Here is a 120,264-nt window from a genome sequence, read left to right on the forward strand (position 1 = left end):
AGAAAAATGCGATGCATTCATGAGATGCACCTCTGAGTTATTTTAGAGAACTGGTTGATCATTGGTTGATCTAACGCTTCACACATTCCCCTTCATTAGTGAAAGTCAAGATTCACATGAGAGCAATTCATCAATTCAGGACACATTTACAAAAAATGTCTATAATGTGTAGAAAATATGCTTGACAGATTATGACAACTGGTTCAACCATTTTGCATTTAATGACTTATGCAATGAACTAATGCCTAGATGTTTTGGGGGGTAAGACTATTCAACAGAGAACCAGTATAATATATTTTGATCAACATGACATAAGCAATTGATAATGTAGGAAACAGCAGACGACTGTACATAATCAATCGCATGAATGTACCAAAGCATTGGCAATTTGTTCAGAAGAATGAGAAATTGCTTTTATGATGTGCACAAGTGACTAGATGATGTGGAGGTTGAACAAGTAGTTTTGAGAATTTCAATTGTGATCTGAGAAATGTACCAAAGCGACTGAGAAAAACTGTAATGGAAAAAAACACGTACGTTTGTAAAGAGCCTTTTACCATCTAATACTATTTTTTTTTAACATTTGGTCCCTGAGTCGATTTACATTGCTGGCTAATAAGAATAGATGCCAAGCTCTGTGACCTTTTCTCTCAAAGACGCACCAATCATGCAGCCTGTCGTTCCAATAAAGGTGCAAACTTTTAACTCCCAGAGTGAAATGGGGCTCTGGTGAATTCACTACTTGTGTCAAGGCCTGCATGGATCTCATGAAAATTGAGACTGTGGCGACATTTTTGCAAAATTATATTACATGGTTTATAACACACATTGTGGCAGATCCTAGGTGAAATGTTCAATGAGTGGCGCTCTTATCCATGTGCAGGGGCGGACTGGCCATAGGGAGAACCGGGACTTTTCCCAGTGGGCCGGTCACGAAACGGGGCCGAACAGGCGGCTATAAGCTGAAATGGGCCACCACGTTATGTCGAACGGGCCACGACTGGCTGAAGAGGGCCGCAAAATGGTGCCGCAATATGCCGAAGGGGGCCGCGATATGCAGAAAAGGATAGCAACACCCCCAAGCTCATCAACTTTTGGGCCGGTTTCTTTGTAAAATCCAGGGCCGATTTCTCTTCCCAGTCCGCCGCTGTCTGTGTGTGTGCGTGCTGTGTATTTTCCCCCTCAGGGCTTGTCATAGATGAGATATGTCAATGTGGGTCAGCTGCGCTCATTGTTAGTTTTTAGTTTCAGTTTCGTCTGCCATCTGCTACAACGTCCATCCATTTCTTAATTTGGTATTATTTATTGCGCGATGCAAGCCATATGCAAATACTCGGTAGCAGCTTTTACGTTTCACATTTGACCTATGATGATGTAGTGCTGTTTGTGCAGAGTAAAGTTTACATATGTGGCTTGAACAGCCAGATGCATTAACACTTGAAAGTGTTTTGTCTGCAATGTGTTTCAAACCACCTCTGGAGCTGGTTTAAGTGATTAGATTTACAGTATATCCATCTGGAATCCCTCTTAGAGGGCATTTACACTTGGTCTTCTTTTATGATCGGATATCCTGATATCTACCTATGCCTTATCTCTAATATGTAACTATGCTGTCAAAAGGCCTTTCCCTATGTGACCCTTCATTAGAGCTACTCCTAAGGGAAACATCTAACAATATCTGTAGAGGAGAGGACTAGTAAGTGTGTTGAAATGTACAAATGCACCTCCACTTTATTTTCATAAGCTCATTCAGTTGAGTATATAAAGACTCATGTCCTCACCTTGTCAGTACTGTAGATGAACAGTAAAAGAACAGAGAGAGCAGACATTTAATCTCAGTAGACATTAAGTTCTAATGAAACTTTTAACATATCTATTGTGTATGCATGATCGAAGCCAATGATTAAACATTTGCAATACTCTGTCTTAATGAGGGAATAGTGAGCCAAGTTTGCAAGTAATGATCCAGAAGAAGCCTTTATTTCAAATACATCCTCTTTGTTTTGTATCAACTTAAATGAAAACTAAAATGCTACATTTTCCATGTTTGTTTCTTGTAACGGAAATGATATATCTCAGCTTTATACACTATACATATCCTGTGATGAACAAGAATGCAAGGCTCCCCTGGCACTGAACCCAAAGCAACAGAATGTGATTGTTAAATCTACTATTTAGGTATCTGCATTTCCATTACACACTACATACATTTATGCTGGGAGAAATTAAGACAGGCCATGTGGCGGTTAACAGATGTACAGTAGAGTGTGTCTGTTCCTGGAAAGATGAATGAGATCTCTTGTGTTATCATCTATGGAGCAAAGATATTTCTCTTTCTTATCAAATACACAGAATTATTATAATAAGTAGTTAGGGGTCACCATGAAACTTCATCCAACAAAAACACTAAAAGAAAATCCAGTGACAGGCCTTTACAATTTTTTCTGCTCTTCAACGCACCTTGATTTATGAACTTGGCGATGAGGGGCCAAGGAGATTATTTGCCTGTAGAAAGGTTATTACATTGAGGCAGCTCAATCTAATGCCATAACCAAGGGCATTTGCACTTTATTATCACAGAATAATTTAAAACAGAGATGCAAACCTAAGCACAACAGGTGATGCATTATTACTGAGAGGATGGTGTTTGGAATGGTGCAGGCGATCAATCAAGAGCGCTGTTTAAAGAAATGATGCATTGGGGCGAAATGCAAAAACATATTAAGCTGCAGAGTTATAGCCATAAATGATCCCCCCATTTTGACAATATTCTACCATGCAGTAGACAAGATGTGTAAGGGACACAAATACACCTTAGATGAGAAATTAATCAGACATAAGAGAGGTGATGCTTCTGTTGCTGAAACAGATCAGTAAAACTTTACAATAAGGTTCTATTTGTTAACATTAATTAACAACATTAAGTAACATGAACTAACAATGGACAACACTATTACAGCACTTATTAACCTTTGTTCATGTTCATTTTTACATATGCTAACACATTTTTGAAATCAAAAGTTGTACGTGTTAACATTAGTTAATGCACTATGAATTAACATGAACTAAAAAAGAACAATTATATTTTTATTAACTAAGATTAATAAATGCTGTAAAAAAAATGTATTGTTTATTCATGATACCTAATGCATTAACTAATGTTAAAAAATGTAAACTTATTGTAGTGTCCTGTCCTGAGACCGTATGTTTGCTGTCATAATAGGCTTTGCCTGCGCTGCTTTTGGGGCCCATCTAACATTTTGTTGTGGACGAGTTGTTTATCTGTCGCTCTCTCTGTATAACACTGCTCTCATTGATTAAGGGAATACATCAAAGCCGGGCAGATGGTGTTTTGGGGCCTTAGTGTACAGCCTACTGAGTCTACACAACCTTATGGAATGTAATAGCACTGATCATTTGTATGCATGTACGGGTTGGGGCAGGGGAATTTATGTTATATGTCATATGATGTAATGTGGGTATCTGTATGTTTTGTGTTTGTGGAGCAGACTGGTGAAAACAAATTTCCATCTGGGACAATAAAGACCATCTATCTAATATTATTGTTGAGGTTGACATCAGTGCCCGCTGAAGCATGTGATCAGAGCAACAATGTCTCCAGGGTGGGCACAGCACGTTACGAGTGTAAACATTGCCATGTGTACTCAAAAGAAAAACACAAACACACACACATAAGAATGTGCGGTAAGATTTCTGAGCTACGTTTTGTCAGCCTTTGTGATTTGTAAGTGACGAGTCGACATTCATTTATTTACTGGCTTGCACGGAATATCCGTCCACAGAATTCCATGGAAAGCTCTGCTGCTTTCTACAAAATTCAAACACACTTCATTCAGATTCTATATATCCCCCATCCCTTGTGTATTCATTAAAGGTGCAGTTTGTAAGATTCAGAAACCCTTGTTATTAATGACACCTGTGGCCATTAAGTGAGCTGCAGCCAGCTACCTGTTGCTCGTGCTCGTGCAATTCGTCAGCGTTAGCAGGCAAGATCAAGTTAGTTAAATTACACAGATCAATCCTTATGGCACTATATTTCACATGCTTTGCAGTTATGTCCAATAAGAAGAATGCCAATTCAGGGTCAGTTTTGATCCCCAAAACCGAATCAAATGCCCTGCCAATGCTCACTCTAGTTTTCGCTCGACCACAATCACGTTCCCACTTAGCCAGACGGGATTCAGTAGATAAATGTTTTTTTGTTTCGTTTTTTTGGCTTACTCTGAGTTTGTGTAGGAGTCGGTGTTGTGCTGGGAGCCGGACGTTTGCTGGGTTCCATCTCTAAGATAATGTTACCTTAATGTTGCAGTTTGTTGTCGCTGTTGAATAGCGGAAGCTCTGAGGCAAGGCTCTTGGGAGCGCGCATAAACGTCACATCCTTTAGATTTTCCTGGCAAAAGCGACCCGCTCCCTTCGCATTAAAATCAGTCTACAGGCTTTAATAGGCAACCTAGGTGCCCATATTTTCAACAACACTTCCTGCTTTGCCCACTGGGGGCAGTGCTTTGAATTTTGGTAAGCAAAGACCGATTCTAGCTGAAGAAGTTTTGACCTACTGTCACTGAATTTCCAGTGATTGTTTTTTTTTTTTTTTTTCTGGAACACAAAAGGACAATTTCGATTAATCTTCACACAGCTCACTGGAGGGGGATGTTTTTAGTGAATAATGACTTGCATTTAAGTCACAAAAATATAGCGAAATATTAATTTTAAAGAATTATAACAGTATGAAAAAATAACAGCATACGAATTTTGAACGGCATGATGGTGAGTAAATAATGATTTTGTGGTTTTAAGTGAACTAGTCCAATATAATTTATCATATTGAAATGCATCCCACAGACATCCATTTTCCCTACACAATCAGTGACAAAATTGCGTAAAAGTGTTTCGATTCCATGTGGGCCTCGCTGGTTCAGTGGCTTCAGAAGTTTAGTAACCTGAGCAGGCTTGGAAAATATTCATTTGTTATGAATCAGCCAATCTCTTGGGCTTGAATGCACTGCTGTGCTGTTGTGTTTGTGTCAGCCAGAAGTATAGATTCTTCTCTCTCAGACAGACAGCTGGGAAACGGCTCTGGCATTTTCCCAGTATCCATCCACAGAAAGCCTAGTGTTCTGAAGCCATAAAACTGAAAACCGAGATGTTAATTTAACAAAACTGTTAAATATTAGAGTATTATATAATAGAATATTAGAGATTATTCTTTTACTTCAAATATACAGTATATTTACTGTTTTAATAGTTTTAAAAATGCATAAATTCTGATTTCTAAAAGTGTGAAAGCTGTTTGAATGCACCGCTTCTCTGTTGTTGAGAGAGAAAAAAAATGTGGTAGAAGACTTGGCCCATCCATTTTTGTTGAGGCCCACCCAAATTACCCAAAAGTAATTTCCTGGCAACACCCTTGCCTCATGGCAGTCACAATAATGAAATTTGGTTAACAATAAATTTGTCATAGATATAATTGTGATTATGATGATACATTTTCATGCCTCTTAAGGTGTATGTGTAATTAATACACATTCACTTTGAGTAATAATTTATTAATATTTAAATTTAAATCATTGTATAAAATAGGGCTACATAATTTCCTTTATGGCTTTAAAAACTTTTAAAAAACGGGGATAGAATGACATGAAAAATCACATTTTAAATGTTGAAATATTTCCAAATACTTAAAATAAGTATTTTCGGGCAACTTTAAATTTACACAGTTTTTTAGATAACCCAGACAACCCTTTTTAATTCTATTCTATTTGATTCTATTATGCAATAGTACATTTCTGTTCTAAATTCCTCACTTTTACCTGTTAAGGCTCCCCAATTAAACCCACAAACCCATGTTTAGCATGAAGGAAAACATTTGACATTCTATGTGTATTTGAAAATATGTTTTTTTTTTGTTTGTTTTATCATCTCCACATGAATAAAATAAGCGGGCGTCTCCTCCTGCATGTCATTACTCATCACTGCGTGTATGAATGAACCCAAAACATTTATGCATATGTTAAAGTGAAATGGAGTGCTTTGCGCTCACTATCAAAATTGTCCCTATATTTTTGTGGGAGTTTGACATGAACCTCGCACACGCATCAATGCTTCAAAGCGGTTCATCTTCACGCGCTCTTCAGAAGCTGCGGTCCGCTGTTCATTTGGAGTGCCCAGATAATACGACAAGACTGGAAAATGACACAACGCAGTCTTGGTAATTATGGTATTTTTATATTCGTTTAAAATTCCATTATTTGGACATTAAAATGTGATCGGAATTTTAAAGTTCACAATAATCGAGGTTAGATCAAATTATCTCGATTAGGCAATTATGTGATACAGTTATGGATAGCAAGCCTCGAGGTACTTATGCCATAACTAAAATCAAAGCAGACTGGTACCTCTTTGCCTTCACATAGCATGAATCGATCGAACCACAAAAGGACCCACAAACGAACCGTACTCAGACCACCTCCTGAGGTGTGAAACCATTTAGAGGGGTCTGAGATCACTTGGGTTGTTCACATATACAGTACACGTTATATCGCTCTGAGACTGTTTGGAGTGCTCAAACAAACAGGTGTGATAGGTGTTAAAACGCCCTATTTGTTTTGGGCGCTACAAACAGGAGTTGATCGATGATTTGATTTGAGTGTAAGAACATGAATTTTGTTCTGTTCATCACACAAAGTGACCGTATGACATCAGAAGACTTGGAAAGTAGTGCATAAGTCGTATTGATTACTTTTACTGTGGTTTTATGGTGTGTTTTTGTCCATTTTTGGAGCTTGACAGACCAGTCACTCTTCACTTTCATTATATAGCAAAACTTTCTCCTTTAGTGTTCCACCGAAGAAAGAAAGTCATACAGGAGTGAGAAAATAATGACAGAATTTTCCTTTTTGTGATTAACTACTCTTTATGCTCATGATTCGCTAGTTGCTTCCACCGAAAAGTGTAACCACTGGTTCTGTGGTGCCATCAAAACATTGCTCTGTTTGTTTGAGCACCTGAGACATCAACACTGGCTCAACCAATGGCATGTGTTTAGAACGGATATCTGTTTGTTCAACAAACAGCAGATGGGGTAGTTGTGTTCGAGAAACCTGTTTGAAAACTATTATAATTTTTGCAATTCTGCTAGTGCCACAGAAATTACACATTTCACCTTGAAACAGAAAAACCACAGACCATTTTGTAAATGTTCTTATGTTGTGATTATTTAATTTCTGTGTTTACACATGCCAAGCTCTACAGGCAATAACTGAACCTCATGGGTGATGTCTTCTGGAAAAGAAAATGAGCATAAACAAAAAAAAACATCTATCTGTCAGCATATTTAAAACTACGGTTTGCATCTCAAGGGCCATATTATTTTATTTTTCCCCCATACTGCATTGTCCATTTATCATTTATGCAGGTGTACTCAAGGTCTACTCGATCAGTTTAAGATGTCAGTCAAAAGCTTAGACTTTATTAGGGGCTAACCAGAGTAAACAGGCACTTTTCCTCTCGAGGGAATTTAATTCACAGTGAAAGTGTTTTTAATCAGACATCTGCACCTACGCTTTGGTTGGAGAAGCAATCCATTTATCCCTTCTTAAAGGAACCGAAATAAAACCATTCTAGATCAGCCATTACCATTACATTAAAATAAAACCTTTAATACATACAGACCATCACCTGTTCAGATAGAACTTCAGTTTCAGTCCACCATAAGTCCCTTTCGGTAATCCTCATAGAAGCCCACTACATGTGGAGTAAATTAACCTACTTATTCTTCGCTAAGTGTGTTCTTGAATCTCTCTGATATGTTTGTGGTGAAATAACAGCAGCCTATCGGCCCTTTCACAAACAATTGCACATGAAAGACACATTTAACTTTTCAGTGGTGGTGAGAGGCTGCTGACTTCCACACAGCAAAGAGGAACGGCATCACAGGCGAACAGGTGCCCTTTTCTTGCAAAAGCAAGGTGGCTATCAGATGCATTAAAGCGGACAGCGGAATGTGTGAGTGAATCTTTAGAATGGCCCTCTACTGAGTTTGATCTGCAAAGGTAACAGACAATACAACAAAAGTCATTTTATTTCAAGTCAAGCTTTCGTTATCCACCTCTTCGTGGTGAGGATTCTCTCCTCACGCTGACATTAGCATGGGAGGCTATTGATCTGAGTGCTGTTTCAGATAGATTAAATCATCTGACCTTTTTGTCACCTACAAAGTTCATGGTTCTCAAACAAGCATTCACTCTGCCTCACGATTGGGTGAACAACAAATGGATAAAGTGTGGACAGGAACATACAGTATGTATTATTTGTTAGCAATGCCATGGTCAAATCAAAAACCTTTTCCACTATAGTCAAATGTAGCCAGACGTTTGACTTTTAGCATAAAGTTTGGCCCACATTGCAGCTAATTCTGGCCAAGAACCAGACAGAAAGAAACTGACTGACATGGAAAGTGACCAACCACAGACCATTTTGTTGTAATGTGCCGTTTATGGGTGGGTAAATCTTAAGTAAATTATACCATTTCAATAAACAGGCAAAACAAAACGTATTCACATTTTTGCACAGTGATCTCTAAGAATAGTCGGACCCTGAGTAAAGCATAAATAACTCTTAAAAGAAGTATTCCAGGTTCAATACAAGTTAAACTCAGTCAACAAAATTTGTGGTATAATGATTACCACAAAAATTGTCCCTCCTTTCTTAAAAAAAGAAAAGATAAAAGAAGAAGCAAAAACCTGGATTATAGTGAGGCACTTTTAATGGAAGTGAATAGGGCCAATCTGTAAATGTTAAAATACTTCTAAGATGCTTTTAATTATTTAAAAAATGATATATAGTCACAATACATAAACAATATGAATGTTAACATGATTTTAGTGCAATGAAATCGAAACATGCGCTAACCTTTTCTGTGTAAGTTATATCCAATTTTACAACCTCGTTTCCATGACGACATAATGGTATAAACCCTAAAACGCCCATAAAAATGACGATTTAAAAAAAAAACCTTTACAGCACAAATAATACACAAGTTTTATCAAGAATTATTGCAAACTCTTTTTAAATTATAAGTCACATTTCTGCCATTTCTGCAGAAAGGGTCCCCATTTACTTCCATTGTAAGTGCATCACTATAACCTCGATTTATGCTGTTATTTTTTTTTTTTTAAGAAAAGGAGGGATGAATCAAAATAATTTTTTGTAGTTATGAACATTATTCCACAAATGTTGTCGATTAAACTTGCATTGAACCTGGAATATTCCTTAAAATGACCTCTTACTACCTTGTCTGCCCATTTCATCTTCTGTGATGTCATACTTAAACCACCCAAGCCCTCCATTATCTCTATCATAATTAAACAGGGCTTGAACCACCCGATAGTGTCATAGAACAAGATAGAAGTGTCACTCTCATGTCATTTCCGTAGAGAGGCCACACTTGTTAAAGAAGGGTTTGCTGGTCTTTTTCGCAGTTCTCACAGCCTGGCCAAGTTGGTCTTCAGTAGGTCTAATAGGTCTCCCATCCTGGCCAAAACCCCTGTAAAAGCAGCAAAACAGACCAGCCTAACCAGCTTAGCTAGGCTGTGAAACAAAAAGCAAGTCACAAAAACAATGAGAAAAATTAAATAAATTATTTCTTCTGTGCCCCAAAATATACTGGGAGAACGGTCATTTCTGGCATGCATCCCTGTGTCTCAGAAGAAGCATTCACACAAAAGGCCCAGGATGTAGGAGCAGAAGTATCAGGTAACTCACCATGGCAATGAGTGTTTTGGGATGCTCAGATAAACCGAGTAATGTTTTGATAGAGCCACAATCGTGACAATTTTGGGGGCAATCAACCTTCAAATGGCTTACTTATAATTGTATTTGTGTATTAAGCTGTGATAAAAAAATAAAAAAAAAGGATTGCAACACTGAAAAAAAAAAAAAAAAAGGCGAACTTCAGCTTCTTAAATTTAATGCAATTGTCAGGTTGGGTGAGAACAATCCTTCTCAGATGACTGATTCAATTCATCCAATCCACTTCTCAGATGACTTATTCAATTCATCCCGAACATCATTCACATTAACTCGCGTGTTCTCCTTTGAGTGGTTTGAATAATAATTTAGAAAGGGGTGTGTTAATTCATTCTATATTAAGCCAAGTTTGTTCACCTATGTAATTAAAAGCAGCTGATTGCTGTTCCAGTGAGAATAAATGCCGAAGGGTAGCGTTCCATTTAGGTGAGTCAATATGAGCAGAGAGGTTCATTACTCACCAAGGGGTGGATTGAGGTCATAATCAAACACCAGCATCCTACAGAGGACTCGTAACCTCTCCTTGATGTTCTCTTTGCATCCTTGTTACGTGATAATAAGCTTGAGAGGTTTGTAATAGCTTATTGTCTTCACTGTGCTGAGGAAAAACTGTTGGTCAAACTCTGATGTCTTAAAGGAATGTTATGGGTTCAATACAAGTTGAGCTCAATCAACATCATTTGTGGTAATAATGCTCATTACCACAAAAAATAATTGCAATGGAAGTGAATGGGGGCCAATTTTTGAACGTTAAAATATTTACTGTTTCAAAAGAATAGCCACAAGACATAAACAGTGTGTGAGTAAACATAATTTTAGTGTGATAAAATCACTTACTAACCTTTTCTGTGTAAAGTTATAGCCAATTTTACAACTTTGTTGCAATGACGACATAATATCAACAAAGACTTAAACCCTTAAATGACAGTAAAAATGACAATTTAAACAACTTTACAGCTCAAATAATACACAAGTTGTAAAATATTGAATATGTGCTTTTATAAAATTATAAGCTTCACATTTCTCGCTTTAAACCCTCCAAAAATTGGCCCCATTCACTTCCATTGTAAGTCCCTCAATGTAACCCATCATTTTTTTTTAAAGTCGAAATTATTTTTGTGGTTATCAACATTGACACAAATTCTGTCAATTGAGCTTAACTTGTATTGAACCCAGAATCCTGTAGAGCGACAAGTTGCTATGTAACTGTAACATCCATTTTAGCTTTTATTTTTTTTTTTTTTTAGAGGGATGATTTGAAATTATTTTTTGTGGTATTTAATATTATGCCACAAATGCTTTCGATTGAGCTTAACTTGTATTGAACCCGGAATATTCCTTTAAGACAATAGAGTTGCTTACTCAAATGAAGTTGTATTTGGGAAATGTCTGCAGCCCAGATGCCACCTTGAATTGTCATATTAAAATCTGCCTTTTTTAGTCCGTACAATTGTTTTACAGTCAAACATTTTAGCCGTTGATCCATGGATTCATACTCCAACATGAGGTAAACTGATATGTAGTTGTAGATTAATCTCACTGTGAATTCGGCATCTATATGTCGAAAGTTATGCTGCTAAAATCGGTCTGTTCTTACCGAAATTCAAAGTGCTGCCCCCAGTGGCCGAAGCTGGAAGTGTTGTTGAACGTATAGGCACGTGTGAGTTGGAGTTCTCAGGGGAAATGTTTACAGAATAGTGCCAAAAGACTTTTAAGTCTTTAAATTTTAAGCAAAAATGCAACTTATGAAACTAATTCACTACTGTTTATGTGAATGCAATAACAAAAAAGTACCTTGGTTTTACTAATTCCATGTTTTGTTTTTACATGCATTACATTGAAGTGTCTTGGATTGCCTGGTAAATACCATGGTGCATGACTAAGATACTCATTAAGTACCATGGTACAGGCCTACTGTGTATCAAAGTATCACAGCATTACTGACACCATTACTGTACCATAGCACTATCATTTAACTTTTCTGTAAGGTATAATGACTGCATTACATTTTCGTTAGATCTGTATAAATTCACATACTATATCCTATGCATTTCCTTGAGAAGCTGTAAATCAGTTTCCATAGTTAATAAGTTGGTATTAGTATTAAGCGTAATTGTGCACTGTCCTAAAGTGTGTCAGAGACAGTATTTGAAAACAGGAATGGTACAGGTGACCCAAGAGACAGAGAGAGAGAGAGAGAGAGAGAGAGAGAGAGAGAGGTGATGTGATGTGACACCATAGTTTGCCATTCCTCTTGCCCCCCCCTCAGTGCTTCAGTTAGATAACTGACAGGTGTATGCAGAGACTGAGACAATCAATTATCCTCCTGACTGTCTGCTGCTCTTCACTTCACTGCATCATGTCTTAAGGGTGAAAGTGTGAGGAACATCTCTCTACAGAAGACACTGAGTGCAAAAGGCCACTGAGGGAACAGAGTATCTCTCCAAAACTGCTTAGGGGGTTAAATTGTATGAGGCTACAATGAGCACTGCGATTAATTTGAATGAATACTACTGATGTATGCAAAAGCATGTTTAAGTGAAGAGCTTTTTATCCTGTGTAATGTTGAATTTCAACAAGTGTCCCGGTAATAAGTCAGGCAACGCCTGAGGACTGAGCTTAACCGGTTTCTTGATTTTAAACACTTAGTATGCTATATCTGCATGGCTAACTTAAGCTACAGTAGAAGCCAGTTTTACCCGACAACACTGATGTCATTGCAGCCCTATGGGCATACATAGCAAGTATCCAGATACAAAACAGACACATTCTGCCTTCTACTGGCCTGCTACAGTATTATTGACAGGAATATCTTGTGAATTCTTGGTCATCAATGTTATGCAATTCTGGGTGACCCAAGCAAAAAACAAAACCAAACAAATACATTCTTTGACTCACTGTATGTCGTCTTGGTGTTTGATCACAGTTTACAGTTATTTCATTAGAACTGAATATAGATGAACTGAATATAGATATAAAAAAGCAGCATCAACAATAAAAAAGTTGAAAACAGACATAAGTACAGCTCCTGTTCAATATTGCCAGTCATGTCGGAACGTTTGTATTTACCATCACAATAATGTAATTTTTCAAACAATTTTCAAAGTAATTTTTTGACTGACAAACTACTAGAATTTGCAATCGGAGGTCATATACTTTTCTGCCCCTGTACTCAATGCACTTCTCCACTGCCTATACTTGAAAAAACTGTGAAAACTGATCAGTAAAGAGGTTGTCATTGCATCTTTATTTCCAGGTTTTGCATCACTTTCCATCTTGATGGTTATAAATTTTTCTATTTTCGCAGTCATCAAATTTAGCTGTAGACCAGGAGAGCCTCAGCTCCATACACTCTTCATCTCAGCAGGAGGGTCTCGGGGGCAAATGAATCAGTCCGGGGCTTTGAGAGGAATGTCAGCTGGCTGAACGAACCGAGAGAAAACTTCTCTTCATTTACCACACAAAACTGTGAGGGAGAATTGGGAGTCTGAATACTGAAGCACTTGCCCCGTTCAGTCATACTGAAGCCTACAGCGACAGACAGCTTAAGAGTTTCAACAGCCAAGAAGCATGCAAGAAACTTGGAAAACACTAAAAAGAAAAATAAATACATTTTGGGATAAAAAAAAAAAAAACCTTAATACATTAGTTTAAAAACAATCCTTTCTTTACTTGTGTTTATTACATATATATTTTCTAAACACAGCTTTGTACATTTTGGTATATAGTTCTCTTTTCTCAAGCTAGACGAACTGCTAGGAAAGTTGAGGACTGGGCTGCCCAAGTGTGCTGAAATGAGGACATATCTCAGGACAGGTAAGGCTGAAAGGAGACAGTCCGTCTTCCCTAATTGACGAGTGCTGACAGAAGCAAGAGGCCTTGTTAGAATATTCCCCTCATTTCTGGGTGGAGGTGTTCAGCAGTGAGGAAGACAGGCTTGTGCGGAGCATGTTAAGGATTGAAGCGGTGCCCTCGTCATCACAGGAGCCAGGATCTTCTGCCACACTATTTCTTATCTGGAGGAGGAAGAAGACAAAGCAGTAAGATGGAACAGTCCTTAAACAAGGACAATATAAAAGAAAAGTGTAAAAAAACATATGTAGGAATCTTTGCTTTTTCTAATTCAACATTTTGCTCACAATACCTCTGCCCACGTCGGTATCTGTGGATGACCCAACTGACCTTTGGCGAAGCAGATTATAATACTTCGTTTCCATATCCTGAAACACATTACCAACGTATTAAACTTAACTATTACGCCACACTGAATTCCTCCCTGGATTCAAAGTAGCGCTGGGCGATACAGCAGGAAAAATAAATACGATATATATATAGATATTTGTATTTTCTCAGGAATAACTTGAAAGGGTGATTTGTTGAGATGCACAAGAACCAATGTGGTTCAAAGTAATTGGAGTACCTGGTATATTGGATCTCCGAGCTGTTTATGGACTATTAATTATTTGATTAAAGAGTGAATAAAAACAAAGGAATAGGACACCCAAAAATTATTTACCCTCATGCCATCCCAGATGTGTACGACTTTCTTCTGCAGAACACAATGATTTGTCCATAGAATGACATATCTACAGCTCTGTCCATACAATGCAAGTGAATGGATGCCAAAAATTTTAAGCTACAAAAAGTGCATAAAGGCAGCACAAAAGTAATCCATACGACTACAGTGGTTTAATCCATGTCTTCTGAAGCGATCCAATCAGTTTTAGGTGAGAACAGACCAAAATATAAATCTTGATATCAACAGTCTCCTTGACGATCATGATTTCAAGCTCGATTACTCTTCCTAGCGCCATCTAGCGCTTTGCGCATGCACTAGGAAATGTAATCACACTTGAAATCATGACCGTGCCTAGACACTGCAATGACAAGATGTACAGTGCAAAAGGTATATTTTAGTTATATTATATTTTATCTGTTCTCACACAAAACCTGATTGGATTGCTTTAGAAGACATGGATTAAACCACAGGAGTTTTATGGATTACTTTTATGCTGCCTTTATGTGGTTTTTGGAGCTATGTGCATTGTATGGACCTACAGAGCTGAAATAGTCTTATAAAAATAAAAGAAAGTCATAAACATCTGGGATGGCATGAGGGTGAGTAAATGATGAGAGAATTTTCATTTTTGGGTGAACTATCCCTTTAAATTATGCCTGTTCATCAGACAAATTGATGATATGATGCACAATTCATATGGACTACTTTTAAAACACTTTTGATTGCTTTATTAGGCTTTGAAAGTGAGTTGCCATTGTACTGAATTCAGCCAACTGTACATAAATAGGGGAATAAAAGTCATACGGGTTTGAAATGACATGAGAGTAAATAATAACATAATTTTCATTTTTTAGTGAACTATTTCTTTAAAAATAATCAAGGCATGTTTTCCCTAAATGAACAATTAAGAAATTAAATATTTAATTTATACGCACCAATATACAATTATAAATAATAAAAAACAATATTTATAGGAAAAATGCCATGCAGAGACTTGAAGATTGCTATTATAAAATTTTGAGTGATGATGCATATGAATCATTGAATCTATTTTTTGAGTCCATTCACTGAATGCTCTCATATCCTCAACTCTTGAGAAAAGAAAGAATCGCAAACTAGTTTAATGACCGTCCTTCAGGAAACTTAATGGCCCAATAAAAAGCACATTTAAATGATTGTAATTTTCCCAGTGTTGCTTTTATTGCTGTATATAAAAAACGTTTTTTAACCTCGATTTATGCATATATTTTATGGATTTAAGCAATTTCATATTGCTTAAATTATTTTACTAGCAAAATAATCGAGAATATATGAAAAAATATTTAATATATCGCCCAGCCCTAATTCAAAAATTGGTTTAAGTAAACAGACCTTGAGGTGGTTGAGGTTGGCCTGCAGGCTGCGGAGATGTGAGAGGACCTGTCTGCTGAGACGAGACGTGCTGCCCGAGGAGGGTGAGGAGAACTTGAGACTGATGCCTGAGTCAGCAGCACAGCTGTGGGCTAAACTCGGCTCCTTTCTCCCAACCTGAATATCATCATCGGTACTGCTCTCCCCTGAGCCACCATACCCCTCCAGAACCAGATAAGCTGCTAAAAGCCAAAGACGCAGTCAGTTACAGCTGCCATCTTGCTTATTTCAATACATGAGTTTTAGATTCATAAGAATCCCTCATTCTACATGCCTTGTTTTTTTTTTTTTAACCGAGAACTGATTAACTGTTTTTTTGATTGCTGTAACATATCTGGAATGTAAAACTTTTATGAACTTGTATAAAACTATTTAAGCTTGATGAAGGCAGCTGTGTGAGGCAATTCAACTCTATACATTTTTTTTTACCTTTTGTTTTTAACCACCAACCCACATCACCTTTTACCATTGGTTTCACTGAATGATCGTGATGTACCTCTTGCTTTAAGAGGAACATTTGCTTGCAAGTAGATGAATTTCTCTAGTCAACCTCTCCCAACAATATAAACCAGTACTCCCTCAAGACAACAATGTTCCATGCTCAAACACTTACCGTAGTCCTCTGGGCACTCGTAGAAGCCTGTATCTCCAGAGGTGTAGTCCTGAGCTCGGCTAGGGGTACGAGTGGAGCTATGCTCCACCGGCGTTCGAAGAGAGGTGGTCCTGAGGAGGCGACTGCCAGCCGATCGGCCCAATCGCTCACCCTCATCTTGAGCCATCAGTTGAGTCACCAGCACCTGCTTCAGTGCTGCCACTGAGAAAGAGAGATGATCATATAAACACACTTTCATAAATAATACACAATCTAAAAGAGATGAAGATAGAGAAAGATGAAGCAGGGACACCCTGTTAATGAGTGTTGCATTATAAGCCTGGCCTACAATAACACACAGTATGTATAGTATCAAATTAATGCATTCACATATTTTATGATGTTTACATTGCAAAGCCATTTCAATAATAATTGATGTAACATGCCATATACTTGCAAATTACATTTGTATTTGACTTGATACATTTTAACAGAGGAGAGACAATAAAACAATTGAACTTTGGCTTTGGTTGAAGTTAACTTAATACCGTATTTCTTCTTAATGCAGTTTCTCAAAAATTAATTTAAAACACTGCAAGCTTAAGAAATTATACCACATATAGGTTACAAGTCAAGCTCCAAGTCAAACATGATCGAGGCCCCATTTATACCTGATGTTAACAAGTAAAATGCATGCCAACATGGTGATCAGATACAGAAAGACAATGGCTGAGCTCATAAGGAAACAGACTGGCACAATGTACTCAAATTTCAGCTCAAAGCAATCTGCCCAAGACATTCATTTCCAAATGCAAATGGTGCCAGTTTCACGCATGTCTAGTTTTTAGCGGAACCGAATGCCTTTAGTAAGCACAAGTATATTACACGCTTTTATTGATAGATGCTAAACTAATTAAAAGACACTTGGAAAATAAATAAGTCTTCCCCGGAGCAATTTAATCAATAAAGTCTGAATTGACATTCTCTTGAGTTGGCAAGCCACAAAGACAACTCCTGCCTCCCACCACTGAGAAATAGCCTTAAAATGCACAGATTAGCCTCAACACATGGGTAACCTGGAATTGTTAAGATGTTTCGCAAGCACAATAGCGAGGATATATTATAAAATGGGAGGCAGAATGAGGTCCAACCATTTTAAGTTGCCAATGATATCCACCTTATTTTGCAAAGCGGAAGCAAACAAGTGGCTGCTTTTCAGGTGTTGTGTCGAAGTCCGTTCTCCCTATGTTTCCCCTTTGTCGAAGTCTGTTTCCCCTATGTTTTGCCTTAGGTTAGTGTTGAAGTCTGTACCCCCTATGTTTCCCCTTAAGGTTAAGGGGAAACATAGGGGGAACAGACTTCGTCAGAACACCGGCAAGTGTGACAGATTTCTGCTGTCATTGACTGCAGTGTAAATAACTAAAAGGATAATAAGACCAGAATTTAGTGATATGAGCTTATAAACTATTACACAACCACAGGATGTACAGCAGAATAATATGCCAATGTCAGATAATTTTGTAATGTCACCATTTATAGTAAAAGAGTACACCGATCAGCCATAACATTAAAACCACCTGCCTAATATCGTGTAGGTCCCCCTCGTGCTGCAAAAACAGTTCTGACCCCTCGAGGCATGGACTCTACAAGACCTCTGAAGGTGTCCTGTGGTATCTGGCACAAAGACATTAGCAGCAGATCCTTTAAGTCCTGTAAGTTGCGAGGTGGGCCTCCATGGATCGGACTTGTTGGTCCAGCACATCCCATAAATGCTCAATCAGATTGAGATCTGGGGAATTTGGAGGCCAAGTCAACACCTTGAACTCTTTGTCATGGTCCTCAAACCATTCCTGAACAATTTTTGTAGTGTGGCAGGTCACATTAACCTGCTGAAAGAGGCCACTACCATCAGGGAATACCGTTGTCATGAAGGGGTGTATGTGGTCTGCAACAATCTTTAGGTAGGGGGTACGTGCCAAAGTAACATCCACATGAATGCCAGGACCAAAGCTTTCCCAGCAAAACATTGCCTAGAGCATCACACTACCTCCGCTGGCCTGCCTTCTTCCCATAGTGCATCCTGCTGCCATCACTTCCCCAGGTAAATGACGCACATGCACCCGACTGTCCACATGATCTAAAAGAAAATGTGATTCATCAGACCAGGCCAAATCTTTTACTGCTCCATGGTCCAGTTCTGACGCTCACATGCCCATTGTAGGCGCTTTCAGCGGTGGACAGGGGTCAGCATGGGCATTGTGACCGGTCTGCAGCTACGCAGCCACATACGCAGCAAGCTGCAATGCACGGTGTTCTGACACTTTTTTTATCATGGCCAGCATTACGTTTTTCATCAGTTTGTGCTTCAGTAGCTCTTCTGTTGGATCGGACCAGACGGGCTAGCCTTCGCTCCCCATGCACATCAATGAGCCTTGGGCGCCCATGACCCTGTCACCAGTTGTCCTTCCTTGGAACACTGCATACCGGGAACACCCCACAAGACCTGCCGCTTTGGAGATGCTCTGACCTAGTCATCTAGCCATCCCAATTTGGCCCTTGTCAAAGTCGCTCAGATCCTTACGTTTGCCCCTTTTTTCCTGCTTCCAACACATTAAATTCAAGAACTGACAGTTCGCTTGCTGCCTATGCAGTTTTTTAATGTCTCCATGTAAACCTTCATTTATATTTATCTGCAAAACCTCCGACATTGCCTTCATTAATTTAAAAAGGCGATCAGCGCCTGAACTCTCATTCATTCTGCCTGTGCAACAATGTGATGAAATGATGGCAAAGTGTGATGAATGGTAAAACTATTTGTGCTACAAACCAATGTGTTTATGAAAATAATAACTAATGATAATAATATGATGACATATAATGCCAGCCTGCAATATAAAGCAACATAATGTGGTATTTTTGTACCACTAAAATAGCTGGAGGTGGCTTATACCGGAAGAGGTCCACATTCAAGGTGGATAATGGCAGCACCCTATAGTGATGCTGAAAAATAAGGTGGATATAACATGCATTTTAATCTTGGTGTAGAAGCAATAATTAGAATGTGCTATTATTTTCTCTATATGTCCTATGTGCATGAAGTTTGTAAGTAGGGAAGGGGAATGTAGAGTGTTTTTGGTTCAGATTCACTTTATGATTCCATTAATGATTCTTTCAGTACTTTTGAGGACAAAACTACTTAACAAATGTTTTTAGTTTTGGTAACATATTTGCACAAATATTTTTTTGAGTTGGACATGATTAAAAGTATGGCTTACAGTTCATTAATTCAGTCAGTTCAGTAAGTAAATCAAGAAACACTGACTGATTCAGTAAGTATATGAATCTGATTCAAACTGATCTGATCACGTTTGAGATCAATTCATGATCTTATTTACTGTTTCATTGAAAAAGTAGGAGTCTTTGACCCACAAAACTGACCACACACTCTTTGTTGTTGCGTTCAATGGGCTTCATTCATGAAACGTTTTGGAAATATATTAGTCAGTTTGGAGTAATTTCTGTGTAAAATGGTCCTTTATGAAAATTTTCTCCAGATTCACAAATGCTTCGTACCCCCCAGATTTGTTAGTTAAACGAGTGCATGTTAGTGAATTCCAAACATTCGTTAATTGGGCGCGTGCACGTTCATTCACAATTATCATAACCCACGCTCATGAAAACGGCCAATAAATATATGCGGAAAAGTAATGAAAGGGTTTTAAAAGGAAGTGCATTCAAATACAAAAATTTTATTTAGCAAACACGCTGGTGTGGTCACAAAGAAACTGAAGAACTTACTGTCATTGTATGTTCTGGCATCAGATGTTCTTTTGTGAATCGAATAGTCCAAGAGGTCAATAAAAATGATGTGGCATGAAGCTTTAGTGTAAAAAAATGTTCAGTTCACGCCAACAGGAGGATGTCCATGCACCACCTTATTCAGTTGAGCGCATCCCAAGCATCATTGGTAAATCTTCTCAGGTAAATGATGATGGTAACTTTGAAATACTTTAACACGTTTTTAAGTGTATTTTTTAAAAAGAAAATGAAAAAATGTTTTTCCCTAATTCGTGCTTTTTTTTTTTTTAAGGTTAATTTCACACAGTTTTTTTTTCATTACTCATTTCTTTTTTCTTCTATCAAAATGTAGTCAAAGCAGTTTGTCTGCAACAATAAAAAAATATTCGGATGCCATGAGCAACATTTTGAAAATACGAAAAGTTTCATGAATCCGAGAATTTACGTGAGAAAGGCTGGCTTTACGAACGATTTACACAAAAATTTGTTCTGCTCATGTTTCATGAATGAGGGCCATTAAGCAAAGACACCGCAATTAAACAATGCGCAATCTATTTTTATAGTCTATGTCGGGGTTGCTGCAGAGTTTTTAAAATCAAATTCAAGACTTAAGACCTTTTTCAAGACCTGAACAAATAAAATTAATACCGTATCCCCATACAAATACAAACCCACACAATGGATTTGATTTGATTCATAGCGTGGAACTTTTAACTTTAAAGGCACTTTGAAATACACCAGGGACTCTTATTTTGAAATGTTTGCACTTCACTGCTTCCAGCTGCTCATTCAGTCAAATAAGGGATATAAAATGTGCACACCTACAATAATCTACAACGTATTACAATATAAACAATTAAATGTAAACACTGTCATATTTCATCAACACAATATCATCATCAACAGTTTATCTTTAGTGATAGTTTGTCATACATTTCCAGTATGGCTTAATGATTGTGAACTGCTCTGCAACAGCTGAAAACACTCACGAGCCCCCGCGTGTTTGGAGAAAATACCACAGTGCTGCGTTTTCACTTTGAAGGACGCAGTGCATGCATTTAATTAAATCGTATTCTTTTGAAGTTTGATAATCACATTAGATCATATCACGATTCCGGTCTTTCCACCCCCAAATTTAAGACCTCTTAAATAAAAATGTTTTAATTTTAATACTTTTGTTGTTTCATTTAAGATATTTAAGACTTTTCATGACCTTAAATTTAGGAAAACTGTATTTAAGACATTTTAAGGATCTGTGGGTACCCTGTTTGTATTATTTCGTGATGCCCAGTCTTTCTCTCTCATGAAATTAAATTCAGACTGCAAGCTCACAACACTGCAAAATCAAAATCTGAATAAGAACATGTTCTCGTACGCTAGTGCAAGATATAAATGGGGTCTCACAGGTTTTCAGGGCCTCATCTGCTTTAGGTGAACAGGAGAGAGGGTCTGCGTCCCTGCCGTTCAAGAGTTCCGAGTCCAGATAGGAGCCTTCTCGGCTAACCCTTTGGACCTGATCCTCTCCACCAGGATTAGAGTCAGGAACACAATCTTGCAGTGCTGCCGAGGGAGAAAAATCACTGTCCTTCTCTGGGAACAAATGAAGGTGAGAGTTAGTGAGAATGCTGGCAATCAACTCACTTTAACATTCAGAGAGGTGCATGTCCGTACATAGCTACCTGCAGATTGGATGCTTCCTGTGGAGATCCGTTCAGAGCCTTTGCTGAACTTGCTTAACTCAACACTGTCTCTGTCCCCACTAAAACAAAACAAAAAGTTATGTACATACAGGAAATTGAAGCTAATTCTGTCATTATTTACTCACCATCATGTTGTTCCAAACCTGTACACCATCTTCCATGGAGATGTTTCTCAGCCACCATTCACTTCCATTGCATCTTTTTTCTATACAATGAAAGTGAATGGTGAATGAGGCTGTCATTCTGTCTAACATCTCGCTTTTGTACTCCACAGAAAAAAGAAAGTCATTTGGGCTTAGAAACAACATGACAGTGAGTACATGACTGAATTTTCATTTTTGGGTGACCTATCCCTTTAAGTGCCCTAATATGGAGGAACTCACTCGTGCTGAGGTAAAGGAATGACGCTGTGGAGTGTGGCTTTCATAACATCTGCCCTGTGAGTGATCTGCTGCTGCCAACTGAAAAGAAAGGGGGAAAGGACAAAAAGGATGAACTTGCTTCTAGAAATGAGAGCTGTGGCTTGCACAAAGAAAGAATCGAATATAATACATCTACATTTAGCATCGTGGAATTTCATTCTGCGACTTTTACACAATGTCAACATAGAATATAGCCATGAACCCCACGCCCCAAGGACACAATGGTGACAGCTTGTTCCTTGCGGGGATAAAATCATGACCCTTCTCGTAAGCAGCCCTAAACCTTAAAGGCATAGTTCATCCAAAAATTTAAATTTTGTCATCCAAACATGTATGACTTTTTTTCTTATGCAGAACACAAAAGGACATGTTAGGCAGAATGTTAATCTCAGTCACCATTCACTTTTATTGCATCTTTTTTCGTTACAATGTAAGTAAATGGTAACAGAGGCAAAAAATGTTGCCTAATTTGACTTTTACATGCCACAGAAGAAAGTCATATGGGTTTGAAACTACATGAGGGTGAGTAAATAATGACAGATTTTTCATTTTTGGGTGAACTATCCCTTTAACCACTACACCACACCACCAAATGTAATCTTAATACACAAGAAGGATTAATGAGAATAAGTCAAGCACGTACATTCTTTGCTCAGACACTGTTTGCGCCATCAGCTCATAGATCTGAGCTCCGTTTTCTGACATGGAGATCACAAAGAATGACCTGTTGTCTGTTGAAATACAGGAAACATTTAAGGGCATATTCTCCAATTACACAGCACCAGTCAAAAATTTGGACACACCGGTAACACTTTATAACCACACGGTATAAAGTATTTGTAAAGCATTAGTTTATAGTTAATTGAAACTTGATAAATTATTGGTCCTACATTATTAATATATTAAATGACTACATACAAATATGTTATTCATTTATATTCATAGTGGCAAATGATTTATTATTGTTTCATAAGATCATATATAAGAAGTTTAATAAAGGTTTTTCATCCTTGTTGATCAAAACTAACTGATGTATTTTTTGTTGATGCAAACCAGTGGTAAAAAGTGTTTGAGAACCATAAGATATAGATTCATAGTTAATAAAGAAATTATATATGCATTTGTATATGTAATGAACTAGATACTTTTTAAAGGCAGAAATGGGTGGCTTATAATTTAATAAAAGTACTTATATGAATTATTCTGTTAAAACTTGTTTTATTTGAGCTGTAATTTGTTTAAATCATTTTTGCTATCATTTTAAAGGAACAGTTCACCCAAAAATGAAAATTTGCTTATAGTTTACTCAACCTCAGGCCATCCAAGATGTATCTGAGTTTCTTTCTTCATCAAAACAGAATTTATGACTTTTAGGATTTCATTTCAGGCCTCCTCCTCTAAACAATGCAAGTGAATGTCCTCCATTACTTGACGGTCCAAAATGCATATTTAGGGTGCATCAAAATAATCCAAACGACTCCAGTCGACAAATAAAGTTCTTCTGAATGCAAATGATTTATTATATTTAGAAACAAAATAATACTTAAATACTTTTTAACTACAAATGTTCACTTTCATACATCTCTGTGAAGTGCGCTCATGAGAGGGACGACATAAGATCGTTGGTAAGATCACGTGTCACGTGGAGGAGGAGTCAGGAAGCGTGTCGTTTACAATAGAAACTTGTGCCGTTCACAAACCAAAACAGTCCAAAACAATTTCAAAACAATATAAAATAAATAAAAAATCATTTCCAAATTATAATAATAATAATAATAATAAAAAAATTTAAACAATGACGCGCTTCCTGACTCCTCCTCCACGTGACGCGTGACCTTACCAACGAGCTTACGTCATCCCTCTCATGAGCACACGTCACAGAGATGTACGGAAGTGAACATTTGTAGTTGCAAAACGGCCACGTTTTTTAACGTTTATTTTAACGTTTATGAATTGCCTCACTGTAACCAATTTTTTTTTTTTCATTTTTTTAAAGAAAAGAAAGTTTGTCAAAGTTATTTTTGTGGTAATTATGTCACAAATGCCACTGATTGAGCTTAAGTTGTATTGAACCCTGAATATTCCTTATATTAAGAATTCATATACTGTATGTTCACTTCATTACACACATATATATGCATAAATAATTTCTTTATTAATTATGGATTTATACCTTTTTAATGTTCTCATAAAAGCTTCTTTACCACTTGTTTGCATCAAATGAAATACATTAGTAAGGTATACAAGGTTAACAAGTTATTTATTAAGGATTCAAAACCATTATCAAACTGCTTATATATGAACATATTAAACAATAATAAATCATTTGCAGCAGAAAATATAAATGAATAACATAGTTTTTGAATATACTCTATTTATGTATTAACAATGTAATAACAAAGATTTATAAACAATCAATTAACTGTAAACGAATGCTTTACAAATACTAAATACCGTGTAGTTATAAGAAAATGTTAATGACACACCTTCTCATTTTTTATTATTACTATATCACACATTTTAGAATAATAGTAAAGTCATCAAAACGTTGAAATAACAAGCATGTCCAATGTAAGTAAGTTTGAGAAAGAGAGAAGACAGAAGCTTACCTGTGGCTACTGAGCGCACCAGCACAGTGCTAAGTTTGATGATGGGACTGAATATGTGTTTGGTGTCAGCAGTTCCTGCGAGGTTCTTACTGTGACACCTGAGAATAAGACGCTCGTCCTGTTTCTGCAGCAGCACCAGGATGTCTTCCAGGAGTAACGTGTACAGCTCTGACAAACATACACAAACAGAGACAATACAAGAGCATACAGTGGCACCAAAAAGTATCCAGCCACATTTAAAAATATATGAATGTCATTGTATTACATAAAATATCAAACCAAGTGGTATCACTTTTAAAGACATTAAAACATTTCAACACAACAAGTCTGTTACGTTATAAATTATAAAACAACAGATATACTGTTAAAATAAAAATTCTTTGGACACTTTTTGGTTATCTATCTTAGCAAAACATGTCCATAGTTAATGCAATAAACTACACATGTGGTTCAACTGAGATTCACAAACAGTAAGTGTTTAAATACTTTTTTCCTTAATTTTGGACAATATATCCACTGTTTTAATTAAAACCTAACAAACTTCTTTTTGTGAAATGGTTTGTTTGAAAAGAGTGCACACTTTTTAATAACTTGGCATAATACTACATATAATGCAATGAAATTTATACTCTTTTAAGTGTAGCTTAAGTGTCTACATACTTTATGGAGTCACTAAGTCTGAGAACAGTAGCTTACCAATGGTTTTGTCTTTGTTCACTTTCCAGGACAAAGGACCCTCATGGACCATCTTCCGTTTAGTGAGATCCAAGTTCTGAATGTGACAAAGCGTAATTCATTTAATGGACCACAAATGACCAGTTCCACAACTACCACATACATAGAATACAGTATTTAAAAGCTCAGTTGTAACTAGGATGGAAACTATTATGCCTTGATTTCAGCCCTCCAGTTTCCCTGATGATCTTCATAAATATTAATCTCAGATTAATGACATCTGATTGGTTGATACATGGAACAGTTACATGTAGTGCCTCAGGATAATTTAGAGAACCCTCCAATATAATTAACTCGCAAAGTTTCTAGACAAATTGATTAGGACCAACCTTAAACTCTGAGATCATGGGGTTCTCGCTCTGCTTTAAAGAAGAAAGGTCCAGTCGCCTCTGGTAGTCCTCCAATCTCTGTCAGAGATAAACAACAAAGATTTATGCTGCAGAATCAATTAACATTCAACTCCTCATTGACCTCGCACATCATCTTAGAATACTTGGTCAAGAAAACTTTAAAGGTGATGTGCATAATTTTGATTACACTTTTTTTTTTTTTTTTTGTAAAAAGACTTTCTCATTTCTCAGTACAATATCCAGAGACAACAATAAGTAAACCATTTATCGGTTGATTTCTGTGACTGGCTCTGTGGTGTTTAAACATTGCCTTGTTTGAGTGGCCTGACATTGCAACATCGACACAACCAATGGTGTGAGTTTGGGGCGGGACTACCTAGTTGCATTCCAATGGCAATGGGTGGAGTGTTTAAGAAACTTGCTTGAAAATGGTCCTTCTTTTTGGAATTATTTTGTGGCACTTTTGATTTTCTTGGAATTTGGATTAGATTTTCAGAGGCAGACCGACTGACTGTATCTTTAACCACTGATTCATTTTCTTATAAATCATCTCCAGAGGTTTACAGAAAGTTGGATCATCTCTACCTATACACTAAAAGCAGTTTGTGAAATCTGGGATGATGTAATAGCACTCACAGAGGTTTTACAACCTATAGTCAAGTACCAACAATCATTACGTTTTTCCAGTGCAACCTTCCATGAAGCTGACCCAAGGCTATAAAATCAGCCCACCTTGGGCTGTCTGCTAAGCAGGGAGAGAGTGGCAGCTCAATCAAGTTCTGTACTGCTTACCTGTTTGTTCTCGGACTCCCTCACGGACTGGTTGACATGGTTTAAAATCTTTCGACAGCACTCAGCTGCTCTTCTTACTTTGTCTTTCTCCTCCAAGTCATCTGTTCATAAGGATGCACGTAAATTATATTACATTATGATACATGCACACACATTCAGGCAGAAACTAATAAACTCTTTTAAGAGATACTTCACCCCAAAATGAAAATTCTTTCAAAACCTGTATGACTTGTGGAACACAAGAGGAGATGTTTCAAAGAATTTTTTGTGTCAGTCCCAAACATCTCCTTTTGTGTTCCATGCAAGAAAGTCATTGGTTTGGATCAACATGAGGGTGATTAAATTTTCACATAATTTTATTTTGGTAAAAAAAAAAAAAAAAAGAAAATCCCTTTAAGAACATCCTGACCAGCCAAGTATCCTCTATTTCCTCCTTGCATCTAGAACCCACCATTGAAACGTTTGGCAAGATCAGATATAATATGAGAATCACCTAATTCTTAATCGCTGGTTGTACTTCCCATTTATTGCCATTCTCTGACCATGCCAAGAGATCCACAATTAAACAGATCTGTCAAATACTGTGAGAAATGCACAGAAAGAGTCCAGTACCCCCTTCAGAACATTCCCAACTTTTAAGAACTGGCATAGCTCTAATTTTCTAATGGTTTGTGTCCAGTCAGCGCTCACTCTTTGAAAAGCCGACACAATCTCATAGCTGGTCACGGATGAATGAGTCTGCCAGTGGGACAAGTGTCTTCTAAATGCTCAGTGTTGTTTTGTTTCATAACATGAAAAGCTATCTGCAATTTATAATGAAATATTATTGATAATCAACCTTTTTTGGACACAATGTAGAACATAATGTACTTTCATATGTGTCATTTTTATATCGATTCTGGCACCATCAATTGAAAAGCCTATATTGGTTGACCATTAATAGGTCTGGGTGCATGAAGGATGGAGGTGAATACCTGTGTACTTGGCAATGTTGTCCATCAGTAAAGGGTATTTGGTGAACCTCTGCATCTCTGCGGGGATGATGTCTTTTAGCTGTAGTCTTCGACATCGTCGATTGCTTTCAGCCTCCTGCAGATGGTGCAGAAATTAAAACTGAGGACAAAAATTCATGCAAATCCACAACAAAATCCACCCTAATCTATTCCATATTTCTTTTTTTATAAAGAGACACAAACATCATGAATAAAATGCCTAAGCACGAATTTTGTCCTTCACTTAAGTAGAGAGAATAATCCTCTGCAAGTCACAATATATCGTGATTTGTCAGGTGGACAACTGGTCTGAATAATGTCTTTACTGGTGCACAATCAAAAAACATCTCTGAAAATCTGTAAATTAGTAGTCATGATACAAAAATTGCAGTAGTCAAGATAATTTCAATACCAATTTTGATACCACAGCTGTGGGGGTAAAATGTAATGTATTAAAGGGATAGTTCACCCAAAAATTAAAATTCTCTCATCATTTACTCACCCTCATGCCATAATTATCTTAATTTCTGTTCTGCAGAAGAAATTCTCAGCTCTATAGGTCCATACAATGCAAGTGTATGGTGATCAGACCATTTGTAGCTCCAAAAACCACATAAAGGAAACATAAAAGTAATCCATAAGACTCAAGTGTTTAAATCATTGTCTTCTGTAGAGATATGATAGGTGTGGGTGAGAAACAGAACAATATTTAAGTCCTTTTTTACTCTAAATCTCCACTTTAACATTCAGATGTTAAAGTGAAACTAAACAGCCACCACATGTGACTGTCAGATGTAAAAGTGAAAGTGGAGATTTAGAGTAAAAAAAGGAATTCAATTTTGATCTGTTTCTCACCCACACTATTACATCACTTCTGAAGATATGGATTTAATCACTGGAGTTTTATGGATTACGTCTATGTTTCCTTTATGTGATTTTTGGAGCTACAAAGGTTTGATCACCATTCAGTTCCACTGTATGGACCTACAGTGCTGAGATAATTCTTCTAAAAATCTTTGTTTGTGTTCTGCTGAAGAAGTCATACACATCTGGGAAGGCAGGAGGGTGAGTAAATTATCAAAGAATTTTCATTTTTGGGTGAACTATCTTTTTAATGTAACTGTGAACAAAGATTGGCATTTGAACCATGCATAAGTACTGTACAAAGTACTGATATTTTTATGTTATTGACATTTTAGTATTGATTTGGTACTGAACTACTGGTACTTTTAACATCCCTCCAATAAATGTTTCCTCACCCTCAAACATCTTCCACTTCCAACTGCTTTCATCATACTCGTACCAAAATACATTAAGTAATGGTGCTTCTTTCTCTGATATACAACACCACAGCATAAAAAGTATAAGTGCCAATTTAAAATGTTTATTACATCTTTATTGTTGTAATGCTTATACCCTAGTTTTCTAAATGAATGGATTAGTGTGGTAGATTTCAGAAAACACAGCATATTCATTGTTGAGAGGTTGTTAAACTTGCCTTGCTCTCATCTTCTCTTCACTCATTTCCACAACATGATAAAAACAGCATAGAGACAAACTCATGCTTCCTCACATTCAAGACAGCAAACAATTAGATCTGCTTTAGGTTAATAGACCTTTATCTATCATACAAATTTTTAAACAAAATCTCTTGGCTCACATGTTCTCTGTTTTTTGACTGCAAGGCAGGACCATGATATTACTAACAATTCAGAGATTACTGCATCTAGATAACGCATCTCTTCTGCTGTAACACTGCGTCAACAATGCAAACATTCTTTGTTTTAAAATGAGCAAATTAGAATTTGTAAAAAATTAGGGCTGTCAAAGTTAAAGCGTTAACTGGTGCAATTCAATAAATATGTTTAGCCCTTTTTTTTTTTTTTAAACACCATTATCGCTATATAAGTCTCTAGCAGTGCACCCATTTATCAGTTGATGGAAAAAGCCCTTGTTTGCATGCAATATATGTATAAATTAATCTCTTTCCTCTTTCCTGGGTAGCTCAGTGGTAAAATACGTTGGCTACCACCCCTGGAGTTCGCTAGCTCGCTAGTTCGAATCCCAGGGTGCCTGGGGTGCCAGAGTGACTCCAGCCAGGTCTCCTAAGCAACCAAATTGGCCCGGTTGCTAGGGAGGGTAGAGTCACATGGGGTAACCTCCTCGTGATCGCTATAATGTGGTTCATTCTTGGTGGGGCGCATGGTGGTTAATGCGGTGGATGGCGTGAAGCCTCCACACGCGCTATGTCTCCGTGGCAACGCGCTCAACAAGCCATGTGATAAGATGCACGTGTTGACAGTCTCAAACACGGAGGCAACTGGGATTCGTCCTCCACCACCCGGACTGAGGCGAATCACTACGCGACCATGAGGACTTAAAAGCACATTGGGAATTGGGCATTCCAAATTGAAAAATAAAAATAAAATAAAATAGTCATCCACCAAAAATTGCAGAACCTAATAATACACATAGGCCTATTATTAGTTTTCTTTCTTTAAAAAAAACACTTAATGTTAACTATGAAATAAAGAATGTGATTCATTGTGATTAAATGTTAATTATTTAATCGATTGACAGCCCTAAAAATAATACTGTGATATAAGCAAAAGTATGTCTGGAATGCATGGTCTTTTTCAAATGATCTGCAGAGAAAGAAAACCGGGCAGCTCTCAATAGTTCAGCGCCCGGCGGGGAGGCTCGACCCACCTGCATGAAAGTGTTGAAACGCTGGTCCTTCTTCTGCCGGGATTTGATGAGCTCCAGGGCGAAGGGCTGGTTACTACAGAACGTGCTCACCGCTTGCTTGATCTGCTCCTCTTCTCCACCACTGAACTGGAAAAACACAAGCCAGGGAGATCAGAGTCACACTGTAGGGAGGCTGGCAGAAGTAGTTTGAGTCCATGGAAGGGTGAGTGCTACTCTTGCCACCCAGGAGTCCTATCACATGTAATAACTGTTCATCAATGTCCACAAAATGCAAGTTAAACATGTGCCCTTACCCAATACAGTAAATCATTTCCAATCTGGTCAATAACTGACGACTCGTTCTTCTTGCGGATCACAGTCATTTGATCTGCTATCCTCACTGTAATTTAAAAAATACAATAAGATACGATTAACATTTTTTTTTTTAAACACAGGATTTCCACACCTTTTGACCAATGACAATGACTTTGGACCATTAATATCCATGACTTTTCCAGTTGCTTGTCATTTTTGGATAAGGATTATAAAAAAATAAATAAAAAAAAAAAGCATTTTTTAAAATTGCTCAACACTCATTATATATAATTCACAAACACTTTTAATAATTAAGAGCTGAGAATATCTAGAAAACATATATTCACTATAAAAATTTCCATGACTTTAATGGACTTTAAAGATTTTTTATTTTATTTCTCAAAGCATGGAAATCACCATTTAAAAATTTCCTAATTTTCTCTGACTATGGGAACCCTGTAAATAACATTTGCTCAAATTGCTGAGATGATGTGTGGCATACTGTGCAGTTGAACAATTTCCTCCAGGTTGGTGAAAATGTTTTTGATGTCAGCAGGAGGCAGTATGTTGTCTCGGGTGAGTTTTTGGTAGAACACACTGTCCAGGACTTTCAGCATGCGCACATGAGCTCGTTCCGTGTAGAACAGTTCTGAAAGCACAGAACATCTGCTCAGAGTCTGATCTCACGGTTTGCTCATATAATGTCAAAAAATCAGTTTGGAGTGAGTCTCAAAAAGATCACTTTTAACAGAGTGCATTGTTTACATTAAATCACAAGATTTCAAGTGAACCTGGATGATTTATGGTAGTGAATAGAAAACAAGGTCGTACCGTTAATGACTTCTTGTCTCTTGATCTCGTGGGGTGTCAGGCCTGCTAGAACATCACGCCCGACCAGCTGCTGCCAGTTAGGAGGATCTACATCAGAGTACACATCACTCCCCTGATCATCTTCGCTCTGATGCTCCTCAAACCTGTGGATGAGGGGAAAAGAGAGAGAGTGAGAGAGATGGAATAAACAGTAGATAAACCCCTTTCAATAATCTCTATACAAAGCAAAACATTTTTTTACTTGTTTTCCAGTAAAAATATCTAAACATCCTTTAAACATAAATAAATAAAATTGTAGAGAAGCAAAAAATACCTAAGATCCTGTTTTTAGAGAAATCTAACAAATGTAGGGATGTTTACACTTAAACCAGAAAAAGAAAATATAATTTTTTTTTTGTCAATGAGGCCAGTATTTTTGTCAATGAGGCAGGGCCAGTATTAAGATGCGATGTTTGGGAGGGCATTTTGATCTGAAGGGTGGGAAAGTGATTGTCTGTTCTTCGGACCAGGATGGGGGTGTCAGAATTTTGTGTCTTGGGGGAGGAGGGGGGGCAAGGAAATCCCCCCCCAGCCCTCCCTCACACCAGGCCATGAAGTGGGGTAAAAAAAAAAACTTTATTTTAAACATTATTTTCCAAACCCTAGTGGCTAATAGTTGTTTCTTTAAGCATAAACCTCTGATGTTTTCTCTGAAACCAAGACTTAAAATCTTCAGTCATTTTGCTTTTATTTATTTTTTTGCACTACAGCATATGTATCTCTACTGAATATGTGAGTTGGTGAAGTGTTCAGGATAGGGGTGGTTTAAAAATAGGAGTGACAGTGGTGATAGACAGCAGTCAGCAGTAGCCAGTACCTTCTAATCAGTTTAGGTGTGCCCACATCAAGGAGTCTGTAAAACAGGACATACTTCCTCATTTCACTGACACAGAGTGCACCATTTAGATTAGCAGCAATCAAAGTTAGTGTTAGTTAGGTTTGTGAGCAGTGTTTTATTACAGTACATACATGCAAACAGAAGCTGAATTGTGCTTCCCTTGCTGAAAGGCATATGTTTTGGATGCTGGTATGCTGGTGTCCCCACCATGCTTCTGAACAAACTTAACCAGCAATAAACAATGTTGCTCAACCAGCTACACCAGCCAAGTTCTGATGGTTAAAAGCATGACTAAACTGGTCAAACAGCTAAACCAGGACCAAACCAAAATAAACATGTCTGGACCAGCATGGAGATGCTTGTTTAAATCAGTCTTTTCAGCAGGGTTAGCATGAAACAAAGTCAGATTTTAAGTCTATGTTAATAATCAGTCTGAAATCATAAAGTAACAGGCATTCTTTGGTGCATGAAAGTGAACTCTTGAATTATGCACCTTTCTCCATCTCTATCTTCATCCATCTGGTCCATGATGTATGGGATGTAGTCACAGGGTGGGTAGATGATGTCCAGCACATCTCCAGACTGCAGCCCATCACTCAGTCGGGGAAACACTGTAGATGGACTCATACCTGAGGACACAGAAGACCTAGTCTCAGCCTCAGACCACAGAATAACTACCAATCCACTGCACCACATGCAAAAAAATATCCAAAAGCTTAAATTCAGCACTTTATGAGATATGAGCGGGAAAAGTGACAATAGCAATCCTATTTTCCTCCACTTCCAATTTTAGCTTGTAAATTTTAGTGGTTTGCCTAAAGGTTTCTCTTGGGTTTGCCTCCCATGGCTTTAGCCAGCTGGTTCATAAAAAGAAGGGCTTGACAATAAAAAGAGTAATGACCACTTAGATCAGCAAGACTGCAAGCTGAATTAGGAGATGCAGCACTCACTAAACTCTGTGTCCCTTCCAGAGGGATCTGATGGTGAGCTGTAGGATGCGCTGTATGGGGGTGAGGCGGTGAATCCTGGGCTCTGTAAGAGGTCTGAACCCTCACTTGACTGACTGCCCCGCAGACGTCCACCCTCTATTGGCTCTGACCCACCCAGCGCTGGCTGAGACATCTGCTTCTGAGGCCTCTGCTTGACGTTATCCCCTCCCCTCCCAGCTGCTCAAACACACACACACACACACACACACACCAAAGATGATTTAGTATCAATAAGAATCACCACCCAGAGGTAAGACAGCAGAAATGAGGGCAAGTCTTATGCATTTAAAAATTTCTAGAAAATGCACACCTGGGAACGTTTAGCATTATTTTGACATTTGGCTGCAGAACCATCTATTACATTTTTATTTTTATTCCACATTAAAAAAGACAGCAACAGTCCAATAAAACAATCACCAAGCACCAAATAAGGGTAAACATTGGCTTATAAATAGCATAGAGATTTGTGGAATTTGGTCGATAACTTTTTTATTTTTTATTGCAACATAACACATGGTTTACAATCTCAGTTTATGGGGGTGTTCACACAGGACACTGTCATGCATTCCCTCTGCACCATTTTTTTATTGTTTTTCTATTGTCGGTTGTGGACACCGGGTCACATCTCTGTTTTTTTAAGCATCTCATGCCATCAGTGTAGCATTAAGATCCACTGTCAAATGAAATAGTTAAACTTTCATAAAACACGGCTTGAAACCCCAGTGTTCTGTTCCTTTGCGTTGAGCTCCATCTAGCTGTTTTTTAACACAAGAACACATTGTGTTTAAATCAACTAAAAAATTGATAGCCTGATCCTCACTGTTGCTATTTTTCTCTGACACAAGTGAAATGAAACATATCAAACAGATACAAAGAAGCCAGAGAGAAACATTATTATCTGGTAAACTTTCACAATTCAAAATCCACTGGCAGGTGCGGCAAAACGTTAATGAACCCAGCCTTTCCCAATCCACTACAAGTCCACAAATTTCTGAAAGAAATATATAAAGTCCTGGGCAGCTCAGCGAGTATTGACGCTGACTACCACCCCTGAAGTCACGAGTTCGAATCCAGGATGTGCTGAGTGACTCCAACCAGGTTTCCTAAGCAACCAAATTGGCTCGGTTGCTAGGGAGGGTAGAGTCACATGGGTAACCTCCTCGTGGTCGCGATTAGTGGTTCTCGCTCTCAATGGGGTGCGTGGGAAGTTGTGTGTAGATTGTGGAGAGTAGCATGAGCCTCCACATGCTGTGAGTCTCCGCGATGTCATGCACAACGAGCCACGTGATAAGATGCGCAGATTGACTGTCTCAGAAGCGGAGGCAACTGAGACTTGGCATCCACCACCTGGATTGAGATGAGTAACTGCGCCACCATGAGGACCTACTAAGCAGTGAGAATTGGACATTCCAAATTGGGAGAAAAGGGGATAAAAAAAAAAAAAGCTTCTTTAGACTTACCTGGTACTGATTCGATGCGACTCGGCCACCTTGGGGGCACTCGAATGGGGAAGCGAGGCTTTTTCAGCTTCTCCTCTCCATCCTTCTCTTGTTTGCTACTCTTCTGTTTAGGAAGGATAAACAACAATCCTCAGGGTACCAGCTTTGTCATAGCAGTACTGACATGATAATGACTCCTTTCCATAACATAGTGAGGCATCATAGGTTCCAAATATTCCAAAAGGTATTGTTACTTATGCTGTCTCTTAATACTAAGGCAGCATCACACGTATCCTTCACAGAGAAGGCACTCCTAGAATGTATTGCAAAAAGCACATGAAAATAAATCCAAGAAATGTTGGTTGCAGATAAACATATATTAATATTTCATAAAAAATAGTTCAAATAATTCCAAGTTGATGATTTTACCCAATATTTATGTACTGTGTTGCTAATCAGTCAATTAAGACGTTTCTTTTCTGTTAGAAAGCTGAGGCAGTTGCATATCTAAGTAGTAAGACAGCAAAGCAGCTCACTAGATTTTAGAAAAGAGCAAATGTGTTTGAAATGAGAAATTGTAAGGTGCAGAAAAAGGTGTGAACATATACCCTCAGTTTTGAAGGAAGAAAATTAATTCGGACTCGTTTGGACTCCAGACTTCTTTGCTCTTTCACCCGAACTCCCAGATGCTTCATGTACATGAGTATCACATATTGCATGGTGGTGCTGGAAGAGACAAAACTCAGTTTCAGGGGTGAATCTAAATTTGTTCCTCTCTCTGGATATTCTACGTATATGGGCAAACTCAGTAACTGGAGCACAGGATCAAGCAACCAAGTATTTTATTTCCTTCTTCACAAGTTCAAGGAATGTGTCTGATGACTTTATTTTCACCAAATCATCTCAGTGCTGGCTCATTTCTAGTTTGATTGGGACACTTATTGATTTAAATGTAAATTAATGTAAGCTTATTTAAAAAAGAATGTTACAAACTTGGATGAATTCATTCTCAACCAGTTTGTTTGCTACCATAATGTAATACATAGGTTTTAATTCAAGAATTACACTACCTAACTTAATATTTGTTATAAAAAAATGTATTCCCTATTGATACCTATATTAATATACACATAATGCCCACGGCCAGAGGGCAGGCTAAGCCTTCCCCAGCCTTACACAAGCTCAGCCAATGCCTCTGAGGGTTGTGTTGTGCCTGTTGAGTGCTGCTGGCTCCATGTGGCTGAGTCCGTCTGTTCCACATGACTACTATCTTATTGTGCCTTCTGCCATATGTCCCAAAACTCACAGGCATTCAAGTTACCCATCTATCTCCCCACATATGTGCTGTAAATTCATAAATCATACTGGCTTGTGGTGTTGCCATATGGCATCTCAAATATGTTTGCCTACATTAAAGTAAATGAGGACTAAGAAATGCATGAAGATTAGAAGTCACTATATTATGCAGCATGTTGCATTTATGTCAAGTGTCAAAATGCTGGCACCCCAGGCGGACAATTTACAAACAAATCCAGTGCAACGTCTTTTTACGTAATCAAAGAACCCTCTTCCCTAATGCCTGTATCGTTGATCATTATGGAGGAGGTTTGCCTGAGGAAAACCTGAAAGAGGAAGAAATTTCTCACCATTTCTCTTCTTCCGTGGGTTGTGAAGTCAATCTGAAAGACAGACACAGATGTAAGAGGAAGGGTATACATTTGATGCCAAGCGATTACAGGCCTTATGAAATGGCTTGATGAGCACAGTTGTCTATCCGGTGTTGATGTTTCTCGTATTCAAATTATAGTTGGGGCGGGACATTTTGAAGGGCTCATCCTCATTATTTAAACAGCCAATTCCTTTAAAGGGATAGTTCATCCAAAAATAAGCATTCTGTCATCATTTACTCAGCAAAAGATGTGATAACATGTTGATAACAAAATAAAAAAATTAAATAAATTGACGTCCCCCAAAAATCTGCATTACAGTGAGGCACTTACAATGGAAGTGAGTCGGGCCAATGCGTTAATGTTAAAATACTCAGTTTCAAAATTTATAGCCACAAAACGTAAACATGATTTTAGTGTTTTAAAATCGCTTGCTAACCTTTTCTGTGTAAAGGTATATCCAATTTGTAAACCTTAATAACTGTAAAAATGCAGATTTAAACAACATTACAGCTGAAATAATACACAAGTTTTAATAGATTCATTCAAGTATGTGCATTTATAAAATGAAAAATGGCCCCATTTACTTCCAATGTTTGTGGTAATCAACATTATGCCACAAATGCTGTCGATTGAGCTAAACTTGTATTGAGCCCGAAATATTCCTTTAAGCAGAATGTTAGCCTCAGTCACCATTCACTTTCATGTATGAAATAAAATTGAATGGTGACCAACAATTTGCCTCTCCTTTTGTGTTCCACAGAAGAAAGTCATATAACAATCAACATGAAAGTGAGTAAATGAGTGACAGACTTTTAAATTTTGGGTGAACTATTCCTTAAGTTTATGTTGCAGCCATGAACATTATATACTTGACATTTCTAGTCAAAAGGTGGTATTAAAAATTATGTTCATGGGGTCTTTGTGTGAGACTCACAGGATATCATCTATTTTGGAGAGGATGTTTTCTGCACATGATCTCTCTTTCTCCAGATCGAGCTGTTCAGAGTCCAGACGAGACAGCTCTACCTCAGCCATTGTCAAGCCCATACTGCGCTTCTGCCTGTAAGAGTGGATACAATGGTGTCATAAAGACCTTACTGTGAATAAACTGAAATCTGAATAAGAACAACTGAGCAGTACAGATTAATTGGACTGGATATCAGCTTGGACACCATTTAAACCTGGCATTAACATGAGTTTAGCTTGATCCAATCCCAAGTGGACTGTACTAAAAACAGGTGTAAACAGGTCTGTTTTGTGATCCGATCACTCAAACCACATTCAGAGGCTGTCTAAAATGCATGGGACCACATTGCATTTGTAAACGTAAATGCTAACGTGTCCTGATGCAACCACAACTTCAAAGCACCACCAACCACAGCTGTAAAACAAGGGTTTTAAACTTTAGTGGCTATGAATTTACATTTACATTTCTTCATTTAGCACCAATGGCTTTAAAAGTAAACAACCGTCCCTTTTTTTTTTTAATGGAAAAACCAAAGCATAGTCATGCATAAAACATGCAAAAACATCTTTAGTTTACCTGATATCCATATATAGTGATTGTGTGAAGCACGCTTATCTGAAGTTTAATAAAAAAAAAAAAAAAGAAGAAAAAAGGGCATTCCGCTCAAAACACCATTTTGTGGTTTTGTGATCAAAACTGAAGTCTATTTGGGAGAAACTGTGCCCATTTTTTCACACTTGCTTTTTTCTTCACTTTTTCAACACTTTTTTGTAAAACAGTGACATAGCAATGGACGTAATTGCTCATGAAATCAGGGACCCTTTCCTCTAAATCTGATCACTCCCCTTTAAATTCAATCACAGGTGGTCACTGGAGACGCATTTGAGACGCATATTACCACCAGGTGTAACCAGCAATCTGTCTTTCTTTACCATTACCAGGTGTAAACAGGGCCTGTTTCTCACCTGAAATCCTCCAAGTGTCTCTGTACATCAGGGAGGAGCAATTCCTGCATTGTCTGTATATACTGCCTGTGTAATTCCTCGGGAATCAGCTCTGGTCTCCGCCGCTCTGACAACAAATACCCAAAAATCAGCAATAGTCAAACACACATACACACACACACTGGAACACACCCTGTTATTATTACAAAACAACAACCTGCATGAACAGAAATGGCATTTGGCCTCTCATAGAGACTGCACATCATTAAATGTGGCCTATTCAAGCGATGTCAACATGACACATGGGGCAGAGTGACCAGTGCTTTAGAGGCTTAATCCATAATTACATGTCAACATGAATGTTAAACAGGATTTGATTTTTCTAAATGATTATGGGTTTCCCACCAAGGGCTAAGAAATGCGCTTGGAAGTTTTACAGTCTACAAACACACATCAAAAACAAACCTGTTAAACTAACACTGCAAACACTGCAGGGTGGGAATGAGCAGTGTGCATCCGTTAAAATTATACTTGGAAACTGAACACATGCTTACCGAGCTCAGAGGAGATAGATTCAGGCACAGCTACTTTCAAATTCTGTCAAACAAAAATAATAGTTTTAATTAAAAAGGGAAAAGGGGGTGTGAATGAAAAAACAACTATAAACAATGAAAATATCAGTAACACCATACAATAATGTTCTCTATGTTACATTTACATTAGGTAATTCATTAGATATCATGAACTAACAATGAATCCATTTTATAATCATTTATTAATCTTAATTATAAATTATTAATGAATTATTATGTTACTTTTTACTCATATTATTGTTCATTGTTAGCTCATGTTAGTTCACAATGCATTAACTAATGTTAACGTTACCATTAACAAAAAACAATAAATGCTGTAAAAAAGTATTGTTCATAGTTAATTCATGTTAACTACTGGGTTGAATAATATAATTATATAAAACCTTATTGTAAATTGTAACCAAATTATCAAGGTAACAAAACAGCAGAGCTAAAGTACCCGTTTATCTGGTACAAAGAGAACACATTTTGCTGCAGGGAAGACTTGCACCCACACCAACACATGCACGCTGAGTTTGAGAACAACAATATGTGATGACCGTGGGGGTAAAAGGCTGCCTGCGAGTGTGTAAGCTTCCCGCCCCTAAGGCTGCTGGGAGAGGAGTAACCCATCACACACCTCACAGGACAAAAGGTAGCGTTGATCTGGGTGGATCTAGGCCTTTGCCCCAACTTGCCCACAGACCAAATGACACTGAGGCAGTGTAGACAATGATGGGTTTAAACGAGTAGAAATGAGGTGTGAGAACAAGCTGCACTTACTGCCCCACGGTCTAAGAAGAAAGTTAAAAAGTCCATGAATATGCGACGAGTTTCTTTGGAATTTGTCTGCTTGTAGAGGTCAGCATACAGGTAGCAGAGCTGTGGAAGAAAGTGAGATTCAGAGTGTTAAACAGCTTCAAACTGATAACTGATGAGTTCGACAATGTATTTGTTCTGCTGAAAAGAACTGTGAATCAGAAATGGTCATGCTGCATATTTGTTGTTGCGTGCAGCAAGAACAAAGCAATAAAAAGCCACTGAATTGCAGTTCAGAAAACACTAACATGGACTCTAAAAATGTATTGCCTCCTCAACAGATGAAATCTGATGGCCAACTGAGAACAAGTTTTCAAGGTAAAATGCATCAGAAGAGTAAAAATTAGGGCTGTTAATCGAGTAAAATTTGTAATCAAATTAATTACATGATATTGCTGATTGAATAATGCAATTTAATTTGTTTTCAGCATCTCTAACCAGTAACGCTGTGCCACGTTAAATGTGGTTTAAAACTTTGAAAAACGCATCGAGACTGCATTCTGCTATACTCTGTCCAGCTGTGGGTACAGCTTCCTGTACAGTTGCTGTACATGTGCATGTTGCCTGTAAAACTGGAGTTGTGATGGATGCCCCCTACTGACAGTGATTTGCAAAATATGAAGGTGGTACTTTAAGCTTGAATTGCTCATTTGGTAGGAAAATTCTTTATTACGGAATAAATGTTATGATCAGGCGGCATGAATAAAGCGGTTTTATATAATGAATTGCAGCTTAGCTTTAGCTAAAATACTTAGTACGCAGTACGATTGTTGGGGAAATCGGTTTGTCATTATTTTTGCAAAGATGTCATAAATGTTTCTTTTTTGTAGAATTTGCAACCACTTCAGTCTCAGTCAGGAGTTCTGGGTGCTGAAACTCACCAGAGGTGCAGGGTCAAACTGGGAGATCACATGATGCAGGAAGGCAGCAAGATGAGCAGGGCGAGTCTTGAGCAGTTTGATACTCTGGAAGCAGCTGCACTGGCCGTTCACCTGGGACACATCAGATCAGGTTAAAGAGGTATGTGACCAAACGCAGGGCCTCTGCACTAAGCAATGGAAAGAAATTTGGAATACCTGCTCCTGCTTGATGTCGAAGTCATCATCTTCAGGGTGGATGATCAGGCGTGAGGAGGGGCTGCCTATGGTACACCGGAAGCGAGAATTCTGTAATAAGGAAAAGAGTGTCACAAATGTGCTGATCTGAGATCAGGCGGTATGGTCAAACGAAAGGCTTCATGTTTCTCACTAGTGGTCAGCCGATATGGGTTTTTAAATGGCTGATGCCAATGCAGATATTTATAGAGTAAGGTGACTGATGGCCAGATATAATGCCAGTAGATAAAACAAATACAAATAATACATGTTAATGAAATGTTGGCTATCCTTTCTTTTTGCCTATGCAAAGGCAAACCACAGTAACTACACATTTTTGTCAAACTTGAGTTAACTGAAATTGGGCCTCTTAGACAATGATATCTCCTTTGACAGGCAGGTTTGGCTTAACTTTGTTTCGATTCAGAGAAAATGGTGTGTGGAAATTGCAGTAACCTTTTCCTCCCTCATTTTCAGTAATGGAGTAGTTACTGTGTTTTGCCTTTGTAGGGATGTTTTAAAGGGATAGTTCACCCAAAAATTATCATCGTTTACTCACCCCCATGCTATCCCAGATGTGTATAACTTTCTTTCTTCAGCAGAACACAAATTAAGATTTTAAGAAGAATATTTCAGCTCTGTAGGTCCATACAATGCAAGTGAATGGGTGCCAAAATTTTGACTCTCCAAAAAGCACATGAAGGTATCAAAAAAGTAATCCATATGACTCCAGTGTTTCAATCCATATTTTCTGAAGTGATATGAAAGGTGTGGCTGAGAAACAGACCAATATTTAAGTAATTTTTTTTTTACTTGAAATTATTCTCCCTTCTCAGGAGGCGGCGGTATGCTTGAAGAATATGAATCACCAAAAACACAAGAAGAGTGTGAAAGTGATCTGTTTCTCACCCACACTTATATCACTTCTGAAGATATTGATTTAACCAATGGAGTCTTATGGATTACTTTTATGCTGACTTGTGTGATTTTTGGAGCTTCAACATTTTGGCACCCATACACTTGCATTGTATGGACCAAAAGAGATGAGAAATTAATCTAAAAATCTTTGTGTCAGCAGATGAAAGAAAGTCACATCTGGGATGGTATAAGGGTGAGTAAATGATGAGAGAATTTTCATTTTTTGGAGAACTATCCCTTTAACAAGGATTTTAAAAAAGACACAAGAGCAAAATACCACTTGAGGCAAGCCAAGCAGGCATTGTTGTATTGGTGGTAATGTCAAAATAGCCAAATATCAGTCGATTTAGCAGCCTGGACAAAAAAAAACCTGCAAATCACAAAGTTCTCACCAGGTCAGAGCTATCCTCGGCCTCAGGAGAGCAGTAGGAGTTGAGGCTGTCTCTGGGGGCGCTCTTTGGACTGGAACAGTTGGAGTCTCTTTGAATCTTTGGAGAGGCTGGGTAGAATCGCCGCTGGACCAGCACATCACAAACCATAAAGACAATGAATTAAACCACAGGGAAGGAAGGAACAAGGGCTATGAGAGCTCTGTCCTACTTCACACACAGAGTGGACTTGCCGATACTCATGATAAATGCCACTGTTTAACTGAGATCAGTGTAGGGTTGCCACGGTGTATGGTGTTACCGGTTTTACTAGGTACAAGGGACAACACCAGTGTGAAATTTTATACCGGTGGAAACATTATGAATGGAACTTGCAATATCAATACAATAGCCTAATGAATAGCAGAGCCTTAAATAAAGAATAGTTGCCTAATGAAGAGTTTGTGACCCATGATAAATGAACCTAAATAATGCATTAAAAGCCAGATGTTCTTTACCAACGTAACAAATTACATAGGCAGTAAAGTATGCGCACTGACAGAAGACGTTTAATTGCAGGTAGCGAATATAATGTGCATGGTGGGTAACTGCAAGACATCTCGCATTCGGTATGACACAACAAATGCTAAAACACAGACACGCGCTTGAAAAAAACATACTTTGTTATATTTTAAGAACAGATGACAGAAAAGCTGTCTATGCGCATGTCTGACGCGCTGTTTGTTCGGAGGCGTGCAGTCCCATGGAACACACATATGTAAAAGGTTCTCACTCTTTCTTTGTTTCAGTCTTCTGAAATTTTTTTGCAAGAATAGTATCGTGTATAAGAATGCTGTAAATGACCTCAGACATCTCAGCTCAGGAGGTGTTTTGAGTTCAGTTCGCTTTATTTCCACAGAGCAGTTCGTTGTGAGCGCAACTCTGTAGGGTCACTTTATATATAGTCTATACATCTGTGATTAAATCATAAAATAATACAAAAAAATGTTCACCTCGAACCATGATTTATATTTCAGTGATTATTATCATCAATATAATTATTATGTGAACACTTATAAATTGTTTTTAGATCTTAATTTGTAATAGTAATTTTCCGCCTGTTGTCATAGATGGATACTTGCCTGATGTTAAATGGAAAGGTAGTTTCATACGTTTTTCTTTTTACCACTTCATTAATTAGTTTGTTTTGTCTGAAGTGCAATTTGAATTTAGAAATGTCTTTGGTTTAAGTTTTTCGTTTTTTAAATAAATGAGTTTCATTTTCAATGCAAAATCACTAAAGCAAGAATATTCACCGATCCCTCAGCCAGGGGGTTGACGATGTAATTGGATAAAATAAAATGTATATAAAAATATCGTGAACACATCGCCCAGCCCTAGGAGGGAGCAAAACGAATTTATTCACACATTCAAAGTCATTCTTCTTCCGAAGCAGCTAAACTGGGTCCTGGGATGAAAGGTAATAAAACACCCAACATTATACCCGCAACAACCCACAATAAGTGATGTATTTGCCCGGACAATGAAATACCCGGCCGGTAGCCCATAATGGAGAGAATGCACAAATTAAGTTGGTCCGTTGCCAAAGAGATGTTGCCTTTCATTTGAAATTGTAGTTCACATAAATAAAAAATAAAGTTCAAAGTTTGAAATCAAGCTGCCTTGCGTTACTGTGTAGGCTATTGCTTAATGAAAATTACCCAATAGTACCACCTAGCATCCAACCAGCGGTGTTAGTCAGTTTTAATGTGAAAATTATGAAACTGTGGTAAGTCTAGATCAGTGAAGATATCTTAACCCTCCTATTGTCTTAAGAAACTGCATCCTCCTTTTGTCCTTCATTGTCCTAATTTTTTTTTTTTGTGTGTGTGCATTATACAAATTTATTTAAAGCATTTTCACATATTTACAACAAAATTACAAACATACAGGGTCATAAAAACACACACACGTTGGGTAATTTTTGACCTGTATTGAAAACCATTAAAAATGCATACATTTTTGATTAGTCTATGACAGCACTAAAGACCCCCCTTAACAAAAGTTGTTTTATTGTTTTATTGTTGTTTATCGTGGTATATAATGAAAGGGGAAAAAAATGCTATATAAAAGATGTCTTAATTTACATTTATTTCAATCACTTTTGGCAATTTACAATATCTTAACTCTATTACAACAATTTCTAAATTATTCTTCCTATAGAAAATCAGGAAGGTTTGGAAGGTGCCATTGCAGATATGTCTGCCATATAAGGTTTAAGGAGAAAATTATATGTAATAGGTCTTTTATCAGGCTTTATTAGGCCTTTTGGGAGGCCTTTAGCCCCAATGTTCCCTATCATATAAAATCATGTTACTGTAGTAAACATATTTACTAATATATTCCCTGTTCAAAACTGATTAAATACTTTCTATGTGTGTGTGTTTGTGTGTGTGGACATGTGCATGTGTGCACAAACCCCATTTGAGAGGACAGTATGCAGTTTGTGGGAAAGATGCAGTACCCAATGAAGCAGGTGGGGTAGCAAGAGAACAGTATGGGGCTACAGGCTAAATAAAAAAAACAAAACAAATTAAAAAAAAAATAATTTGAAATATTTTTAGGTCAGATTTGATTCATAGATGTACAAAAAACTATTTAAAGCTGTAAAACATCCAGAATGTCTGGATGTGAAAGGTCAAAACTGGTTCTTCCCATTCGTTAAGACATTAGAAAGAACGTACTTTTCTTCATTGTTATTTTTTGTCTTGTACAATTATACAAAAATGAATTTTCTTTTTTATTTTGCTGGTTTTGATGGTCTTTACAAAGTCCAGTACCAAAAACATTTGCAGTATTTATAACATATTCTTTATCCTAAGCCTATCACAATAGCAGGGTAAAAATGAAAGGGGTGCAGGCTGCACTTACAGATGCCACTGAAATTCCACTCCAGAATCCTTCCGGGCTGAAGTCTCCCTTACAATGATCCTCATCCACCCAGCAACCATCTTCACTGTTCCTGACATATAGACCCTCCTAGAAACAGATTTAATAGTCAGTCGATGTGACTGTATTATGTTTTACCTTTTCTTTTATGTTTATGTGTCAACAACTGTTTATGTGTGAACTAATAACTATAATAGGATGACTATACAATGACAAAGAAGCTGCTATCCACTATAGTAAACACAATTTTTTTAATTATTTTTTTCACATATGTGAAATATATTAAAAGGAATATTGTTCACCTTCATTCAATTATGTACTGTATATCATTAGCATATACTGAAGATAAGCATGGTTTAGATATCTGCTTCAGCCTTTGAAAAATGCATTTTGTTTGACTACTACTCCTGACAGTGTGTTAAAGTTACTTTTGATGTGAAGATCACTACAATTAGTCAGAAATGTCATACATGTGTAGCCCTGTTCAGCTGGCCCTGCCGCTGTGGAATGTGCTTCTTGCCATCTTGGATGACCTGAAGTGGTTTGGGAGTAGGAGTTTTGCCATATTCTTCCTTCGGTCCCTAAAGGCAAAACGGATAAGGACCGAACCTGAGTCTGGTAGCAAGACTCTATGACAGATCTTTGTTTACAAAACCAGTGAAGGCAGTAAAACTGTGCTCTGTTGAAACATGGCTTGGGGAGTAACGGAATACTTGTAATGGCGTTACGTTATCAGAATAAAAAAAATGTGTAACTGTAATCTGATACAGTTACATAAAAACCAAATGTATTTTGGTGACAGTTACAGTTAGTAAGAATAGGGAATACTAGCAGGATTTAAATTTTTTATTTAGAACAAAAGAAACAAAAGATTCTCCTGACATAAAGCGATATAGACCACAGCTTGCTTAAGAGTGGTACAGATATGATCAGATGCGTGCTCTACATATCTTCTGGTACTCTCTCGTGAATCAGGCGCCACTTACTGTCGCATGTGGAAATAACACTCGTCACACATCACTGCAGTGCTCTCCAGGCAAATGAAGTCAAACTATTGAAAGGGCTACTTCATTGTGATGGCCACTGGAGAAAATGTATTATTTTCTAAATGTCGACATTTTTGTCTCTTTAAAGGTGAAAAGGGAAACATAGCAATTCAGTGCAATTTATGCCTTCCAGCTGTGAAGATGCTATCCTTTTCCAAAGACCCGACATACAATTTACAGAAGTATTTGAAGGTAAGACCCACACGAAAATCTAGCCTAACAGTTTCGCCGTCTGACCGTCTGTTGATCGTTTTCGCAGGAATAGCAGCTGGTACTGTGACACAAATTGCGCATCATTGACAGTACAGCAGAAAGGAACATTTTCCGTGTTAAAGTGGTGAAACCAACACTCCCCCCAGCGAACGGCCTGCATTCCTGTACAGGGGATGCCTATACTGTCAAAACTTAACTGTCACTTCTCACTTCCATCAAAACTTTAGTTGAAACTCTAAAATTGCTAAAAATGCTTTTGTGATGTAATGACAACAACAAAAGGGTCAGCATTTCTTTTGTACTTTGTTAAAAACAAAAATCCAAATTGAACACATAAATACCAAATGAATTAAAAATGTAATTAAGTTCCAAGTTAAAAAGGAAATGTACAATGGATAATTTATCTGATTTTGATACTTATTACAAATGTATTTTTGAGGACAGTTCAAAAATCTGGGTGATTCTGGCAAATGTAACATTTAAAAACTCAGAGAAAAAAATGATGAGTAATTAAAGACTCATTAAAAAGGTTTAAATCTATTTAGATTTTTACATTAAAATCCTCCTTAAATAAACATAGAATCACCCATAAACAAACTGGTGATGTTGGACTGTTGATCATGAGCAAGCAGACTGGAAGCATTTCATTAATAATGAAGATAAAGCTAAAGACTATGCAATCTGCCTATTGCAGTCGGACATTAATGAATGGTGGCAATTAGTCTACACGCTAACTGCAATACATGGAATAATTCAACTTTGTATTGTATTTGAATCTATCCTGTCAGATTATTTAATGTTAACCAAGACATAATTCAGTGGATCTGCTTTAATGATATTTGTTGATGAGGGGGTAAAAAAATGGGATATATCACCCTACAAAGGGCACTTTGAAGGGAGAACAATCGTGATAGTCATCCTGTAAGACCGCTTCAAACTGAATTTCCAATACAAATGTTCCAAATGACCCTTTTTTTTTTAGCCCCACACATTTTAGCCGTATTAACTCATACCATTATTCAAACACGGTTTGTTTGCATTCAGAAAGCATAATTAAAAGTCTTCAAGAACATCTTGCTTTTCTCTTGACTTTACACATATGACCTTGAAGTAATCAAAAAGTATTTAAAAGTAATCTGATTACATTACTTCTACATCACTACTATATTGTGGTAATTGGATTAAGTTACTGGTTAAATGTTTTGATAAGAAATCAGTATTTGTGATGGAATACATGTTAAAAGTAACCCTCCCTACCCTGGTGGTAGGAGCTTAAAAGAGAGTTCAACCAAAAATTAAAATTCTGTCATCATGTTGTTCCAAACTCATATGACTGCCTTTCTTCTATGGAACACCAAAGGAGATGCTGGACAGAATGACAGACTCAGTCACCATTCATTTTCATTCATTGTACAATATGTAATCAAAGTGAACGGTGACTGAGACTAGCATACTGCCTAACCTCTCCAATAGTGTTCTATTGAAGAAAATAAGTAATATAGGTTTGGAACAACATGAGGGGGGAGTGAATTATGACAGAACTATTCCCTCAAGACTGGCTTTGCCCTTATCAGCCATACTAGTACAGTAAATTACCTCACAACAGGAAAAGCCTCATTCTTATCAACTTTAGTCATACTTGCAACAATAGAGTTCTGCAACCCAACACTTTACTGACAGGGACACTTTGTGAAATTAGAAGTACAGAGTATGTCCACATTAAATAACAAAAAGACCAATAATAGTTTTGACTTAAACCCAAGCCCTGGATCTAGATTCTGACCTGTATGTCCTGTTGCTCCCTAGACACCATCCTTCTGTTGTCCATTCTTTTGTTGTATGGAGCACCGTTCACTTCCTATAAAAATGTAGGGTTGGGTTAACAAGTGACAGGGAGGAGCACATTATAAATTTACAGTAATTTAATTGAAAGAAAGATATGAGGAAGTAAAATGGCAAGGAACGGCGAATGAACAAATCTTTTGATGGAACAACAAAACCGTTGAAGTATAAGGTACTTACCCATGGTACAAGAGGAGAAGAGGTGCGCTCTGCTGCATTGGAAGAGTTGGGGGATGTAACAAAGTTGTCTCCAAGACCCCCCGGTGACCCAAGGCCTGCGTCTACCTCAGAAAGGGGTATCTCGGGCAACCCGGGAGGTCGGCCTAATACTGTGAGGGCCACATAAGAGCCAGCTGCAAAGAACAAATGTGTCTACACTCAGTGACCAATTTTTGAGGTACACCTGTACATCTACTTATTCATGCATTTATCTAATCAGCCAATAGTGTGGCAGCAGTGCAATGAATAAAATCATGCAGATATGGGTCAGGAGATTTAGTTAATGGTCAGATCAACCATCAGAATGGGGAAAAAAATTAGATCTCAGTGATTTCAAACGTGGCATGATTTTTGGTGCCAGATGGGCTGGTTTGAGTATTTCTGTAACTGCTGATCTCCTGGGATTTTCACACACAACAGTCTGGTTGTTTACAATTACAATTTACAATTCAGTTTACAATTGTAGTACATAGGGGTTTTCTGAGTTACCGTAGCCTTTCTGTCAGCTTTAACCAGTCTGGCCATTCTCCGTTGACCTCTCTCATAAACAAGGTGTTTCCATCCATAGAACTGCCGCTCACTGGATGTGTTTAAACTCTACAGACTGTTGTGCGTGAAAATCCAAGGAGATCAGCAGTTACAGAAATACTCAAAAAGTGATGTTCCACGACTGCTACCGGGTCCTTGAATAACGTATAATGTGCGAGAAAGGGCATCCGGTGGAGTTTCTGGTGCCCCCCTAGGGAGTTGGTGCCTAAATAAAAGGCCATGAACATGAAACACAGCACTTGGTAAGACTAAAATAAGCTCTAGCCACTGAAGTTCTTGTGATTTCAATGTTGCATTAAAAATACCAAGTCTTACAATATATTAAAACTTCAATTAAAATTCAAATGTATAACCCAGTCCATCAAAGTAATGGATAATAATTATTTGTAACACAACCTTTGTATGAGGTGCTTCTCTCCAACAAAGCAAATACTTTACTCACATTTGATTAATTTCACTACTTCAACATGGTTAGAATGCGTCACCAAGGTCCCGTTCACCTAAAACAGAGGAGCAAAACATTAAACATTTTGAACTTAATAAACTCTATGATAAACATACATATATTCTGCAACTCTGCACCTAATGGTGCTTCAATACAGACAGGTAAACCCTTACAAACTGCAAGTTCCTCTTCTAAGCTGATGCAAGATTTATTTATTGTGACCAGCAGGTGGCAGAATAGACAGATGCAGAAATGCAGAGGTGAAAAGGAGGGGGTGGGCAGAGAGAACAAAACTCCATACAGTAACTCTGCACTCACCTTAATGATCCTGTCCCCAGTCTGGACACCTGCACGCATGGCAGCACCATCTATTAAAAGAGAGAGAAGACGCCACTGAACGTCTGCAGAATTTCCGAGAGTATGTGCAATAAAAGTATCATCTAGTATGTGGGCCTGTATTGTTATTTTTTATTTTTTCTCCCCAATTTGGAATGCCCAGTTCCCATTGCACTCTAAGTCCTCGTGGTGGCGTAGTGACTCACCTCAATCCGGGTTGCCTCCGCATCTGAGTCCGTCAATCCGTGCATCTTGTCACATGGCTTGAGCGCATCCATGCACAACTCACCACATGCCCCACCAAGAGCGAGAACCACATTATAGCGACCACGAGGAGGTTAACCCAGCGTGACTCTACCCACCCTAGCAACCGGGCCAATTGGTTGCTTTGGAAGCCTGACTGGAGTTACTCAGCATGCCCTGGATTCGAACTCACAACTCAAGGGGTGGTAGTCAGTGTCTTTACTCACTGAGCTACCCAGGCCCCCAGCCTGTATTGTTATTAAACAAAACCCACTGAAAGAACAATCTGATTTCCAAAGCATAAACTGTGTGGGCATCTCTGAACGCTTCATCTTAAAAACTTAATTTTTAATGGGATAAAATTTAGCCAAGATATCCACACATACCAATTGCTATAATTTATTGTGTTATAAGAACAACAACACAAAACTCTACTCCAAGCATGTGCCTAGGAGCTTCATCGCCAGCAAAGACATCGAAAATTTATATTAAGCTACATTATTATATTTTCTGAAGAAAATGTGAGTGGTGCTAACAGAGAAGTCTAGTGCCATGCCATATTTCACAGTGGGCAAAGAATACATCTATTGTTGAAAGACACATTATTGCTGGTAGTTTGCAATGATCTTTAACAAAGCATTTTGTGTATGTAGCCCTGTTTCTCGTCTATGTTGTGTTTTCACAGTACTCTAATTGGTCCTGGTCAGAGCACATCAGCACTATTTCTGACCTACAGCCAAATCACATCATCCTGAGGAGGGGAGAGTCCCTGCCACAGACGCACACAGGAGCTGTGAGAGCGTACTAATTGTCTGCTGGGGGGCGGAGCCATAAAGACAGACAGTGAGATAGACAGGCCTCTTACCCTGTTTGACGAGCTGCACAAAAACAGGGTTGTCCCCACTGACTGTCAGCCCAAAGCCATTCTCATCTTTCTGAATGATTACACATCTCTGAACCAGCCCTGGTGAAAGAGGGAGAATAAGAAAGAGAGGGGGAGAGAGATTATTAGGAGAGAGATAAAACTAATTTTCCTGGATTGTCAAAGCTTTATTGAACTGCATTAATCAGGAAAGACCTATTAAAGCAGACTACAGTAGCACTGACTTAAATACCTGATCGAAGTGTAAATAAGTGCAAGCCACAAGGAAAAAATCATTTCAGCGATTCATACTCAAACTGTCACTGCCGGTAACTCGCTTGTCAGGACAATGCGCACACCTGATGATAAAGGTTTGAAATCCATCGTAGCTTTTGCGACAGGGTCGTGCGATCTTCTACTCGCAGAGCAAACGGATGGAACAGTGCATATGAGACACTTGATACATTTCTGAAGCAACAACTGCACTATTTAAACCGCTTTACTATCACCTGTGCAGGTGAGGAGAGGAGAAGCTGACAGCTGCACTCTCATAGAAGCAGATATATCTCTCATCCTGGACCAGCAACTTCCAGTTGTGGTTAAAAATTAAAATGAATAGCATGGCATAGATTCATTTTAAATAACAATTAAATACTATTAAATGATTTACAATGCTTAAAAAAATAATAATAATAATAATATATCAGTTTAAGTAATAGTATTCAGTGTGTTTTGATGGAGAACCAATATTTTTTTCTTGCGCTTTTAAGAGCTTTTTTTTATAAGGTTCTAAAGAAAGAAACTGAAAAACCGAGATACTCTTTTAAACTATAGAACCATTTATTTAATCTTGTGGATGTTCCGTGTTTTGTTCACAGCTCATACTGAATGTAAAAGGCCAGTTTATGTGACTCGTTCTGATTTTTTAAAACAGCTGTTAAATAAAAAGCTGAAAGGGACAAAATAGAGTAAAAAATAAATTTTGAAGAAACTGAAAAAAGAAAGAAATTGAAGGACAAGATGCATCGTGATGCATCGAGAATTGTTTTATAATCGAATCGTTACCTTTTGAATCGTAATCGAATCGTGAGGCCAGTGAAGATTCACACCTCTAGTTAGAGACAGCATTAAAATATGCCAAGTTGTGAAATGAACACTTGAATTTTATATTCCGATTGAAATCTAGCCTGATCCCTAAACTAACCCGAAATATGCAGGAAAAGATCAGAAGTGTGGAGGTGTGGGTTATCACAGTCATCTAATGCACCATCTGAAAATGTTTGATTTCAAAACCAACAGCTCACCCAATCAGATCCAAGAACATGAAAGCTGCAGTTCTCAGACCACAACAATGAGCATGTACTGTGATGTTGACAGATCAAATGCTCACACATAGTTTCACTATGTCTGTGTTGCACTGCAAGGCCTAATGCACAGATTCTGCACAGAGAGGGCTGCTTATACGAAGGCACCCAAATCAGAGGCCAAACAAATGTTATCTCATAAGCGATGTTCCCTCTAAGCTGCTCGTGTGCACACATGTGTACTTCTTATGTTGCTCCAAAACAGAACGGGAAAAAAAAATAAATATCTATGCAGATGGGAGACTTAAATGTGTGGAAAAATGGCCTCTAAGATTCTAGATTGTGGATTATATACATTTTTATTTTTCATCATCATTTATATTATCATTAATAAAATAATTTATACTGTGAAATATATTATTATATAATGTATGGGTTTAATTATACATTTTCTTATTATATTAATTATAACAAATACAATTAAATTATTTAATTGTTATTTTTAAAACGCATTTCTGCTTAAGTGGCCAAAGGGTCTGCCAATTGCTCAGCGAGAACAAAAATTTGAGGGCACATTGCTCATAAGTGTTTATGCTGTTTATAAGCATGCAACATGATTTGATCTGTGACAGGTGTCACAGATCTGAATTTCAGACACTTTGAGCGTCAAGGCCATTTCACACTAAGTCTCATTTATGGCACTCAAAACATGCATGACAAAAACATTTTTAAATGAAATAGTGCATCTTTCTGAAATCCTTCACACTGAAATATATTCCCCTCCACCTTAGCTCTGAATTTAATTTGAGAGCTATTGCGGAAATCAGACTTTTCTGCTAATATTGACTTAAAATTAAGGTCTGATCCTCACAAAGCTATCATATGACTTCAGAAGACTTGGAATATAGTGCACTAGTTGTATGGACTACTTTTATGATATTTTTATCGTGTTATTTGTCCATTTTTAGGGGTTTAACAGCTACTGGTCACTATCTGCTTTTACTGTGGAAAAGAGCAGTGTAACCATTCTACCTAACATCTTTTGGGTCAGAAGAAAGTCATACGAGTTTGGATTGAAACAACATGAGGGTGAATGAACGATGACAGAATTTTCATTTTTGGGTGAACTATTCCTTTAGAAGAAGAATTTATATTAGGGCTGCGCAATAAAATGATATCGATATTTACCGAAAAATAATTGATATAAATGATACGAGTCATTTTTGATACTCTGCCTATGTTGTACATCTAGACGATCGGATCAGGTACGGGTTGCTAAAAACGCAAGCAGTTCAGCAATGTTACACACAACTAGCTAACTGAATCACAGTCATGAAATCAGCCGGTTAGGAAGTATTAGCTGGCTAGCAGCTACATAAGCCCTGCTGTTGTGGAAACCAGTAATGAGGATAAGCAGCCGCTAGCTAGCAGTTAGCTATTCAGATAATATGATATCGTTGTACATTAAACAAAACAATGCAATACAGCTACTGACTGAAAACAACAACTGCTCCGACATTAACACCATTGCTGTTTGTTTATGTATTATTTAATTAAAGTTTTTTAATGATCCATATCGCTGTCACAGGCAAGAAATTATTTCTTCTTCTTGTGATGTTTATTGCCGGTTATGGTGCATTACCGTCACCTACTGAGCTGTAGTGTGGAGCGTCACAAGAAAGTCTTTCAGTGGAATCAAACATCCACTGAAGATGATGAAATTTAATCAAAAAGGTCACACATCTTATGTAGGATTAAATATCATTAAAAATATGAGTATAATTCTTGAACTTCAAATTAAAATGTAGCTTACACTGTATAATTGTAAGCAAACAAGTTATGTTTACATATATTCTTGAGGTCTAACAAACATGTGGAATGCATTTCCTTTACTATATTAATGGTATGAAATGTATATTGTGATAAATATTGATCTTGACAATATGGAAAATAATATTGTGATAATGTTTTGGGTTTTTGCATTGTCATAATAATATACACATTCCAAAACAATCAATCAAGTCAACTGGTAAACAAAACTAAAAGAATTCTCATAACACTTTGTGATGGGCCGTGAGTCCACACGGCCGGACCCCAATCAAGCTAATCAGCTGAGGAGAGGGATAAGGCCGAGCTGGATGCGGCAGTTCGGGAGAAAGAGAGCCACACGCGGCTGCCGTGTGTGTTTATGTTTGTGTCTTAAGTTTTCATTAAACGTTATTTTGACTGTTCAGCCGGTTCCCGCCCCCTCCTCGCCCATATGAACCGTGTTACACACATAAACCTCACAATGCTGGAGGGACAGAGAAAGAGAAACCTCTACATAAGGGTCAGAGTGGCTGGCAATGATTGCTGAAGGCACAGCTAAAGAAGAGTCTGAGACGTAAGAAAGAACTGCACATCAGTAAAAAATTTGGAGCCAGAAACTCATCAACAGTACAAGCATCTTACCACAAGACTCAGGTCTCCCGTCAGCCACTACAAATCCACTCTTCGGCACCAGCACATCTGAGCAACACAACATCATAATACAATACAGGTCACACGCACGCACACGCACACCACAGATAGAGAGAGGTCTCAAATAAAAAAAAAATTAAAAAAGAGCAATGGCACAAATATATCAACATGGCTGTTTTGGAGTGGGTTTGATATTCACTAAGTTTCCATCCACTTTTTTCGCTGTTATGTTATCGACAAAATGAAAATGCGTAAAAAACAATTGTCAAAAATTTGCTGCCTCCTGCTCGTTTCCATTCAAAAGGCCTATTACCGATAAAATGGTGTGCATCATGACGTCATTCTAAAAAAAAAAAAAAAAAAAAAAACACTGTCAGTTTTGGTTTAGCGCAAAAGAAATCTGCCCTTGAGCCGTTTCCATATAGAATTTTGTGTATATCGCAAATTACGTAGCCTACCTTTCGCATCTCATTTGTCCCCACATGTGTAAAATGGAGAGAGTATTGAGACAATTTATTCCAATTGGCCAGATTACTGTTTAATTTCACATAATTGCAATAGTAGGAAATATCTGAAGATGACGTAGAACTGGAGAAGCAGCTTGTCTGCATCTGGGATTATTAGAAGAAATTGATTGGAATACTTGGCAAAATACAACAGAACTGGAGACATTAGTGAGCCTGTAATCCTATATTACACTCCTGAATTAAAATATGGACAATCCGCTCACATTATGTAATTTTATTTGTCTCTGCAGGAAATATGTTGTGAAACGTGGGGCTGCGGTGTCCAAACAACAAATAAAAACCTCAACACTCCACTTTTTTCAAATCACAAAATGATGTGATATATTATGTTCTTTTCCTAACAAAAAAATAAACATGCTAATTTCTTTCTTTTACATGTGTAATAAACACTTGATAGCATGAAATGCTTGAGAAAAACTGCATTGGTTCATACATATCAGCCAGCGTAATCTGCAGTCGTTTTTTTCAAAGAGATGTTGGAATTTACAATAAAACTCTTTCCACCTCTTCCAACAAATGAAACAACAAAACTTGGAATGTGTGAACGAATTTCGGTGTCTTTATATAACTTTTTAAAACTTGTCTGTTATTGCAAAACAATAAAAAAAGTGCGTCTTCTCGTTGGCCAACAGCCACTTCACAGATTCAGCTTAAACAACCACATTTATTTATTTATACCGGGCGTTTTGGTAAAACACGTCGTAATCTTTACCGACTTGGGAACGCGCAGTCCATTAAGAGTCTGGAAAAACTTCCATCAAGAATAAAGGTAGTGTCATTTAAAGAAATTGAGGAAAACTTGAGTTTCCTCAGTCCAAGTGTTCCTCTCAATTATGCTGTTTGTTGTAAGGACAAATGTGATGCAAATTCTGTCATGTGATACTACATTTTTGCACGAACTGTTTCCAAACCAGTTTTTCATGATAATTGATGTGTCAACATAGGATTTATGTGCAACACTTAAACTGAAAAATATTATGTTGACATAATATGCGTTTCCATCAGCTTAATTTTGATGCGCTAATTTTTTGCAAAAAATCCTTGGATGGAAATGTAGTTACTGCTAAGCAGTGGAATAGCTTACCCGAAAATGAGGACTTAACCTCATCATTTACTCATTGTCTGACTTTCAGTGACTGACTTTCTTTCATGGAGCACAAAAAGAGATGCAAGGCAGTATGTTTGGCTCAGTCATCATTCACTTTCATTGCATCTTTTTCCATACAATGAGGCTAAAATTCTACTTAACTCCTTTGTGTTCCAGGGAAGACTAAAACAAAAAAGTCAGGGATTTGGAACAACATGACTGATTTAAAGATGACATGTAAATTTTAAGGTGAACTATCCCTGTAAGGTCTTCGATAATAACAGGGTGTCTCTCCTTAATGAATAATTAAGGTGTTGGGGTATTATTACAGTTTCCCAGGTGTTAACCCAGAAATCAATGATCAGCATATCACAGTTTGGGGTGAGAAGTTCAGCTCCCACAATGGTTGCTTCCATGTGAGATAACATTCTTAAATATGGTTACGCAAAGAAACCATGCTTTGCTTTCATCTTAGTATGTCTACAGTATGTCTCTAAAGTTAATCATAACACAAGAGAGCAAACTGTGGACCTGATTGGCTGGCCTGGGGGTGGGGGGGTTGAATGCATGATGAATGGTGATTGAGACTAACATCATATTCTGCCTAATATCACCTTTTGTGTTACACAGAAGAAATAAAAGTCATACTGAATGAAACGACATCAAGGTGAGTAAATGATTACAGAATTTTAATGTTTGGGTGAACTGTTTCTTAAAGGCTGATATGTTATCGAGCAAAAGAGCCACACTTTTCAGACACTCCTAACAAAAAATTGTTTGGGAGTACACTGAACACCACACTGTGGTTAGGAATGATTAGTCATGCTAGAGAGAAGAATATCAGAAATAAACATGCACAAGACACATCCTCATCTCCATTCACCACTTCTCCCTCTTAACTCACATGTGAAAGTGAGACATTTATGTTAGGAAAACTAAAACTTCAAAGTTGCAATTCAGTAATGTTTCCCTCAAAAAGAAGTTTTACACAAAGAAATTAATAATGATTTGAAAAATGTTTCCAGTCATATTAGTTGCCTAATAAAAGCTTTCACATTCTGAATAAATTAAAACATGGCTGGCTGTAAACAGCACATTTTTACAGTTACATCATTAACTGAATTTTTTGCATGATGCTGTATCCATGCAGCCTTGTGTCTGTGTAAGTCCCATGACAACTGCCATATCGGCTAGTAAACATAAACAAAACATTACCGAATGCACCTTAAAGTATGCACATGTGGAACCTGCTGCAGAGGACAGAATATCTCAGAATTCATTAGACGCCCGATGAAATTCTGTCATGTATTTAAACACCAGCCATAACAGCTGTTCTTTCAAATCAACAAGAAAAAGCTCCCCGACAAAACAATGTGAATCATATTTCAATCAATATGATTACTAATTGTTTTTCACCATAAACGTCACATTAACGGCCGAGCTCAAAACTGCTTCTCCTTCTCTACTCTCACCAGAAGCTGAGAGGAAAAACAGGGACCAAAATTAAGAGAAAAAACACATTGACAATGTCTTTCATCTGCCAAAACCGGGGCCAGGAACATGTGCATCGTTTATGGTCAGCAAGTATGAATCACGCTGCTGTTTAAGCCGTTCCACTTCAGTTAGTGGAAGGGCACAGCCTTCCATCTGTGCTGTGTTCGGAGGAAACTCTTTCCATTTCCGAGTCTGGACAGACCATGCAAGAGGAGCAGTGTGCTTCAGTCCACACCACAAACACATGGTCACTCAGGACACCCTTTAGTTCAACTAAACACTACTATTCTGTATGAGTAGAGAAAAACAAATGTGAGTGTGAAAGCCAAAATTAAAAGCAGAAAGTTGTAATATGACTGACGTCATTTACCTGTAGGGTCAAATTCGTGTGTTGGGGTACCGGGCAGCTTATCGCTTTGAGGCCTCTTGTCAGGTAGATGGTCTCTGCTGAGAATGCTACTGGTTCTAGAAACACAGACGAGAAAACAATTAGATGCTAACATCGTGCAATGAGCAATTGTAGGACCTGTATTATTGGCCAGGCTGATTTACTGGCCAGTAAATCAAATGTAAGTTCCCCCTTGTGTTAGTTTGAAAATTTACCAATAGCCTTGTCAATGGATAATAAACCTTATCTATTTAAAATGTAAATATTGTGTAAAATCAGTATTCATTTAAAGGAATGTTTCAGGTTAAGCTAAAAAAAAAATAAAAGAATAATGCATTTTCAGTAACACACAAGTGAAGTCTTTGTTAGCGGGTTAGGGGCATTTCGGTGTGTTTAAAAGCAGAAATGTGACGCTTGTGTTTTGTTAAAGCACTTAATAATTGTTCTTCACAAAAATGTGTGCTATTTGAGCAGTAAAGTTAATCATGGGACTTTCCTAGTTTATTATGATTGAGATTACTTTGGGTGTTTTTTTTTTTTTTTTCCAACTAGCATTACATGGTCATGACAGGAGTTGAACGATTGCAAAGAGAAGGTTTGCAAGCAATTTTAGCACACTAGTCTCGTGTTAACCCATATAAAGGTTTAGGTCATGTGGTTAAAATTTCCAAACAGTGTGCATTTGAACAATTATCCTAGAGCAATGCCTAGCCCATTAGCCTTCCATTTAACTGCATTACTGTAAACATGTTTTTGCTTCTTTTTTTTTTTTTTTACCAGGATGAGTCAAAATTATTTTCTGGTAATTGACATCATGTCACGGATGTTGTCCATAGATCTTAACCTAGGCTATATTAATCCACTTGTACTACAGTATGTATCTACAGTATATACACTACTCTGCTCCCTAGATATCAGCATCGGCCAATAAAAAAAAAAACATATATTAGTCTTCCACACATTAAGATTTAGATTCATCTTTAAGAGCCTTGACTGATGCAACTTTACTGTATTTGTTTGAATTGTGTAGTGTTCAGTTGTGACTGCTTGCTGTGTGCAATCACTATTTGCTTTGTCTACTTCCTGCTAGGTCAACAGATGTGCCTTTTCATTACACACGTCAATTAAAAGCCCCCTTTTGCATTTTAGAATGGCCTGCTGGTTCTTTATCAGACGAAAGGCCACTATGAGCAAGTGGAAAAGCCTGAGTGCACCAGTATGATCTAAATGTAGCCTCTGCAGCAAGATGGGGTGGGGGTGAGTATGTTTAATAGTGCTCTGGCCTCTTTGCTCACAGACTGTGTGAGAAACCTCTGTTCTCCAGGCCAGCCAGTGATAGGACACAGCACTGAAGAAGCCCTTTGTAGGCGTGTCTCACTGCATCTAACTGAGGGGCCACTGTACGCACTGCTGCCATTTCCTTCAACTGGGCGCATGGTTCTGCATATAGACCCATTTTCTCTGTAGGATGTATAATGAAGTCTATGGCTTAAATACCTTAAAGCAAAAGTATGTAATTTCTGCGCCACTAGCTCTAACGAACGGAATTGCAAAAATAAACAATGTTTTCAAAACAGCTTTCCGAATACGCCCCTCATCTTCTGTTGTTCGAACCGTCAGATAGTCCCATCCCCAACTCATGCCACTGGTTGAACATCACTGTCGGGGCAGGTCTAAGTGGGTCACGCTAAACAAACACAAGAATTTTATAGTGCCAAAGAGACAAATCAGTTACAGATTTCAAGAAATTTACCTCTGAATGACTTAAGGCCCAGGTATACTTCATTTTTGCGTGTTCCGGATTGCCTCACGCCTGGTTGACCGCGATGCATTTGTGAGTATACTCTTCTGACCGTGAGTGAATATGAACGCGTGGGACGCAAGCCCACAACAACTTCGTGATAGTCTTTTAGTAGAGTCAATGGCCAGCCGACAATGCGCACAGACGATGACTGCATCCACGAGTCGAGAAAATCTCGCCGGAGTTATGACGAAATTTACATCATTGGGGGGGGGAGGGGGGGGGTATAAATCACTCTATTGCAAGAATTCATGTACAGTAAGTGGTTTTATAAAATTATGAGCTTCACATTTCTGCCTTTAAACCTTCAAAAAAGTTGCCCCATTCACTTCCATTGTAAGTGTCCCATTGCAACCTCGATTTTTACTTTTTTAAATAAAAGGAAGGGCAAGTTGAAATTAATGTTTGTGGTAATCAACATTGTGCCACAAATGCTGATTTTTCAACTTAACAGATACTGAACCTGAAATATTCCTTTAAGCATCACACCTCTTTCTAATTAAAGCTGAAGTGACTAGTTTCCAGCATAATGTAACTTTTTTTTTTTTTTTTCTGAAAATGAAACAAATGCTGGGAGAAAAAAAAAAGTTAGTTAGAATGAGCATGGATACCTACAGTATTAGAGTAATTGCATCAACTGAGCATGAACATATGTAAACTTGGTGACTTGGCTATTTTTTTCAACATTTCAAATATTTCACACCAATCAAAATTCAGTAACAACTATACACAAAGGGACCTCATTTTAAACTCGAACTAATGCACCTGCCAAAGAAACCCATCTGATGCATACTGTATGCACAGATTTCCAATTAAGGCTATGTCCACACTAATACGTTTTTGTATGAAAACGCATTTTTTTTCTCTACGTTTTGGCCTCCATCCACACAGCACAGCTTTCGCGAAAACGCTTTCCCAAGTGGTAAATTTGAAAACACTGCCTTTGCGTTGCTGTGTGGACTGGGAAAACGGAGATATCCGAAAAGGATTATGTATTTGCTGTCTATTTAACCCAAAGCAATCAAGATGGTGGCCCATGTTGTAGCACCATTGTTGCACCTGTTATTCACTTTGATAGTGTTGTTAAAGATAAATGTTCCATTGTACAACCTTAACTTTTGCAGGCGATGGGAAGTTTACTTGGAACTGCTTTCTGGCAAAGGAACACGAGGACAATTGCGTTTCAGACCTTACATGGTATGGCAATTTTTCGCATGTGCAGTAAGGATATTTAAGAGTTTTCAAACGTTTCAGTGTGGACGAGTAACTTTAGCCATTAGCGTTAGGGATGCACCGATCCGATACCTGGATGCATTTTATTCAAAGCCACTTGAAGACGTGCGATAGCTCTGTGAATCACAAAAGGCTGTGTTTAATAAGTATTCGTGTGTAACTATTTTTAGCCTTCACAGCGGTGTGCAATATTTTAGCGCTACTCAAAAACAGCATCACAGATGTAGATGCTCTATAGTTTGGTTCACTTATATGCATTTAGAAAATGAAAAAATTCATTTTACCAGAATTTGAATAAGAAGCTAATTAAACTACTGTGAACCTGCCTATGAACAGACACATGCAGGACTTCGTGGAGAGGTCTATACACATAGACCTGTGAGAAATGTACAATAAACCTTTTGTTATATACATGACTTGCACACAGAATAAAAGATAATTTAACTAATTAAGCAGTCGGACTCTGCACATCGTTAAAAATAGCCTTCTTGGGGGCCTGGGTAGCTCAGTGGTAAAAGACGCTGGCTACCACCCCTGGAGTTCGCTAGTTCAAATGCAGGGTGTGCTGAGTGACTCCAGCCAGGTCTCCTAAGCAACCAAATTGGCCTGGTTGCTAGGGAGGGTAGAGTCACATGGGGTAACCTCCTCATGGTCACTATAATGTGGTTTGTTCTTGGTGGGGAGTGTGGTGAGTTGAGCGTGGATGCCGCGGTGGATGGCGTGAAGCCTCCACACGCACTATGTCACCGTGGCAATGCACTCAACAAGCTATGTGATAAGATGTGCCGGTTGGCAGTTTCAGACACGGAGACAACTGAGATTCATCCTCCGCCACCCGGATTGATGCGAATCACTACGTGACCACGAGGACTTAAAAAGCGCATTGGGAATTGGGCATTCCAAATTGGATGAAAAAAATAGCCTTCTTGATCAGCAGGTTAAAAATAATAATAAATTATTAGCATAACTAGCCATTTTCTAGGCTACTTACACAAACCATACATTTTTGACGAGCAAAATTAACATGTCAACACGGTCCGATGAAAAACGGGACCTGACAAACGAAGTGATTATCTTGCATGTCAAAAAGCCTGCTGCGCAGGAAAATAACTTGCAAGCACACACAGATTTAAAGAAGACTCACATGTGAAAACATCCATAGCGACTTGCAAGCCAACAATTTGGAAATCCGCTTCCCGAACCAACGCAGGAGTGATGTCCATAGCTACTTTGCTTGTCTTGCAAGAGGACAGTTTCCTGTGCGCACCACAAGTAAGGGAAGCAGCATGCACGGCCTGAGGTGAAATTAAACTCTGTATACATCTGATTCAGATATACTCTTTTTTTTTTTTTTTTTATAATTGCATTATTAATTATATATAAAATGTAACATCAACACAACAAATAAATATCAAGCCAAACAAAATTAGGTAAAGTTACTTCATGACTCGCTTCCTAAGGGTGTTTTCACATCTGCTCATTTGAAGCATTTATTACGGAACTTGGTGCGTTTTCTCTCTTGGTTCGGTTCGTGTAGGCATATATGAACACGGCGATTGCACTCTGATCCGCACCAAAACAATCGATCTGAGACCACAGCTTGTCACTGTAATACATTTAATTCAAAACATGAAATCTCCTTTGGTGGCTATATTAGATATAGGTCGATCTAGGGCCAGGCGATAAAACGATCTCAATATTTATCATGATAAAAAATCCACAATATCGATGATAATCTTTTGAGTAATTTTCGATATTTGGCCTATGCTCTAAATCAAGACGGTCAGGGGTGTGTCGCTAAAAACACAAGCATTTCGGCTTTCCCAGACTGTATGAAGTTGCTAACGTTAGCTGCACTTGCTAGATAAGGCTACGCCGGTCACCGCGGCCCAGGTCCAGACCCTGGACTGATTCCATCCAGACAGCAAAACTTTATGAAGACGGCTGCGTTCTCTCATCGTCTCTAGTGAGCAGCGTGACAAAACAACAGTGTTGTGTACACCAGCTCTGATCTTTCTGCACTGTTTTCTTGAATATTTTTCTCTAGCACAGAACACGCTTCTTGTATGCCCTGTCCCGCACCGCACACGTTGCCTCTTTTCCACGCATGAGGCGCTGCATAAGTTAACGTGGTTCCAAAGCTCTTTCAGACCATAACATTTTTTCCTACTAAATTTAGCTTTATTAATAGGCATGTTACGAGCCTTTAAAAATAAACAAATTGATATTGGTTCTAATTTTGTGAAAATGAATCAGATTGACAAGGAAAGAAAACAGAATTACTAGTTGGAGCGCTAGTCTTTCTCACTTTAATGAAAATAAAAAAAATGGTCCAACTTGGAAATTCAAAGAAATGTGCAATGTTCAAATGTGAATGTATACCGTGATAAATATGGTCGATCTCCATGAGCTCTTCTCTCTTTTGGATAGCAGCCGACACAGGCAGGATGGTGACAGCAACTTTTTGACAAAAACGTGGCTTCATTCTTTCTGTGTGTATGTGTGTGTGTGTGCGTGCAAGTGTGTCTGTGCAAGTGTGCGGGCACGAGAGGGAGAGAGAGCTCTGTGACTATGAAACCTAACCAAACCATGAAAAATGTCAACATTGTAACTATTTTAGCCCCTGTTTCTGAAATAAATCAAGCAAAGTACAGGTCTGAAAACACCCTAAATAAATCTATTGCAATTGTTTATGCTTACGTGGTACTTATGCTGCTATTTCGGCGAGCTCCACATGACAGGGAATAAGAGAGAGAGTTGCGATGAGTTGGTATGCTTGTCATCACTCCTCCATTTTGTATCACCATGTGTTTTACCTCCAACTGAAGAGAGCCTGGATGAAGGAGCACCACCTGCAACTCAACCCAGCCAAGACTGAACTCCTTGTCTTTCCAGCCAACCCTGATGTTGAACACAACATCACCGCGCAGCTGGGTGCAACTACAGTAACGCCTTCCAAATCGGTCAGAAATCTAGGGGTAACCATCGACAACAGACTAAATTTCACAGACCACATCTCAAAGACCACAAGATCATGTAGATTTACACTCTACAATATCAGGAAGATAAGACCCTTCCTCTCTGAACATGCCACACAACTGCTTGTCCAGTCACTTGTCATAACTAGACTGGACTACTGTAACGCTCTCATTGCAGGCCTCCCTGCATGTGCAACTAGACCCCTCCAAATGATCCAGAATGCAGCAGCACGTCTGGTCTTTAATGAACCAAAGAGAGCACATGTTACACCACTCCTTGTCTCTCTCCACTGGCTACCGGTTGATGCACGTATCAAATTCAAGGCTCTGATGCTGGCATACAGAACAGTTACTGGGTCTGCTCCAGCATACCTAAAATCATTTATGCAGAGCTACGCGCCCACTAGAAGTCTGCGGTCGGCTAAGGAACGTCGCCTTGTTGTACCAACACAAAGAGGCACCAAACACTTTCCCGGACTTTCAGCTTCATCATACCACATTGGTGGAACGACCTTCCCAACTCCATCCGTGAAGCTGACTCACTCTCTGTCTTCAAAAACGACTAAAAACACATCTTTTCCATGAGCACTTAACCAGTCATTAAAAAAAAAAAAAAAAAAAAAAAAAAAGAAAAAATTCTGTTGCACATTATTCTATTTTGAATACTATTATGATGCTAGTGATACTTTGTAATACAGCACTTTTTATATCACTGTCTCCTAAGATGATTCGCTTATGTTTTCCTCTCTTGTAAGTCGCTTTGGATAAAAGCGTCTGCCAAATGAATAAATGTAAAATGTAAATGTAAAATGTAGAGCGAGATCTCAGCAAAACACCAAAATCAAGTTGTTTGGAGTCTGCTAGTGTGGTGCCAGCTTTAACAAAACTTTGCAGACCACCAAACTGAAAATAATGTGCACAACGAGAACTTCTGACACAAAATATTCACTTAAATATTTTAAACAATGAAGGGCAATGGAGGGTACACACCTTGATCTGCTAAAAATCACACTTGTCCATTAGAGCTTGTCAATTCTGTGGGTCAGTCAAATGCCTTTTCACAGACTGTGATGATTTAGCAGCGTAAAGCTAGTAGGGCTGGACGATATGCAAGAAATATGTATTTTAGAAAAGAATATTGCAATATCCGATTGCATCGTTAATCCCCCTGCCCCCACTGCCGAGGGTGTATGTTATATTTTTGCTTTGATTTAAATTCATTTATTGAAACACAAAAAAAACAAAGATGTTTCTAAATTTCAAATTGCACATCATATGAATTGAAAAAACAATTAAAATAATGAAGTGCTCAAAAAATCTTTTTAATCACCTCCCATTTGCTGTCATGCAAGTATCCATCTATGACAACAGGCGGAAAATTACTTATACAAATGCTAAAGAAAATTATAAATGTAAAAAAAAAAAAAAAAAAAAAAAAACTCCAAGCACCTCCTGAGATGGTCTTACGTCATGTGCAGCATTCTCATAGACGACACTATTATTGCAAACTGTTTTCATACGACTGAAACAGAAAAGCGTGAGAACTCTTTACATGCGCGTGTTCCACGAGACACACTTGTGCTTCACGCCTCTGAATAAACAGCGAATCAGACCCGGGCATCAACGGCTTTTCTGTCATCTGTTCTTTAAAATAAAAAGTGTGCTTCTTCAAGAGCATGTCTGTGTGTGTAACAGCATTTCTTGTCATGTATCACTCAAAGACATCTAGCAGGTCACCCGCCACAGTGGTGGGAAGATGAGCTAAATTACTCACTGCCGCACATTAAATAGGCAACCCGCATTTGGGTTACATCTTCCTATCACCCAGCCCTAAAATCTAACAAATTTGTAAATGTATAACATTATTCTTTATGTAAGATTACCCTGCCATAATAATAATTTTAAAAAAAAGTCACCACTGCTGCAGTGGGGTTTCAAATACAGCTGCATGTAAAAAGGGTCAATTGCGGGACAGTTTTAAACTTTTAAAAATCACATGATTCGGGGCCTGGGTAGCTCAGTGGTAAAGACGCTGGCTACCACCCCTGGAGTTCGCTAGTTCGAATCCCAGGGCATGCTGAGTGACTCCAGCCAGGTCTCCTAAGCAACCAAATTGGCTCGGTTGCTAGGGAGGGTAGAGTTACATGGGGTAACCTCCTAGTGGTCTCTATAATGTGGTTCACTCTCGGTGGGGCGCGTGGTGAGTTGAGCGTGGTTGCCGCGGTGGATGGCGTGAAGCCTCCACATGCGCTATGTCTCTGTGGCAACGCGCTCAACAAACCACGTGATAAGATGCACGGGTTGACGGTCTCAGATGCGGAGGCAACTGGGATTCGTCCTCCGCCACCCGGACTGAGGCGAATCACTACGCGACCACGAGGACTTAAAAGCACATTGGGAATTGGGCATTCCAAATTGGGAGAAAAAAAAAAAAAAAAATTTGTATACAATATTTTGGAATATATACATTTTAAATTAGTAATGCGATTTAAATGAGACATGCGCGGCTTCATTCTCTAGCGCATTCTGGAGCGCGCACTCACAGCTCTCCCTCTTCCCACAGACGCGCGCTGCACTCTTCCATCACCCTTCACGGGGTCGTGCCGTTCCATCCGTAACTCTCCCTGAAACTTTTCTGATCAGCTTTCCGAGTCTTTCAAGCACCATATGTCTGATATCTCCTCCAGATGGCCACTATCTTATGAGCAAATGACAGCTCGCAATAGTGCTTGTGTTGCGAGTCAAACACACTCAAACCATTTGATACAGCTGCCTACTCGCTGAGTGGCCACTACATGGTTAGAAATTAAGGGGAGCTTAATCATAAAAATGCTCCCGAAATGTAAAATGTTACCTTTGGTGGAATGAACAATCTTAAGTAGTTTGCCTTTCTTTTTCTTGCTTAAGACACATTTGGGGAAGTATTTAAAAAAATAATATAAATGCATTTTTTTTTTAAAATGCAGAACTGAATTGTTAATCGAATTTAATTTCATTGTGAATCGAATTGAATCGTTTTGAATTTGCAAAAACCTCTGAATCTTGAATCGAATCAGTTTCAATCCAAAAATTCACACCCCTAAGTGTAAGACATTTGTAGTGTCTCAGACCCCAGAGAATAATCTTGCTAATGCTTAACTAACTTTTCTAAGATTGCTTCAGAGGTCAGCAAACTGTGAAATTAACACTGCATCAAAGTAAATGGAAAGGCCTTGCAGGGATTAGCCCACCCATTATGAGGCTGGTAGATTACGCAGGGCAATTAGTCACTGCTGGTAAACTAGATAAGCCTAATGAGAGAACAGCTGTCAATCACTGACTTTTCAATTAAAACACAATTAATTATATTGAGTGAAAGTGCAGGCTAAATAGAATGCAATCCTTTACCCCCTCTCCACGCACAGCGACTATGATTTCAACATATACTTAACCTTTTAATTTACCTGTCACATGTAAATCAAAATAATTTTTAAAATAAAAAAATTAACAAGAAACTGTATATACAATGTACAGTCAGTCTGTCACTATTGCAAAATAAACCCTAACAGGGTTTTGTATTATCCTGAAGGGGTTTATTTTGCAATGACCAGCTGACTGTACATTATCAAGCAACTTACCAAATTAATAAATAAATGGACAGGAAATTATGATTTGAGCTGAGAGATTTGATTAGGGGAAGTGACCCAATTATGCCCACCCAAATCTAAGTTTTACATGTTTTCATATATAAATGTTAACAGCCTTCCAATAAAGTGCATATTAAATCAAAGACTAATCTCTCATCTAAACACTCACGTTATGTTTTGACATTAACTGACAAAATTAAGTTTACTTTATTTAACTGCAAATGTGAAAAGTCCGGAGTGCGCTTATTATGAACATGTGTACCATTTAAGACAACATGTGTTCTTAATAAGCCCACTACGCTTTTAAAAATGTAAATGCTTCACATTTTACTAAATAAAAACCTCAATTTTAATTAATTTTTTTGAGCTAGACCTCAAACATTATGACCAGTTAAAGAAATACTTAATTTCTTAATTTAACAGTCCTTATATATTGTTCTCTGCCTATTCATTTTCTCCCTGCAATGAAAAGAGATTCAGTATGTAGAGTTGACATGGAATTCAGTTTAATATGAGGTTCAATGGGTTATTTGCTCAGTGGGCTTATTAGGAACAATTGGGGTCAGTGAAAAGAAAACCTAAATTATTTAAAGTAGAGTCAAGGTAAACGCACAATATTTTTTTCATAAATAAAAACAATATATTTTACAATGTAGAGCATGCTTGTTATTGTTTAAAAAAATAAAATAATTATTCTGCTTGAAAGCTGAGCAAACAGGCTTTTCAAAGGTACTGTTCCTTATAAGCACATGTGGAAAGAAAGTCATATTTCTGGATTATAATTACAGATAGAGCTTTTTTTTTTTTATCCTCCTTTTTCTCCCAATTTGGAAAGCCCAATTCCCACTACTTAGTAGGTTCTCGTGGTGGAGCGGTTACTCACCTCAATCCGGGTGGCGGAGGACAAGTCTCAGTTGCCTCCGCTTCTGAGACAGTCAATCCACGCATCTCATCACGTGGCTCGTTGTACATGACACTGCGGAGACTGAGTTGTGGTGAGTTGTGCGTGGTTGCCGAGGTGGATGGCGTGAAGCCTCCACACGTGCTATGTCTCCGTGGCAACGCGCTCAACAAGCCACGTGATAAGATGCACGGGTTGACGGTCTCAGACGTGGAGGCAACTAAGATTTGTCCTCCGTCACCCGGATTGAGGCGAGTCACTACGCGACCACGAGGACTTAGAGCGCATTGGGAATTGGGCATTCCAAATTGGGAGAAAAATGGGAAAAATCCAAAAAAAAAAAAAAATATCATTATATATATATATATATATATATATATATATATTAATCTCTAAATAAAAAAAAATAATAAAAAAGTATCATTCCTTTCCCGGTTTGTTAATCTGACTCCAGAAAAATTGCTTTTTTTGAAGCAACTTCCAAAATGGCCACCGAGTGGTAGCACATGGTACCAAATAAGAACGAAACATTTGATTGGCTCCAAATAAAAAATCAAATGATACCAACAAATGTGTGCATTTCCTCTGCAACAACAATTGTTTCTCTTGCGTTGACTTTTTTGTATTTTACAATAAAACGGTAAGTGGGCTTATATGGTATGTGGGCTTAATTGGGTCACTTCCCATAACTGAAAAATAGTGATATGAGAAACATAAAACTAGCACAGTGTAGGAAATTTGTTGTAAGGGAAATAAACAGCTTAGTGGTCATTATACAAAAAACATTTGACTGCAGAATGCTGCAACTGACCAATCAGAATCAAGTTTTTCAGATGTTACCATGTTACATGGAGTGAAATTACACCATAGTATGAATTAGCAGTCAACAAGCCCTAAAAGAAATTAAAGAGACTGAAACCACTTAAAAAGAACACACTGAAAAACAATGGCAAAGCAAGGCAAGTCTATTTATATAGCACATTTCATACACAATGGCAATTCAAAGTGCTTTACATATACATTTTAAAGAAAATACAAGATACATAAAATAAAAAGCAATTAAGAACATGAAATAAGAACAAAAAAAATAATAAAATACATTTGAAAAAATGTCAAATGATTAAAAGAAAAAGAATATTAAATTGTTAACACCATCCATAACTGTTGTTAACCTTCCCTGATTAAAAAGAGGATAACCAAAAATTGTAAAATGGTATAGTGCTTCAGTATGTAAGCTGGGGCTGTGGTGTAGGACAGTGTTCTTGCATGTATCAGAGCGCTCTAGTGACACAGGATCCTTCTGAGAGCAGTTTGAGAGCTGAATGGGACATTTATGAAAGTGGCTGTAAAACGTTCCATGGTCTGCTCGGCTAAAAACCTACTGCTAAAGAGGAGGAATCATGGAAAAGTAAATCCAAACAACCGAAGCAGCTAATAACTCATCCTTTTACAATCGTTATTCACTCCCCAATGAATCATGCATCCTGATGGTACATGTAAGAATACATGTGTTTATGACCACAACTGTTATGAGTAATGCTATTGCATAAATTTTTATTACTGGGACATTTTTCCATTTGTCTCCGATTGGAATGTGTCACTGTTTTAGCATCAATAGAGTCAGGCCTGTTTGCTTAATGGCTGACGCGGGGGTTAATAATTTTGTAAGGCTTGGTGCTATGACGGTATGTACCGTTTTTACTGCGATATATCTGCAGCATGACTTTGAAAATCTGACACCAAGCAAAAAATTATAATATAATCTTCAAAATGTGTCATAAACTAAACCTTCCAATGTAAACAGCTTCACTGATTATAAAGGGAGCCAGGATCATCATTAACACTCGTCTGTGACAAGTGGATTTTGAAGGGGAAAGTGTAAGAGAATTTTACTTGCCCGATCGGACAAGTAGCCTGATTAAAACCTTAATAACGTAAAAATAACCGGCAATATTTGTGATATAGCCTAAGCCTGTCACTTACTACAAAGTTCATATTTTTATTCTGCTGTTAAAAATAAGCTGCTGCATAGAGTGAAATGCATCATGACGATAGTTAAATGATTTTTATTAAAGTATACTATTGACGAGAAATAATACTGCAAGATATTTACAGTGCATAAAGAAATAAACAGAAGAAACATTTGTTTATATAAGAAGATAATAACTATGGATTCAGGTAATCCAATGATCCAGTATGTTGGGGATTTCCCGCTTGAGCTGCGTGAGTTAAGCGTGTTGAACACCGGCAAAATGCTTAAAATGCTTAACGTTTAATGACGAGCCCTTGGAGTGATTTTGTTTTGACACCCAGTGTGTAACTACTCGTTGTTATGGTTGCCAAGCAAGTAGCTGCAACTTCGAACAAGGTTCATCCAATCAGATCTTAGAATGTATTACTTTTGAGTCTATTGTTTTTAACTCAGTGTTCTACAATGAGACAGTTGTTTTTGCACTCATTCCAGACTTAACATTTGTCAGATGCAGGGGTGGCATCTTCACTTCTGGAGGAGTAGGAAGAGAGGAAAGGGAGGCAGTGGGGATAAGCTGGACTGGAAGGGTAATAGAAGTGCAAGAATGGCAGGGGCAGAGGGATTGGGGGGGGGGGGGGGGTTCTCGGCTCAATTGAGGTTTTGTGTAATAATGGAAAACTGTTCCACGCAAAGCCAGAAGGGCCTGAATGAGGGACATCCCGATTACTCAAGTCTGAAAAGAGTGTTTGTCAGAAACCACTTGAAGGAAAGATTACATGGGGTGAAAAACAACATGGCTGAGCAACACGAAGGGACAGCGACTCATTTTCTTTGTTTTCCCTTTTCTGTAGTGCTTTATCTGGAGGTTTAGCTTACAGATTTCAACACAGTAATCATATATACTGATAAGCCAAAACATTATGACCACCTGCCTAATCTGCTGTTGGTCCTATGCATGCCACCAGGGCAACAACTTGAACTCTTCATCATTTTCTTCAAACCATTCCTGAACAATGTGTGCAGTGTGGCAGGGCGCATTATCCTGCTGAAAGAGGCAAATGCCATCAGAGAACACCACGCCATGAAGGGGTGTACCTGGTCTGCAATAATGTTTAGGTAGGTAGCACGTGTCAAGTTGACGTCCACATGAATGGCTGGACTCAGGGTTTCCCAGCAGAACATTGCCCAGAGCATCACACTCCCTCCACCGGCTTGTCGTCTTCCCACAGTGCATCCTGGTGCCATCAATTCCCCAGGTAAACAGCGCACACGAACACGTGATGTAAAAGAATACGGGACTCATCGGACCAGGCAACCTTCTTCCACTGCTCCAAGGTAGGGCTGGGCGGTTTTTCAGATTTTTTCAATTAATTTGAATTTGCGTTTTGACACAATTTTTACATTTTATTTTTAATCGAGGAATCAAGGTTTTGTATAAAACATTGCAAACGCTATAGTTAGATACATTGTAAATCCACCAAAGGCTGAATAAGGAAGAGAAAAATAATTCACAGTGCTTGTCATAATGCCACTCCCGATCTGATCAGCTGCACGTGTGTGGCATGCTCCAACTGAATGTTACAGGTTAACAATATGGAGACTGATATAAAAGACAATGATAATATTCCCAGTACAATTTTACACTGATTGTTTCTCAACTTCATCTATCATGTACACACCGGCTTAAGACCATAACTGGCCTCGGTGCACGCATGTTGATGAACGGTCTTTTTTCTTCATACCCATAAAAAAGCATTAGTTATGTGGCAGTTATGGGTGTTTCATATCAAATCATATGGATATATATATATATATATGGGAGAATCAAACATACCCTGCTGCTTTTACCATGATGATTTAGATAGATCGCTAGTTACTGCTTTGTTCTGTGACGTGTTTCAAGTGTACTGCTCTATCTGCAGGGGTTTATGAATATACACACAAATTGTTTGATATACAATGAATACTTTCTATATAAACTTGATAATCTATAGATATTGATTTCTAGGTAACTTTATAGATAGACTATTATTAGACTTATAATATTCTTTTATTTCTGAATATGCAATTTGAATCATGGGAGTACATTTAACAGTTGAAAAAAATCTAATTGTGAAACATCCATAAATTTGATAAAATAATCCTAATCCAAGGTCCAGTTCCGACGCTTGCATGCCCATAGTAGGTGCTTTCGACAGTGGACAGGGATCATCATGGACATGTCTGTGGCTACGCAACCCCATATGCAGCAGGGTGAAGTGCACTATATGTTGACACATTCCTCCCATAACCATCATTAAAATTTTCTGTGGCATGTGCCACAGCAGACCTTCTGTCTACTCTCGATTAACATTGGGCACCCAACACCCTGTTGCCGGTTTGTGGTTTGTCCCCCCTCATACCACTGTCGGTAGGCACTCACCACTGCTGACCGGGAGCACCCCACAAGCCTTGCCGTTTCAGAGATGTTCTGACCCAGTCGTCTGGCCATAACAATTTGGCCCTTGTCAAAGTCATTCAGGTCTTTACTCCTGCATTCAACACGTTGACTATGAGAAATGATTGTTCGCATACCGTCTAACCTACCCAGAGCATGGCATGTGGCCTTGTTAGGAGATGATCAACGTTATTCGCTTAACCTGTGAGTGGTCATAATGTTTTGGTTCATCAGTGTAATAAAGAGCAATGCCTCACTATAATGTCTCCATGTATCAGGAGAAAATGTGAGTAGTAGTTGCAAAGAGCATGTGCAAATGTAGCTGCCACAATGCTAGGCTGTTGTGGGTTGTTGCCAGGACAATGCTATGCATTTAATAAGGTGTTCCGCATTGTTTTTAGCACATTCCTAAGTGGTTTCTAGGATGTTCTAGATGGTTCCAAGGGTGTACTTACTGGCCAAAAAAGTCATACGAGCCGGAGTCTATGATATTCTGGTGCCTAGATATGATTCCTTCTCGTCCATCTTTTCAAGCAAGTCTACGGACATTTTTGCCCGCTTTATCATCCACCAGGTGAAAATCATTTGTCTGATTACTTAACATGCCTCTCCTAAACAGGCCATAAGATTTGACATATCATTAATGTCTGTAGCACAAACAGTGTGACACGAGCAAGCACCACTAATCGTTAACCTGCACCTATGCCATTATGAATACTCAGGCAGCACAAAACAACATTCATTACCCAGCCTTTTCTGAAAACAGATACAGAACAGTGCGAGTGCAAGTGCAGTGCAGTTCTTAAATGTATGTGCATTCTGCTGTGGTTAATGCTCAGGTCGTAGTCGGCAGCATGGCAGGCAGATGGGGGGTGCAGAGAGCCGGGGTTGAGAGAGAGAGAGAGAGAGGGGAAGTGAGTGAGAGAGAGAGGGGAAGTGAGTGAGTGAGAGCAGTGACTCCGCAGGACGACAAGAAAGAACACATGCTGTTTGTGACCAGTGCGGCCCAGAGGACCTCTGCGCTGCAGTCCATGACATCAATGCCTGCTCAGCTCCAAATGGTCATGCATGTGTCTCAGCAGGAGTCACACTAATATGCACAGTCCAGTGACCCGACACAAGGGCTCCTTAATCCCACACAGAGGCACACAGCAATAGCCTTAGCTATATAGAATACTGTGAGATACTGTCAATTACCCAAGAAAATAATTTTGCCCAATTTGTAAAACAAATAAAAATGATATTTACAGTAATTAACATACAATGGAAGGCTATGGGGAAAGGCATTACACCTGAAAAAATATTAAAATACAAACTGTTTCAAAAGTATAGTCATAAGACGAGATGCCGAAAATGGCATAAAATGAAAAATAAAAATGGTAGAAAATCTAAGCCTAAAATTTGAACAGAACTCGTTACTTCAAAATCCGATAACAGAAACACTCATATGGAGAAAGTGAATACTATGTTGCACATTAGGGCAGCAAGATTGCGGCAAAAATCATAATTGCCAATTATTTCCCTGGATATTGTAAATGCAATTAATCTGGATGAATACAATTTACATTAAAATACTTATTGAGGGTGGATCAACTGCATGTTCTATTCTTTATGTCGGTTACACAGCCAAAACAAGCTGAGAACTGTGTTCCTGAATGACTTTCAGGAAATCAAGACTAGTTGCCAAAACGATCAGCTTTACATTGGGCCTAGAAGCATAAAACAACCCAAAGCTTTTGTTCAAAGTTTGAATCAATTATACACAGAAAGCAAGCAAAATACTTGTCTGTGATTGCTTACAAATAGAACATTTGTTAATAAAATAGAAATAAAAAATGAACTAGAAAATTGTTCTGCAACATGAAAAGACCTATATGGACTGCTATAATTGACACTTTTCACGATTAGTAAATTGTGGCAGCTGTAATTATAATCTCGATTGTTTATTCTTTTAACTGTTCAGCCCTATTGCACATTAAAGTCCACGTCCCCAGAAGTGAAGTGATGGCTCTCTTGGTCATTAGCGCACACGACTCAAGATTGGCTTTATGTTCACTTCACTCTAGATTTTCACTGGAATTACTGTTAATTTAGCTGCTGCATTATCCAGTTAAGCTGTTAATAGTCTACACATTTTTATATATATATTATGTACTCTATTTTAAACTAAAATGTGTAGTTATAGAAAGAGTGTATTATCCCTAATAATAACATTTCAAATTTGTTCAAAGTCTAATTTAAAATAAACGTTTCCGGTTTTTATCCTAGTGTGTCCAGAATTTTCAGTTTCGACCAAGAATTTTATTTTGGTGCATCACTAGCCAGACTTAAACATTCAAACAAAAACAATAATTTTCTAATTCTTTAGTCTGACTGAAATCGTAGTAGTCAGACTAACAGACCTACATAAAGCGTTTGTTGCTCGGACGATATTTGGTCATTTTGTGATTATCGGCCTATAACCTTGTTCGCTTGGCCAATTAACACAAGTGTTAACTGTCCCATGTATGAGTTGCAAAATCGTCCAATAGATCTGTCAAAAGGTGGTAAACAATTTCAGTTTTCAATCTTTTTTTTTTTTCAAGTTTAAGCAAGTGTTCGTTCACTTTAGAAACTGTGTACATCTTATTTGCTGCTGTTAAATTACATTATGTTTATCAGCATTTAAATCGTCCATCCTGCTCTCTAGATATCATATCGGCCATTGAAAATTCCATATCAGTCGACCACAAATACAATATTTTAATCAAACAACAATCGGTCTGTGTTGTGCAAATACTCCGAAAGACTAAGGTGCTGCATGGAATATATTTAGCACTTCCTCTGCTGATGTCCTTCCTTCAAATATTCAATAGCAATGTTCACATGAGTGCTAAATACGGTTCCGTTCACACACAGGTCGGTTATGTACTAGAGTGACAACCGCATTCTATAACTGAACTGACACCCGCAAATTTTCAGGACTCACAACCGCATTTCACATTTGCCGATATTCAATAATAGGGTATACTGTGATAATTAACATGCACAATATTGTTATTGTGAGCACTTCAAAATACCGTGAAATTTCCCAATACCGAGATTTTTCTGAATGCACTGTAGCATTTCCATCAATAAATCAACATTCCCAACACTCTCTCTCTTTCAGTAATAGGAAGACATACCAGATTATTAGGAAACTCTAAAATTCATGTTTCTTTTTCAATTAAACTTTTCCCTCAAAAAGTTACCATTGTTGTTACTTGTTCATTTGCAATGAAAATGAACCGTAATAAATTAGATAAATAAAAAATAGAAGCATTGGACTCAGACTTTCGAAAGCCACCATGTCGCTTTGAATCTTATAAGGTTTGATCTTTGCAAAGTCTCTTTCTTTGTGATCTTTAAATTGAAAAAGTACAACCCCAATTCTGAAAAAATTGGGACAGTATGAAAAATGCTAATAAAAACAAAAAGGAGTGATTTGTAAATTATATTCACCCTTTGCTATATTGAAAGCACTACAACTGCACATTATGATGTTTTACCTTGTGAATTTAATATTTTTTTTGAAAATGTACAGTAATTTCAAATCAGATGATTACAACATGCTACAATAAAGTTGAGACAGAGGCAATTTAAGACTAATAACAATTTGACGAGTTGAAATAACAAGGCGATGTGAAACAGGAGATGTTAAACAGGTAAGGCTCGTGTGTCATAATGGAGCCTCCAAAAACAGCCTAGTACTTCAAGAGCAAGTATTGTTCAAGACTTGTCAATTTGCCAACAGATGCTTCAACAAATAATCCAGCACTTTGAGAACAATGTTCCCCAAAGACAAATTGGTAGAAATATCGGCATTTCACCCTCTACAGTGCACAATATAGTTAAAAGATTCAAGTAATCTGGTCAAATCTTGGTGTGTAAAGGGCAAGACGAAAACCACTTCTGAATGCATGTGATCTCACATTTCAAAACGTTTTTTGAAAAACAAAGCCGTTGTGTTATCCGGGCAAAAGAGGAAAAGGGCCATCCAAACTGTTATTGGCATCAGGTCCAAAAGCCAGTGTCTGGATGGGCCAGGTGTGTGTCAGTGCCCATGGCATGGGTAACTTGCACATCTGTGAGAACACCATTAATGCAGACAGATATGTACAAAATTTGGAGCAGTATATACTGCCATCCAGCACCATCTTTTCCAGGGACGTCCCTGCATTTTCCAGCAGGACAACTTCAAACCATATACTGCCCAGATTTCAAGTGCATGGCTGTGTAAGCAGAGTGTGGGTGCTAGATTGGCCTGCCTGCAGTCCTGACATGTCTCGAATTGAGAATGTGTGGTGCATTATGATGCACACAATACAGCAATGAAGACCCCATACAATTGTACAGCTAAAGACCTGCATAATGGATGATTAGGGGAAGATTCCACTTTCTAAACGTAACAAACTTGTGTCTTCAGTTCCCAAATGCTTAATAAGTGTTATTAGAAGAAATGGTGATGTTTCACAGTGGTAAACACTCGACTGTCCCACCTTTTTTGGAGCATGTTGTAATCATCTGATTTGAAATTACTGTACATAAAAAAATAAAAAAATAAATGAAACTCACAAGGTAAAGCATCATATATTGTTTAGTTGAAGTGCTTTCAATATAGCAAAGGGTGAATATAATTTACAAATCACTCATTTTTGTTTTTATTAGCATTTTTCATATTGTCCCAACTTTTTCAGAATTGGGGTTGTACAAAACAAGTAACTAAATCTTGTAATTAAGAACAACATTAGTTTAGAGAACAAAGTTTATTTATCTTTCAACCCGTTTTGTAATTCAATGCAATACTGTGATAATACTGTATACTGTGATAAATGCTTCAGCAATTATCGTGATATGAAAATTTTATACCGTCACATCCCTACACGTGTCTCTCATGTGGGGTTTTATTAACTCATGGAAACAGCGATATGAGCTGTGTGTCATCCGAAGGTCCTGCCGCTGTCTTCCACACTGTAAACCCTAAAGTTGTCATTACTGTAAAAATCAAGTTGTCTTAATTAAGTATTACTTGAAATGTCAAGTTCTGGACTCATAACTCAAATATTTAAGTTCATTTAACTTATTTTTGCATAATTTTGAAGCTTGAAGAGGTGGTCACCATAAACTCCCTTTCTCCCTTTGTGTTAAAAAAGGAAAAAAGTCATATGGGGCTATGCAAGAAATAAAGCACATGGAAACACGTAGTAACCCAGCAAATGTTCACATTACACTTTCACTTCTCTTTCAGTTTCAAAAAGAGGAACAATATACAATATGTGACAAAAATATCCACTCCATGAGGTTAAGCTCTCATTCTCATATTATCACAGGTTTAAGGCCTTTTCATACCAAATGAGAACCTTCGACACAATTAATTTTTTTTTTACAGTAACAATGGATTCCTAACGAACCCTTCACACCTGGAACGAACGTTTGAGCCGACAAAGCAAAGCTTTTTTTACAGTGGGTGTGTCGAATTTTTTTGGCAGAAGAAATGCACTGACCAATATTATTTGAGCTGTGAATCATGTGTCAGGAGCTGCTGCAGTTCCCAAAGCCAGCAGAACAGGTGGCACTAAAGCACAGAAAGCAGTTTTGACCACCAACATTAAAAGCTGAAGCAATGACAATGTGTATTTCTTTTGCATCAAATGCCATAAAAATAGAAAAAGTATTTCTCCTATGGGTTCTCTTAACATGTAAATGATATTGCTGCATCACTACCTTGCATCCCTTTTAAAAAGCTCTCTGCTCTTATATGGATTGTCTTCATATTTTGCTTTATTTTTTCCTTTGCATTTAATCTTACGCGAGTTCTCTTATATCTCTAATGTAACATATATCGCGGAATATTTTCCTTAGTATCACCTTTTTTAATAAACAACTGTACGGATCTTACGTGTTTTTATTCACCAAATATTAATAAAATTAATGCTGTGATTTGCAGTGCACATCAAAATGCCAATGTATACCAAAAACTTTGTATAGTGTCTCCTCAAAATCGTTATTTCTGTGCAACTGTTAATAGTCATTAACAGCTGTCATTGGCAAGTACTTGTATCTAATAATGGGTCAGAGTGAAGATGGTTCGTTGGGTGAGGTGTTGTATTTCTTGCATTGTATAGACTCTTTGGCCGTTTAAGTGCAGTCATATTTAATTAGTCACATGTTTTCAGCATATTTAGATACACATGCAATAAGGTACAATCAGTAGTTCAAATTGACAACAACTCTTACAACAGTCATTATGTGTGCTTAATGTCTTTCTAATCACTCCTCACACTGTGTGCACATGACAATACTGCCAATCAACTCGTCAAGCAGGTGAACTGAAATAGTTTGTGAAGTGTCTCGAATGTTTTCTCTCTCATTGAGCAACTCATCAACAAACTCTTCATCACTTCTGCAGTTTGTAGAGAAATAAAAAAAAAAAAAAAAAATTCAGATCTGCTTGGACACTCATGGGCAGAGGGCAGACCAGTTCAAAGGTGCGCTGAACCACCTACCGTACCGGGGTAAAATTGCTTGTCGATTAACGTCATCTACTGTAAAGGTGTGAATATGCTAACGGCGGTCATTCACTTTATGCCGCGTTTGGTCTGAAAAGGCCTTTAGGCTGCTTGTGTCGTTAGCCGCTTTTCCAGTATCGGGCCAGTGCGAGCCAGGGCAATAAACTCGTCAGCCGGGGTTAACAGCCTCGGACAACGAGCCACGAACCCAAAATCGCTCTGCATTCCCACCATCGGGCCAAAAGCCCCGCAGAGTTGCCCTAAAACCCGCCTTTAATACGCCGCCCTGGTGCAAATGTCACACACCCCGCCCATTTCACAAGCCAAAACAAACACTCATGTTATCTAGTTATCTAGAATATCAAGTTCATATTGTACAGAAATGTTAGCTAGCAAGCAAGATAATTTAACGTTGACAACTCACCGACTTCAACTGCCGTGGTGTCCCGAGTGGTCTCTCCACTAACAGCAGGACAATGTCCCAGCACACCGTCCATGATCTCGAACCATGGAAAGTTCTTCCTTTAGGCACCGCTTTGTCCATTGTGCATCTTAACAGATTTGTAATGTGTCCTTAATTTTTTCCACTGAGATGCAGGTACGTGACATCACACAAATATGTCGGCACCCAGAGATGTACAAAGTTAGTGATAAACATTCACTTTCATTAAATGATTTCAACCAATGAGTAAAAAGTTCCTACATTACAAGATATTAAAGCTTATTTAAAAAACCTTTGCAGAGACTGGTGTACAAAACACAGTAAATTAAACTCTCTTTTGATGATCGTACACCTGTAGCACAAATGCTAGCGTAGCAGCATTGTTTATCAGTTGTGTTGCTAGGAAAGAGTCAAACCCCTGTTATGCTAACGGGAATGTTGCAATTTTGGTTGTTTTAACATCTTTTTCCAAGCATCTGGAATATCGCACATCTGACTTGAATGAAACGCAGCACAAGTGTCTCGCTACACTCTGCCTTTGACTGCGCCTCAATCACCAGTTGGCCTTCTTTGGCCCAAGGGTAATTGCTGGGCCAAAAGCCACTGGATGTTGGCCCTGAATAAGCCCAGAGGAGGCACGATTAAGCTCTGCAAGTGATAGTGGGAACACAACTGGACTTGGCACGCACTAGCAAGCCTTAATTTGTCCCGACAGTGGAAACGCAGCTATTGGAAATAAGTGAACCGAAAAGCCTGAGGCAATGTGTCCAGAAAAATAAACACTGTGGAAGAAGAAGAATAAAATGCTTTTATCTTTAAATATCCTAGTCATTTCAATACAAAATGGCTGCATACATTTACAGTCATTATGAAACAAAGTGAATAAGCAAATCTGGGAAAGCTAGGCAAATAAGGACAAATGTTCTGCAGGCAGACAGAAGAGGCAGGTGTGTTTATGGCACACCAACTGGCTCTAACAGGAGCCCACATTTGCTCCAAACATCAGCTGTTAAAACCCATTAAACAGTGATGACTGAGTAATGACATGATCAAACAAGAGCGGGGTGTGTCTGTCTCTCTGTTTGTGAGCAGGCGCACAGATATGGTGTGGGTAATATTGGCATACAAGAGGAAAAGATAAAAGAATGGAAAGGTAAATGGATGTTGAAGTGTCATTTAGGGTGATGTCATAAGATGTGAGTTGGGCCTCTGAAATGACTGGCCCCACCCCCAGGTGACATCACAATGAGGATGGATTTGGGGGGGGGGGGGGGCAGCGGTCTGAGCCACAGCGGCCTGGGGAGATTTTCTTTTTCTGCTCCAATAAACTCAATCACCCATCCTGACAGGGCTGGAGGATGTGCATTTCTTCACGCTAGATTGTCTGTTTAAATTCTTTGATATTGCAAGAGGAGGTGGGAAAGCAGAGAGTAAGCGAAGTTCACAACACACTTCGTCACCACCAAGGTCAGGAGGACAAGCTGACACTCTAAAACAGTCAGGGCTTGTACCAATCCACAATTTGCAAAACATCACAGCCTACATTTATCTCTATTTTGACAGAAACAAAAGATAGTTAGCCTGCTAATAACAAAAAGCTGGTCAGAAAGCTTCATGCTCTGTTACTTTAAGAGTGTTTTGGGCAGCCATGTTGGCACTATTTATCCCAAGGACCCTAAATAAGCCACAGCTATGGTAGCAGTTATGGCTACTGTTAAAGGGCATTTTACACAGTACGTGATAGGTGGCAAGCTTTGATTTAGATCTCTTCTCCCTCTCCAGTTTACAAGTGTTTTCCATGCGCATGAGAAATGATCGTTGCACAATAGTTTGTCTCTTCATATATATTTCTCAATACAACTTTGGTAAAACGTGAGTGGCAAGTAACTTTGCACATTGAAATATCGTGTTCTAAAACACAAAACAATAAATATTCTATAAAAGGTACACACACCACAGCCACCGTTCGTTGTCTGTCGGTGGCACTTAGTTACAACTCTAGAGGCTGCTCAAAATTCTCCAGCCCCACAGAGTGCAACTAGCATAGTTTTCTATTTAATTCGACCCAAATCATTATCAAAAGGACATAGATTATTTACGCTAACCATTACTGGATCGATATATTGATAATATATACCGAATGTGTTCTTGTGCAAAAAAGCTAGATGAATACAGAATACAGGTGTCTCAAAACGCATTTTTAAAAGTTAACGATGTTTAAAAAAAAAATCAAAAAGGCACGAGGTCAAAGATGTCTGTCTAACGTATGTTTACAAACAGCGTGGGATGCATTTGGTGTGAACAGCCCCCTATGTTCTCCTCCATGTTGTTCTTTGACCACATAAAAGCTAAGTGCCGTTTGTTAATAAAATCAGCTCTGATTGGTCAATGATACACGGCAGCTGCGAAAGTATAAAATGATTGGTAACACTTTGCAAAAAGGTTACATTTGTTAACATTAGTTAATGCATTAGGTATAATGAACAAACAAAAAAGGATGAACAATATATTTTTTACTGCATGTTTTAATCTTTGTTAATGCAAGTTAATAAAAATATATTTGTTCATTGTTAGGCTAGTTCATTTTAGTTCATTATCTAATGTTAACAAACACAACTTTTGATTTAAAAAATGTATTAGTATGAGTCTGTTCCAAAATTAGTGAGCCGTCTCCTGTCTAAATAGGCAGCTGTCTTCTATGACGGCATCTTACCTCAAATGATGCCTCATATGAGAGCGATTTGGAACGCTCTACATAGGCTCTACATGTCCTCACGTGTACCACTCGAGACTCGACTCGCAACTGATTTCAATACAGGTGATGAGAGAAACAAAGCAATCCTGTAATGAGCATAAATACGCACAGCGCAGACATTTCTGGTAAAATAGTCAGTTTTGTATCATATTAAACTATTATTTATCAATAGTTTTCAGTATTAAATGGAGTATTAGAAGTATATTTATAATCTAAATTTCTATCGCTTCATCCGCCATATTGGATTAATTTTTCCACCGAGCTCATCACGGTGCATTCTGGGATCGCCTACCCGGGGAAGGATGCATACGATGCTATACCTTAAAATTTGTATAATATAATTAATATACCTAGCTTTTGGTACAGCCTTTGCAATGGGAGCGCACCTATGATGTCTTAAAATGTTGCCTCCGGAGGACGCTCAATAGGTTTTGGAACAGATCCTATATGTTGAAATTAAGATCAACCAAGAAATGCTGTAAGTATTGTTCATTGTTAGTTCATGTTAACTTTTGTTGTTAATTACTGTTAACAAATGGAATCTTATTGTAAAGAGTTACCAATGTTTTTATCTTACGAGGTGTGTGCCGCTAGGAGTGGTCACTTTGACGTGTATGAGCTTCGCAAGCTTTCAGTGCTGGGTGGGGGGTTGATTTTATGGTATTTAGGCATTATTTAACTCTAAATTACACCATTCATTTTCATACACATAGTTTATTATGTTATCTTCACTTTAATAAAAAAACCTTAATTTCACTGCATTGAAAGAGTGTCAAAACGTCAAAATTTGTCATGCACTGGGGGCCTCTGGTGACATCTGCTGGAATAAAAATAACAATTACCTGAAATGACAACCATGTCCAGTAGATGGCTTCAGTGCTCCATGCATTGGCTGGTCTCTATAAGCCAGTGTTGTAACAAACATAATTTCTAGATATAATCACAAGTCATGCATTGGATATATATTTAGACATTATAAAAACTAAATATTGTGGCATTTTTTTTAAAACCACTTGTGTTGAAGTGAAGTGCAATGATGCCCCAATACGCTGTCAAACCTGACTGAACATGCTGCCACAGTCAAATCTGACTGTGTTACAAAGAAAAGACAAGAGTAATTATTTTGTTACCTTACATATTTTTTAAACATCAAAATTCTAAAAATTCTAGCATAAACTTTGTCACACAGGGGCCAGACTCAGACTTAGACCTGTGTGGTATGTTTGGTATGTGTGGACAGGTTTGTCTACACTTGTGAGGGTGAAATGTCCTCATTAGTAAAAAAACAAAAAAAGGCTCCTAAATGGGTCAGATGATGTTGATCTTCAAATCTAGTGATGTGCACATGTTTGTGTGATTGTTAGGTTTAGAGTTGGGAAACAGAATAAATATCATTAGCCTGATATGACATCACTGGAAGTCTGTGAGATGTCCTCACTATTATAGTCAAACAAACCTGTATGTGTGCATGCTAGGGATGTGCGGAACGACTAATTTCACTGATGTTTAAACAAAAATTTTAAAGTCTAAAAAGAAACCAACCTTCAGAAAACAGAATAATAAAAAAAATAAAAAAAATAAAATAAAATTATAAAAAGTGTGTTTATGCAAACCATTTAAAATACTTCATCTATTCCAAATCCGACGCTAAATTGCACTGAAAATGCCTTGCACTATGGTCATTGTACATTAAATATAGAACATGACACGCATTCACTGAATCAACGTTAGCGAATATTTAACAGGTATATTTATTGAAAACAATAGAATGAATAGTGCAAGACCAATAGAGCAACCCCGCCTGTTCTAAACGGAATTCACCACATAAAAGTTACTTAACATATTAAAACAGTCAGGACATTGTTGAAAATAATTCACAGGTAGACTAAACCAAATCTACGAGAGAAAAAAAAAATGCGCTGAAAAGTTGAGTGCATTTCACAATGCGCAGTCGTGCATTAGCCATTGATCTAATATGACAGCTGTTCGGTAAAGAATGTTAACCAATAACAGTTATGATGTTAAAAAAAAAAGAAAGTAGCCATTGGATAGAAAAAAATAGGCCTGTGATCTAGCCTTCAGTAAACCTAATCATTCTAAACATGATGTTCACACAGAATAAAAGATAGTTTAACACGTTAAGCTCGTTGAATATAGCCTTCATCCCTAATCAGTAGATAAAAAAAATAAATTAAAAAAAAAATGCCATACCTAGTCTAAAACAGTAATTTTATAGGTTACTTACTCAAAAGCATAAATGTTTTGATAAGCAAAACTAACACGTCGACATGGTCCGGTGAAAGACGGGACTTGACTCACCTGAGGTAGACGCGCTTGAAAAAGCCCGCTCAGTGGAAAAATAACATGCAAGCATACACAGATTTAAAGACTCAAATGTAAAAACATCCATAGGGACTTTTAAACTTTGGAAATCCGATTCCCGCACCACCACCGAAGTGATTTCATAATCACTGAGTTTGCTTGTCTAGCGAGAGGATATTTTCCTGCACGTGCCACGAGTGAGAGAGGGAAGAAGCACACGCAGCCTGAGGTCAAATTAAACTCTGTATCTGCTCCAGATATCCTCTTTTTTTTAAAGAAATGTTTTATTATTAATTCTATTTAAAAAATGTAAAAATATAAAGCCAAATGTAAATGTGTAAAAATGTTGATCAGTTTAATGGGGGGAAATATTAACCGACTAGTAATTCCAGTGTCAACTAGCAGCATTTTCTGCATTGTGTCTGGTTTATTGATTTTTACTTGACATATAAAAAAAAATTGCTCTGTGTTGTAGTCTTTCCCATTCATTTCCTATGGTGGGTCAATTTTGACCCAGAACAACACAAGTGTTACTTTGTTTTGTCACAAAACCTCAACTCCAGTCCAATTGTGTGTGTTTGTGTGTGTGTTCAGATGGCAAGTGTAGGAAAAGTAACCAAGTCTTGGACCACTCAGATGAAGGATACCATTTTTATTAAAGAAACAAAATGAAAATGAGTCAAAAATTAACAGAACACATGAGGGTTAATGTGGTTTAATTCTCTTTGCGACAGACTGGAAAAATAAAAAAAAATCTCTGAACTAAACAGAGGACCATGATCATGGTTTGGCTTCTCAATTTTTATAAAAATAAAAGGAATATTCACAAGATGACAGAAATTGATGGAGAGAATGGCAATGGGCAGAATGGGGTGAATTAATAAAAATGTTAAGGACGGTCAGCTTCAGTCACCTCACTTTTAATGTATGGAAAAAAGATGCAATGAAAGTGAATGGTGACTGAGGCTGTCTTTCTGCCCAACATCTCATTTTGTGTTCTGCAGAAGTCAATAATTTGGATTTGGCACAACATGAGGCTAAATGACAACAGATGTCCTTTAAGTACTTTTTGGTGCATCTCTGGCTGTTTGCTGACAATAACAGACCAACAATATAACTGAAAAAACCACATACAGAACATTTTTATTAGTACATCAGAGCCATGTTAATTCTGTGGCCAACTGTCATATCATCTCCTGCCCCATTTCTTCAACAGCAGTGAAGCACACAGTGCGCAGGATTAATTTCATCCCAGCATGCCAGCCTTGCTACACTGCCCTAGAAACTACATAAGGTTTAAGCATCCACACAGTGTGAGGGAGAAAAGGACAGGCAAATAAATCATATCCAATCACCTTCTGCAGAGAGGCAGCCACACCCTCCCTCTCTCACTCTATTTCGCTCTCAACATTTTCAGTAACTGTTTAATGCACCAGAGAAAATACAGGCACAGCAGTCTGGTATTTGCTTGGCACAGAATGCAGAATATACATAAGCCAAGACTATGAAGCAACAATGAATATATCAGATCTCAACAATATGGCACTGAGCGGTGATTCTACTAGTTTGGCTGTTTATTGTACAAAAAAGTTACTAAAATCAAACTTTGAACTCTAATCATATTTACATGAACATCATAGGCCCAAAAATATGAAAAAATATTGACCTGACAGGCTGAATAGGGAAAATTGACAATTTCAATCTTGTTTTCAAAATGTCACTTGAACTTGATTTCATTCTCTCGGCAGCTAATTATTTACATAACACATAATGGTCGGCACAAACCATGTTTATCCACGCTGCAAGTGAATCCATATGTAATGTAGTCTTTTTTTTGTTAACCTTGCATACTTTGGTTCATGGTTTTTGAGGATGAGGATGTGTCACACAACCTGTTGGCTAGATTCGAAAAGTAACAGATGACTTTGCGCCAAAATATCTCCAAGATTTATCGAACGCACAGCCTTTGACCTAAACAACAACAACAAAATCTCTGAGAGGTTATCTTCTCCTTTTTAAATGTCATTAGGTCTTTCTTTTGCTATCCTAATTATGCACAATTACATTGATAGTTGCATTTTATTACTTCCAATTAGCATAGTTCTGCCCTGCTGTCTGCAATCCTATCAGAACAGACCTGCGACCCACTAGTTGAGAACCACTAGCATCTAGGGAATGTCAGATTTTGTTATTCTTGCATTGATTACATTTAGATATGAGCAGCAAATAGAGAAATAATATCACTTAGCAAAATACATTAACATCACTGCAATTATTATACAAGCATAGTCCAAAAAGAAGTGAACATCGCAAACAAATCTCTCCTTGCTTTGGTGAAGTCTTGTACTTTCATTGGTGAAAATAATGCTGGTGTTGGCTGTTTTGCCATAAGTGATTGTGGGAATTAAATTCTATAAGACTTCACAGCACTCCAAGCCTCCGGTCATGGCCCCTCCCACCCTCTAACAGCCAGAGGGCTATTGGCTGCAAATCCACATTTCCCACTCACTGTCTCCTTGTATAGGGCAATCTATATTCAAACAAACCCAGTGAAAGAACTCTCAAAATGTAGCTAGCATTTGCTGTACTGTGAGTCATTGCAGCTCGGAAAAACAAATTCTCTCAGTGAAGAAATATTGACTGCTTTACAGCTCTCCATTTTGTTTAGGGTACTAAATCACTAAAGGCCCTTTCCCACCTACAGTCCTGGTACTTTTCCCTCAGTAACTTTCTAGATGAGAACTTTTACGAGGCACGGGACACCCAAGGAGACTTTTCCTTTGTTGCATTTGCATTCACAAAAGGAACCACCATAGTGACGTCATCTAGTATCGACCATTTTTATTCTGACGTTATTTGCACACACATTTCAAAAGCAACAACAACAAAAACACCACCACCGACAGAGGACGCCGGGATTGGAGCTACACTTTTGTTTGTTTTAGGCTGTTTTATACAAACTGTGGCTGCATCTGAAAACGTAGGCAGCTGCCTTATCAGTTAATGGTTGATGAATGGAACTATCTGAACAGTTTAAAAACCACCTTATTTCATCCTACCTTCATCCTTATACAGCCTCCGAAGGCAGTATTTTCCAGTTTTCGGACGTAGCTTGTGTCTTCAGGTTACAGGTTAAACTGGGCTCACGAGGCGTGCGTGCGTGCGGTGAAAGAGAGAGACGAGGTGGTGAAAGCGTTGTTTAAGCACGCAGCACACGCTGAACTCAGCGGACAACATGTTGAAAATACACTATAAACCTATTTTGTAACACAATCTTTTACAATAAAGGCTTTTATGACTTAACATAAATTATTGTACTGAAATACTCACTCATTGACTTAAAAAAAGACGTCTTGGTGCCCACGCAGTAACAGGCACGCACACAATACTTCCCTCATGTAAACTAGCTTTAATGATGGTTTAGTGCATAATAAAGTTCAATTACCCACTCTTGATAAACATCAGATTTTTTTATAGTCATCCCAAGAAAAAGTCGATGTAGTAATCCAGAAATCACTTTATTTTCTGTATAGTCAATCAGTACAGATGCGATGAAAACTCAAAGTGTGTCTCCCGGTGAAGTCGCACACACATACATGAAACAGGGTGATTCTCTATGGATACTTTGTTTGTTTTATGTTATTTCTGTTCAGGGAATTGTACAATTAGCGCAATCCTCTGAGTAGCAGGTTAGCAGTCAGATTGTTTACTATTGGTGGCTTGGGCAAAATAAGATACATTGTGCACCTGACTTGTCTATGCTGACTTGCAAGACTAGTTCTTAGCTACCTTCTCATGGAAAGTCATTCAGGATCCTTTCCTTAAAGTATGCAATATCTTTCTAAAGATGGTTCTGTGATCAGCATTCGTGCTTAGATTCAGGGCAGATTTTTTTTTTAATTGCAGCACACACAAAATCTCACATACTCTAATGAATGAGCACTTGCTCAGCCTTAGTAGTTGCTCAATAATTAGTAATTTGCATTACAACAAAGCACCAAAGACTGTAAACAAATCATACAGATACTAATGGTTTCTCACTGGAGCAGTTTTGGAGCTTGTAATGGATATATTTTGTCTACTTGTTGCCAGTAAGTCACAATGATCTTTGAAAGTGACAAAAAAAACTTCATAAGTGTTTTTTAATTCAGATAAATGTTAGCATATCACAATGTAAACTGAATGTAATTTTACAGTATAGGGCAAGGATATTAAAATATAACTGCAGCATATAACTTATAATAGTGTGGCAAGGGGCATATTCAAAATAAATAATCAGATCGGTGTTGGCCAATCACAGAGTTAAAATATCAGTAAAGCATTTCTTGCCAAATTACTAATGGCAATTCCACGGATGTCAACCACACCATGGAAAAATAAAGTTAAGCAAAGGAACAAACCAACCCTTTAAAGTTGTTCATTTAGATCTATTTTTTACTGTATTATAGTGACATTATGAATTTTATTAGGAAATTGCATTTTTTTTTTTATACGGTCTTATAAGGGATGCACCATAGAGATGCTCCGATACCAACATTTTGGCTTCGGTACAATACCTGCCCTGGTACCACAGTATCGATACTAAATCAAAACTTCAGCAACAAATAAATAGCTTCAGATTACTTATGAAATCACACAGAATAGGACTATAGGACTAAATGAACGGCATAAAGTCTAGCAGTTGAAAATTCAGCATTTTCCATAAAACATTTTCTGGATTCCATGTTTTATGTTTAAATTAAATGTTAAATCATCAAAACAGTGTTTAATCAAATAAAATATAATCATTTACAAAAATAAATAGCTATTTTTCGGTAAAAAAAACAAAAAAACAAACAAACGTTGCACAACAGAGCTCCATAATATAAATAAAAACATGAATGAAACAAATTGATTACCTGTGGCAATTTTTCTAATAGCACCACACTGTAGTAGTGTACCAAAATTAGCAACAAGATGATATCCTATCATTTTAAATTTTATGGAATTGCGATATTTCATTAGTACCGGTATACCGTGCAATACAAGTGCACCATTTCTAAAACAACATTTTCAAAAAGCCATATCTCATGGTTGCAAAAAAAGGATCAAATGACTCATATCTATAACCTTTTAGAGGTAAATTTTATAATCACACAAAAAATATTCATTCAAATAAATTTAATACGTTTCTGTACAAAGCAAACTTATGTCGATGTTAAGAATTCTTTACTTTAAACACCTATATTAATGCATTATGGACGTGACAGTTATGGCCGCTGCATATCAAATCATAAGCATATCAATGAAAGAATCAAACATTCACCACTGGGTTTTACAATGATGATTCTGATAGAGCGATGACTATTGTTTTGATCTGTGGTGTGTTTCAAGCTTTCTGCATCTATAACCAACATTTAGGAAGTTAGCTAAAGACACCAGAGAAAGCCTGTTGCATTACACAAGCTCACAGCTGTCTTTAGTAAGACAGTCTTATTCACATTGCATTATGGGAAAAGACACTGAACAGCTTAAAAAAATGGCTAACTAACATGTTAGGCTAGTCTAAACAGTTTTATGCAACTGGCCCCTGAATGCATCCCAGTCAGCAGCAAAGTGCCCCCTCTCACCTGTCAAATCAACCGCAGCGCTGAAACAAGAGTTCAAAATTGCTGTTTACGTGCAGCTTTAAAAATAAACTAACGATTTGAATTGTAATTTGATAAACATCATCTAATATTGCTGTGCTGCTCAGCATGTGGTGCACACAGCCACTAGGGGCGCCGCTCGCTCATGCAGCGCTGTCTTAAGTGGTGATTGCAGACCATATTTTAAAATGCTGCCTCTTGCGGTATAGTAACTGTGCAAGGCCATATGGCAATTTCAATCTTATTTCAATTCATCATGCAGCCTTGATGTATTTCATATCAGTGTCTCAGAGGTCAAAGTCTGCAGGTTTCAAAGAGTTTTTGGATCGTTTTCCCTCATCATGCAAGTGCTGTTTTCACAACTTTCACGTCCTTAACGAAGAGATGTCATATCCGTAATGCCATTTTTCCCCATTTATGTGAAAATGACAAGGAATAAAAATGTAAATATAAAATGTTCTTAGGAATGCCCATCTATATTCTATGACTATTATCATTTCTGGATTGTGCATTTCAATTCACAGAATTTTTACAAAGTGTGTGGACTCCCAAAAACTTCCATTTTTGTCATGTCCGTAATGCAAGTTTATTTAACGCTCTAAATATGGAGGAAAAAAAGTTGTCCAGACTGAAAATGTTCTGATGTCTCGACTATATCTGCTGGGGTCTGTGATTATACATATATATGGTTCGAGATACTGGCAATTAATTTAAATTTCATGTTTTCACTGCAAAAGTCACATCTGTAATGTTGCAATTGCCCTGATGCAATATACTGTATGTTACTCACAGAGCGACTGGTGTACTCGTTTGGTAACACAAGCACATTCATGGCTATATTTTGCGTGAGCCTGTGATTTCAGAGTTACTTCTATTCATAGACTTTCAGTTGATTTCGAAGCACGGTCGAGGCTTCATGACTGTCAACTGAGATTTTCTGTGCTGCCAGATAAACCAGCATATCTGTACCGCTTACCCTACTCTGAACTATGATTTTAGTGTAACAAAAAATAGACTTGCAGAGAAAATTTTAATCCTCAGAGGTTGCCCTTTCATAGTTCTGGAGACTTTTTAGAGTTCTCATTTATATTTAACTCACAACTTTGTCTCAGATGTTTCTAAAATGCCTAAATAGGCACAAATAAGACTATTGTTGAGATTAAGAGTATATTCATATTGAAATCTCAGACATTTGATTGCAGACTTTGTTATCTTGACAGTTCTTGACAGTTTTTCGTCACTTTCACACATTTTGTTTGCCCAGTTTTTGTCTAGCTATTGATATTGTCGGTAAGTGTGTGATACTATTAGATTCTGTCTATTTTTACAAGTGGTGTAGTGAAGTCTAGCCTAAAACTCCTCTCTTTATCCGAGCGATGAATAAATTTGTCGACTGAAAAAACAAACGAACCACTCCTCAGTGTTTACTGGGATTTTGGTGCTGCAGTGGAAATGGTTGTGAAACAGAAAAAAGACGTAAACCGTTGCATGTGTGAATTTCACATATGGTACATTTACCAGTAAAGGCAATCCAGCAATTTTACGGCTATTTATTAGGTTGCATGTGTGAAAGGGCTACACTTCTGAAACTCTAAAGAAGACACTTGTGAGGTTACTTTTTCTCAGGAGAAAATAAGAAACTGCAGATAACTTGAGATAACTTGAGATAATAAAGATAAATTATTTAATTTACAATTGTTCTTACCAACAGGCTTATGAATTTCCACCAAGCAAAGCTATGACAAAGCTACTTGTCCAAATCAGACTTTAACTAATCAAACAACCCCAATTCCGAAAAAGTTGGGACAATATGAAAAATGCTACTAAAAACAAAAAGGAGTGATTTGTAAATTATATTCACCCTTTGCTATATTGAAAGCACTACAACTAAACAATATATGATGTTTTACCTTGTGAATTGCATTGTTTTTTTTTTGTTTTTTTTTTTATGTACATTAATTTCAAATCAGATGATTGCAACACATTCCAAAAACGTTGGGACAGTCAAGCATTTACCACTGTGAAACATCACCATTTCTTCTAATAACACTTAAGCATTTAGGCACTGAAGACAAAAGTTTGTTAAGTTTAAAAAGTGGAATTTTCTCCCATTCATCCATTATGCAGGTCTTCAGCTGTACAATTGTACGGGGTCTTCTTGCCGTATTGTGCGCTTCGTTGTGCACCACACATTCTCAATTGGAGATAGTCAGGACTGCAGGCAGGCCAACTCTCTGCTTATTCGGCCAGTATGTGGTTTGAAATTGTCCTGCTGAAAATTCTGGGATGTCCCTGGAAAAGACGGTGCTGGATGGCAGTATATACTGCTCCAAATTTTGTACATATCTGTCTGCATTAATGGTGCCCTCACAGATGTGCGAGTTACCCATGCCATGGGCACTGACACACCCCTGGCCCATACAGGCACTGGCTTTTGGACCTGACGCTGATAACAGCTTGGATGGTCCTTTCCCTCTTTGGCCCGGAGAACACAACAACTGTGTTTTTCAAAAACTATTTGAAATGTGGACTCATCGGACCAGAAAATACATGGTTCCACTGTTCTACTTTCCATCTAAGATGAGACCAAGCCCAGAGAAGTTGGCAGCGCTTCTGGACAGTGTTGATTAGGGGTGTAACGCGGTTCAACTTTCTCACGGCTCGGTTTGTATCACGGTTTCAGTACGGATCGGTATTTATGTTCAGGGAAAAAAATATTACTGCCAAATCCACAGTAAAAATATTCTATTTGGTAACAGACACTTCAGGAGAGCTGCCCTCACTACAAATCACCATGGTTTTACTACAGTAACCATAGTTTAAACAATGAATTTGTTGTAAAATCATAGTAACTACAAAATTAACATGGTTACTGTCATTGTTACAATACTATAATAAAGTCAAGGTTACTATATTGGAAACTACATTATTACTGTTGTAAAACAATGGTTAATTGTATCAAAACTATGATTTCTGCCAAGAAAACAATAGTGACAGCAGTAATTGCTACTTCAGTCATGGTTACTACAATATTACTATAGTAAAACCCTGGTTACTATATAGCTACTACAGTATTACTACATAAAAACATGGTTATTTCTATCAAAAGAAATGTCTATTATTTCTGACAACAGTTATTAAAGTCATGGTTACTACAACATTACTATAGTAAAACCATGGTTAATTTTCATTAGGGTCCTTAACTAAAAAAAAATTATCTAATTACTAACTCAACATTTTAACTTAATACCTGCATTATTACGCTACATGCATCAACATAAAGTGCATTTCAAACTCAACTCAATGTATATTCAACAGTCAGAATCTGTACATCTATACATCTATCAATACATTTGCCATTAAAATGAATACGAGAATGGATGTCGTGACGCGACTCGAGTATTTTAATCATATGCGGAAATCACACATCTTCATCAACAGAGTAAGGGCAACAAAACATAACTTGGCTATGAACACCCCAAGCGCATTAATTCTTGTTTCATGTATGTCCGAACTAGCTCCGAGTGCCTAAAGATGGAAGGGAGTGTGTCTGTGTGCAGTTTCAGACTCACCTGTAACTTTGTGCACACAGTATCCTCGGGTGATGTTAGTGTAAATAGCTAATCAAATATTTATGTATTACCAGTATACGGCACTCGCGTCGAGCAATGTCAATGTTTTTTGACCATCGCTGTTGTAATTGACTGCATAAAGAAAAAGTAATAATAATTGTATTTATTTATCACACATTATAAATTTTTTTTCACATATCCCAGCTAAGCTGGGGTCAGAGTGCAGGGTCAGCCATGTTACGGCGCCCCTGGAGCAGATAGGGTCAAGGGCCTTGCTCAAGGGCCCAACAGTGGCATCTCGGCAGTGCTGGGGCTTGAACCCCCGACCTTCTGATCAGTAACCCAGAGCCTTAACTGCTGAGCCACCACTGTTCCCAGATAGGAGACTTAAATGACGTAGGAGCTTCTCTCTTGCGGCTTGTTTTCTCCACCTTGCCATTTTGCCAACTAAAGCATGCAGAACTGTGATGTCATCAACTGAATTTAACATACTAACAGTTAATAGGACAGCTTCTCTCTGTAGAAAGTTGACCCACGTGAAACACGGGCGGAGTGTGTCCATCTACAGATCCATAAAGGTGCATTTGGAGGTTACAACTGCGCATGTCTATTTGGCGCTATATATTTTCTTTGCAAAACTGTATGATCCATATGCGTTATTAAACTAGAAATGAACCGCAGAGCAAATGCTTACGAGAACCGTTACACCCCTAGTGCTGATGTAGGGCTTCGACTTTGCATAGTAAATTCTTAACTTGCATCTGTGGATGCAATGTCGAGTGGTGTTGACTACCAAAGGTTTACTTAAGTAATCCCAATGTTCATGATATCCATTACAGATGAATGATGTTTTTTAAGACAGTGACGTCTGAGGGATCAGAGATCATGCGCATTCAGAAGTGGTTTTCGTTTTGCCCTTTACGCACCGACATTGGACCATATTCCTTTAATCTTTTAACTATATTGTGCACTTAAGAGGGTGAAATGCCCAAAATCCTTCCAAATTTGTCTTTGGGGAACATTGTTCTCAAAGTGCTGGATTATTTGTTAGTATCTGTTGGCAAATTGACAAGTCTTGAATGATACTTGCTCTTGAAGGTCTAGGCTGTTTTTGGAGGCTCCTTATATACTATAACACGATTGCCTCACCTGTTTAACATCTACTGTTTCACTTCGCCTTGTTATTTTAACTCGGCAATTTGTTATTAGTCTTAAATTGCCCCTGTATCAACTTTTTTGTAGTGTGTTGCAATCATCTGATTTGAAATTACTGTACATTAAACAAAAAACAAAGACATTCACAAGGTAAAACCTCATATAATGTGTAGTTGTGTTTTCAATTTAACAAAGAGTGAATATAAATTACAAATCACTACTTCATTGTTTTTATTAGCATTTTTCATACTGTCCCAACTTTTTGGGAAATGGGGTTGTATGTCTATTGGAATTTAAGAATTAGTTTGGCCAATAATAAAAAACTAAGCTATTTCTTTTATTTCCTCTCAAGTAGCTCATTTTCAGCAAAAACCCAGAGGACCATGGGTATGAGAGAGAGGTCAGTGCCCACAGTCTTTAATGCAGCAGCCAAAATTACAATGAGCACTTTGACAAAACAAATGACTCACTGCTAAGCTTACATGCTCATGTTTACGTCTGTCAACTTCCAGTTACTAGGCGTGATTCTGAGACTCTCAGCTGCTTCACTCAAGGTAAAGGGGAACATAGGTGTGGTCCTGCCTGTGGTGCAGTGAAAGGCACATTTGTCTGGAGGTGGAGGGGGCAGGGGAGGACAGGGGGGAAGGGAGGCCGGGGAGTCAGACATTGTTGTGCCTCAGCAGGAGCTTGTGCTTCTTACTGAGACAGTTTTGGTGGAGAAAGAGAACCAAAGAGGAGCAGGAGTGGCTGTTGTGTGCATGCCAAAGTGGCAGCAGGGTGTGAGGCCAGCCCACTGCAACTCTTCATTTACACTCCAGTGAGAGCGTCTGTCAGCCAGCATGAAAGCACACAACAATATCAGAGGCAAGCATGTTTAGAAAATAAGTTACTCTTAAAGGAACATTTCAGACAAAAATGAACATTCTGTCACCATTTTCTTACCCTCATGAAACTTTCCCCAAATGATTTTCTTTCCTGCTTGAAACAAAATAAGTTGTCAAATAGGGTTGAAACGATTTGTCAACATTATCGACAATGTTGACAATAAAAAATTGGGTGTGTGAAGGAGAACATAGCCCTTGTGTTGACACCATGATCTAAACCTAGAGTGGACCAACCGGTTTTGTCCTCAATAATGGTTTAAAAATGAGATTTGGTTTAGATCTGCATAATCAGGGGCCTGGATAGCTCAGCGAGTACTGACGCTGACTACCACCCCTGGAGTCGCGAGTTCGAATCCAGGGCGTGCTGAGTGACTCCAGTAAGGTCTCCTAAGCAACCAAATTGGCCCGGTTGCTAGGGAGGGTAGAGTCACATGGGGTAACCTCCTCGTGGTCACTATAATGTGTGGTTCTCACTCTCGGTGGAGCGTGTGGCGAGTTGTGCGTGGATGCCGCGGAGCATAGCAAAGCCTCCACACGTGCTACATCTCCGCGGTAACAAGCTCAACAAGTCACGTGATAAGATGCGTGGACTGACGGTCTCAGATGTGGAGGCAACTGAGATTCGTCCTCCGCCACCTGGATTGAGGTGAGTCACTACGCCACCATGAGGACTTAGAGCGCATTGGGAATTGGCCATTCCAAAAAAAGATCTGCATAATCAGAGCATCATCTAAACACCTTCTATGCTAGCTTATTTAACTACAACTATCAGATCCAAGGTGCATCCCAAACCACACACTTCTGCACTATATTCATGCTGGTTAGCCAGAGAGGAACTGGCCCCCACAGTGAGCCTGGTTTCTCCCAAGGTTATTTTTCTCCATTAACCAACATCTTAAGAGTTTTGTGCTCCTTGCCACAGTCGCCTTCGGCTTGCTCGCAGGGGTTCTACATACAATTATGTATTTATTTAATTTTTATACAAAATTTACAATCAATGATCACTCTGACTTTATAGATATTACGGTTTCATTTTTTGTTAATGCATGATTTTCTGTAAAGCTGCTTTGAAACGATGTGTGTTGTGAAAAGCGCTATACAAATAAAAATGATGACTATTCTACATCATTTTGTACTGTAAGTAGTTTGAGTAGTATGTTTACACTGAAAATGCAACAAAAAGTACTTTAAGTACCCATATGATGCACTTTTTCAACCATCAAAATGGAGTGTGGAATGTTGGATACTTCGTGCACTCAGAGCTCGCGGCTTGCCATACATAGCGGAAGGGGCACAGTTACCAAGCTGCATTGCTGGTCTGACAAAACAATTGTAAATAATGAAGAATGTATCAGCAAGTGAAACATCTTTGAAGACAGCAGCTTGCATATGTAAGTTGAATGCTTTACCAACACACCACGCTGTGTGAATATGTATGTTGTTTGAGATACAAGTGTTGAACTGAGGTCCACTAATGCACTAAAGCTAGCGTAACACATCACGTGTGCTTGAAACGTCACTTCCGTCAGCTGTTAAACGGCGAATACTTCTGTGTAGTAACAAACCGTTAAGTGTTCCATTTGGGACAATACTACACTTTGAAAATGTATACACTACACAGTTAAGTGCATAGTATATTTTGTGAGTGCATAGTGTATAGTGTGTCATTTGGGACACAGCTTTAGACTGCAGTTCTATATTAACATATTAAGTAGGCACATTTAAACGCACCTCCCCAAAATCTCAGTATCCTACTGTATTGTGAAGAAATCTCATTCTCATTACTATAATTTAATAATATATAATTACAATATTATAATATAATTTAAAAAGTAAAAACAACTACAAGTTTCCATCATGGTAGTATTTGTTCTCCTAAACTTATTCTATGCTTATTTTTAAAAATTAAAAAATCATGGGTCCACACAGGATGATTGTCATTACTGTATTACAGTAATAAGATTTGTTTCTGCAATAAAGTGGAGCATTTACATGCACAGCAATAAGCTGATAACTATTTTCTTTTTTTTTTTTAAATGTAAAAAATAAAATCCTTTACAAGATATTTGAAATCATCAGGTTATTTTTGCTTTTGAAAACGTAATGTACGTTTCAAAACATATACAGGCATGCGTAGAACACTTGCGGACATTGGATAAGCCAGTGAAGGTGTTTACAGTACATGTAATGAAACTGGTAAAAATTTGTGTGCCGATAGGTTTTTGCTTCCCAAATAAGCCCTCACGTCTGCTGTTGATCGATTAAATAGATTTTCCCACCCCCAACTCACTCCTTTAGTTGAGTTAATGTTGTTGTGTCAGGCTGGACAGGCTGCTTAAAACAAAGAGAAGTGTCTTTATAGCGCCAGACAGACAGTGTTTAATGTTTGAGAAAATTAATCTACGAATGGCTTACTTAGTTGTCTCTGCAAATTAATATGTGACAGGAGAAAGTAACTTAATACCAAAAAAGTTACACAATTCAGCTTAATTGTCATGAAAATAACGTCACAATACAAAATCATTTAGTCTTTCTGTATTAAAAATAAGCTTTAGTTCCTTAATGCAATATATATATAAATATATATATTTTTTTATTGATTGAAGAGCATTTGAAATGGTGTCATAATCAGACGAGGTGAATATAAGACGGAGGTTTTAATGAGTAAAACATACCTCGCTAAACTAAAACTTTAAACCTAACCAGTATTCTAACATATAAGGTGAGGCAGACACAAAACAGACATCATTACCCTTAACCAACACCTAAATCTAACCAAAAACAAAATGAAAAGCACATTTTCTACTGTGACCACATAAATTTGTTAAGCTTCTATGACACTTTCGTCTCACGTGTCAGCTTGTTTGGCTGGGCTCGAAATGCGGTCTGCTGGGTTGGAAATCCAGCACTATCAGATGAGATACCGTGGAAGCTGATCACACTGAAATTAGAGTGTAAATGCAGGAGAGTTTGTAATACAAGTGTAAAAATGTATCTTTTTCAAATGATGCAGTATAGTAAAAGTGTTTTGATATCATAACATAGCAATGTGAGTAACAGTGCAAAAAAAATAAGTGTTTATAAAATCATAATCAGCCATTTTTGTCACGACTTGTGTAAAAGTGAATAAAACGCAGTTGTTATAGTGCCTCTAGTGTTAATTTCACCAGGAAACTATGAAGAAACACAGAGTGCGGCACTAAAAGTAAATTTGCAAAAATGTTGTTATAGTAACTAGGGGTGTAACAGTTCTCTGTAAAAAACGGAACCGTATGGTTCGCCACCCACAGTTCGGGAAGCATTGGCACCATGGTCGGTTGACCTCACGTTTAATGACGCATCTGGAGCACAAGTTTTGGTCGAGAAAAAGCGTCAAACAGACAGGCACAGCTGCAACCTCCGCTAATGCACCTGAATGGATCTGTAAATGGATATGCTCCACCTGTGTTTCACGTGGGTCAACTTGATGACATCACTGTTCTGCAGGCGTTGTGTGTAGTTGAAAATGGCAAGTGGTGAAAATGAAAAACCGAAAGAGAAGCCCCTTACATTTCTCCTTTCTGGAAACATTTTCTTTTTGCAGTCAATTACAACAGCGATGGTAAGAAGACGTTTACAAAACAGGCACTGTTTGCAGACATCGTTTGACACGAGTGCTGTATACTGGTAATATATGTCAATAATGCGCGTGAGGGTTTATTTAAAACGCGCACGCAAGTTTTTCCTGTTTCCTCACGCGGCTGTAATCTGTCACGAGTGTCAATAATGCGTTTGATTAATGGCATTAAAATGCCGTTATAGTAATACATTGATACATGATTAATCATTTACGCCGACATTACCCAGGGAAAGAGCCACAGGTGAGCCGAAACTGCACACGCTCCCTTTTTCAAGCAGGCAGTCAGTGCTAATTCGGACAGACATGAAACAATAACTAAAGAGCTTGGGGTGTTCATGTGGGATTTACATGTATGATTAAAATACTCAAGCAGCATTATCACAACATCCCTTCTCGTATGCATTCTAATAGCAAGGTTATTCCTTCTATAGTGATGTGCAGCTTCTGAATATTGAATATGTTGAGATGAGTTTGAAGTGCACTTTATGTTGATGCATGTAGCGTATTAGTGCAGGTATTAAGCTAAAATATTTATTTAGTAATTAGATTATTTATTTTTATTTTTTTAAAGGACCCTGACAAAAATTACCCATGGTTTTACTATAGTAATATTGTAGTAACCATGACTACTGTCACCATGGTTTTCTGAGCAGAAATCATGGTTTTGATACAATTAACCAAGGTTTTATAACAGTAATACTGTAGTTTCTACATAGTAACCATGACAGTAACCATGTTTATATTGTGGTTACTATGATTTTACTACAAATGTCATGGTTAAACTATGGTTACTGTTGTAAAACAATGATTGTTATTTGAGGGTAAACCTGTTGAAGTGTTATAGATTATTCTTTGGATTTGGCAGTAATATATATATATATATATATATATATATATATATATATATATATATAAATAAAATTATTATTATTATTTTTTTTTTAACAAAGCAAATACTGAAACATACCAAAACCGTGACCTTTAAACCATGATACAAACTGAACCGTGAGAAATTCGAACCATTACACACCTAATAGTAACATTCATTCTATGAGACTAGGTTGCATTTGAATTGATGCAACCCTATAAAATACACAGTCAAAATATAATACGTGAAACAATGCTGTTTCAAGTGGTGCCTTGGTTGTTCGGCTGGTCTCTGCTTATCACAGATGAACAGGAAACATGCTTCACTGAGAAACACTCAAAGTGTAAAAGAGGAACACAAAGTTCATTTTGTTACACACGAATGTTGTGTTTTTACAACATCATAATTCTTGTTAAGATTTCAATAAACAGAACTGTAAAACTGAGCTGTCATTAATGCCTAACATTTACTTATAACACAGAACAATTAAGTACTAGAAAAATGTAATATTGATAATTTACAATATGAGTGGATCCGATATTAGGCAATGCATAACTACATCTCGTTTTTACCTATTGTGATGTTAAAGCACAAGTCGTTATGTAAATCCAACGAATGCCAAACAAGTGACCATTGAGCAAAAACATTTAAGGCACCTTCCTTCAATGTGTGGGAAAAACTAACTGTGCATTGCTGTTCTGCACAATCTGACAAACTGTTGCTTCATTATTCAACACTATATGAGAATAATTTCTCTGTGAAACCATCTGCTCAAACTGTTAGCCAATCTGCTCACACTAGATATATTTCTAACCTGCGGCTGTGGCTATCTGGTTATGTCTTAGATGTGATTTTTCAATTTAAGGGTGAGAATGAATAAGGTCTAAACACAAAGGGACAACATGACTTTAAACTGTCATAACCTCAGGATTAAAACACCTCTGCCTTGAGAACAATGCACGGCTTAAGGTAACAAAGGCTGTATTAGCCACATACATTGTACCGTACAACACATCACCTGCAGTGATAACAGATGTGATGAAAACCATGCCAACAGCAATCATCTAAAACTAGGCCTGGGTGGCCCAAACTAAGCATGGTTTAATCTTGATTTTGTTACCCTGCTGGATGGACATCAGTGAATGAAAGGTAGAACAACAAAACAGTGCAAGTGAACCTCTCCCTCCGAGTTACCTTCGAATCCTCTCATGTTTCAATCCCTGCTATACCTGAAAGCACATCTGTCATCAGAGAGATGGCCAGACTCTTCAACAGACAGACAAGCAGTCTGTTATTCCCCACTGACGTCAGTGGCAAAGACCTGTGAGAGCTGCTTGAATGGCCCAGTCTACCATTAGAGATCTCGGAAAACACTCGGTTGAATTCTTTGACTGACATGGTCCATTTAAAGCCAACAAGAGTTAACAGTGTGTGAATGTTGAACAAATAGTGGTTATTGATACTTTTATTGAACTTTCCCAAGGCCCTCTGGTTTCCATTAATCACATATTATGAAAAACTCTGAATACAATCAATTGCAAATGACAGTACGATGAAGTGAAACAAAACTTCTCACTCAATTTGTGCCCTGGTCTAAAAAACGATAATCGAATAACATGTTACTTTGCTCAGCAATGTCATGAGCCAGTCACGAGTAGGCCTGTATTCAATTCTATTCAATTTTATTCTGATCTTGGTATGATTCCAATTCATCCGGGTATATTTCAGTTAAGTCAGTTTTGCTTAAAAATGAAAGAAATTCTCTCCCAGCAGTCTTGAAATTGAATATATTTCATTGCACACATATACATACATACATACATATATTTTTGTTACATGTTTATTGTTTACATGCATAATTTGTACAATTTAGGACTATTTATACTGATATGTAGAACAAGGGAAAAAATTTTTACTTTCTCTTTAAGAATAGCAGCAGTTCAGCAAGCATCACACAAAAGTGTTGTGGTTGAGCGCATATTAACGAGAGTCACACAGCTTCTTTACCACATCCATGCAATGTGTGATAAGATTTAAATGTTTCCTTTTTTGTCGTTTTTGATCAACAACTGACATAAAGAACAGAAAGAGTGTTATTCAATGACAAATTACCTGTGTGGATCTCGTCTTTGGACACACATTACACAGAACAAGTCAAACCAAACTTCTACTCTCAACACATAGTGAAAGGGTCTCTGTGCTAAACTTCTTCACCACCATACTATTCAATCACTGGCGAGTGAAATCTGAACATTTACCAGCCGGTGGCTAATCACAGACATTTTTAGACACATAGCAAAAAAATTTGGTTGCATAGATTATAGGGGCGTAACGGTAAACAGAAGTCACGGTTCAGTACGTACCTCAGTTTTGGGGTCACGGTTCGATACGAGTTCGGTACAACAGGAAAAAGCAACAAATCCCAAATGCTAGGTTTCTTTTCATTTATTTTAAACAGACAGTAGTGCAAATTACAGTTTGTTCCACCTAGCGGCATTTAGTCCCCCCTGAGGTAGTTGGTACAGTACAGCCTCTTTTAGTGTATTAAGCACTAAGCAGTAAAAAGAATGCACTCTAGCATAGGCCATTTTTTTTTTGTAAGGTTGATAAAAAACAAAAGGTATTTGGTCACAATCAGCTACAAAACTAAAAAGCATCTCGTGTTATAAAAGTACAAAATAAATAGAATAATGAAAAATAAAACTTGTGCATTAGGAGAAGCCATTCTTGTTTTGGGTTGATGCATAGATGGTCTCTTCTTCTTCTGCTCTTTTTCCTGTTGTGGCGGTTAGCATACAGTGTTGCATTCCCGCGCGCCCCCTTCCGGATTGGAGGGGATCGCCTGTGATTGACTCGTCTGACTGCATGCACCGAACCGTGACGGTTCGGGACGAATACATGTACCGTTACACCATTAATAGATTATGCAAGTGGTTTACTCACATTCTAGAGGGTTGCCACACAGAGTAAAAGATCATTATAGGGATTTTAAGGATCGATATCAGATCATTCAAATGAATATCGCAAATCAATGGAAAATCTACATTTTTACCCAGCCCTAGTCACGTGAAATGCAAAGGAATGGCCCTCTATTAATGTTACAATGATGATGAATTGCCCTTGTTGAGAACTGAGAATGCAAACGTTTTAGTTTAGCTAAAGTTTAGTTTAGTTTAGATTTTGCCAATAGTGTTTGGCTTCTAAAACCAAAGTAGAAACACCTTGGGTCACATCTGAGATAAGAATGCCTTAATATGCTTTGTGCAACAGTGTGACCGTATTTCGCAAAGCAAAAGCAAATCTACTCAGCATGTGATTGTTTAGGGTAGAATCCAAGATGGCAGCACAGCTGAACAACATAAACAACATATGAAGACTAGTGATTGTCCCAAAAGCATCGTAAGCCTAAGTACAGTAGATCGTAGAAACCATTGGCGCCAGTGGTCTCTACGCTCAATTTAAGCTTGCGATGCTTTTGGGAAATGCAGCCAAGGCCGATTAATAGGCCAATATTTGGCCATTTTGTGAATATTATTGTTCGCTTGGCCGATAAACACAAGTGTTAATGTTCCCATGTATCAGTTCCAAAATCTACCAATAGATTTGTCAATGGACATAGTAAAATATACGGGTTTGTTTCACTTAAGAACTTTTGTGTAGTTCTGATTTGCTGCTGTTAAATTGTATTATGTACATCTGCATTTGTATCGGCCATTAAAAAAAAAACAAAAAAAAAAACATATCAGTCGACCACTGATGAGGACTACAAACAATGACCTAAATCCACATAAAAACCACAAACAGACAAAAAAACAGGGCAAAATATCTGAAGTCTGAAGGTTTTTTGTTGTTGTTGTTGTTGTTGTTGAGAAAATATCGTGTCAACAATGCAAAGAAGCACTTGGTACTAACATAGCCATACAAGTGCTAGACAGATTAACTGGCCAGTGGAAACGCATTTCTCAAACTGGGAAGCTGTTGAAGAACCGGACCGCTGAGAATCAGACTTAAAGGATAGTTCACCCAAAAATGAAAAATCTCTCATTATTTACTCACCCTCATGATTTTCACACCAAAAGCGATTGTGTTGCTTTAGAATACATTAATTTAACAGCTGGTGTCGTATGGATGAAGTTTATGCTGCCTGTCTGTGATTTTTGGACTTTCAAAAGAGAAATCTCCATTCACTTGCATTTTAAAGACCTACTGAGCTGAGATATTTTTCTTCAAATGTTTCCTGGTGAAGAAAGAAAGTCATATAAATCTGGGATATACAGAGGGTGAGTATATAATGAGAGAATTTTCATTTTTGGGTGAACTAATCCTTTAATGGCCATAAACCAACTGCATCTCACACAAATACATACAACACTAAAAACCAATAAAAGCTGATTGGGGTTGACAGTACATTTCATAAATAAACAGATAGCTAGGCTTAGATAAGTCTCTACTTAAGCATATAGTAGGAACATACCAAAAGCCAGTTTTATCCACAAGCTTGTCTTCAAAACAATGAACACATTTCATACCTGTCGGTGACTGTGGACCGTGAGTCGCTCATTGGGCTTCCGTTTTTAGCTTTTATTCGTCCTATATCCGATAGTCATTTTCAGATGCTTGAGAAGAAGCATCAATTCCTGCATCGGGCTGTTGCACCAGTCATCTGTTGTGTTGATCTGTAGGGTTACTAATCACAAAAGACATGATGTTAGTAAAGTTTCCATTCAGTTATTCGCAACAGCAATGAAATCCCAATGTTTCCAGACAGTCATAAAAGAGGCTGTTCTTTTCAAACGTGTCCAAAATTACATAAACGGACGACTTTAATGTAAGACACACAGAGTGCATTCAACATATTTTCCAGCACCAGCTACCGAAATAAAAACGCCAGTGTGACTACATATATTGAAGTAACACAAAGAACATTTGGATCGTACAGCATTTGTGCTTTTTACCAATAAATACACATCTACTACCAGTCAGTAATAAACAAACACCAAACCGAACACTAATATTCGCAAACTATGCATTTACATTAATAAAAATCACATAACTGTCTTGTTGAATTAAACTGAGTAATGTTTAGTAGTTAAAGAACAAGTCAAAAGTTAACTCTCAAGATAACGGAAAATATATGAAAACATTGTGAGAGTTATCGTGCAGCTTCAGATTTACCGTCATCTCCAGCGGCAGCTCTCATATGATGCCAAGCACTTCCGACAACAACTCCCTCGTCAAAGTTACACTCCTTTTAAAATTAAAACATTTTTGTGACTCCCTAATATTGAAGGTGTGCGTGTATGTCCGCGGCCAACACAGCAGCAGTGTGAGGACTCAATCCGGACTGCAGGCAAGGCCTTTGCTATGCTAAAGCTAACTGCAGCCTATCGTCCACTCAAAAGATGAGACGCGATATTTCCGCAACAATAATAAACAACAGCGCGCATCCACGCCAGTCGCACAGTAATCCAGGCGGGGTGAAATTCATGCACTCATACACGTGTCACCCTGCGGAGAGTTTCCATGGAGCCGCGACAAAATCACTTTTACCGTCAAAATAATCAAAAACACGCAATAAAGTTAGCGTAGGTCATCCATAAGCCTTTTTGCGGACAGAAAACGACGAGTTACTATGAAAATAAGGGTCCACGTACGTCAAAAACCAGTGTGGACGTTGTACGTTCCGGTCCATGAAACTGGGGAAAGTTGAGATGTACCGGACCTCTGCCGCGTCTACATTGGGACTGTGTTTCAAAACCTAGTGAACTGCCTACCTAGACTTGCATTTCCGAGTTAGTTGAACTCACACGCGCGCACTCAACTGCTCAACTGGGCTGACTCGTGACGTACTCAGAAATGCTGACTAGGTGGGGAGCTCACTAGGTTTTGAGCCACTACCCATGTTTTAGTTTAAAGTTGTTAAGATTCACTGAGGGCACAGAGCAGTGTTTCCAGAACGGGATATAAAATATCAGGGGGATGATTAAGCGTGTGTGTGATGGTAGTTAGGCTAAATGTTGCAGTGCAGTTGGTTTTAAAACAGCTTGTTAATGTGTGAACATTGTTTTATTTCTTGAACAGCAGTTTATTTGGATTGGGATGCAGTTTATATTTTGTTCTCTGTCTTAAATTAAGTTTTTATATATTTTTGACAGTTTGAATGTATATACTGTCAAAAACATTGTGCAACCATAGTAATTTGGATAAGAGATACATTTAGTATTGTTGCTTTCGAGATATTGTTATAGTTTATTTATTTATTTTATGTGAGAATCTCTGAATGAAATAAATTTCAAGCTAATGAGTACGAAATTGTTTAACCGTTATGTTCGTTTGCCTCATCGTGGACGTTTAAAAAATTGCAACTCGTTTATAACGTTTTACTTGTTGGACCTCTCACATCTGTTGCATTTTGCTGTCCAAATATTCCGGTTTTTATAAAGAATGTTTTGGAGTGGATTAAGATTTATATGGAGATGCTTGTACTAGAATGTAAACACATTTGGAATTATCATGGGAAACAAAGACAAGGAGTATATTATGAATTGCATAACTATATTGGCTAAATTCTCGATACACACAGCTATTTATTTATTTATTTATTTATTGAGTGAAGTACATTTTTTTTTTTTTTTTTTTTTTTAGAATGGCACTAAACTGTTTAGTTCATTAGAAAGCATTGGAATGACCTAACTTTTGTTTATAAATAATAATAATATTAATAATAATAATAATAATAATAATAATTCTATAGTATATAAATCATAATATAGTAAATAATAAATCTATTTACATTTGTATGTATATATTTTTCTTTAGCATTGATGTCTGCTCAGCTTAGTTGAAATGTTTGTCGTAATGTTTTGGTGCCTTGTTTGATTTATATTTGAAATACAGTATTTGCAATATACAGTATATACACTGATATATATATATATATACACACACACACACACACACACACACACACTGATCAGCTACCGCATTAAAACCACTGACAGGTGAAGTGAATAACATTTATTATCTCATTACAATGGCACTTGTCAAGGGGTGGGATATATTAGGCAGCATGTGAACAGTCAATTCTTGAATTTCATGTGTTGGAAGCAGGAAAAATGGGCAAGCATAAGGATCTGAGCGACTTTGACAAGGGCCAAATTGGGATAGCTAGACGACTGTGTCAGAGCATCTCCAAAATGACAAGTATTGTGGGGTGTTCCCAGTATGCAGTGGTTAGTACCTACCAAAAGTGGTCCAAGGAAGGACAACCGATGAACCGGCGACAGGGTCATGGGCCAAGGCTCAATGATGCACGTGAGGGGCGAAGGCTAGCCCGTCTGGTCCGATCCAACAGAAGAGCTACTGAAGCACAAATTGCTGATAAACTTAATGCTGTTCATGACAGAAAGGGGTCAGAACACACAGTGCATCACAGCTTGCTGCGTATTGGGCTGCGTAGCTGCAGACCGGTCACAATGCCCATGCTGACCCCTGTCCACCGCCAAAAGCGCCTACAATGGGCAAGTGAGCGTCAGAACTGGACCAAGGAGCAGTAAAAGAAGGTGGCCTTATCTGATGAATCATGTTTTCTTTTAGATCATGTGGATGGCCAGGTGCATGTGTGTCATTTACCTGGGGAAGAGACGGCAGCAGGATGCACTATGGGAAGAAGGCAGGCCGGCGGAGGCAGTGTGATGCTCTAGGTAATGTTATGCTGGGAAAGCTTTGGTCCTGGCATTCATGTGGATGTTACTTTGACACGTACCACCTCCCTAAAGATTGTTGCAGACCACATACACCCCTTCATGGCATCGGTATTCCCTGATGGTAGTGGCCTCTTTCAGCAGGATAATGCGACCTGCCACACTACAAAAATTGATCAGGAATGGTTTGAAGACCATGACAAAGAGTTCATGGTGTTGACTTGGCCTCCAAATTCCCCAGATCTCAATCTGATTGTGCATCTATGGGATGTGCTGGACAACAAGTCCGATTTTATTTTCAGTAATTATTAAATATAATAAAAATAGTAATAATTGTAATTATTATTATTTAATAGTAGTATTAGTAGTAAAATAGAAGTATTATTAATTTATTAATCCTTAAACGCATAAATCAGGTCTTTAGTGACCCGGGACCTAATTTCAACCTTTCTCTTATAAATAGTGTAACACAAAAAATGGCAAAATTGCAAAAAAATAAAATAATGATATTTATATATTATACTTTCTCAAGTACCAAAAGTGTCATTGTGTCACTTTGTGTGTGTGTGTGTGAAAATAATGAATTCTGTTCTAGAGTTGCCCCAATTTGTTGCATAATCTCTTTGATATATGACAAATAAAATGACAATATATATATATATATATATATTCACACCATTGTCTTTACACTCTAGAGACTGTTGTGTGTGAAAATCCCAGGAGATCAGCAGTTACAGAAATACTCAAACCAGCCCATCTGGCACCAACAATCATGCCATGGTCTAAATCACTGAGATCACATATTTTTTTCCCATTCTGATGGTTGATGTGAACATTAACTGAAGCTCCTGACCCATATCTGCATGATTTTATGCATTACACTGCTGCCACACAATTGGCCAATTAGATAAACACATAGATGTAATAAGTAGATGTACAGGTGTACCTAATGAAGTAGCCGGTGAGTGTATATATTCCTGTGTGTGTGTGAAAATAATGAATTCTGTTCTAGATCTCTTTGATATATGAAAAATAAAACATCAAAATATGTATGAGAGTATATATTTTAGATATGTTATGTATTTTCTAATTGTCTTGAAAATACTTAGAAAAGTTTACACTATCTGGGCATTTTATAGATCCATTTGTGATAGATATACGTGACGGTTCTCTAAAGACCCGAGCACGTTATAATGTTTGGTGAAATACCCATACATTTAAAGCAATAGTTCACCCCAAATTATATATATATATATATATATATATATATATATATATATATATATATATATATAAACTCTGATCATTTACTTACCCTCATGCCATCCCAGATGTGTATGACTTTCTTTCTCCTTCTGAACACAAGTTAAGATTTTTAGAAGAATATTTCAGCTCTGTAGGTCCTCACAATGCAGGCGAATGGTGGCCAGAACTCAGAAGGTCCAAAAAGCACATAAAGGCAGCATTAAAGTAATTCATAAGATTCCAGTGGTTAAATCCATATCTTCAGAAGTGATATGATAGGTGTAGGTGAGAAACAGATTAATATTTAAGTTTAAGTCCTTTTTTACTATAAATCTCCACTTTTTACCAGCCACAACCAGTTGGTATCTGAATGTGAAAATCACTTCCACACCAGAATGTGAAAGTATAGATTTTCAGGGGGAAAGAAAGGACTTAAATATTGATCTGTTTCTCACCCACATCTATCATATCACTTCTGAAGATATGGATTTAACCACTGGAGTCGTATGGATTATTTTATGCTGCCTTTATATCTCTTTTGGACCTTCAAAGTTCTGGCCACTATTCATTTGCATTGTGAGGACCAACAGAGCTGAAATATTCTTTTAAAAATCTTAATTTGTGTTCAGCAGAAGAAAGAAAGTCATACACATCTGGGATGGCATGAGGGTGTGTAAATGATAAGAAAATAAACATTTTGTGTGAACCATCCCTTTAAGGGGTTAATATTACACTACTTGTTATAGTAGTGTACAGTGAGGAAACACAATCCTTCAGTCAGAAACTAACACTTTCACACATTAAGACATGACATAATCTATTTGGCAGTTATTGACATATGGAAAGGGACTTCAACACACCCTAAAATACATTAATGATGGAAAAAGAACTGATTTATTGTAATAATGATGACATTGTTTATTGATTTCATCCAGTGGTGTGGTCAGATCACCATGACAGAGGATTAACTGATGCAAATAGGCGCCAAAAGCCTTCACTCAACAATTTCAAAATGAGTACAGAACAGATATTTTGTTTTTCTCTCTGGATTTGTTTTGCCATTCGAGTCATTAATCTTACACAAATTATTAGCAATCTTACACACATTTAGTAGTGTTTCTTGGTCATTTCTGAATTTTCCACATTAACACTAAAATGTAATGAAAAAGAATGTAATAGCAACATTAATAGTAACAATTCATTTATCACAAGCAGTACACCCGATTACAAAAATATCAAATATTTCCATTACTAAGCAGTTTAAACACTTTATACCTTATGAGTACAAATATATCGCTTTAGATTTGATTGTAAGATTTTTGTCAATCTTCAATTAATCATAATGGCAAATAATAAAACATGGAAAACTATTAAGGGCTTTAATACGGCACAGATGTTTTCCCATGTGTATATTGAAAGTATAAATTTAACAACCATAAATCAACTTTTTATTGGTTGATATTGTTTAAAAAAATATGTAAACATCAAAACATTAGCTGTAGCACTGTATTAGCTGGTATGTTCTGATTCCAACGCTTCCGTTGTATATAAGAGATCTTTCAGTCTCTCTTCACATCCTGCCTGTTGACACCTGCCATTCTCTGTTGATTCATCCAGAGCTGGTATTTGGACTGGGATTTGCGGTATGCGAAACGGGCAATGTCAGCCATAAACACCCAAGACAGGACGTACATGGCCACACCACCACATTTAATGATGAACTTGGGTCTCGGAGAGATCAGCTCACAGTACAGCATGCTGCCACCAACGAATATCCGCATGAACACAAACAACAGCACAAACAGAACATCCACCACATCTCCAAGGAAGCTGTCATAGCGGCCAGAGTGTTTCAAGAACCAACGAGTCTGGAGGAGGGGGTTAGTGATCTCACTGCCAAACAGCACTGCGCAGGACTCAATACCCGACTCACCCAGCCACAGTGTTAGCATTATACCCAAGATGCTCATGGTGTGATGGGCAAGCATCACCAGGCCTTCTGTACGGAAGTACACACACCAGGCCATGTCAAAGATGAAGTAGCCCAGACTGACCACCATGGCAGTGATCTGCAGAGGGGTGTTCTTTGTACCTGCAAATGATGTACATACAGTAAAAAGTGAACAAAAACACTTTAAATGCATAGTTCACTCAAAAGTGAAAATTCTGTCATCACTTCCTAACCCTTATGTTGTTCCAAACTCATATGACTTTCTGCTTTGGAACACAAAAAAAAACATGTTAGGCAGTATGCTAGTCACCATCAGTGTTCATTTTCACACAGTTAAGTCATAATCTTTGTCTTTTGGTGAAAATATCCTTTCAGTTTATTCAATATTTCATCATGTCATATTCTTTAATTTTACTCTGACTAAAATGGCATATCATTCTAGTTGATGTACAAAATCCTAAAAACTTTTATCAAACTGTAACCGACCAAACTTGAACAAAATCTTTTTAAGTCACCATTCACTTTCACCATTCACTGCACCTTTTTTCCCTTACAATAAAAGTACGTAGTGACAGAGGTTATCATGCTGCCTAACATATCCTTTTGTGTTCCACAGAAGAAAGAAAGTAATTCGGGTTTGGAACAACATAAAGGTGGTGAAATGAGGACAGGAGTTTTAATTTTTGAACTCTTTAACATGCAAATGGTTACATATACATGTTATTCACTTAGCATATTCATTTTTTAAAACTCTTGCCTGGGTAGGTGAAAGGCCATGGTCCATCTATGTATCCAATGTAAGCAGTTATACAGACTGCAAGGATGCCATGGAATAGTGTAACTAGACGACAGTTCCATTCATAGCTACAAGAGCCATTAGTGTAACACAGCAAAGCATACAGAGCGACCCACCCAGCTAAGCACGCTCCGACTGCCAACACCAACGGTGACATCTTTATTCTGTAAACCTAATAAAACACAATCAGGTGTCAATGTAGATAACACTTCACCATTTTAGAAATACTACAGCAGTCACACATAAGAGTACTCACCACAATGCTTGAGTAACTGTGTATCAAAATTTTACTTTTGCAAGAACTAAAATTGCTTTCCTTTGATTCTGTTGTAGAATAACCACTAAAACCACTCAAGTGTGTCTGGAGGGGTAGCACTGGATTTCACATTAACAGTTGAGAAATATTAGAGTCAGGGTGTGTCAAAACTAGACCAAAAGTTACTGTGGCAACCTTATCCACAGCTCTTATTCCTAAATGCAAACAAATATTGTCACCCTCACGCATGGACCATTTGAACTAACCATGTCAATATTAGGCTATTTTATCAATCCTCAGGATACTGATATGGTATTGTGAAAGAGTGAAGCAGGAATAATTCATAAAATTAAGTCATTTTCAAATGTAATTTTAAGTAGTTACATCAGTGTCCTAAATGAACAACAAATAAGACTTCTTTTTTTCTAATTCTAGTATAATTATTAGGGCTGTAACGAGCCACAGTTCGGTACATACCTTGATATGATTTTTATTTATTTTTTGGGGAAGGGGGGGGGATTGGGGCGAGGTGGTGGAATAATAGGGTTCAAAACAGTGTTACTATGAATGCAAAATTTAATACAGTGAAAAAGACACTCAATTAGCATAACATAAATATATATAAATAAATAAAATTTCCGACATTATTTTGAATGTCCATGTACTAAAATTAAATATTTGAGTGCCATGAGTGTACCTTCATTTACTATTACTATTATTTTGAATGGCCATGGAAAATGAAGCAATGTGATAACAATTTTACCTGGTCGCAAAAAGTAGTCCGTTAATTTACCTGATGAACTTTCACCTTTTGCTGACCCTTTATGCTTCGCAGATCTAATGTGTGCTTCTAAATCACTTGCACCTTTATTAGCAACTAACACATAAATGCCAGTTTTACATGTCATACATTCTGCTTCCCACGGATCTCGACATGGACGAAAGCATGGGAATTTTTTGTGCAGATCTTCTGTAAATTTGCACTTTCGTTTGGGCATTGTTTCCACTCAGCTGTCATTTGCTGCTACGGTCAAGCAACTGTTTGATGCCGAACACAACAGCGCTTCACACGTTCGCGGAGAGATTGACAGGCAGGAATTTGGCCAATAGTTGCTGCAAGCCTCTTATAATCGACCAATTGGTGTGCGAGAATGCGGGACTTACAAAGAGGGGTTAAAGCAATGCAAATATGCGCGCACACAATGAAGTATCAGACCAGATGCACATCATAATGCAACTAAAGCCGAATCCTGGACATTTTCGCAAATTTAGAAATCCCGGCCGGATGCTTTTTTAAGTTCCGAAAAAGAGGACATGTCCGGGAAAAAGAGGACGTATGGTCACCCTAATTTTATTGTAGTGTGTGTAAAGAGCACAAGGGGCTGCATCTGTAACTGATGGCAGGCTGCTTGGGTTGGAGAGGGGCGTGTGTCCCGGTCCGGTCTACTCGAACCGCGACATGGGATCGTGGATGTTTGTATCGCGATTTCGGTTGCGGTTCGCGTAACGTTACAGCCAGTGCTCGAATTGAGGGGGGGCTGGGGGGATCCAGGACCCCCATATGCATTAGGGACCCCCCATAAGAAGTAAAAAAATAGACTTAGGGGGTCCCCAAGATACTTATATTTTAGTAAAAAATAATAAAGACAAATCTGATTAAATTCATGCAGTGGATATGGTACATTTCATGAATTAATTATTTACAATAATTTATCTTAAGTTTGTTTATAGGCTAGTTGTCATGTCTCTTAAAAATGTAAACGCCCCGTCCCACATCTAAAGACCGCTAAGCGCATGACATCGTTGACATGACTGCTTGCTTGGCGCCGCTCCGGTGAAGCTAACTTTAGCTAAAAAATGGAGAATAATAAATCTACACTCGCATTCGGGAAGAGAAAGCTTCTTACTGACTTTTTTGAGGGGTAATTTTCTCTCTCTATATATATATATCTACTGTATCTATCCACTCCATGTCGGGGCTTTTGTATTCCTTGCATACATTGGAAACATTTAGTCTTACTCATTTTGGAGGTGCTAGAGATCGTGATGAAGATGAGTGACAGCTTTTTAGTGATTATAAAGGGAGTGCTCGTTGTGTGCTTTCTATGCTATATATAATCCATTCAGAATTTGTATAAAACTTGTTTTTCATGCTGCTAAGAGGAGGACCAACGGCCATATACACACTGCAAAGTCGGATTCACTCTTGAAATAGCAATGATTGACATACTGATAACCATAGCATTGTTTGTTCCTGAATAAAGCAGCCTTTTTGACTGAAACGGTTGAATAGTCCTGACTGACTCACTCATAACCTACTGACGTAACAATGTAACTGCACTGAAATCATTGAAAAATCCCCACCAACAATAACACACAGACTGACAGCCTGCCTTGTCACAATTTATATTTTTAATATCTAATAAACTAGTTTCATGCATTTAAACAAGTCTTTTGGAAGAAACATTATTATCACAAAGTGTCACATCAATCATCCAGTTGTTTTTAGGGTAGTAAATACTACATTGATAAATAATGCTAGAATTATTCTGTTGAATGTAAACTACTGTTCAAAAGTCTCTTCTGCTCACCAAGCCTGCATTGATTTGATCCAAAATACAGTAAAAACAGTAATACTGTGAACTCTTAGTGAGTCTGGAAACCATCTGATTGTTTTCTACTGTTTTTGAGACATTTCAATGTTTTGAAGTCACATGCATTTACGGGTCTTCAAGTGCCTTATATGTAGTCCCCTGGTATATATTTGTCATAGTTGCCCTTTTGGGTCTGCTGCTTTGTCACCCTCTAAATCCAGTATTACTTGGAGTAAACCATGTAAAAGAAGAATAGTAGCTTATCTCTCTTTGTTATATAACATTGGACTGAGAATGTATATTTGTTTTTATTCTTTATCAACACAAAAGCCTGTTCTTTTATGTAAGCCTGTTTTTAATAAATAGTATATAGATATGCATATTATGATCAAATAAATATATTGTATATTGCGAGACTACTTAATTTCTCACACTACAGGATTATGTACAGTAAGTGAACTGCAAAAAACCTAAAAGGTGAAAAATTATGAAAACATGTTCCAGTTACAGAACCTAAAACATTTTTCCCGTATATATATATATATATATATATATATATATATGGAATTTCAGAGGGGGCCACATTTTGAGAATGATCAAATAAAGGTGTATAAACATTTCCAGCGATGTAAATTACAAATGTTTATAAAGTTACGCACAAATATAATGAAGTTACACTGACGAGCAGCACTATACAGTCACAATTCAGAACCTCGCACTGACAGCAACTCTCTTAAGTAGCACTTAATTAAGGACATAAGCGCATCCTGGCTCGTTTATGTTAAGTGCTGTTTTGGGGAAACGCATATAAAAGAAACGGAGAAGAAAAGAGAGTATAAAACAGATGGAATAAACAGGATACAGACCTAAGCTAATCTTGTTGAAGATTAGACTCAGCTTAATACCTCACTTCATTAAATTAACACAAGCAGGCTAAATCTACTATCCGCGAAACATAAAAGCATCCCCGTTGAAATATTCACCTCAATAACATGTTCATAGGCCGAACAGTTATTCAGTGCTCAGCATGGATGCTCTTGTCCTCCGTGACTCCAGCTCAGCAGCATCTCATCATGTGCATCATGTACAGAAGACCAGCAGCGGACCTAGCGTGAGGCCTTGAGGGATCTCAGTGTTCAGCTCCGGCATCGTCTTGGAGATGGTACGCAAATCACCACACAAACAAAAGCCACATTTCAGCTGCTCGCTCAGTCCTTCAGTTGCTGGTCAACAGTGAGGATGACAACAAAGAGAAAGACGCATTCTTACAGGATGGCGACATCTGCTGGTACGGACCGCAAAAGAAATGCTTCTCTTAGAACAAATTACAGTGGTTACAATCGTAAAATCCTAATATATTAAAATGAGACCTCCTTCAAACAGTGTAAGATGCTTTCATTACCATAGTAACCGCCAAAACTATAATAGTTATTACACTGGGGGGGGAATATGTGTTGGATTTACTTAAAATACATTATTTTTGTATCATGCTTTTTAAGTAAATTCAACTTAAGGTTATTTTATGTCAGCACAACTAGAAAACCTTTGTTAGATCTATACAAATGTATCAGTTCATTCAACTTTATTTACTTGTCATACAATGTCACACAAAAATAAGATTTCGCAACTAATAGCACGTTGTTTCAAATGAACATTTGTATCACTGTTTCTACTCAATTTACTTGGCTCAGAGAAAAAAATTGAGGTCAGGCATTAAACTTGATTCCCAAAACAAGTGCATAGCTACACTTCAGCTACGCATATTCACATGCGCAAGGAAAAACGACATGGATTGAACAGGATCCAAGTTGACCACTAATTGAACACTAATCACCCTTATGGTGGCTTTTCACGAAATGGCTATTTACAGTAAAACAACATCAATAATACTAAAAATAGCTAAAATCTCTATGAATTCTTAATAACAACTAATTAATGCCCCAATAAGTTCCTTCTGACCAAACAAACATGCTTAAATTATTCAAGCGCAAGGGTTTTTAGGTGGGTATGGGTATTCCCCACAACCTCAGTTCTGTACTTGAATGTTTGAGTTAGTATAGTACTTAAAATCTTAAATGTGTGGATTTATAAGCAAAAGAAGTTCAAGGAAGTCATGATTATTCATTTATTTTATGTAACTCAAGTTCTCTTTAAAAATTATATTTTGTGTTGTATACATTAATAAAAATTAACATCTGAGTAGACGTTATGGTTGAGCCAAAATTGTTTTTTTCAGTGTACAGTTATTGGAACTAATATAAAATGTAATCTATTAATTAGATTCTAATACATTGCTGTGGGAAAATATTTGCCCCAATCCTGATTTCTTCTGTTTTTGTGTATTTTCCATAACAGAGGAAATCAGAATGAGGCAAATACTTTCCCACAGCACTGTATATTCTATTAGATGTAATCGAATATATTAATAGATCTATAGGATCTTGTTTTAATATCATTTTTATTTTCTTATTTTGATGATTTCATGGCTTACCACAGTTTTATTATAAAAACATTACAAAATTATGGTTACTATGGTATTACTATTATTATTATTTGGATTTCATTGAAGAATTTAAACCAGAGTTTGAAATATTTGCTTCAGATTTTTCATTAAAACAGTTATTTTGCATCATGTAATTCTTGTCAATATTATATAATTTTATATTATAGAATGCTTCAAAAATCTGAGATTAAAGTAAAAAATTTAGACATACTTTGAAGACAGATTCAGGTATTCAAATCTGAAAGTACATTAACTACTGATTAAGCATTATATATTTGTTGTAAATGACATTACAATTATTGCCAATGTGTTAAAACACTGATACTTTGAAAAAAATACTTTTGCTTTTATAGCAGTAAATAAAGACAGGTTATTACACTTTGCTGAAGGAGCTTTTATTTAAAATTACTTCATCTTATGCTCATATTCATTTTAATAGGAAAATAGTTTCATACTTTATTTATAACAGCTTTATCCTTAGAAAGATTCAGTAAACACTGCATAACCAAAGGCACTTATATTCCAGACAACTGCTGTTGGTTGGGGTGGTTTCAGTTGAGAGGTTAGGGTTAGTGTACTCTCAAACAACACTTTTAAAATAATATAACACTTAAAACAAAAATTAAATAAATCAGTTCGATCATTTTAGTACCATGAACTACAACCATGTCAAATGTAGTATGTTAAATGTGAACATTCTTGTAGTGAAAGATGCAAATTATGTGTTGAAGGTAAAAGTAGGGAACTGTTGAAAATTATCAACAGTTTCTCGTCATGATAGTGCTCATTCACTTAATTTGGTCCTGTTTAACGGAAGCAATTTCTTAAGCGGAGAAACCTTTAAAGACATTTAATACCATGCAAAATGATATATATATATATATATATACACACACACACACACACACACACACACACACAGTACTGTGCAAAAGTTTTAGGCACATAAGATGTTTCACAAAAGCTTTTGTCTTAAGATGGTTATTTATATCTTCAGCTTTAGTGTGTCACTAGGAAATATAATGTTAGACTCCCGAACATTACTTTTGCAAATAGAAAAGATTAGAATAGAAGAACAGGGAGCCCTGCAACAGATGTCATGGCCCCACAGTGTCCCCCACTGATCATCGTGTCAGTCTGAGATTACATAAAGAGACAGAAGCAACTGAGACAGCCTAAATAGATAGAAGAACTGTGGTGAATTCTCCAAGAAGCTTTGAACATCCTATCTGCCAACAACCAAGAAAAACTGTGTCCAGGTGTCCCTAGGAGAATTGGTGCTGTTTTAAAGGCAAAGGTGGTCACACAAAATATTGATTTAGCTTTTTTTACTAGTTTACTGGACTTTGTATGACATTAAGTGATAAATTAAAACTATTTATGTCATTATTTTTGAAGACATCCTCACTATGCTACATTTTTCACAAGTGCCTAAAACTTTTGCACAGTACTGTGTGTGTGTGTGTGTGTGTATACACACACACACACACTTAAAACAAGATTCACAGCTCTGCTGATGTTCAAACTGATAGTGGGAGCCTGAGTGACAGTAATGTTGCATAACCAGAAGATGGCAATGTTGGGTGCACAACAGCAAAGATCTAGGCAGGAATTTTGTCATTTGAGGATATCTGTTGTCCTGTGTCAATTTCTTTATATTTTTATTTTTTTCCTGTCTAGCTCCTTTTCCAAAGTTTGCTATTTCCAAATGTAGTGTACAATGCTACTTATCCATACTGTACCTCAAACGGTGAACTTTGTTTAAACAGTGACAAATTACAAAACAGAGCTCATGCTGATCACACTGGTTCTTAAATTATACTGTTATGATATCACATGGTGAAGGCACAATTACAAGTCCATCCAAAAATGAACACTTATACAAACACGTGCACAGTCGTAAGAATCTCAAATTGTTGCCAGCATTAAGACTTGAAATTAAATAATTCACATGATTGAATCTTGAAACAGAATGAATATTGTTGTCAATCTGTACCTGCACAAATCAAAGCATGCATCCACAATAAACTTAATACAGTGCCCTGAATCTAGCACAGTCAGAACATACTATCAGCATACAAGGGAAATGAGCATGGAAACAAAAAAAGAAAATAAAAATACAGGCATATTATCTGAACATATGCTCTGTGCTTAAGTGTCTTCAATCATCTCCCATTGCAAAATAAATACCAGTTTCTGAATGGAAAAAAAGAAAAGAAAATTGGCACCCCGACATGATCCAGGTAATTTTAAAGATTGCATCTTGTTATATACTGACTAATTCACAGGTTGCTC

At 37.7% G+C, this 120,264-nt stretch overlaps 2 protein-coding genes across 7 annotated transcripts; both read right to left on the reverse strand.

Annotated features, from left to right (window-relative positions):
- Positions 1 to 13,056: 13,056 nt before the first annotated feature.
- On the reverse strand, positions 13,057 to 106,720 carry arhgef12a (Rho guanine nucleotide exchange factor (GEF) 12a). 5 transcript variants are annotated; one of them, XM_051678829.1, is made up of 41 exons: positions 106,576 to 106,720; positions 105,451 to 105,608; positions 58,185 to 58,279; positions 54,698 to 54,754; positions 50,946 to 51,044; positions 49,820 to 49,869; positions 49,499 to 49,556; positions 48,469 to 48,641; positions 48,230 to 48,304; positions 45,658 to 45,768; positions 45,170 to 45,277; positions 42,263 to 42,385; positions 40,935 to 41,024; positions 40,740 to 40,850; positions 39,823 to 39,921; positions 39,022 to 39,064; positions 38,489 to 38,594; positions 37,491 to 37,616; positions 36,533 to 36,565; positions 35,495 to 35,612; positions 34,908 to 35,010; positions 33,409 to 33,624; positions 32,952 to 33,087; positions 32,438 to 32,473; positions 31,582 to 31,724; positions 31,253 to 31,399; positions 30,750 to 30,835; positions 30,457 to 30,582; positions 27,730 to 27,844; positions 26,756 to 26,856; positions 25,943 to 26,020; positions 25,575 to 25,650; positions 24,879 to 25,046; positions 22,913 to 23,000; positions 22,231 to 22,308; positions 21,827 to 21,906; positions 21,552 to 21,737; positions 16,371 to 16,571; positions 15,719 to 15,939; positions 13,973 to 14,048; positions 13,057 to 13,844 (listed from the first exon to the last, which is right to left on the reverse strand). In XM_051678829.1, exons 2-41 carry the CDS (start codon positions 105,480 to 105,482, stop codon positions 13,834 to 13,836), a joined length of 4,179 nt encoding a protein of 1,392 aa, XP_051534789.1. In that variant the 5' UTR covers positions 105,483 to 105,608; positions 106,576 to 106,720; the 3' UTR covers positions 13,057 to 13,833. The 5 variants fall into 5 exon arrangements, with proteins under 5 accessions (XP_051534789.1, XP_051534790.1, XP_051534788.1 ...); XM_051678830.1 differs by having other exon boundaries at positions 15,719 to 15,936; positions 106,097 to 106,690; XM_051678828.1 differs by having other exon boundaries at positions 106,097 to 106,688.
- A 4,033-nt stretch (positions 106,721 to 110,753) lies between these two features.
- Positions 110,754 to 116,691, reverse strand: tlcd5a (TLC domain containing 5a). Of its 2 annotated transcripts, none has more exons than XM_051678909.1 (3): positions 116,450 to 116,691; positions 112,578 to 112,788; positions 110,754 to 111,961 (listed from the first exon to the last, which is right to left on the reverse strand). In XM_051678909.1, exons 2-3 carry the CDS (start codon positions 112,771 to 112,773, stop codon positions 111,429 to 111,431), a joined length of 729 nt encoding a protein of 242 aa, XP_051534869.1. In that variant the 5' UTR covers positions 112,774 to 112,788; positions 116,450 to 116,691; the 3' UTR covers positions 110,754 to 111,428. The 2 variants fall into 2 exon arrangements, with proteins under 2 accessions (XP_051534869.1, XP_051534871.1); XM_051678911.1 differs by lacking the exon at positions 116,450 to 116,691 and adding an exon at positions 112,873 to 113,220.
- Positions 116,692 to 120,264: the final 3,573 nt, after the last annotated feature.

This window comes from Myxocyprinus asiaticus, chromosome 39 (genome assembly GCF_019703515.2).
Source record: "Myxocyprinus asiaticus isolate MX2 ecotype Aquarium Trade chromosome 39, UBuf_Myxa_2, whole genome shotgun sequence".
NCBI classification, from domain to species: Eukaryota; Metazoa; Chordata; class Actinopteri; order Cypriniformes; family Catostomidae; genus Myxocyprinus; species Myxocyprinus asiaticus.

Coding starts and splice junctions, on each gene's coding strand:
- arhgef12a (XM_051678829.1), bottom strand. CDS start 105,482: ATGAGCGACTCACGGTCCACAGTCACCGACAG. Junction 40,851..40,934: donor TCGACATCAAGCAGGAGCAG/GTATTCCAAATT, acceptor GATGTGTCCCAG/GTGAACGGCCAGTGCAGCTG. Junction 31,725..32,437: donor ACACCTAAACTGATTAGAAG/GTACTGGCTACT, acceptor CCTCATCCACAG/GTTTGAGGAGCATCAGAGCG.
- tlcd5a (XM_051678909.1), bottom strand. CDS start 112,773: ATGTCACCGTTGGTGTTGGCAGTCGGAGCGTGCTTAGCTGGGTGGGTC. Junction 111,962..112,577: donor ATGGCCTTTCACCTACCCAG/GCAAGAGTTTTA, acceptor CATCATTTGCAG/GTACAAAGAACACCCCTCTG.